The following is a 142,850-nucleotide window of genomic DNA, read 5'->3' on the forward strand; positions in this document are numbered from 1 at the left end:
CTCTGTCATCTGCTACCACTGAGAACAGTCTAGATCTATCCTCTTTGGAACCCCCTTTCAGGTAGTTGAAAGCAGCTATCAAATCCCCCCTCATTCTTCTCTTCCGCAGACTAAACAATCCCAGTTCCCTCAGCCTCTCCTCATAAGTCATGTGTTCCAGTCCCCTAATCATTCTTGTTGCCCTCCGCTGGACTCTTTCCAATTTTTCCACATCCTTCTTGTAGTGTGGGGCCAAAACTGGATACAGTACTCCAGATGAGGCCTCACCAATGTCAAATAGAGGGGAATGATCACGTCCCTCGATCTGCTGGAAATGCCCCTACTTATACAGCCCCAAATGCCATTGACCTTCTTGGCAATAAGGGCACACTGTTGATTCATATCCAGCTTCTCGTCCACTGTAACCCCTAGGTCCTTTTCTGCAGAACTGCTGCCTAGCCATTCGGTACCTCGTCTGTAGCGGTGCATTGGATTCTTCAGTCCTAAGTGCAGGACTCTGCACTTGTCCTTGTTGAACCTCATCAGATTTCTTTTGGCCCAATCCTCCAATTTGTCTAGGTCCCTCCGTATCCTATCCCTACCCCCCAGCGTATCTACCTCTCCTACCAGTGTAGTGTCATCTGCAAACTTGCTGAGGGTGCAATCCACACCATCCTCCAGATCATTAATGAAGATATTGAACAAAACCGGCCCCAGGACCGACCCCTGGGGCACTCCACTTGATACCGGCTGCCAACTAGACATGGAGCCATTGATCACTACCCGTTGAGCCCGAAAATCTAGCCAACTTTCTATCCACCTTATCGTCCATTCATCCACCCCATACTTCTTTAACTTGCTGGCAAGAATACTATGGGAGACTGTGTCAAAAGCTTTACTAAAGTCAAGGAACAACACGTCCACTGCTTTCCCCTCATCCACAGAGCCAGTTATCTCGTCATAGAAGGCAATTAGATTAGTCAGGCATGACTTGCCCTTGGTGAATCCATGCTGACTGTTCCTGATCACTTTCCTCTCCTCTAAGTGCTTCAGAATTGATTCCTTGAGGACCTGCTCCATGATTTTTCCAGGGACTGAGGTGAGGCTGACTGGCCTGTAGTTCCCAGGATCCTCCTTCTTCCCTTTTTTAAAGATGGGCACTACATTAGCCTTTTTCCAGTAGTCTGGGACCTCCCCTGATCGCCATGAGTTTTCAAAGATAATGGCCAATGGCTCTGCAATCACATCCGCCAACTCCTTTAGCACTCTCGGATGCAGCGCATCCGGCCCCATGGACTTGTGCTCGTCCAGCTTTTCTAAATAGTCCCGAACCACTTCTTTCTCCACAGAGGGCTGGTCACCTCCTCCCCATGCTGTGCTGCCCAGTGCAGTAGTCTGGGAGCTGACCTTGTTCGTGAAGACAGAGGTAAAAAAAGCATTGAATACATTAGCTTTTTCCACATCCTCTGTCACTAGGTTGCCTTCCTCATTCAGTAAGGGGCCCACACTTCCCTTGACTTTCTTCTTGTTGCTAACATACCAGAAGAAATCCTTCTTGTTACTCTTAACATCTCTTGCTAGCTGCAACTCCAAGTGTGATTTGGACTTCCTGATTTCACTCCTGCATGCCCGAGCAATACTCTTCCCTGGTCATTTGTCTAATCTTCCACTTTTTGTAAGCTTCTTTTTTGTGTTGAAGATCAGCAAGGATTTCACTGTGAAGCCAAGCTGGTCACCTGCCATATTTACTATTCTTTCTACACGTCGGGATGGTTTGTCCCTGTAACCTCAATAAGGATTCTTGAAAATACAGCCAGCTCTCCTGGACTCCTTTCCCCCTCATGTTATTCTCACAGGGGATCCTGCCCATCAGTTCCCTGAGGGAGTCAAAGTCTGCTTTTCTGAAGTCCAGGGTCCGAATTGTGCTGCTCTCCTTTCTTCTCTGTGTCAAGATCCTGAACTTGACCATCTCATGGTCACTGCCTCCCAGGTTCCCATCCACTTTTGCTTCCCGTACTAATTCTTCCCGGTTTGTGAGCAGCAGGTCAAGAAGAGCTCTGCCCCTAGTTAGTTCCTCCAGCACTTGCACCAGGAAATTGTCCCCTATACTTTCCAAAAACTTCCTGGATTGTCTGTGCACAGCAGATATCAGGGTGATAGAAGTCTCCCATGAGAACCAGGGCCTGCGATCTAGTAACTTCCATGAGTTGCCGGAAGAAAGCCTCGTCCACCTCATCCCCCTGGTCCGGTGGTCTATAGCAGACTCCCACCACGACATCACCCTTGTTGCTCACGCTTCTAAACTTAATCCAGAGACACTCAGGTTTTTCTGCAGTTTCATACCGGAGCTCTGAGCAGTCATACTGCTCCCTTACATACAATGCAACTCCCCCATCTTTTCTGCCCTGCCTGTCCTTCCTGAACAGTTTATATCCATCCATGACAGTACTCCAGTCATGTGAGTTATCCCACCAAGTCTCTGTTATTCCAATCACATCATAATTCCTTGACTGTGCCAGGACTTCCAGTTCTCCCTGCTTCTTTCCCAGGCTTCTTGCATTTGTGTATAAATCAGTGGAGTTACACCAAGACAAATCAGCCGGATGTGTTTAAAATCAATGCAGCATTGTAGTGGCTGCTTCAGGGGGATATTGAATTAATTCAGGATAAGCCACATGCCATTGCTTTCCAAAACATGAAATTCCTTATCACAAAAAACAGAGTCCATTGTTTGCCTTTTTGACCCAAGTGGTATCCAACCTTCGTCCCATTGAAGTTACATGGAATTTTGCCATCAACTCCAGTGAGAGCAGGATTGGGCTCATGTTGGGAGCCAAAGACATATTTGGGCCTGATAGAAGCCTGCTGTGAATTTTAAAAGTCTGTTCTGATAACATTTAACAGTGTAAGCATAAGTAGAACCACACATGTGTAAGAAACTGCAGAGTAATCGTGTTTGTGAAAGAAAAGAAAAGAAAAGAAAAGAAAAGAAAAGGAAAAGAAAAGAAAAAGAAAAGAAAAAAGATCAGTTTGAACCAACACTGAACCTACACTGACTGGGGGAGAGTTATCGTGGAAATGAGAGACTAGTACATACATATAGAAAAGGTAACAAAAAGTTACAAATAAGTTTGTGTGACAAAGGGAAGTTGAAGCTGTATTGTCCAGTGCTGGAGGTGATTGTGGTGAGATGGTCCTGATGAGCATCCCACTTGTAAGAACTGATCACCACTTGCTGAGTGTTTTGCCTTAATAAAGATTTGTTAGCTCCATCTTCTTAGTAAGTGAATCTCAGTCCAACAGCTCATAGAAAGCAGATGCATCTGACAATGGACCTGCTGCAGTTTTCCTCCAGGAATGTTGACTGCTGTTGGACACATCAAAATTATCCATGCCAAGCAAGGAATATTATGCCCAGACAGAAAAGGAACTAAAGCCAATTGCATTTGGCTGCTGGCACTTTTATCTGTATTGTTATGCTACACTTGAATGAGACTATAAACCGCTTGATTCAATTATTGAGAAACCATTCTTCGCATCACCACTCAGATGACAGAACTTGATTCTCCACTTGCAGAAATACAAGATCCGCATTCTTTAGTGCCCAGGAAGAGATATCCTGGAGCATGATGCTCAGTCAAGAATTGCATTGGCTGGTAGCAGTTGTAGGGAATGGCATGCAGGGACATGTCATTCTGAAATATACCTATAAGCAGACGGAAAATGACCAGTATTAAAGAGGCAGCTGAACAAAGTGGCACAAGTAAGTCTGAGTGGATTGTTACACACTAAAAGCATAGCAGAGTATTGGAACCACGCTCATTCTTGGATGGCATCAGGGCTGATGTTAGGGGGTAGAGATCATATAGGCAGCTAACTATGGCACTGAATTTTCATGGGTTGTCACTCCTACACAGCAATGCAGCACAGCTGGGCTAGGAGCCACCATGGCCACACAGCTCCTGCCTAGTCACCACTCCTGCCAAGACAGTTTTCAAAGGGGGGTGGGTCTGCCCCTTTAAGAGTGTCTACCCAACACCAGCAGAAGTGGAAGGGAGCTGTTTTGCCAGTGTAACTTTGGCCTAACTGTTCCCCCAGCCCCTAAGCTTGGGAAGAGCCTTGGTGGCAGCTGGGAGTCTGTCCAGGACTGTAAGCAACCCCACTGATGTAGCTTTGGCCTGGCCACTACCCACCAGGTTAGACAACTTTTGGGAGAAGGGTCTGCTTTTTTAAGGGCATCCCTCCCTCCACCAGCAACTGGGTCCAGACTAATGGGGCTCGGTCCCATCTGCAGCCTTTCACCAGCCAGGACAGCTTTCCAGGGCAAGAGGGGCTGCCTAAAGTGTGAAAAAAGCACTGGCCCTGGGAGGCACAATCCATCAAGTTATTCCACATGTACTCGGGGCAGTTATGCCACAACAAACATACACTAGGAAAATCAGCATGGGAAATACAACAAAGAGCACGAGGTATAGGTCTTGCCAGCCTTGCCTGTGCCAGGAAACTGATCAGCTTTTCTCAGAGTATCCTGTTTATCCCAAAAGGGGAAGATTGGGCGTATTGGCAGAGCTGTGCAGAGGACGCATGGGTGGAATAGCAAGAGGTGTTACAGGACAGAATTGATGTTCATTGGCACAGCTGTGGGGGTACGGGGCCCAGGACTGGAATAAGCCCGGGGGCTGCAGGACAGGATCGAGCTATGCTGGCAGAGCAGTGCAGGCACCCAGGGATGGCATTTGAAGGGGCTGCACTGGCAGTCGGTAGTGAGATACTTTGAAATAGTTATTTGGGGGGCAGAAACAGAATAGGAGACGACTCAGAGATTCCAAGGACAGAAGGGATAATTATGATCATCTAGTCAAGTGGTCTCCAAAGTTTTTGGATCACGCACCCCCACGGTGCAGCCGAAGAAAGGAGAGGGGAAGACTTACCACAGGCGTGCCGCCGAAGCAAGAAGAGCGGAAGACTTACTGCAGGCGTGCCGCTGAAGAAAGAAGACGGTAAGACCTGCCGCAAGCGTGCCGCCGAAGAAAGAAGGAGGGAAGACCTGCCCCAGGCGTGTCGCCGGAGGGGAAGACCTGCTGCAGGCGTGCAAAGCTGCCGCCAAAGGAAAAAAATGGCAGGGTGCTGTCCGGCGGTGCTCCTCCTGCCGCGCACCCCCTGGGATCCTCTGGCGCACCCCCTGGGGGGGTGCGCACCCCACTTTGGAGACCACTGATCTAGTCTGACCGACCTCCTATGTAACACATACTATAGAACTTCCCCCAAAGTAATTTTTTTGAACTAGAGCATATCCTTTAACAAAATCCAATCTTGATTTTAAAATTGTCAATGACAGAGAATCTACCACAACCCTGGTAAATTGTTCCAATGGTTAATTACCCTCACTGTTAAAAATTTACACCTTATTTCCAGTCTCAGTGTGTCTAGCTTCAACTTTCAGTCACTGGATTTTGTTATACCTTTGTCTGCTAAACTGAAGAGCCTATTACCAAATATTTGTTCCCCGCGTAGGTACTTATAGACTGTAAACAAGCCACTCCTTGACCTCCTCTTTGTGAAGCCAAATACCTTGAGATCCTTGGGTCATGCTGCTGCAGTTCAGGATTGAGATGTAGAGTAGCGCTATGGGGGAATGGAATAGCTGAGGTGTAACAGGTGCACTTGGCGCTGTGTGAGAGGGGCCCAGGTTTAAAATAACTTGAACGTTGCAGATCAGCCTTAAGGTGAATTGACAAATCTGGGGTAAGAGGGGATTTATGAGAGTGCCATGATAGGCCTGTTGCAGGTGAAGCATGAGGTGTATTGGCAGAGCCATGCAGGTCAGGAAAAGAAGGGGATGCCAGGGGTCTGGATTGGATTGCCCTGGAGAGTTATCATAAATGTCCTCCCACACCTGAAGGAAGGTAGTGTAACTGCTGTGCCATTCTTTTTGCCTTTGAGTTGCAAAGCCCTGGCAACTAAGAATGGGGATCATTTGATCATGAAGTGCCCTGGGGGCTAAAGAAGAAGGGAATTCTCCTACCCACTAATGAAATTGACCCAAAAGCACTGCCCCAAGCAGAGAACTGTCCTGCAGAGCGATGAACCTCCTCGGCAGTGGGAGAAACTGCAGGGCATGCTAGCCATCCTGGCCATAATTCAGCGTGATCAAAGCGACCGAATTATGCTAATTTCAGTCACAGTCCAAAAGTCTCCTTCCACTAATTACAGTCCCAGTGAGATGACCGCCCTGAACCAGCTTTCTAAAATCCAAGCCAAAATGCAAATACAAACAAACAAAAATTAGAGGCTCATTAGAAATTACACCTCCACCCCCGCCCCCCCATCCCTTTGCTAAGTACCCCCTTCTTGCTGCCTCTCTGGAGGGAGCAGGCCCCAATCCCAGTGGGATACAGTGTCGAGGCTTCTTCGGGTTTAGGTTGGAATTCAGCCAGCTTTCCCCTTCGCAAGATCAACCCCAGCCAATGGCAGGCCCCGGCTCCGCTGGGGGGCGAGCTGGGATTGGTGCAGGAGCTCTGCTGATCACTGTGGAAACCCCCCGCCCCGCCCCAAGTGATGAATGGAGGGGCGTGCGGCTGGGAAGAGGGGGGCAGCGGGCGAGGTTCCCGCAGAACGGGGTTATTATCGGAGCGGGGGAAGCCTATCCGCGCAGGGAAGAGCAGCCGAGGGGGCACTTCGGAGCAGGCAGCGGGGCGGGGTGACTGCAAAGGGGCTGGCAGCGGAGAGGGAAGGGAAGACAAAGAGGAGCCAGGGCGAACATGAGAGGCGGGCAGGGGGGCGAACAGGGGATCAGCTGAATTCACCCAAGGGGGGAAAGGCTCTTTCCTTCCGGCCACCCTCCGGGAGGCGCAGGCAGGCCGCGGGGCAGCGGGCGGCTGGGGCCGGGGGGAGCGAGGCGCGCCCATGGGGAAAGGCGGGGAGAAGGGCGAGGGGGCAGGGGAGCGCCAGGCGCCCAGCCGGCTCTACAGCTGGGAGGAGGTCCAGCGGCACAACCTGCGGACGGACAAGTGGCTGGTGATCGAGCGGAAGGTTTACAACATCACCGCGTGGGCAGCCAGGCACCCGGGCGGCCCCCGGGTGATCAGCCACTACGCGGGCGAAGATGCCACGGTAAGGCTCAGCCGCCCCCGCCGGGCTCGGGCAGCTGGCCGCGGGGGAGAGCCGCTCCAGTCAGCCGGGCGCCCCAGCCGAGGAGCGGGTTGGTGGGTGGGGAATCGCTAGGCGTCGCGCCCTCCCCCCCGGTGTTTGTCTTTGGTCTGGTGCGGCCTCGGCCCTTCGAGTCCGGGATCAAGCGATGCCCAGTTCTCTCCCGGCCTGGCAGGTTGGGGAGCCCCCCTAGCCAGCCCCCAAGGCAGGGGCAAGCCGGGAGGGGGGGGCAGCGCAGGCTCCGAAGCGGCTCTCGCAGGACAGGGGTGGGGGGTCTGAGGGGGCAGCGCAGGGAGCCGCTTCGCTCTCTCTCCCGCAGGAGGCAGGTCTCTAGGGGGCTCTGCCACCGCTTGGTAAGGAAAGAGCCGGATCCGTTTCTCCCAGGCGGCGGCTGCGGCTGCACTGAGCTCTGCCTCCCGTTTCCACGGCTTCCAGCCCAAAGCGAGCGGAGCGGAGCCGCTGCAGGATCGGCCCGTGGCTCGCTCGCTGGCGGCCGGTTCCCAAAGCCCCTTGCCCAGGCGCGCAGCCACCGAGCCCGTGCTCCGGGGTCAGCGCCCCCGCCCGCCGCTCGCTGCCTCGTAGCTCTCCACGCTGGGTGTGCCCCCTAGACCGCCATCAGGGGGCCGGAGAGAACAAGCCGCGGCACTGGTCTGCCGTCAGCGGACGGGAGGGGTGGGTCTGACATCGGTGCACGGCAGCTGGCTTCCCCCAGGTGTGCGTTTGCTGCGGGTCACTGGCTGGGAGGTTATTTCCTCCTTAAAGTACAATGGTTTCCTTGGCTGCCTCTGTACCCTTGCAGCAAAGCCTCTGAATGAATGGGCTTTGCAAATGGGCCAGATTCGCCTTTCAGTTGCATTAGCACAAACCCACTGCAACCAGGAGGGTTTGCAGCAGCAGTACAAATGAGAGACCGCTTTGGCTCAGGTGTCTCCAGTCGGTCACTCCAAGGGCATTTGGTCTTGCTCTGGGGTTCAGCTTGTCTTTGCCAGGATTGTCCCACGGGTTTGTGCTTCTCTCGCTGTTGTGTAGCTTCCCCAACTACATCCCACTCCACAGTCCTCAGTGCAACACTGTCCAGTAGGAGGCAGAACGATCTCAAGGTAGGTCCAGTTTCAAGCACCCTCCGCCAAACCCTGTCAGGGAAAGGGACTCCGCCTGCATCAGGCTCACAACTTTTCTATGTACCTACAATCATCAGCCACAAAATGCCCCTCCCATACAGCTGTAAAAGTATATCAGGACTAAACTGACTTAGTTAACTGAGGGCTTCAGGAAATTATGACCTGAGTGCTCAGGGGAAGGCAGTAGTGACAAAAACACAACTCTGCAAGGTAATTCACATTCTTGAGTCTTATAAGGTCCCCAGCCTTAAGGATGCTCACACCATCAGCGCCTATCGATCCCAGACTGCCCAATAGCAACTCACCATCAGCGCCTGACCATCCATCCCAGGCTGCCCCATGGCAACATACACCAACAGTGCCTACACTGTTACACCTAAGGACCCACACCAGCGTGTTCAGTTGTCATGAACCAACTCCCAAGGAAGGGCATTGACACCAGGAGCTCCTGTTCGTGTCACTCACACCACCCACTAAGGCAGCTCATATCATTGCTAGCACACTGGCCCTTTCTCCTGGGCCACCTATGGACACCCACGCTGATGGTGTAAGATCGCATGTGTTCATTCATCACAGGATGTCCCTAAAACTGCTGACATTGACGGTTCCCATGACAACCCATTCATTCAGCATGGGCCTACCTCTAAAGATGTTTGTACCAAGAGTGCCCATGCCAGCCTGGTTATGTCACGGGCTGCTTGTGCTCAGAGTTTGTCCTACACAGGCCACACCTCACTGCGTTCTCACAGTTGGTGCCTGTGGCATTCTGTTTATGCCTCATCTCATGGACAGTCATACTGCCTTAGACCTTGAGAAGACAGACTAGATTTGCACTGTGTTCCATGGTGCCTTTTAAACTGTTGAGAATTCCAAGGACTTCTCAAAGCAAGAGCCTGGATACTATAATGCTGTGATTGGGATGGACAGCTACAACTCACACATCTCTGGAGGTCAAAAACTCTTTTACTGGGAGAAGCCAGGACAACCTCTGCCACTGATATGTTAGCAACACCAAGAAATTTTCAACTCATCTGGACAATGTCCAACTGGGGACAGGCAGAAGAGATCTGAATGTAACATATCCAATTATTTCATAGTACATCTCCCATTCCATCCCCCACTATAGCACTGAAGGTTAGCCCAAATCCCTATGTGGGACTTGAACCCATGACCTGCCGGCCTAGGAGAAATTGCAGATACAATACAAGAGGTGTATCTGCTGACACAAGAACTTGCTGTCATTGTCGCTCTCTTTTTTTCTGGTGGTGAGAGATGAACTCAGTATTAAATATTCAGGAGCTGGTGTTCTCTAGACTGCTATGGGAGTATGTTGAAACATTGCCCTCTCTGCATAGTCCGTGACATACTTAATGAATCTCAGTCATGCTCACATGGAGGGAATCTATGACCTCACCGCCCCTGGGATCTCCCTTGAGAATGCGAGTAAGGTGTGAGAGCACGCAGGCTTTGCTGAGGTAAGGGAGAAAGTGATTCCCAAACTTTAACAACCCACAAACCCCTTTCACTAAAATGTCAAGTCTCGTAAAGCACCTTCTAAAAATGAATATTTCCAGGGATTTTCACCCTTACCTCAGCATAAATTATAAAAGCAGTGATCTTGAAAATATAAAATGTGTTTTTATGGCATGCTTATTACACACTATTTATTAATTATTATTTATCATTACAGTATTTTTATTACATTATGAAATGGCAACACTCTTCCAAGATCTCAGTTTTGTAGCTTGTATCAGTTTTGATTCAGCCTGTTATAAGACAAGGCTCCTCTCAGAGGTGCCAGTAGAAAAAAGAGGTGCGGGGGCAAAGCCTGCGTGCACCCTGGAGCCTGGGGGGCACCACTGGAAAAGTGGGGGGGCCAGAAAAGGCCTCCAGAAAAAAAGGGGAGGGACCTGCGGGGGGGGGTGTCGTGCTGACACAGGGGCAGTACCTGACCCTCACCCCCCACCCCCCGTACAGGCGCCTCTGATTCATGTGGTGTTACTGGAGGGCAGCTCAAAGAAGCATCTTCTGCTGCTACTCAGATGTCCCTTCCAGGAGTTACCCTACCAATATCCCCTCCACTTTCTTTGAATGTGTTCCCCAAATACATGACATGCATTTCATAATGCTTCCAGGGAGAGAGTCTGCCCTGGATCCTTCCTTCAATCCATTTATTTTTAGGGGCCTTAATAGTCTCACTTCTCTATGGGAAAAAACAGAAACCTGCACACACAAAAAATGCCAGGGTTGCCCGTGAGTCCCCTGTTGCTCTCACACCTTACTCTCATTCTCAAGGGAGATCCTAGGGGCGGTGAGGTCATAGATTCCCTGCATGTGAGCATGACTGAGATTCATTAAGTATGTCACGGACTTATGCAGAGAGAGGAATGTTTCAACATACTCCCATAGCAAACAAATATCCACCTCCCTTTCTATTTTGTATAAGGAGTCGTGACATTTAAATCTCCTCAGTGTGATAGATATGCCTGCTTTGATCTGATTAGCTCTCGGAAGTCCCCAAGGCTCCGGGCTGCTGGCCCCGTGCTGCCCGGGGGTCCCTATGGACAGCTCTGTCCGCCATTAGGGAATTTTTTCCCGAGAACCCCCTGTAACATTTCGTGAACCCCAGTTTGGGAACCACTGCCCTAGAAGATTCGTTTTTTCCATGAACTAAATGATGCTAATCAGATATTCTCTATAATTTCCTTTGTGATTCAAGCGCTCCTTCTTTTTTCTCAGAACCTTTGCTCTGAGTGCCTGATTCTCCATGACTTGGCAGCAAGAGTCCTTGGATATTCACCCCCAAACATTAATTCTGGTTACCACCATCCTCTCTTACTTCCCTTTTGGATCATGTTCTGGAGGTGACGTCAGTCCCACAAAGGGAGTGAGGAGGAAAGAGTCTAGTGACCTGCATTAACTTTTTGAGGGAATACCCAGGGAGGCTTGTTGTCAGATCAGAGGAAGGATGGGCCAGTGGTTAGGGCACTAGCCCAGGGCTTGGAAGAGCTGGTTTTAAGTCCCTGTTCTGCCACAGACTTCCTGTGTGACCTTGGGCAGGTCACTTGGCTCCCTGTATCTCAATCGCCCATCTGTAAAATAGGAATAATAGCACTTTCCTACTTCACAGGGATGTTGTGAACATAAATACAGTAGAGATTGTGAGGTGCTCAGATACTACAGCAATGGAGGCTATATACGTATATAGGGTATATAGATAGAACTAGTGACTCAGGACAAAGATGCTTGGGCTGGGTCAGAAGACCAAACAGAAAGAGATCCAAACTGTACCCAATGGAAGCTTATGCTGAAGGCCTTGTTGACGCTGGGGATTTATCCCAGTTTCAGCCATTGATGTAGCTGTATCGGTACTAAGCCTTAGTGTCCACAAGGCAAGCTAGCCTCTAGCGCCACCTCCATAGCCATCATTGTCTTTTCTTTCTAGTCCCTCACCTTAAAGCAGAAAGGATGAAAATCCCCTGAACTCCCTCCTACAGACTCCCAAGTTTTCTGTACTCTGTTTGCTAGGTCCTTCTCAATAGATGGGACTTAACACTCCTGGGTTCTACTCCAGGCTCGGAGACGTTGGCCAGTACCTTGTGTCCTTTGAAAATCTTAGCCTTATTTCCTTGGGTGACACAGTGACCACATTAGCCAGTTTCTCATTGTGTGAATAGTGAAAATCCACATGCTGGCAATGGGCTAGATCACTCGCTAATGGACAGTGTCTGGGGCAAAAGAAAACAAAGCCTGAGTCCCCTTGTGATCTCTCAAGCAAAGAGAAACATCATAAATAAGAAAAGGAGGACTTGTGGCACCTTAGAGACTAACCAATTTATTTGAGCATAAGCTTTCGTGAGCTACAGCTCACTTCATCGGATGCATAATGCAGTAAGATCTTCTGCAAGATTGTAGCTCTGGCAGTTTTGCAGCTCTTGAAATCCACTCAGTTGAACAGCAGATTTGTTAGCAGTAAGGATTCAGTGGGACTCTTCTCAGTGGAGCACACTGAATCCTTACTGCTAACAAATCTGCAGAGAGGAGCATTTGTTACACACATGCAATGTGCACTGATGGGAAAGCCCCATGCAGAATTCTGGCTGACTCAGCAACTTGGCCTCTGCATCCCATCCAGGGTCTCAGGGTTGCAGAGCCAGAACCTTGCACATTGTAAGGAGTGAACTATCCAACACCTTGAAAACTCTGAAGAAAACCTCTCTGAGAAATGGATTTATTGTCTCCCCTCCACTGTGTGGGAGCTGGCATGTTCTGGGTGCATCAGTGGGGGTCAATTTTATGAATTTGCTGAGGTTCCAGTCAGATTTTAAAGCTGAAATCTAACCATCGGATTTGCCAATTGGATAAATATTATAGCCAGTATTTGAACAGAATTTAATTTGGATAACTCCTTTTTACTGAGTCCAGGGAGTGTTTGCTTACTAATTTTAACACAAGGTTTTTCTGAGGTCAACTTTTACCTTGCACTGTATTTCTCAGAGCAGGCTGCGTAGGGCTTGTCTACACAGAGAATTAGTCTGGAGTTGCATTTTCACTGAATATTTTAGAGCTATACACAGGTCAGGGGCAGATACCTTTCAATAGTCTTTTTCCTTCTGGTGTCCTTTTGTTCTGGTGTTTGTTTAGTGCCTAGTGCAATGGGGTCCCACTTTATTATTTTTTGTATTGTTGGTAATGCAAATAATAATAATAATAGAGTACAAACACTTAGAAAACCCCAAAAGTCTTTAATCATTCCTCTAAATGTAGTGGACATCATCCATACATTCTCTGATTATATTTAATATCTTTCTTTTCATATACTTTAGGGCTTACTAGAGACATTATATTGAAAGAATGAGACTGATCATCTGCATATTGAGAGATGTTTTTCTGATACATAAGGCAGACAAATTCACAGCTTCTAATTGGGGTGAAAGATATATTGGACTTCTTTTTGCCTAGGTGCCTAACTCCCATTGAATTCAATGGGAATTAGGCACCTAGGAGCTTCTGAAAATCTCACTAGGCACCTATCTGCATCTTTAGGCACCTAAATACCTTTAAAAATCTGGCCCTTTGTCTTCAAACTGCATATTCATGCATCTACTTCTAGCAGCATCTTCTAGAACCAGGAGCACTACACTGAAAGAGTTGCGTATTGTGGGTACTGACAGTGAACTGACACCAGAACTGGGGAAACTGTTGGGGTAATGTGCGGGAAACCCTGGGGAGAAGACATTGCTGGGGACAAACAGGAAAGGGCCAGTGTGCAGTGAGCAATCGCTTTTATTGAATCCCATCTGTCTGCCTGTGTTTCCACTCCAGGATGCTTTCCGGGCCTTTCATCTCAACCCCAGCTTTGTGCAGAAGTTTCTCAAGCCATTACTGATTGGAGAGCTTGCCCCAGGGGAACCTAGCCAGGACCGAGGCAAAAACGTGAGTATCTGCAAACCCCTCTCTGTGGGCTCTGTTTCTGGAGAAGAGTCTACAATCTGGTCATTCCACAATTTATCTACAAAGCTGCCCTCCAGGTTCCTGTGTGCAAAGCCACTACATATAATTCACAAGCCTTCTTCACAATAGACAGCTCTAGCAAGTACAGGAAACTGCAGGGAAAGACACCCACAGTCAGACAGCTCTGTGTGGCCATGTGTATATCCCACTATTGACTGGTGCAGGGATAGGCAATACTTAGGTCAACTTCTCCTGACCTGCAGCACCCCCTGCTATTCCCCTCCTGCAGGTTTTCAGCAGCTCTGCCTGTGCAGTTCAGGCCTGATCTGTGACAACTAAAGAAGAGCCCAGTTCAAACTCACCAATTTGAACACTTGCAAACTTTGGATAAATATGGATCAAGATCTGGATCCAGTCTTCGTGGCTGGAGTTCATCTCTAGTCAACAACCCTGTTGCTCAAATTCTCATGACCTGGGTCTGCCCATCATTCCGTAATGCATGTCAATTTGTGCTACAGACAAAAGGCCATGAGGCCACCAGAATGAGACTGCTTGTCATCTAAAGCAGATTTGAACCCTCTTTCATCCTCTGCTCCATACCATTGACCATGCAGCCCGAGCAAACGCTACTCTGAACTTCATATGGGCTTATCCTGATTAGCTCTCAGCAATGGAGAAGTCTGTGAAAGTGGCCACATTTATGGAGTAAGTGGCAATAACCCCAGTGGGTGAGATGAAACAAACTGCTCTCTCTGAGCACTGTGCTTATGAAGCTGTAACACAGCAGGGCCCTTTATCCACCCCATGTCAATGTGTCCAGCTCTATGCAAGTCCCAAATGTTCCATTCATTCATTATTCAGACCCTGTGCACTGCACAACTGACTCCTAAAGTGAAACCCTTTCTCCTCCGTATTGTTCTTTAGCCGACTGAGTTCATGACATGCCTGTTTCATGCACAATAGCAGTGACTACATTAACCTGCATTACCTCTTGACCTGCTTTCATGAGTGACTGCACGCTAACCGAACACATCCCAAAGAGAACGGAGCTGCCTTGGCACTCTAGTCTCTCGTCAGCAGAGGTTCAGGGTTATGCATAAGTGAAGAGACTGAATTCTCTCTTCCCGAAGGAGAGGGGAGATGTCCCTTCATAGCCTATATGGAATGAATTACGGAACACTGAGACTGGATAAATGGAGAGGTGTCGGACCAGCTGGTGTAAATCACCATAGCTTTATTGACTCCAGTGGGTCTCGGGTGACTTACACCAGCTGAAGATCTGGATTTTAATTGTAATTCAGAAGGTGGGGTAAGACCCATCAGGGTAAGGACTCGGATCAGGTTCCTGAGTGGGGCAGTGTAGAAATTCTGAAGACTGCATGAGTACAGAGACTAATTCTTCTCCCATTCTGGGGAAAACAGGCAGGGGTTAGTAGTGTGGAAGCCCAAGCTTGAATGGACACATTCACACATATAAAGAAGGTGCACCTTAAATCCTGCATTTCCATTTTGCAGCCCCAGCTGGTGGATGATTTCCGGGCCCTGAGAAAGACAGCAGAGGATATGAACTTGTTCAAAGCAGATCCCTTATTTTTCTCCCTTTACCTGGGTCACATCATCATGATGGAAGCTTTGGCTTGGTTACTAGTTTCATACTACGGCACCGGCTGGATCACAACCTTTATCCTTTCCTGCATCCTTGCAACCTCCCAGGTGAGAAATAGCACGGAGTAATGGGGGTGCTTGTGCTTCCATGACAGGTGACCTGTCAGTGCATCCAGTTGTTCCGAGTACCTCATTATCACAACACGCCGGGACTATCACAGCACTCACTTTGGAAGAACATTCATGAACCTCATGCACCCCCCAGACCCCCTCACTGCCTTGCTCTTGCTCATAGTGAGTCTACTCACTGCCTCACACTCAGATGCATTGAGCTCACTGCCTGTCTCTTGTCCCCCTCCCGTAGATCCAATACCAATGAAATTAATACAAAACTCTCCCCCTTCAACGCTTTTTCTGTGCATAGGACTGTGCACATTTCATACAGACACACAATACTTGCCTTCTACTCTGTGTGTCCTTTACTTACCTTTGATTTCAAGCAGCCCTGTTACCCCTGGTCCTTTTTCCTCTGCAGGCCCAGGCTGGGTGGCTACAGCATGACTTTGGACACCTCTCTGTCTTTAAGAAGTCTATATGGAACCATATTGTCCACAAGTTTGTCATCGGGCACCTGAAGGTAAAGGTCGTGTGCTGGATGCCAGCACACACTGTGCAGAAAGAAAATGATTGCAGCGAAGGAGACTGGGGATCCACTCCATCCCATTTCACAGACTGTAGGTGTAAAAGCCATAAATTCCAGCTCTCCAGTCAGATCTCACCCGTTCAGAGGGAGCAGCAGCCTGGAGGAAGAATTAGTGACAGATTCCAGGTGGAGTTCTTGTGAGGCTCAGATAGGGGAGCCAGATCCTCAGCTGGTGTAAATCATCATAGCTCCAGTGACACAAATGGAACTATGCTGATTTATGCCAGCTGGGGATCTGGCCCATAAGATTGTATAATGCTTCATTTTAACAATCTCCTTTACTCCCCTTCCCGCCCCACCTTTCCCTACCTAAAGCCCGAGTAACATGTTCATTGATTAAAATGACCATCCTGCCAGCTCTCACCCATTCGGGACAATTTTAGAACTTCAGTCCAGGATAGGGTCCAACACAAGAGTCCTATACAACCCAGCTGGCGAAAGGATCCACCTACAGTGGGGAGTCTTGTAGGAAGGGATGGAATGGTAGGCGTTATTAGATGCACATTTAGTTTGGCCTTGGCCATTTTAACCACTAGCAATGAGAATGACCCCACTAGCAATAAGAAGTATAAAAAGGCAGCAGTGAGACCTCACTGTGTCCAGACCCAAGGTGGGGCTTCATCTATTGAAAGCCACAGCAACAGGTCACCTCCTTGGCCACAGCTCTGTTCTCACCTGTGACGGTGTCCCTCTACCCCTCTTTCTTGTGGCCCAGCTTGGGTGGTACTGACCAGGCATTTCCCAATTTGCAAGCAGAACAAATAATGCTCAATTGCTACCCAACCTGCTGTAATGCAAGGAGAGGAAATAGGGAGTCCGAGCAGAAGAAGCCCATTCTTCTTGGTGTATGCAAAGGGATTAAATATGGAGAGCCTCATTTGCATGAACAAGGTTAAGCACATTGCCAAATTTGGGGTCTAGATGGATTTTCTTCTTCAGGGCATATTTGGCAGTATAGAAGAAATCAAGACAGGAGGCAGGCAAAATATCAGAGCAGAGAGATGATAGCTCAGAGAGAGAGAGATCAGCAGGGATCTGGAATGAAGAGACAGGATTTCCCTTCCTCTAGAGCACTGAATAGGGGATAATCTTTTAGGATTAGATTGGCATAGCCTACCTGATACATCTCCTTTCCTTCCGGGGGAGAGAAGGGGCATTCCTGGACCTTTGCCCATCTCACAATTCTCTGTGTTCCTCCTTCTTCACTTTATAGATGATCACTTGCAGGTCCTGAACAGAGAACACCAAAAAACCACAAAGCAATTTACTGCAGCAATCTAAAAACGAGGGCTCCCACGTTGGGGTTGGCTATTCCCTCACTGCCAACTTCCCAACAATGCCCCGTTATTCATAGCAACCAGAGCTCTCAGATTGCCCAGTCCTGGGACAACTGGTTTCCAACATGTGTAAGCAGGGGCAAGTAACCTCCGAATGCTCATTAACATGACTAAACTAAAGGCAGCTTTGTGAGATGGAGGCTCTCTGTCCACTCTGAATTCTTGGAAGCAGCCAGCTGCCCACAACGCTTATCACCAGTCACAAGGCAAGTGCTTTGCTGGCCTTCTGCCTGAGCATCCTTGGCAGTGGGATAGCTTGGCACTGTGTTTCACAAGTGCCAGAGGAAAATGAGGATATAGGACCCTTATGGGACACTGTCCAGTCCTTTTTTTTTTTTTTTTTAATACTCTCCATTAAAACCTTCTTAGACACTGGAAAATAATATTTCTTTCCTGGCCAGTTTTGTGTTTTTTCCATTGGGCAAAGAGGGATTCTTTTCACATTCTTTCTTGCACTGCATAAGCCAACATGGCTTTGCCTGCCTTACGTCATGCTTGACATCATCAAGTGAAACGGGTGATGGCACCGATCACAACAGAGCTCTGGGTAAAGGATGCTGTTTATCTTGGGCTTCCCCTGCTGGTGGGATGTCGGCCTGCCTGTCTTTGCAGCATATAAATATTAGGAGTTGCATGTAAGCAAGGCTAACTTCTTTTTTCTCAACATGAGTGGCATTATTTTAATACGATATAATAATCCAGACAGATCCAGATCCTCAGATGGTACCAATCAGCCTGTCAGAGCAGAGGATTTAGCCCCTTCACACTTACAACAATTTCAAAGGTAGCTAAGAGTTTGGACATAAACTATACGCCATGGGCGGTTTAGATTATACAAGTGAATGAATATCACAGCAGGGGGATCATCCAGTGGCGTAGCCAGGTGGAGAAAACAGGGGGAGCGGAGATAAGAAAATGGCGCCACCCTCTAGTATTCACCCGGCGGCGCTCCAGGTCTTCTGCAGCGGGTCAGGCGGCACTCCAGGTCTTCAGCAACACTTTGGCGTTGGGTCCTTCACTCGTTCCGGTCTTCGGTGGCACTGAAGGACACATCCCCCCGCCCCCCGCCCCTGCCACCGCAATGCTGCCGAAAACCGGAGTGAGTGTGAAGGACCTGACATTTAAGGGAGGAGGGATAGCTCAGTGGTTTGAGCATTGGCCTGCTAAACCCAGGGTTGTGAGTTCAATCCTTGAGGGGGCTATTTAGGGATCTGGGGCAAAAAATTGGGGGATTGGTCCTGCTTTGAGCAGGGGGTTGGACTAGATGACCTCCTGAGATCCCTTCCAACCCTGATATTCTATGAAGTGCTGCTGAAGACCCGGAGCTCCACCTGATCTTCCGCCGAAGACCTGGAGCGCTGCCGGGTGAGTAAAAATTAAAAAGGCACCAAAGAATTAAAAAGGCACCACTTCTGCTCGGTGGGGGAGCAGCCGCTGCCGCACTCCCCCCCGCAGCTACGCTACTGGGATCATCTCTCCATTAGCGGGAACCATGCCTCCCCATGGACTAAACATTTCCTCCCTCTTCCCAGGGTGCCTCAGCAAACTGGTGGAATCATCGTCACTTCCAGCATCATGCCAAGCCCAACATCTTCAAGAAGGACCCAGATGTGAACATGCTGCATATTTTTGTCCTGGGAGATTCTCAGCCCGTTGAGGTAAGACAAGGAAGTGGTGGTTGCTGGTGGGCTTTAGAGAACTTTTTCTGTGAGGACAGGGGTTGATCAGTGTCTCGAGGACCAGACCTCGGCTGTTAAGACTTTGTCTTTGAGGAAATGTTGAAGGGACACACCCCAGTTCCCTGCATCTATATTTTCTGACAGGAGTTTGGGTCAAAATTTGAGAGGATATGAGGGCCAGAAAATTCAGTGGCCGATATAATTTCTCATGCTTGTTTTCAGCCCAAAGGTGATCATATGTTTAGGTGGCTTGAGAGGTAGGGAATGAGAGTGAAGAGAACGCAGAAATAGGGTCAATTTTAATCCCATTGTTCTGAGATATCCAAGTGTGGAAAAAACGGTGCAGAATACTCTTTTGCTGACTTAACCCAAACTGGGCTTCTTTCTGATATTTCCAACTTCTCCTTGGTTTAGTACTTCTGTGAGGACAGGCACCTCTTGTGAGCAGTCAAAGCAAATTCATTTTAAAAGTTTATCTAATATTGAAAGAAATGCCTTACGATATTTGTGTACAAACAGGGGTCCTCACTTCATTGGAGCCTTGGCAAATTCTCTTTAGAGCAGATTGCATGGTAACATCAGAATAATGGTTTCCTCTTGTGTCTTCTGCTTGGGGAAAAACATGAGGAAACTCTACCGGGGGTGTGTGGGGGGGGAAGACCTACACTAATGCAATTGTAGTGCTGATGTGTTAAACACCAAAGGCTTGGCTGTACTTCATGACCTTATAGGGGCATAGGGGAGAGGAATCCCCCATGTGTGCTCTTTATGGGCAGTCCAGGCTTTGGGTCTGGTCATGCAGGGGTAAAAGGTACTGCATGCTTACTTACTTCCCCACTGGAGCAAGTAGGGGTGGGGCAGGGAATCAGTGAAGCTTTGGCTGCATTTCCCAATCCACCACCCAGCAGAGCTCAGCCAGCATAGCAGGGTGAATGGTAATTATACCCCTGAAGCAAGCGGGGAATGTGGAGGGAATTGCAGCTCCCTGAGATGTAATTCCTTCCTGGGGCAATTCAGCTATGGGTGGTGTCCTTGGGACACAACCTAGTCCTGCAAAAATCTGTAAATTCAAAAGACAGGGGGCCAGATACTTGACTATGTAAATCCATGAAGTCAATGGGGCTATATTGATTTACAACAGCTCAGGTTCAGAGCCATGGTTCCCAAGGCAACTATGAGCCAGCCACACTGCACACAGTAACTGTATCTATTAAGGTAATGCAATTAAATCCAATTCTCTGGGGCCACAATATTTACTGTCTGTATTGCAGAAAAACCCAAGGGAAGGGTATAATAAAGATCAATAGTGGTATATGACGTATCAGCATAAGGACATACAGTAAAAAAAAAGCTTATAAAGCCAATGTGTGGATCTGAAACACCACAGCAAAGGCATTTGCAACAAACAGAATATAGGGAGACATAAAAGAAAATACTGGGGCACATTCATGCCACTGCAACCCACTTCTATGCCACAAAGAAGCTAATTCCAGATACATGGTGAAGAGGCAGCCTAAAAGGTGAATTACATGCATGGGTACTGAGAGTGTTCTATGAAGACAGAAAGGTCTAACCATATGTCACTGAAATGAATCACCCCGAATGGACCATAACAAACCACTAACCAATCATTACCCTATGGTAACTAAATATCTGGAGTCAGATCTTCAACAGGTGTAAATTGGTGCCACTCCATTGACGTCAATGGAGTTTGCTGACTTACACCATTTGAAGAGCTGGCCCCTGATAGCTAGGTTTTGAGGAGGATGATCCCATCACTTCACAAATAGCTGAGCAGAATGGGGGTGCTTATAGCAATGAAGGAATTGGTTCTGTCTTCCAAGATGAGTGTCTGACGTATATCAGTGCTTGGATGCGCTTGCACTGCTGTATATTGAAACCTTACCTTGATGCAGCCTTGCAGAACTTGGACTGCACTTAATTCCCTTCTCATAAATCTGCAATTACTGAAATCACCTGTGCCCCGCCGGCCATGTGACTGTATTACAGGTGAAAGGTGTTAGCCTGTTTGAACTCGGATGAAGATATGGACCAGGTCCCTGGAAGATGCCCCTCAATCAGAGGGAAGGGAACAAAATGGAACAGAGGTCAATCAAAATGGAAATGAACAAGGGAGTGGGGAGAAATAGTGAGATAAACAAGTAAGAGGAGAACACAAGTATGGGAACACTGTCTGGAGAACCCCAGACAACTGCTGACAGGGACGGGCTATTTCCAACTCTGGGGTGGTGAGTGGAGACCACGAAGAACTAAAGGAACACCCCCTCAGATGAAGAAAGGGACAGAGGTCCCAAGTAATCAGTTGACTACAAAAGAAGGAAACAGGAATGAGCGTGCAGATCAAAGGTTTAAAGCAAAGGAACCCCAGATGGGGACACTGAGCTGAGAACCCTAGACAACTGACAATGAGTATTGGATTGATAGCACAGGAAACTCTCCCCTAACCACAGAACAGTCAGCAGCAGTCCAAGCTTCCCAACACTGCCCCATCATTGTGTGAAGAAGCATTTCCTCACACAACACACAGTCAACCTGTGGAACTCATTGCCGGGGAAGTTGTGAAGGCCAAAACTATAATTGGGTTCAAAAAAGAATTAGATAAGTTCATGGAGTATAGTTCATAGAATCATAGAATATCAGGGTTGGAAGGGACTTCAGGACGTCATCTAGTCCAACCCCCTGCTCAAAGCAGGACCAATCCCCAAGTAAATCATCCCAGCCAGGGCTTTGTCAAGCCTGACCTTAAAAACCTCTAAGGAAGGAGATTCCACCACCTCCCTAGGTAACGCATTCCAGTGCTTCAACACCCTCCTCGTGAAAACGTTTTTCCTAATATCCGACCTAAACCTCCCCCACTACAACCTGAGACCATTACTCCTTGTTCTGTCATCTGCAACAACAAGAACAGTCTAGATCCATCCTCTTTGGAACCCCCTTTCAGGTAGTTGAAAGCAGCTATCAAATCCCCCCTCATTCTTCTCTTCTGCAGACTGAATAATCCCAGTTCCTTCAGCCTCTCCTCATAAATCACGTGCTCCAGCCCCCTAATCATTTTTGTTGCCCTCCGCTGGACGTTTTCCAATTTGTCCACATCCTTCTTGTAGTGTGGGGCCCAAAACTGGACACAGTACTCCAGATGAGACCTCACCAATGCCGAATGGAGGGGAATGATCACGTCCCTCGATCTGCTGGCAATGCGCCTACTTATACAACCCAAAATGCTGTTAGCCTTCTTGGCAACAAGGGCACACTCTTGACTCCTATCCAGCTTCTCGTCCATTGTAACGCCTAGGTCCTTTTCTGCAGAACTGCTGCCTAGCCACTTTGTCCTTAGTCTATAGCAGTGCATAGAATTCTTCTGTCCTAAGTGCATCTGCACTTGTCTTTGTTGATCCTCTAATTTGTCTAGGTCCCTCTGTATCCTATCCCTACCCTCCAGCATATCTACGACTCCTGCCAGTTTAGGTCCATCAATGGCTATTAGCCAAGGTGGTCAGGGACACAGTCCCATGCTGTGGATATCCCTAAGCCTCTGACTGCCAGATGCTGGGAGTGGATGACAGGGGATGGATCACTCAGTGATTTCCCTGAGTTCTGTTCTGTTCATTCCCTCTGAAGAGTATAGCATCGGCCACTGTCGGAAGGCAGGATACTGGGCTAGATGGACCATTGGTCTGACCCAGTATGGCCATTCTTATGGCTTAACCCAGATGGGAGGATCACTCAGAGGGGAGAGGGCTTTTTAGGGCCAGTCAATCTTTGGCCTCTCTGCTGCCACTGCCACCTACCATCACTACCAATTGGTGACAGTATTTTGTGATGGGGACGCCTGTCCTCTGGAAACTAGATGGAAACCCTAGATTTAGTTCACATACTGGAGACTACCAAACAGCCACTGATCTGATTCCTCCCTCTCGTGTGCATGCCCACTGTTTTTATGGCTATTATTGTCATTGATCTGGACTGCCATAACTGTACTGATGTCACTGAGGAACTTTATCCGCTGATTGCTGCAGACCTGCAGTGTGATACAGTAAAAAACTGCAGTAAAACCCTTATCAGCCAGGACTGCACACAGTATTAAAAGCTGTTACTTCTGCACAGTTTGTCTGAGTGACAGATGCTGTGGGGAGACCAATTATGAATTTCCTGATGTCGGTATACTTAAATCTCAAACGTAAGATTGCAGAGGTGCAGTTTTAATGGCTTGAATTGTACCTTAGGGTACATTGATACACAAAAAAGAAAAATCCTGCAACAGCGAGTCTCAGAGCTTGGGTCAACTATTCGGCCTTGTGGGGCTAAAAATAGTAGGGCAGATGTTCAGGCTTAGGCTAGAGCCGTGGGCTCGGGCTGGAGCCCAGGCTCTGAGACCTGGGTCTTGGCTTCAGCCCAAGTCCAAACATCTACACGGCTATATTTAGCCCCACAGCACAGGCTGCTCAAGTCCAAGTCAGTTGACTCAGCTCTGGGACTCTCTGCCACTGGATCTTTTTGCTGTGTAGACATATGATAAAGTACTTTAGTTGCAATTACAGCACCCTGGCCACTCATTGATGTGAGAGCAGTGCCTAGAGGCAGAGACTGAAATCGGCCCTGCATTGTGCTAGGCCCTGTCCCGACCCTGAGGTGTATACAATCCAAAGAGATAAGACAGACAAAGGGGAGGAGGAGAAAGGAAGAATTATCATCCCTGTTTTTCACATGAGGAACTGAAGCATAAGGAAATTAAATGACTGGATCGAGGTCACCCAGGAAAGCTGTGTAGAGCTGAGAATTAGCCTGAGATCTCCTGAGTCCCACTCTAGTGCCTTACTCATTAGACCTTCCTTCCTCTTGCCTGAAGGATGGTTATGAGACTCGTGCATGTTTATTACAGCTGGTTGATATTTTTTCCTCAAAATATTTTATTTGGTGAAATGTGGCTTTTGACTAAAAATGTCACAGTACCTTTTCAGTGTGGCCACAATTTTCCATCTCTTTCATGAAAACTGGAAGCCAAAACCCAGCCATTTTTAGACAACTTGCATTTCAGTGAGACTCAGGCTCCTAAGTGCCTATGTCACTTTTGAAAACAAAACTTAGGCTCCTAAGTCAGTTAGGCATTGCAACACTGAGGCCTAAAGGGGAAAGTTGATCTAAGCTACACAATTTGAGTTACGTGAATAGCGTAACTCAAATCGACGTAGCTTAGATCTATTTACCGCGGGGTCCACACTATGCTGTATCAACGGGAGACGCTCTCCCATCGACTCCCCTTCCTCTTCTCGATATGGTGGAGTACTGGAGTCGACATCCAAGCGATTGGCGGTCAACTTAGCGGGTCTGGATTGATGGCCGCAGCATCGATCCCAGCTATAGTGTAGACAAGCCCTGAGTGGAGCAACACCTTTAAAACTCTGGGCCTCAGTATCTCTCCCTCAGTTCCCCCTCTGTAACAGGAGGATAATAGCATTTCCCTACCTCATGGTACATGAAAGACTGAGAGGTGCTCAGGTACTTCGGTAACAGGGGCTAAATAAGTACTCAAGTTGGATGATTTTAAATGGGAACTTGCCTCTAGTGTAGACAGGGAAGTCATGATTAAACATATATTAGCAGGGCAAGATCAACCCTGACAACAATCAGTTAACACATCTTAAAACATGACCTATTCTCCTACTCTAGACATAGCCTTTGAGAAGGAAGTACTGTATGCTAAGATAGCTTTCTAAGGGCTTGCTCCTGCTCCATGTAAAGGAATGGCAAAACCCTCATTGCCTTCAGTAGGGTAGGATTAGGCCATAAATCCCCAGCTTTGTCTAAAGAGAGTTAACCAAATATAAAGAGGTGTCATTGAGAGTCTCCCCGTGTGGAGAGTTTTCTCATATCCATGGGTGTAACGAGCTGAGACAGTTCTCTGTCATTTGTCTCCCCCTCCAGTATGGCAAGAAGAAGCTGAAATACCTACCTTACAACCACCAGCATGAGTACTTCTTCCTAGGTGAGTATGCCCGGGCCCCCTATGCTTCCCTATATGGTGAGATCGAGGGGATGCATCTTTACCTTGTGGCTCCCTTTTGCCTCAGCAGAGCGATTCTTCACTTCCTAACTAATCCCTCCCTATCCAGGACCCGCTATCCCTTTCACACCTTAACTGCAATAGAAGCAGGCACCTCAGTTCCTCCATAACATCATCATTGAGATCCATGGATCCTTACCACCACCAAAGAGGCTAAATAAAGTGAGGCAAGTGACTAAGTCTAGGAGGCATCCCCCAGTAGATAAACATGCCAGCAGAAGTCCTGGGCTTGCTCATTGTAAGTCTAGAATCTTCCATACCAGAAGGTGAGCAGGACATGGAGGAAATACCGCCTCCCTTTGCTGAAAGACAGTAGCAGAGCTCTGGTTTCCCCATCACAAGCTCTTGCCTCAACTCGTATTTTCAGGTCCCCAGCATGTCTGTTCACCTCATGCTACACACCTGTCTCCCTCATCTGCTCTCTTTTGTTTGCCTTTCAGTTTTCCCACCTCTCCTCATCCCCGTGTACTTCCAAATGCAAATCATCATGACCATGATCAGACGCAGGTTCTGGGCGGTGAGTGAAAGCTTGTCTCTGCTCTGAGTGTCAAACTGTGTCTCACGTGGATGGTGGAGAGAACCTTATCTGGGGAGGGAGAGACGAGGCTTCTGTCCACTCTGTAAAGAGACCTGGCTTAAGGAGGGGTGTTGTTGGGGGTGAGGGGAGGGTAAGTTGCTTGTAATGCATAATCTCTTCTTTCTTTCCCTAGGACCTGGCCTGGGCCTTCAGTTATTACATGCGCTATTTCATCATGTACATCCCTTTCTATGGAGTTCTGGGATCCCTGTTTCTCCTCACCTTTGTCAGGTAGGAGACACTGCTCTCCCCTACCTCCAGACATGGGCCCCACCCATCCGACGTGATGAGCGATGTCAAGCTAACTCATCTATGCCATGACGTTCTGCCTTATTAATCAAGATTCTCTCCACTCATTTACCCCAATCTGTGCTACATCCCTCTGCCTTGACTAGCTTCTCTTGCCTCAATCTCCTCCAGAAGATTTGATTCTGGTGTTTAGTCTCTTTCATCATCAGGAAATCCTTAGTGGTGGTGATGGCATGTGGAGATGGGAAGCTCCATTCCCTCCTTCCTTCCTCACTCATTCCCACCCATGTAAAGCTCCCACACTGGGTCTAAGTCACCTGAGGAATTTTGGATGTGGTTCCTTTCAGAGCCCCTCCCAAGTCAGCTGGAAAGTAACTCAGGAAAGAGGCAGGGAGCTCCCTCCCCTAGGGACTGAATGTGCTGCCTTCACATTATACCCAGCTCCTGCCAGCTCAGGGAGCGAGAAGTCAAATGCTGTCCCCAACTTGGATCCCCTGCATGTAGCATGCTTTGCTGGATGGCCCCTGGCCCAAGCACTCACTTTTACACCCTAGTACAGAGACAGTACTATGACTGACTGGACTGATGTTCCAGACCATAGGATTGTATTGACAGCTCCACCCTGGAAGCAGTGACTGTGATGGCTAGCTCATGCCCAAAGGCTGGCCTGAATTTAGATCCATTGTTAGGGTCCTTAGAAAAATAATGTTTTAAAAGAATTTTTGCAAATCTGTGTAAAAATCTTTAAACTGTAGGATCGGAATTCCACCTCTCATGTTATTTTAATGGCTCTGATCATGAGTTAGGAAAAATTCCCATTGATATCAATGGGCTTTGGTTCAGGCCCTTAGAGAAGCATGAACTTCAAAAGATTTCATTAAGTCATGATAATCATCCATATGTTTAAAGGTTTAGCCAGCCTCTTTTGTGTCAAATCCAGTTGAAAATCTCACAGTGACAGACATTGTAGTTAGATTTCCAGTACTACTTTGTTTCCGTTGGATCAAAAATGCAACAAGACCAGCTTTCCTCCCAGTAACGTGGTTAATGAAGCATCACAAAGCTTCCTTAAAATTGCTTATTTAAATTTAAGACAATAAGGAAAGAGTCCAAGGAGTTTTATAGAGCAAACCAGCTTTCTAATCAGTTATGAAATCTCTCCCTAGCTGCTCTCTCATTGGTCAGGGAAGCCAGAATTCTTATACTGAGTTACCACTTCTATTCAGGCTGCAGATGCAAGCTCAGATAAAAGCATTTACTTTTGATGTGAGGCCAGGCACTTCTAGCCAGCAGGAGGAAGACAGCAAATTCAGATTGTTCTGATTAAGCTATTTGGCCCATATTACCCTTCAGTTGCTGGATTAAAACACCATGCGAAACAAATATGGTGTATAAAAACCCATCCAGGCCAACATCACAACCTTAGAAAAATTCTTGGATCTTTCTTCACATGCACCACGCTCTTCTTTAATTTGTGTGTGAAATTATTGTTGGTGAAAGATGCCGGCTAGGCTAGACGAGTCTGGAGACTGAAGTCCTCTGTTTCTTCAAAGAAGAAGTTCAAAGTTCAGAACAAGGACAGTCCTCTGAAAGTCCCTCTCAACCCCGGCCTAGCGAATAGGCATAAAAAGAGAGTTCTGTTTCCATGGTCTATTCCAGTGGTCTCCAACCTTTTTATACACAAGATCAGTTTTTGAATTTAACTGCAACCCAGGATCTACCCCTCCCCTTCCCTGAGGCCCCACCCTGCTCACTCCATCCCCCCTCTCTCCATTGCTCACTCTCCCCCACTCTCACTGGGCTGGGGCAGGGGATTGGGGTGCGGGAGTGGGTGTGGGGTGTGGGCTCTGGGAGGGAGTTTGGATGCAGGAGGGTGCTCTGGGCTGGGGCAGGGGGTTGGGGTGCAAGAGAATTTGGGGTGCAGGAGGGAGTATGGGGTGCTGGCTCTGGGAGGGGGCTGGGGAAGGACTCCCACCAGGCGGCACTTACCTCGGATGGTTCTGGGTGGCAGCGCAGCAGGGCTAAGGCAGCCTCCCTGCCTGCCCCTGACCCATACTGCTCCTGGAAGCAGCCAGCACACCCCGGCAGCCCCGGGGGGGGGGGGGGGGGGGGGGCACATGGCTCCGTGTGCTGCCCCTCCCTGTAGGCACCACCCCCATAGCTCCCATTGGCGGCAGTTCCCGGTTCCCGGCCAATGGGAGCTGCGGGGGTGGTGCTTGCAGGCAGAAGCAGCGCGTGGAAACCCCTGCCCACCCCCACCTCCAGGGGCTGCAGGCCAGGAGTGTGTTGGCTGCTTCCAGGAGCAGCGCAGGGCCAGGGCAGGCAAGAAGCCTGCCTTAGCTCTGCTGCGCTGCCGGACTTTTAGCAACTGGAGATCACGATCGACTGGCAGAGGCTCCAGGATCAACCAGTCAATTGCAATCTACTGGTTTAGGATTTAGGACGGAAGAATCCCATGCACCGCTACAGGCTGAGGACTGACTGGCTAAGCAGCAGTTCTGCAGAAAAGGACCTGGGGATTACAGTGGATGAGAAGCTGGATATGAGTCAGCAGTGTGCCCTTGTTGCCAAGAAGACTAATGGCATACTGGGCTGTATTAGTAGGAGCATTGCCAGCAGATCGAGGGAAGTGATTATTCCCCTCTATTCGGCACTGGTGAGGCCACATCTGGAGTATTGCATCCAGTTTTGGGCCCCCCACTACAGAAGGGATGTGGACAAATTGGAGAGAGTCCAGTGGAGGGCAACGAAAATGATCAGGGGGCTGGGGCACATGACTTACGAGGAGAGGCTGAGGGAACTGGGCTTGTTTAGTCTGCAGAAGAGAAGAGTGAGGGGGCATTTGATAGCAGCCTTCAACTACCTGAAGGGGGGTTCCAAAGAGGATGGAGCTAGGCTGTTCTTACTGGTGGCAGATGACAGAACAAGGAGCAATGGTCTCAAGTTGCAATGGAGAAGGTCTAGGCTGGATATTAGGAAACACTATTTGACTAGAGTGGTGGTGAAGCACTGGAATGGGTTACCTAGGGAAGTGTTGGAATCTACATCCTTAGATGTTTTTAAGTCCTGGCTTGATAAAGCCTTGGCTGGGATGATTTAGTTGGGGTTGGTCCTGCTTTGAGCAGGGGGGTGGACTAGATGATCTGAGGCTCTTCCAACCCTAATCTTCTATGATTCTATGGCTGGTGACCACTGGTCTATTCCATTCTTGATCTCTTTGCTAAGACTGACAACCAGAAACCTAGCAGTGATTGGGGGAGGAGGGTGTTGTGAGGAGAACACGTGTCCACCAGGAAATTGAACAGATCAAAAAGGTTCATTCTGAGTGAGTGTTTCCAGGTCAGTTTTTATTTTATCCATACTGGTATCCCCGTATGTATCACAAACTAAGGGGTGAATCAAAGCTTGTAAAGGCAGGGTAGTGTGAAAGAGCAATCCCCCAGTGAGAATGCGAGATCAAGGGAGATAGCCACTAAGGGAAATACAGTTAGGTATCCTAATAACCATGTTAACGCCTAGACCTAAAATGGAGCCCCAACAGAGCAAGAAAAACCTACTGCAGAACTGATTCCTTCCATTGTCCAGAATCAGAAAGCTGCCTGCTCCCTCATCTTGGGAAATACTCCCCTAGTATCCTATGCCTCCTCTGTGTACAACATGGCTGCTGCCTGTACACCCCCTCTCCCCACTCCCTTTGTTATCGCTGTTGGCCTTACCTGCACTATCCTATATGAGGATGGCAAGCTGCACAGATTATAGCCTGATCTGCGCTGTGAATGTTTATGCTTCCTTTTGAAGGTTTCTGGAGAGTCACTGGTTTGTGTGGGTCACACAGATGAACCATATTCCAATGGAAATTGACTGTGAGAAGCACAGAGACTGGCTCAGCGCTCAGGTAATGGCTGGGATATTAATGTCCCATAATAGGTTAGAAATTCACTTGCCCTTCAGAGAACAGCTGGATTATCATTGACTACCTGTCCCAACATTTAGTTTGAGCCCAGTTTAGCAGTTTTACAACATAATAGCCTGGGGTATCTTTCCCCCTTCCCCCCCCCCCCGCAACTCTCTCCTATAGGGAGTAAGGCTGACTATGAGGAGATGGAAATCCAAATCTGTGTGCTGAATCTGTCCCCTGAATTGATACATTTTGAGGGGCTAATTAAAGCATTCCTCATTCAGGTCTGGGGAAGTGCAAGGCTCAAGGGGCTTCACAACAATCATCCTTCATAAAGTGCGTTGAGACACAGGTGTGCAAATCAGAAGTAACTCCATGTAAGTCAATGGGCCAGATCCTCAGGTGTAAGTCAATTTAGTTTCCTTGACTTCAGTGGAGATATACAAGACCAGCTGAGGACCTGGCCCAATGTCTTTCTAACTTTTACTGTTCAGGAATAACGAATTCTGAACACATCATGTGAAAACCAATCATAGCAGCTGCAATGGCTCAAAATGCCTTCCACAGACTCACCAAACATATACACCCATATATATATACATACCATGCCTCCTACCTGCAGTGTTCTAAGACTAATTCAGCTGTTACGTGGCCTGCGTCTGCTCTCCATTACACTGGTGTAAATCAGAAATACTTCCAATAACATCAGTAAGTAACTGAGTTGAGTGCAGAATCCATCTCCTACATCAGGTTACAGTATCTACTGTGGCCCGCAAGGGATAGCTTTCAAAGTCTGGCAGTCACCATCTCTCTACTGGGTCCTGATCCAGTAAACACTTAAGCATTTGTTTAACTTTAAGCATGTAAATAGTCCCACTGTAGTCCGCTACTCATGTGTATGAAGTGAAGCACGTGCTAACCTGTTTTGTTGGATGGGGGATTTGGAGAAAGAGCAAATCTGACACTGATGTGGTTTTAAGCTGAGTTCTTTGGAAATACCTATTGCTCATGCAGTCATCATGCAGAATTCACTGCCACAGCTTAGCAAGGAAAAGAATGTAAGAGGATTTTAAGAAAGACTGTGTAATTGTATGCTCATGAATAACAATGGTAGCTATGCCAGCTAAGCAAATGTTCCCAGCTTGTTCAAACCTCATGCTTCAGGGTTCAGCTGATGATCTGTGTGCAGCTGGGAAGGGAACCTTCCACCCCCCACGTCCCACAAAGTCGTAGTATTACACAGCTGGCTGGATGTACAATGGCCTCTTGTTTTGCCTGGCTCGGAAGCATTGGGTATAGGCTCTGCTGAAGGCAGGATACCGACTAGATGAACCTGAGGCAGTATGGCAACCCCTATGCTGCCTCACATGTGCAGTTCACTTTCCGAAACTTGAGAGAATCCCTGATCAAGCCTCTCTGGTGACAAAGACCTGGGTCTGATGCCTTGCAGCCTTCTCTCCTTCCTAGGCTAGTGGAGCCATGCAAGAGGATGTGGTTATTCCCAGGGGAGTTGGTCACTCTTCTTTTAGTGCCCCCAGCCCTCTCTGTCAATCTGCCTCTGGCTCAGAAGGGATGGACGTCTCAGGAACAACTTGCGATTGGAGATAGGGAGGGACTATTATGATAACTAAAAGATAGGGATCTAAACGAGTGGGAACACCCTGACATCAGCCCTGTTATCATGAAGGATCACAGGACAACCTGCAATGTGGTTTTCTGCACACCTTGGACCTAAGAGCCATTTCCAAGATAGGCTGAGACTATGAACACCCTAGTAGTTTAACTGGCCTGGCACCATTAGCCTCTTTGCCAGTTACTGAGGTGGTCTTCCTGGTCTCTAGCCCCAGGGTGCATCAGGGGAACATAGGTCAGCAGTGGCCAGATGGGATTGGTCTAGAGCAGTGGTTCCCAAACTTGTTCCACCACTTGTGCAGGGAAAGCCCCTGGCGGGCCGGGCTGGTTTGTTTACCTGCCGCATCCACAGGTTCAGCCGATCGCGGGTCCCAGTGGCCGCAGTTCGCTGCTCCAGGCCAATGGGAGCTGCTGGAATCGGCCGAACCTGCAGACGCAGCAGGTAAACAAACCAGCCTGGGCTGCCAGGGGCTTTCCCTGCACAAGCGGTGGAACAAGTTTGGGAACCACTGGTCTAGAGGAGTATAGGGAATACAGCCGGTGCAGGAGAAGCTGCATGAGAGAATATTTCATCCAGCTTGGTAGTGCAGTAAAGGTGCACATGACTGCTTGGTTTGAAGTACCCCCTCTGCCTTCTGTAACATGCAGGAAGAAGAGCCCTATACCAATTGCTTTTAGGCCAAAGCTTCATTAAAATTCACTGTTGGCATCTTGTCTTTGCAGTTGGCAGCTACCTGTAATATCGAGCAGTCCTTTTTCAATGACTGGTTCACAGGGCACCTGAACTTCCAAATCGAGCACCAGTGAGTATGGGCCCAGGGGGGATGGGAAGGAATCTTATGGACACAACCAGGTCACCACCTGGCCAATCAGGGCAGGGCTTAGGGAGGGGTGCAAGCATTATGGGGCGGTAGTGAGCAGGGAAGGAAAAGAGACCTCAGGAACATCATGCATGAAATCAGAAGAAACAATTGCAGTCATCCTCTCATTTCACCACTAAACACAAATAACTTTCACCTGTTGCCACCAGCAAATTCCCCTTTCACCCTCACAATCTTAATTTAGAGTCTGATTCAGGACTCATTGATTAAAATGGCCATTAAATCAGGTCCTTGGGCTCATTTGGTTTGGAGTGTTTCTACTCACTTCAGTAATTCCCTCTGCCTCTTCCCAGCCTCTGATTTACGTAGCTTTAGTGCAGCTGCATAGGACTATCTGCAGTTCTAGGTACCCTAGTTCAGCAAAGATATCAAAAGATAAGATCAATTATGCAAAATGCTGTCCATGACAATACAAAAACTAGAGGACAGGTCATATGGAGTAAGACTGAAGGACCCAGAAGTTGACTTAGGGAATGAAAGAGAACCCAACAGAGCAGCAGAGGATAACAAGACCACAGATTCTTTATCTGTTTGTCTGGTCTATGAGCTTCAAGACAATTTAGCTTGTCAACAGACGATTAGTTGTTGTCCAAAGGGAATGCAACTCAAGTTGCAGTGGGAGAGGTCTAGGTTGGATATTAGGAAACACGGTTTCACTAGGAGGGAGGTGAAGCACTGGAATGGGTTACCTAGGGAGGTGGTGGAATCGCCATCCCTAGAGGTTTTTAAGGCCTGGCTTGACAAAGCCTTGGCTGGGATGATTTAGTTGGTGTTGGTCCTGCTTTGAGCAGGGGATTGGACTAGATGACCTCCTGAGGTCCCTTCCAACCCTGATATTCTATGATTCTATGACAGCAATCTCAGTAGATCAACTGAGGGTTCCTCACTCCTCATTTTTCTAACACTCCCTGTTTTCTAACCTGATCTTTCATTCTTTCTAAGTACGTTTTTGTTTTGGGGCAAGACAGCAGAAATGGGAATCAATACATTCAATTTTCAAGAGCATTTCTTTAAAGCTTGGATTTCTCCCTCTCGCTCTTTTCTGTCTGCCTGTTTTGCTTGGAGAGAAGGAGGCAGTAATTAGCCCTAAGAGAAGCAGAAAGAAGTGTCTGTTTCCAGGGGTCTGTCGCTAGGTTTTTCTCAGGCTCTCTCTACTTCTTTATTCAAGCCTGTTTCCCATGATGCCACGACACAATTACTGCAAGATTGCCCCACTGGTGAAGTCATTGTGCACCAAGTACGGAGTCCACTATGAAGAGAAATCTCTCGGCAAGGCATTCATAGACATTGTTGGGTAAGGGGCCTCAGTACTACTCACGGGTGTATGCAGCCTGTAGTGCCAGGGCCTGCCTTCCAGTAATCTCTTGTCTATTTTAATAGAAAAAAAGCTCTGCTTCATAGGTACCTGTGCGTAGAGCAGCGGCATCAGAGCTGTAAACTGTTTGTTTGCTGTAGGAGTGATAATCTTTTTGCACCAATCTAAAAAGCATCTGGATTTTTACTGTAGAAATGACATCGCTCCATTGACTTCAATGGAGTAACAACAATTTCTGAGCCAGATCCCCAGTTGACATAATGTCATAGAGAAGAAAAGGACAAAGCTATCTCAAAAACAGCAGGTTCCAGCTCTCTAACCCACAGACTCCTTCCACCCTGGCCCTCAAACAAGGAGAAATCAGGAGTGACCTGCTCGATGATTACCAAGTCGCCACTGAATTCCCCCAAGAGATGTTCACCCCTTTCTAGCACCTTTCGTACCATGCTATTCAGGTGACTGGCCCTTTAAATCAAGGAGCTACAGGCTAAAGTAGCCATTTTGCACCTGACTATTGCAGACAGCAACTTCCTATTGCTTGCTTTTGTATTCCCGAAGAAGTGGCACATCCTCAGGATAGGGGAAATAGGTGGACTTTAAGTCACTTTAAGACAAAAGGCCCCGATCTTGAGCCACACCGAGTCGTGTTTGTGCCCCTCCAGCAGTGGAGAGGGCACTTAAAAGCACACATGTGCTCAGGATTTATGTGCTGAAGAAGCAGTTGTGGATTACTCCACCACTGCAGAATCCTCAGCTGGTGAAGAGTTAGCGTAACTGGTTCTGTACCACCTACTCCAAAGGGGGCCTGTTGGGGGTCGGAGGAGATGTGGAAACAACAGGCTTCAGTAACAGCCCCTAAGGAACCAATCTAAGCTGGCACAAGTTAGTGCAATCCTTAAAAGGATGAAAAAGTGACAACAAACCACCTTTGCTCTTCCCCCCTTGCCCTCAGCTGCATCAAGTACTGCTCTGATGCACAGGGGGATTCTGCCAGATGTTTCTCAGGACAGTGGCCACATGGCTATAACATACAAATTCTCTGAAACGATGAAACATGGGTGTTGCCTGAATTGTAACTAGAAGGAGTTCCTGCTGCAGAACATATTGACCTACTTTCAGTGTAATGCCCATGAAGTCTGTGGAGTTAATCTGATGGACACTACCTGAGATTGTGCCCATTGTGTTTTAAGTCAAGTTGTGTATGGAGTGAGATAGGCACCTCATCTCGCTTTATAGACCCAACGTTCAGGAAGGAATATTGACCTCCTGAGGAATGATGGTTGGATTCAGAAGTGGGCAACTCCTTGCAGAATCTCTGTTCAGGCAGGCCTGTGAGTCCTGCTTCACTAATGCCTCTCTTCTCTTTCCATAGGTCCCTAAAGAAATCTGGAGATCTCTGGTTGGATGCCTACCTCCATAAATGAAACTGGATCATAGTGGGGAGGTGCGAGTGATGGGGGAAGGACTGTGTGGTTTTGTTTTTTTTCTGTCAGATTTCAGCCTATATCTGTGTGCACAGTTTGAGGGGAGTTTCCTGTCTTGTGAAATGCTACTGGGGTGGGTGGGTGGGTGGGAGGTTCAAGAGACCTTTTTAAACCAGAGAGATTTTAAAAGTGTTTGGCCCAGTCTTCAGAAGATGAGTTAAAAGATCCATTTCATACCACCTGGCTGGAAATTGACCAAGCTGAGTGGGGTTTTCTATTTTGGAGGTGGAGGGTGAGAGAGCGGGGTGGATAAACAGAAGAGCAATTTCTTCCCTCCCCTCCCTCTTCCTGAGCCATTCACTGCAGCCCTAGCCTCAACCCCCGCACACAGGCACTAGATTCATAAACATGATCAGGCCAGCGTCAGAGAGCTTCTGCATCTGTTCCAATATTTACAATCCCAGAAACCCCCGTCAGCTTGCACCCTTTTCCCCCTTCTGATGCCGGTGCCGAGGAGCAACAGCCCAGGATTGGATTGTGTTTAAAAACAAAAAAACCAAAAGCCTGTTTGATCACCCATGGAACGGCGAAGTCTCTTGGCTGTGCTGCCTGCTGCATCCTCCCTGGAGAATTGGGAGGCGCAGCTGTGAGCAGCCGGTGCTGCATTATTAGTCTGCCTGCCTCGCTCAGAGCCCTGCTGTGGCTTTGTCTCTCTCTCAGCCTCTTCCTCTCTCTGAGCGTAGCGCTGCTTTCGTAAAGGCCGTGGCACCAGTCCTACGCTGAACTCCCGCATTAGCTTCTCTGGGATTCTGCACAGGCGCAGGTATCCAACTGCATGGGCCTCTGTGCTGGATCAGGCTCTGGGTGTGTTTTTACTGCTCTCGCAGACCCCCTGTTCTCAGGGGTCTGCGACTCAGCTCTGGGCTGAAACAGCGAGAGGGATTTAACAATCACTTCGTCAGGTTTGCTTTCCATGTGGCCCATTAACACTGCTAAGATGTCTGCTAACTAATGATAATATCGATATGTATAACAAATTGATCTGCCCATTGCAGATGCTTTATTGTGCTCCTCTATAGTTCACAGACTGCCTTGGGGGGGTTGCAGCTACTTAACACAAATACAGCAGAGAACCAAGCTACCCTGGTTTCACATTTGGTGTGAAACTTTCCATAGAGCACTGAGAAATGTCTTAAATTGTCTAGACCTATTTTCTGTCTGATACACAGTTACCCAAGAACTATTAATGGCTCTAATGGAGGGTAGTTTACAAGGTTCAGTTGGTTCCATGGCACAGGGCCCAATCCAAAGCCAACTGGTAGCAATAGAAAGTCTTCCATTGACAGCAGTTGGCTTTACGTTAGGCCTGGAGACTTTAATTTAATACAGTTGAAAGCAAGATAGATGTGACATTCCAGTAACGTTAAGGGCCAAGGTTTCTAAAAAAGGCCTCTAAACTTCTGCCCATCCCTCATTGCCTGTTCAAAACCCACATTTCCTTGTGCAAAATAGGTATTTAGTCATGCAGTTACCTAACAGCGAGTTTGTAAGCACATCATTAGGTCCCAGTCCCACAACTGCATCCCCCCAGGCAGATCCTATCACCCAGATGGTGCCCTACTAAAATCAACAGGGCTCTGCCTGCCTGGAGGCAACTGCAGGATTGGGGCTTGACACTTGAGAAAGTTTAACCCACTTTAGAAAATGCCTCCCTGAAGATCAGATTTTACCACACTAAAGCCAGGAAATTCATAGCGGAGATTGTAATTTAACCAATTCACTGATGCCTGAAGTTTGTAGGGGACTCTAAATATTTGGGTGATTTTACAAACCCTGTTGATTGCAATACTTAAATATCACCACAGGTGGTTAGAATGAAGTTTTATTGTCCTGGTGTGTTTCAGTTTCAAGCAGACCTTGAACACCTTTTATATTGCAGTCCCTAGGGTTCCAATCTCTAATAGCATAATTAATAGTATCCTTCTGTATTTTGTAGTCTTTTTGAACAAGGTAGTAATGAGTTAGCACGCGATTGTGGAAAACACCATTGAAACTGCCTTAATCTCAGTCTCCTTCTGATTCAATGAATGTATCTCACATTCTCTGCTCCAGCAGGGATGAGCACAAACTTACTGCAGCACCTGCTTTGCCGTCTTCCAAATAGGCAGCTCACTTTTCGAGAAGGTTCAGGTTGTTTGCTCCTCCAGTTCTTGTTTCCAAAACAAACTCTGAGTTTGGCTGCTGCTTCCTCTGGACTCTGGCCCCTTTCTCTTTGCTGTCTGTCTTGTTGGAATGTTGGCCATTTGTATGGTAAACGTCCAGAGGAACCTCAGGAGAGGGGTGGCCCAACAGACCCATCCCAAACCAGTAGCCTTATTCCAGTCACGTGCTTTTGTAGTTGTCATTGATCATCTCACAGGAGGGACTTGTGTTTTATTAAAAGAATAATGCAATTCCGGTAGGGCACCCGGCATTGCCAATGCTTGGGAGACGGCAGCTATCACTACTGACAGCTGCAGAACCTCAGAACATTCTAGAAGAGCAATGGGGCAGGGCACCATGCAGAAGGAAGGGCCAGTCCTGAAGCAGAACAATTGTTTCATTTGTCCTGAGCAACCACAAACAAAATCATAAAGGGAACAAGTAGGGACAGGCAAGAGCCTGATATTGGCTCTTCCCCCTCACCCAGGCGAGCTGGGTGCTTTAGATTAAACTATAGAAACATTCTTGTTCATGGAAAACTCTGAGTCACTAAGACCTGCAAAATAAAAACAATGCCATTTTATAATTGGGAGAGATTTGAGTGTCATACTGTTATGTCTGCTGGAAGATGAAAGTCCTCTCTCTACAGAGGATCAAGTCCCTCACTCCACCATAACTTGCAGTTGTGTTTATCTTACTTTGTGTACTGATGTAACCCATGCCTGCTGAGTCTGGTGCTCTGTCCCCCTCTAGTGGCAGCTAGACCACCTAGAGATTAATGAGTCTGCTACAGCATTGGCTAAGAGGCATGTGGCTTTTAGCTCATGCAATACAGGTTCATGCATTTAACTCCATAGGTCCCAGGTTCAGTGCTGACAACTGGGGTCTGTCAGTGTTACACTAACATGCAAACCAAATTCTCTCATGAAAACTGTATGTGTTGGGAACAATGTCAGCTGTCTCTGTATTTTGCCACTGGGGCCAGTCCCACTTAGTCACCTTCCCAAATGAGCAGTGCTCTTCTCAAAACTTCCCTCTTTGCTGGAACTGAGGCCTCTCTTCTCTCCCTCCCTCCAACTCCAGAGAGTCTTTTATTCAGACAAACGTGTGTCCAGATGCAGCAATTCGATAGAGTGACAAGGTGTCCATGCGTACATTGGAGTAAGTCAGACTGAGCCCTGGTGTAAAGGGATGAATCAGGCTCACTGTATTCAGAGAGATCAAAAAACTTTCATGATGAAATTTGAAATTCTAGTCAGCTAGCTTGAAAGGTGCAGAGCAGTTTGCAACCCAGGGAAGCAGAGAGAGATCCTGACTTTATTGAAGGCTTTGGAATGAACGCCAAGAACCACTGAAGTGGCCTTGCATGGCTTTGGTCCCAAACCAGCCTAAACTCAGCAATTTTAGCTGAATTCGACTTTGTGTTTGTAGGTTTGAACTTGACACCCAGAGTGAAATTCAGGGGTGCAAACGTGGAAACTTAAAACCTAGTTTGCCCAAATCCCCGGAGAACAGCAATCAATGAGTTCCCCTCCCAGAGCAAGCAGGGAAAAATCTATAATGTTTTTTCTGTTTTGATTATTTATTGCTTTTGAATGAGATACAAGCACACAACAAACTCTCGGACATGCAGGGAGCCTGTTGGGGCTTTCAAGAAACAAGCCTGAGCCACACCACGGGTGACTTGGCTTTTGGCAGCACGTAGGCCATTTCCAGAGGCTGTGGGTTGGAGATAAGCAGCTTGTTTCAGACAGGACAATTGAACGGGTAGACATGGGGGGACAATCTTTGCGTTCCTCCAGTTAGCAAGTGGGGTGGGGGTGGAATGTTGAGGTTAGAAGGTTCCTTGGCAGTTGGGATTGGCAGTTGGAAGGGGAAGGAGTGACCTGCTGAAAGGGGGCAGGAGCCCTGGGCGGGGAGATGGGGAGTACGGGTGGGTAGGGGCATGTCGTAGGGAGCTGGGGGACGTGTGAGGGGAACAGGGTCAGAGATGTGAGCATGAGGGAGAAAAATCAGCAGGGGAAAGAGAGGATGAGGAGAGAAAGGAACAAGGCTGAGATCAACTGTCCCACATTCTCTCTCATGGCATTGTTACCTGACCAGATAATGGCTTCAAGGCTGGATTGTGGCTAGCCCTGCATGGATGCATGAGGAGGGAGGACACCAGCTCAACGAGCGCTCCCTTTCACAAGGAAGGAGAAGGCTCACTCTCAGTCCTTGATCTCCCTGAGTAAAGACTGGACGCGTCTAATGTAAGCAGCAATACTAGACAACCCAAAGAGTTGGGTTTTGGACCCATCCTACTCCCACCTAGTTAGCAGAACAGGGCCAGTGAGGGGGAAGGGAAAGAAAACACACACTGCACCCTTTAAAGGGGTGTTCCAGTTCTCTCTGAACTGTGTGCTTCCCTAGCACTCTGGGAGACATGCTGGGTGAGCCAGCTAGGAAATCTCCGAAAAGCTGTGGGCTAGATCCTCAGGGGGTGTAAATCTGTGTCACTCCATTGCCATCAATAGATCTGTTCCAGTTTGCACCCGCTGGGGATCTGGCCCTCCAAGTAAATCCTGACAGTAATAGTCAGTTGTGGTGAGGGGTAAAAAAGGGTCAGGGGACCTACTGCTGAGGATTCGTGTACCATGCATTAGGGGACTCAGCCTCATAACACCATCCACACACATTAATAGAAGTCTATGTCAAAATGCCTCCTTTCTGTAACAAGCTGCTATACATCAGTCATGGCCTCTTCCAACAGATACTTTTCTAAAAGCCACCCTACCAGAGCCCTGAAATTTAGAGTGTGTCTAGAGGTAGTTTTAAAAAAAAAAAAAAAAGCAGCAATTCAAAAATCTTCATAGAAAAGCTCCTGACTGTATCCTTCTTCAGTAAATATTTCAGTAAATCAAAGGAACTATTTTTTCTAGTGTATCTACTTCTCAATAAATTCATAACTGTTGACTATAAAACCGTTTAACGTGATTTATTCACTCACATTCAAAGTCATTGCTGTCCATAGTGAAACCTGTTGATGTATATGCTTCTTGGGCAGCTGCAGATGTACAAACACACTGAAGACATGCAACAAGGAAGAGCTATCTAACCTAATTAGGGCATTTTTAGGACACCCATCACTATATTTTCTGAACACCAGGGCAGCACACCATTCCTTATGTCTGGAGTTGGGTCAAGGATGTGTGTTTAAATCCAGTACTAGCTGGGTTTGGGGTGGGATTAAGGTTCGTTTACCCAGGGAGTAATGCACACTATGGGGTATGATTTCTAAAGCACTGTGTTGCATGTTATTTGATCTGTATATACCCTGCTGGTGCACATTAAAGTTTCCCCAGTGTGCTTTTACATAATGCTCTTTCAGCATAACTTGTACAGACTTGTGTGATTTAAGGCTGAATCTGGTATATGGTTCAGGATCCGTTTTGTTAGTGCTGTTCTTGTTGACTGCTTCCAATTCCAAAACACAGCTGAAGAAGTTTTTTCCCATTTTGAATCCCCACACCAGACCCCCAAGCCATAAGAACAGCTGAGGTCCAGACCCGCCTGGGCCTCAGAGGGATTAGGATTTAAAGTTCCAGTTGTGGCCTATCTGCTTATTACAAATGACCACTTTCTAACTAGCCATATTTAGCAGACATGACTTTTGTGAATGTCTCTGGGAAACCCTCTGTGTTCTATGATTGCCCCAACCTCTCACTTTGTGGGGATGGGTTCGTGTGGCGACTATTTAAGCCATTGAAAATAGACATCTCAGCATGCCTTTGTATTGGAGGGTGTAAACCTTGAAGAGCAGGAGAGTTCCTTCATCTGTGAATGAACTTGGAGCCACAAAATATTCTTATGCTCCTAATACAGAAGAAACTATGACAGCCCCTGTCGACAGCCACTCCAGCCCTGCAACAGTCCTTTCTTCCTGTGATTCGGCCCTCCAGGTGAGCCACATTGTACTGCCACCATTTTGAGTCCAATGTTCTTACACAATGTCTTTGGACCTGACTCTGGCCCCCACAATTCTCACACCCTTCTCTCAGGGATCTCAGTCATCCTTATCCCTTTCTCAGGGGCTTCATGCTGCATTACCAGTGGCTGGTAGGGGAACCCAGGCCCTCCCACTGCACTGGGTTCCAGGACAGACCATCAAGGTTCACTGCCAAACTCCTTGCTGCCACCTTCCTGGACTTCTTCCTACCATCAGATCTCTCCTACAGCCCCTCTAAGTTCACCCTTCTTTCAGGGCCAGGACTCAAAGGTCTCTTCCCTGAACTCCCCCAATAAACCTCAAACCAAAAGTATAATCTTAAACCAATGTCTTCCCTCCTCAGGCTTGACCTTTCATACCTCTTTTCCTCTTGCTCTGTTCCTACACTGAACATGTTGCAAGGCTCTCTTCCTGGAAGCCCAGCCCCTGCTCTTTTATCACCACCAGACCCTGTTCCATCCCAAGTGGCTGCTCTGGCCTCCTGCTAGATTTTGCTACAGAAGAGAGGATCCCAGGGTCAACTCTCCCCCTAGGAAAACAGTTCTGTCCGTGTCAAAAGCTTGATCCTGCACCATTGAAGTCAATGGGACTTTTGCCACCCACTTCAATAAGAGCAGGATCACGCCTGTAGACAGCAGCATGATGTGGTAATTCAGAGTTCTCACCATGGAACCTCAGGAAGTCTTCCTGCAGTCTTGTTTTGGAATGCAGCTCCACTATGTTTGGGCTTCTTTTGGCTTGGGGGAGGTGGTCCCTGCATGTAAACTTCCTGAAGGCAGCCTAATCTGAGGCACTTGCTTGAATAGTTTCTAGGCTGGCTGTGGACAAAGAGGTGATGTCACAGAAGCAACCTTTTGCTCAAATCTCAGCTTTCATCACAAAGCAAACTGGAGATTGTGTGCAGCTCCCACAGGGCACAATCCTGGGAGGTGCTTCCCTCCCTTGAAATTAATGGGAAGTGAAGATTCTCAACCAGGATCGGGTCCATAAGGACAATGATGAATGGGTCAGGTAGGAAGGAGGTTATTGAAGAGAAAGCTCCTGTTTGCACACATCATGTACTGTACATTTTCTCTTTGCACAAATCCACCAGAGACATGATTGGTTGGTAAATTGCAACAAACCTCGGTGCCAACTCTGTCCACATATCTATTCAAGGGACACCATCATAGGACCTAACCACATCAGCCACACCATTAGGGGCTCGTTCACCTGCACATCTACCAATGTGATATATGCCATCATGAGCCAGCAGCGCCCCTCTGCCATGTACATTGGCCAAACAGGACAGTCTCTACGCAAAAGAATAAATGGACACAAATCTGACATCAGGAATCATAACATTCAAAAATCAGTAGGAGAACACTTCAACCTCTCTGGTCACTCAATAACAGACCTCAAAGTGGCAAGTCTTCAACAAAAAAACTTCAAAAACAGACTCCAAAGTGAAACTGCAGAACTGGAATTAATTTGCAAACTGAACACCATCAGATTAGGCCTGAATAAAGACTGGGAGTGGTTGGGTCATTACAAAACCTAAACTTAATTTCCCCCTACTGTTACTCACATGTTCCTGTCAACTGTCTGTAATGGGCCACCCTCATTACCACTTCAAAAGTTATTTTTCCTCCCTTGGTATCCTGCTGTTAAGTGAACTGTCTCATTAGACTGACCTCATACTTGGTAAGGCAACTCCCATCCTTGCGTGTATTTATACCTGCTCCTAGTATTTTCCATTCCATGCATCTGATGAAGTGGATTCTAGCCTATGAAAGCTTATGCCCAAATAAATTTGTTAGTCTCTAAGTTGCCACAAGGACTCCTCATTGTTTTTATCATGAGTATGGTTATCATGTTACCAATGTTGACAGCAAGGAATACCTCAGAGAATTTCTGCATGCTAAATTCACTGTTATTCCCCATCTTGTTGCTCTCTGCAGGGTGAGAAATCTACTGGTATCGAGTGAAACTGCACTGCTAATTTATATTGTTGAAAATATTGCTTTTAAATATATGGGCAGCTCCACAGGGGCTATAAATTCGGTTTAGTCCTTTGAAGTTAATAGAGAAACTGATTTACACCAGCTGAGAATTTGGCTCATAAAATACTTTATGTATAATTACAAAATATATCATTTTGATTAGAGAAAAAGGGAGGAATGTTCTTATAAATTTCTCAAAGATTTATAAGAAGAGAAAAATGGCCTTGTTCACAACTCCACAAATCACAAAGGATATAAATAATAAACAATGTCAAAACTGTTCATTTATCTTGTTTATCCCTATCACGTTTGACAAAAAAAAGAGTCATTCAGTTATTGTAACATACAAAATCTAATATCAAAAGAAGATAACTAAAATAATCAACTGTACACAAATAGATAATCACTATGGTCAGTTACGTACAAGCAAGAGAGAGAGGGTGTATTTTTGAAAATTAAGTACTTTGGTTAACAAAAATGCATCTGTGCTAATTTGATTGCCCAAGTTCTCAGAAAAAAAATGAAAGACTTTCCTCCGGACTCTTGCACTTGAATTCATCTCTACGCCAAGCACAAGCATGAGAAATTTCAATCCTGAACTGTTTTCCAAACCTATAACTACTGGAAATGGGGACTGAGAACACAAGCCCCATGTCAATAGTCAAACAAATTCACTTTAGAGTATCCATTATTCAAGATTAGTCATTGCAACTGTGTTGGTTATATGTGATTAACCACATAAATCATGTCGTATTGTGCCTGAGATAGGAACATAGCTCTTAGTGTTTGTCCATCCCTAACTCAGACAGCGTGGCCAGTAACCACGGTACACAAAGAAAGCTGCTCAGCACCACTAAAGATTACTTCATTTCAAGCACCGGTATCACCACCGATATATATCATGGCTTTCTTTGTATACGCTTGGGTTTTGCTCTGATGCAGCTATGCCAATTGCTGGCCACCAATGGCTTAATTCAGCAGTTCTCAAACTGTGGGTCGTGACCCCAAAGTGGGTCATGACCCCGTTTTAATGGGGTCACCAGGGCTGGCATTCGACTTACTAGGGCCCAGGGTCAAAGTCCAAGCCTCACTGCCTGGGGCCGAAGCCCATGGGCTTCAGCCTTGGGCAGCAGACCTCAGGCTTCAGCTTCAGCCCTGAGCAGCAGAGCTCAGGTTACAGGCTCCCCACCCAGGGGCTGAAGCCCAAGTTGGCCCCCCGACCTCAGGTGGTGGGCTTGAGCTTTGGCCCCCCTGGCTGGGGCAGCAGGGCTTGGGCGGGCTCAGGCTTCGGTCCCCGCTGCTGGGGGTCATGTAGTCATTTTTGTTGTCAGAAGTGCAATGACGTTTGAAAACCGCTGGCTTAATCTGAAGTACAAACAAGGCCTTAAATATTCAGGATGCCATGGGGGCTTTGAGTCTATCAGGGAGACAGGTCATTTGGCAGCAGGGAGCAGATAAGCTTGATTGGGGGATGTTGACCCTTTTTCTTCCGGGCCACACAAGCCTTGCCAGAGGCATCGTTCCCAGAACAGTGTAGGTCACCGTGAGATTTATTGGCTGGACGCAGAGTTAACACTTAATCTTCTCTAATCGCTTACACTTAGAGTAATTGCATGTGAGTGGAGTCCTAGTTTCAAAGGATGCAACTGTGACGGGTTGGACCCCTTGGGAAGCCACCTGATGTGCTGAAATACCACTACGTTTACCTGTTCTGCCAGCATGGGCCCCCTTTAACCCGTCTTCCTGAGCCAGGCTCTTAAAACCTCCTCGAACACACACACACACACAAGCAGGGCCACACCCAGCTGCCGATCAACTCTGGAAAGATTCATCTTAAGGGACTTGCTCCAGCACTAAGATGTCCACCTCCCTTGGAGTACAGACCCAAAGATATATTATGAAATTTGCCCGCTCCCTCAATATGGACAGAGGTGTGCACACTTCTTGCCCCTCCAGTTAGAAATTACAGAAACCGGGTTTAATAATAAACAAAACAAGTTTTATTAACGATAAAAGACAGATTTTAAGTAATAAAAGGGGTAACAAACATAACAAAACAGATTACGAATCAAATGAAATCAAACATGCAAACTAAGCTAGTTTCATTAAAGAAATTGGTTACAAATGGTAGTTCTCACCCTACATATTGTTGCAGACAGTTTGCAAAGTTTCTGTGGTTCAGAGTTCCAGTTATATTCCTTTTCAGACTAGACCCCTGTCTCAGTCTGGACTCCCCCCTTGCCTTCACTTTTTCTTCTGGGGCAGACAGGCCATGGAGACAAGGAGTCCTGTTTGCCTTCTTCCCCACCCTTAAATAGGATTTACATAAGGCGGGAATCCTTTGTTTCCCAAACTTGATCCCCCTTCCCTTACAGTGGAAAGTTACAAGAAGTCCCAGGTAATGTTTTAGTATCAGGTGACAAGATCACCTGACTCTGGAGGATCACAGCGTCCGTGAGTCAGTGGCAGTATGGAGCATCCACAGGAAGGCCAAGCTTTTCACAGTCCATTGTCCTCACTGATGGGCCATCCGCCCTGTCTGGCTTTTCCATTGTTGTACCTGAAGTGTTAGCAGTGGGCGTCACCCAAAGTAGCATAGCTGAAATAAAGATACATAGTCAATATTCCAAACTTCAGATACAGAAATGGTACGGGCATACAAATTGGATAACCGCATTCAGTAAATCATAACCTTTCCATCTTGCGTAAAGTATATCTCAGTTATGTCATATTCATATCATAAGCATATTTTCATAAGGAATATGGAACCAGATCACTGCGCTCTTGTCAGGAGTCCACGATTCCTGTTCCCCTTTCGTGACCATCCCACATAAAGCAGCAATCATCCCATATAAAGCATACCGAGTGCATTTCATTTACTAGCCTGTAATTTTCTGTCATTATCAAAGTAATTACACCTATGTGCATGGTTCTAGTTGCAAAGAGTGTCATCTAATCTTTGGGCCTAACCCAAAGCCCAGTGAAATTAGTGAGAATCTTTTCATTGATTTCAATGGGTATTGGAACATGCCCTTTATCTAGACTTAGGGTGATCAGACGTCCCGATTTTATCGGGACAGTCCCGATTTTAGGGGACTTGTCCCGCATCCCGACCTTACATCAGTTCGGGATGCCCTTTGTCCCGATATCAGGACCATCCAGACCGCAGCCGCGGCACCGCCGCTCACTGCTTCCTGGGGCAGCTCCCGGGGCCCCCCCCCAACCTGACCCTCGACCCTAGGAGCCAGAGGGACCTGCCTGCTGGATGCTTCCCAGGATGGGAGCCACCCCAGGTAAGCACTGCTGGGACTCCCCACCTCACCCCCTGGCAGGTCCCTCTGGCTCTTAGGGTGTGGGGGGGCACTCTGCGTGCTGCCAGCGCCTGCAAGCCCTGCTCTGTGGCTCCGGCAGCTCCCATTGGCGCTTTTCCCAGCCAATGGGAGCCACGGAGTTCAAGCTTGTGGCGGGTGCAGCACGTGGAGAGTCTGGAGACCCCCCCTCGCTGCTCTGACCCTAGAAGCCAGAGACCTCCCAACAGGGCTGGTGAGTACAGCCAGGGAAGGGGGCAGAGTGTGATGGTGAGTGTCTGGGATGTGTGTGGGGGGGTGGGGGGGTGCTGGGCTGTGAGGGTGTGGAGGGTGCTGGGCAGTGGGGGAGGTTTGTGTGTTTTGGGGTGCTAGACAGTGGGGGCCTGTTGGGGGATGCTGGGAAGTGGGGGAGATCCGTGTGTGTCAGGCACTGGGGGTCTGTGTGGGGCATTGTGTAGTTATGGTGGTGGGGCTGTGGGGAAGGGCACTGGGAGGGAGGAAGGGAGGGAGGGAGGGGAAATCTGTGTGTATTGGGAAACTAGGGAGTGGGGGGGGTTCTGTGTGGGGTGCTGGGGAGCTGTGATGGGGCTGTGGGCAGGGGGGCGCTGGGTGGGGTGTGTGTATGTGCACAGCACTGTGCATTTGCGGTGGAAGGGTTGTAGGGGAGCTCTGGGCATAGTGGATCCAGGGGGCACTGGGCAGGGGAGCTGTGTGGCGCAGCATGGGTCCACCCCCAACAGGAAGGGGCACGCTGGTAGCACAGGGCCAGGCGGACCAGTGTGCCTCTGGCTCCAGTTGGGGCTGTGCACCTGTGTCTGTCTCTTTCCCTCCTGCTCACCCAATGTGTCCTGATATTTCACTCTTGCGATCTGGTCACCCTATCTGGACTCAAATCTTTTAGTTGCCTTTCCATCGGGACTCAGGCTAGAGGCTTCAGGAATCCTGTCACCCTGCTGTACCAAACAGTGTCCCCACACCAAATATATTTATCTCCAGGGGAAGAACTCATGCATGACTTCACTATCTGTGAATAATCAAGGACGTAAGCTTATAATCAGCAAGTATTTGCTCATCCATTTGTAATCATAAATGAACATGAACTGGACTGAAGTCAATTTATTTTTAAACTTGAGCAAATTCTTGGGTTGGTTTGGTTTTTTTTAAACTGAATTCACCTAATTCTTCCCAGTCCAGTTCTGTTGTAGACATGTTAAGGAGGGCAGCCCCCCAACCTGAAGGAAATACTCACCAGCATCGACACACCACACAATAAAAACACTAACCCAGGAACCAAACCCTGCAACAAACCCTGGTGCCAACTCTGTCCACGTATCTATTCAAGGGACACCATCATAGGACCTAACCACATCAGCCACACCATCAGGGGCTTGTTCACCTGCACATCTACCAATGTGATATATGCCAACATGTGCCAGCAAAGCCCCTCTGCCGTGTACATTGGCCAAACAGGACAGACTCTAACATTCAAAAACCAGTAGGAGAACACTTCAATCTCCCTGGTCACTCAATAACAGACTTAAAAGTGGCAATTCTTCAACAAAAAAACTTCAAAAACAGACTAACAAGAAACTGCAGAACTGGACACCATCAAATTAGGCCTGAATAAAGACTGGGAGTGGATGCGTCATTACAAAAACCAATTTCCCCATACTAATTTCCCCCTACTGTTACTCACACCTTCTTGTCAACTGTTTGAAATGGGCCACCCTCATTACCACTACAAAAGTGATTTTTCCTCCCTTAGTATTCTACTGTTAATTGAATTATCTCATTAGCACCCCCCACTTGGTAAGGCAACTCCCATCTTTTCATGTACTGTGTATTTTCCACTCCATGCATCTGATGAAGTGGGTTTTAGCCTACGAAAGCTTATGCCCAAATACATTTGTTAGTCTCTAAGGTGCCACAAGGACTCCTCGTTGTTTTTATTAAGGAGGATTTTTTTAAAAAAAAAATGGAGAGGATTCAGAGAAGAGCTACAAGAATGGTTGAAAATCTGGAAAATATGACTTACAATGAGAGAAACACTCTTTTTAGGTTATCAAAGAGAAAGTTAAGAGGAGACTTGACCCTGGTCTATACTTACACAGTGAGAAAATTTCTGAGAGCAGAGGTCTCTTAATTCTAGCTGGCAAAAACATAATGAGATCCAGTGGCTGGAAGCTGATGCTAGAAAAATTCCAACAAGAAATAAAATGCACGTTTTGAAAAGTGAGAGCAATCAACCATTGCCAAGGGATGTCTTTAAATCAAGAATAGATGTCTTTCTAAAGGATATGACAACATAGTTCAATCACAAATTACTGGGCTTGCTGCATGAATTACTGGGTGCGTATCTATAGCTTCGGTTATGCTAGAGGCCAGGCTGGATGATTATAACATTCCTTTTTGGCCTTAAAATCTATGAACCTGAGAATACACCTGTGTCACCCAGTCCACCAAATTAAACCAAACCATTTTCTGAGTAGTCCGCACATAAAAAAGCAAATGAACAATTTTCTGGCTTAAATAGAGACTGGGAGTGGCCAAGTCATTATGCAAGGTAGCCTATTTCCCCTTGTTTTTTCCTATCCCCCCCCCCCCCCCCGACGTTCTGGTTAAACTTGGATTTATGCTGGAAATGGCTCACCTTGATTATCATACACCTTGTAAGGAGAGTGGTCACTTTGGATGAGCTATTGCCAGCAGGAGAGTGAGTTTGTGTGGCGGCGGGGGGGGTGAGAAAACCTGGATTTGTGCTGGAAATGGCCCACCTTGATTATCATGCACATTGTAGGGAGAGTGGTCACTTTGGATGAGCTATTACCAGCAGGAGAGTGAGTTTGTGTGTGTGGTTTTTGGAGGGCGGGGGGAGGGGGGGTGAGAAAACCTGGATTTGTGCTGGAAATGGCCCAACTTGATTATCATACACATTGTAAGGAGAGTGGACACTTTGGATGGGCTATTACCAGCAGGAGAGTGAGTTTGTGTGTGGGGGGGGTGGAGGGTGAGAAAACCTGGATTTGTGCTGGAAATGGCCCAACTTGATTATCATACACATTGTAAGGAGAGTGATCACTTTAGATAAGCTATTACCAGCAGGAGAGTGGGGTGGGAGGAGGTATTGTTTCATGGTCTCTGTGTATATAATGTCTTCTGCAGTTTCCACAGTATGCATCGGATGAAGTGAGCTGTAGCTCACGAAAGCTTATGCTCAAATAAATTGGTTAGTCTCTAAGGTGCCACAAGTACTCCTTTTCTTTTTGCAATTCAGTGTTGTTATGTTGCAGTAGAGCCACACTGTTTAGTTTGTGGTGCATTCTCCCCACCAGCCCCCATAAGGCCTAAAGAGCGTAGAACTATGGTCTTGTGGTTAAGGCACTGGTCTGGGGGCTTAGGAGATGCGGATTCAATTCCTGGCTGTGCTACAGCCTCCCCCAGTGACCTTGGGCAAGTCACTTAATCTATGTGTGCCTCTATTCCCAATCTTCTGCTTCTATGCTGTATCCTCTCCACCCATTTTATCTTGTTTATTTAGACTGTAAGCTCTTTGTGGGAGAGCCTGACTCAGTCTACATGTAGGGTGCCTAGCACATTGAGGCCCCAGGTTCAGTTGGCACCCCTATGCACTAAGGAAACAGAAATAAAGAATAACAAGCCCAGACTCTTTCCTGTTGTTCTTTGCTTGCCAGGGAGAAAGACATGGTGTCAGAACAGTATTTTGAAATTTTGAGTTTGGCTGACATTTCTGTTTGCACGGTGGAGTATTCACAAAGCAAAAGCAGGGAACGTTGCACAGTTCTCCCGGTGACGTCTGTGAGTGAATCACATAGGGAGGAGGAGGATGTTTATTAAGGAGAAAGCTCCTCGGTGTGGTTTTGTCCACAGGTGTCTTGGTAACCAGCTATAATAGGAAGTGAATAGACAAAAATATCAGGACAATTTTGTAATTCGTTTGTCCAAACTGGGTATGCAAAATATGTCGCTCTGACTATGTGAGGCCAATTCCATTCTTAATCAGTTACACGTAGGTGGGCAAAATCTACTGCACATCCAACAGAGGGTAAAAATAAATTGGGGGTGGGGGATTGGGGTAGTGCCATCTCTCAGTTTACACCAGTGTCGATCTGGAGTAACTCCAGTGATGTCAGTGAAATTACTCCAGATTTATGCTGGTGTAAATGAAAGCAAAATCTGGCCCTATGGGTGTAACGTTCACTCCAAAATGTCATCAGTGGACTTAGGGTCCAAATTCCTTAAAAACACGTAAGGGCACAAACCTGTGTGTGTAAAATGAGCCTGTGCAAACAGGAAGCCTGGTGCTAAGTGTTTGCACACTGATACCCCCAACTGCACACTTAACTGGCACTTGTAGGAGTGTTAACAGTATTGCCAACACCAAAAGCTCAGAAATCATGTGTCAGACGCCAAGAAAAATCACAAGACTGGCCCAAAAATTATGAGATTTTGTTTTAAATTATACTGTGTTTCATTGTCTATCTTCTGAGCACCCGGCCCACCCTGTGTGTGTGTGTGTGTGTAACAAATCAGTGTTCTCAGCTCCCGCAAATGTATAGAATGAGGTGACTTTGGCCCCCACTGCAGGAGCTCTCACTGACTGTGTGAGAGTGCAGAGCTTCCAGCTTCTGCCATCTCCCCAATCCCCAACCTTCTAATTCATGTATTCTGTGTCCCTCCCAGCCCCACATCTGCCCCTTCCTCAGCCTAGCAATTAATTATCCACCCCCCAGCTCCCACATCAATTCTCTTCCTCCAATCATCACATCTGCCTGTCCCCTTGCCCCCACATCAATTCTGACCTCACATCAGTTTTGCCCCCTGCCACCCAGCCTAACCTCTGCTCCTCCTGCAGCCTCAAGGTCTGGAGTAGGGCGTGCAGCTGCAGCAGGGTCCCCCTCTTGCCCCTCCCAGCCCTGGTGTTGCAGGGATGGAGAGGGAAGGGGGAGGACCAGGGAGCAGAGCAGACTTACCCATTATTCACAGGAGGGGAGTTGCCCTGAGCTGCTGGGTTCTTTCAGCTACCTTCTCCTCCCTCTCCTCCTACAGGCCATCTCGCAGCTAGTGAGAACCCCTCCTCTGCTCCCTTTCCCCTACCAAAACCTAATCTTGGCTCCTTAGGGGAGGGGAGACAGCTCAGCCTGCCTCAGGCAGCAGCCCGGATTGGCTGCTCCTTCCAAGGAGGTGGGGAAGTGAGTAAGGCAGCCAGTCAGAGAGGTCTTACTCCAGGCATGTCTGTAGTTTTTGAGAAAGATGGAGCTCCTCAAGTCAGGGTAAGACTGGCTTAAGTGTCAACTAACATCAAGTTACTCCTGAGGAAATTATGACCGTCGGCAATTCAGGATTATCTAGGTACTTCCCAAGTTTTCATAGAATTGACTACCCAGGAGGATTATAAAAGTCTGTAACTGGCATGTGTTGCCCTGGGCGAGATCAATCCCCTTGGCTAACCAAGCCAGCGATCAAGACCTGAGGAATACATTGACCAAAAGATCAGGAAGCTGAGGGGCAAATCAAGGGGTTTAAGAATCAAGTACCATATTCTGCCCTCAAGATACATGCATGTCACTCCCTCTGATTTCAATGGAACTGTGTATATAGGTAAGATCTGACCCTCAGGTTACTAACTGTCCCCTCAGTGGAAGTAAAGGACTGCTTAGGCAAAGTACAGGTAAGGCTTCTCACATAGCTCTGCCAATGCACCTCAGACCTGTCTAGCAGCACTCCTGACATTCGCCCTTAGCAGGGTTGGTGTGAAAGACTGGAGTTACTTATCACCTGATTCAACTCTCAATGAAATCAACATCAGCTGTCACTGTCACTGAATTGTCAGTGACTGCTCTGGGAATTGGATCAACCTTAATTCTTATCACTTTGCCAGGTGGCTTTCTGCACTAATAAATTGCTTGGCCTGGTGACCTGGAAGGTCACTAGAGGTACTGGAGGGTTTTCTCAGATTTTGCAGTGGGATGAGAACAGATTTGGCTAAAGAGTGACTGACATTTCCACTGGAAAGGATTCTCAGTGTGACTCCCTAACATGATTAGAGAGTGAGATTAGCACGTTGAGCCAAGGGAGCTGAGGACAGATGGAGTCTGCCTCTGAATCACATTACCATCTGTCTCTCCTGCTAGAAGAATGCTTACAGTCAGGAAGTGACAGGTTTCAGAGTAGCAGCCGTATTAGTCTGTATTTGCAAAAAGAAAAGGAGTACTAGTGGCACCTTAGAGACTCAAATAAATTGGTTAGTCTCTAAGGTGCCACTAGTACTCCTTTTCTTTTTTAGTCAAGAAGTGGAGATTCAAACAAGAAATATTGGCAGCCATTAGGCACATACCCAGAAACTCTCAGAAGTTTTGCATGAAGAACTGAGTGTTCTCTGGAGCCTGTAGATACCTTCATGAGCTCTCCAGAGATCAGGTACGTCTCCATAGATGACCTCTCTGCCTTCCCTTTCAGCCTTTCCTTTAGCAGTTCCTCCACTTTACTCTACCGGTCTGTTAGAGTCCCTCAGGGAACTGTTCTTGTCCCCCTCCTCTTCGCCCTCTACACATATCACGGGGTGACCTCACTCAATCACTTACCAGGCCCAGTCTGCTTTGCCAGTGTGGCCTGCTTCAATATCCTCTTGATTTCCTTTTCCCACTCATCTCTGTGTCTTTTTCCATGCTGTAACCATGTATGAAACCACTGGGACTACTTACAGAACAAGGTACTACTCAGCACGAGTAGAGATGGCAGAATGCAACACTCATTATAGTGGGCATTTTTCCGTATACTTCATCAGGCATTAGATCAGGCCCTTGGTCATGAGAAGGCAAGTGAATGTATCCAGTGCTACACCACTCAGCTGCCACCTTCACTTCTCTAGGTGATCTAGGGCTACTCTCTTTTGAATGTACTCTTTCCACTCCTGGATATCTGTGACTGAGAGCTAATCTCCCCAAGATTTCCCCTTTGCACTCCCTCGGTTCCAGACTAGCTGCAATTGAGGCCAAATTGCTGAGGCCACAGTTCCAGTGCAAAATTAGCCTTAAATCGGGGACAATCTCCATGGCTGTGTCTATACTGGAATTTGTTTTACTCACTACTACCAATAGGGGAAGCACTAGTGTAGACCCGATTCGAGGCATCTAGTGTGTGTCATCTAAGCCTGATCAGAGCAGGTCTACATGGCACAGTGCTTAAAATGCCAAAAGCCAATGGCATGTTGTCTACACAAGGGCTTCCACCATAATTATCATGACTGGAGAGAAATCAGAGGTAGCAACAGTGGCCCGGGATTTTAGCAAACATTTCCTAGTGCAGATGAGTCCTCTGTCCTGCTGTCAAGTGCCAGGCTGTTTGAGACTGACAGTTAATTACCCTCTAACTACTGGCTTGTAAACTTTTCAGAGCAAGGTCCAAGTCCTCCTGTGTGTTTATATAATGCCCATCAAAATGAGGTCCCAATCTTGACTGGGCTGTACTGCAACACAAATAGTAGCCCAATGCTAAATCTGTAACTATGGGCTGATCTTCCTTGCCCTCCCTTTCTGATCCCAGATTCCCTCTTTCCCCAAACAGACCCGTAACAATGTGGCGCCACTGACTGCTGAGATCCAAAGGTTATCTTGATATCTATGCTACAAACTGTTGCCCTGACCTACCAAGGACGTTAAGTGACTTCAGTGGGGTGATTGTCCATTTACTTATGTTACGGCTCACTTTAACCCCCAGATAATTCAGACAACTATGATGTGATACAGGACAAAGTTTGGCTGCCTTGACAGCTGGGGTGAAGTCTCTGTTTAAACTTGTTATCAGCCTGGTTGATAGCCCAATAGCCCTCTTTTAAACAAGCAAACACTGAAACACTTGTCCAACAGATGATAGCTGCGCGAGTGATGGTGCCACTGAGATTGCTCCTATGCAGGAAATGTTAAGCACCATGTGGGAGCAGAACTGACAATAATTCCCTGCAGCCCCCAACACTCCGGGGGGGGGCGGGGGGAGCGGTGCCAAGATGGGAAGAGGAAGCATAGGCAGTAGCCAGTTACCCTGGGGGCAGGGGGAGGCATAACGATCTAACACAGACTAGCCTACTTGTCTGCTCTAATCAATATTGGACCAACACAGAACCAGCGCCCAGATGAGGGAACCCTTTCTCACTCCCTTGTGCTCCCTCCCACCCTCCCCCCAAAACCCCAGTTTCCAATGCAGACAACCTAGCCCATGACTTCTAACCTGACAGTGACTTTTTAAGGAACAGAGCCAGGTCCTGGTGGGTAGTGTCTGGTGCCAGGCTATCTGCTTTGCCTGATACTATAATGGTACATTGCTCCATGTTCTGCAGGGATTGCCGCTGTTTCTGCATTTCAGCCAGATTGAGGGTCATCTCCTCACATTCCAGGGGTTTATACATCGCAGTTATGTTGGAAACTTTGTGAAGTACCCACCTCTTAAACGCTCAGCATTACCTGTGCTCTTCCTCTGCCCCTCTCACCCTCTCTCTATCTGTGGCTGAAACTGAAACTTGCATCTGTTGATTCCCAGTAACACAAATCTCTCCTCTGCGTCTCTAAATCTGCCTGTTTTAGAGTCTGTCCAAATCTTTGGTGATGGGGGCGGGGGGGAATGGACAGGAAGGACAGTCTTGGGGGAATTACTGTCACTGGCCAGCTAGCATCTTTAGTCTTGTAATCTCACTTTCTCTCTTCCTGTCACTCAAAACTGATGTTAAATTTCACACACACGTGCACATGCGGGTCCACCACAGAAACTAACAGAAGTACATGAACCCCTTTCAAGCACTTGAATGTAGTGCAGCCTCAGCAACCTGGTAATTTGAGACCGTGAAATTCGGTCCTTATGTGAACATCCCCTGCTAATCCAATCCTGAGTTCCCCCCCAGCTCTGCCAGTGCACGTCAGTCTTAACCTGAAGTGCCCCATACTCCCCAGCTATATAGGTCCACTAGACTGGGGGTCAGGAAACTTGGGTGCTAGTCCCAGCTGTACCACTGCCTTGTTCTGTGACCTTGGGCAAGTCACTGCACTGTGCCTCAGTTTCCCCTTCTGTAAAAATCGGCTAATGATACGGACTTCCTTTGTAAAGCACTTTGAGATCTAGGGTTGAAATGAACTCAGTATTACTATAATATAGTTATTCCATTTCTGGGCTTCCCACACAACTCTGTTAATAATTCAGTCCTGCCCGACAGCCTTCCTGCTGTTCCTGGTCTGGGCTGCCCAAGCGGCTGTGCCAACGCATCTCAGTTCTGAGCTGCATCCCTCACCATTCTCACATCTGAGCCTCAACACCACCTATTTATTCCAGTCCTGGAGCTCTTTAGACAGATACCTCCCTATGAATTGTGTAACAGATTGCTAATATGAACCAAAAGCTTTCCAGGCTAGGATAAGCCAACCCCACAACAAAACTCATTTTACTTGTGTCCAAAATCACATTTGAATCCTAATGCTATTTTAAGGAAACTTACCTGGATCTCTGTTACCTAAGTCTTTCAAAGCTGGCAACCTTGCAAGTGTGAGCTCAGCGCATTAAGCAGCATGTGTGGGGGAGGAGCGGATTGCTTCAGAGCATTGGCACCTGCTGAGAGAAGGAAGAAGATGGCCACCTTGGGGCAAAATGCTTCGCCATAATGTTGGCAACCAAAGTTAGTTCCCTGCTCTCCAGGTTCCTTTCAATGTGCAACGGAGCAAGTGTTTCAAAACAAGCCAAGAGATTCAATTTCAAAGTAAATATAAATAAATAAAATACACAAATGCAACAGAAAATTGAAAATGTAAATGAAGAGAGTCAGGCAAGCCGGAAGTTAATGTCCTCATGGCACCATTAATTCCACCACTTTGAAGATGCAGAATAAATATTATAACGAGTAATTCAACCAACTACAAATGTGGCCAAGTTATACAGGATTTAGTGGTATTTCTATGGTGTGCATTAATTATTAGTACTAGTATTTATGTGTAACACAATAGTGCCTAGAGGCCCCAGTCAGAGATCAGGGTCCCGTTGTGCTAGATATTGTACACATGTCTAATAAGATTATCCCAGCCCCAAAGACCTTACAATACGATGAGATACAACAGGTGGTGGTAAGAAACAAGAGCACGGGGAGGCCCAGATGACAGTGAAATGATCATATTTGATATAACGTACAGTAGTCACAGTCTCAGAGCATCTCACCCCACTGGTGTGAGGTCGGGAAGTATTACTGTCTCCATTTTGCCGATAAGGAAACCAAAGCACAGAAAGGTAAGGGACTTGCCCAAGGTCATAAAAGAAAGTGTGTAGTAGGCTGGAAGTAAAATGCAGATTAACTGATTCCTAGTCCCCTCTGCCTCAACTGCAGGACCACTCATTTTTCACTCAAGATCACTCACCTTGCAGACAGTGCTGCTAGGTGTAGTTATTACTTGCATTACAGACTTCTTCGGAAAACACAGGGGCTGGCGGTTGGGTAGATGATGCGCACTCTTGGTTCGGACTCAGCATGAAGCCATGGGCATAGAGGCACTTATGTGGTTGTGCATATATCTGTATTAACACTATTTATGACAGCAGACACCCTAAGGCTGCTCAAGGTCACGCAGCAGTAAATTAGTAGCTGAGCTGGAATCGGAACTGCTATTCTCCCTAGTGTCACCTCTCACACTAAAGCACCAGTAGCACACTAGGAGAAAACCTGTGTGCACAGCCACTCCTCACCCCTCAGCAATGGGTGAGTCTTTCCCCCAGTGTGGGGTGATACAAACGGCTACTAGGGGCAAAGAGTTCAAGAAGAAAGAATTGCCCTGGGAAGAAGAGGTTAAAGTCACATGCGGGCGCTTTTCTGCTTAAAAGGCTCCCGGGGACGGAGGGGGTAGCCTAAAACCTGATTTGTGAAGCAATATCCCCAAACTTAATACAAAATCTTGATAAGAATGTTCTTTATGGCAGGAAAAGAGGATTGGTGAGTGAGGGAAAGGGGAAAACAAAGGAGTCAGTTCTCTTGATTTTGCCTGCTGGCTTTAGAACAAGGTAAACACATCTATGGAGTAGAGATATTTGAACTCACATCCTTGAGGGGCTCATTAGATATTATACAGTCCAGCAAGGAGGGCCCCCCGTTTTCATACAACCCATCTGCGAATGGGTAGTTGAGTGTGAACAGGAAAGAAATGCTCATAGCCCAGAGCACAGCAAGATATGTCTGCACTGCAGTTGGGAGGTCCAAGCTTGCCCGACCCCCTGGGCCCGAGCTCAGGTGGCTAGCCCAAGCCACCACCTGAGCAGCAGTGTCCACACTGCTATTTTTAGCATGCTAGCTCAAGTTGAGCTAGTGAGAGCCTACCTACCTGGGCTGGGAATCACCACCCTCTTTCCCCCCCACCCCCCACACCAACAGCAGTGTAGACATACTCACACAGACTCCATTCAAAAGTCACCCCACATTCTGTGCTGCCCTCAGGTACATGGGTGAAACTCCCATTCATGTCAACCAGATAAATCAGAGCAGACTTGGGTTCTCTATCTATAGGGTACCCTACCATTTAAAGCTATGGAGGGAATGTGAGCTCCAGGGGTTGGGAAGAGGATACAAACAGTGTCCTTTTCTTTTTGCGAATACAGACTAACATGGCTGCTACTCTGAAACTAGCTAGGATGACAGTTCAAATCCAATCCAGAAGCCTCATGACTGAAGTTGGTACCGTCTGATGGCCGTTTAGTGGCCTAAGCAGAGCAAGATGGTGGGATTCCGTCCATTTCCTAGTGGGGCCAGGATCCACATCATAACTGGTATTAGGTGGCTCCTTCATGTCAGGGCTGAGGTACGTTGGCAGAGCACTGGAAGGGCTAAACTTGTCAGTATCTGTGCTGTGCCAGTTCTGTGGATGAAGAGAGGATTTCTGCTTCCAGGACTGTAAGGTGGGCTGGCCTATATTACACCCTGGTACCACAAACCACCCAGGGTATAAATTGGTGGCTCCTTCATGGAGCTGCGAGCCCAGGCATGTTGCTGGCATGGTTCACTGCTACACCCGATACCTGCCCTTTCTGCACTGAGAGGGCGTGTAAAGGGATTCCCCTTTCAGCCCTGGAAACCCTGGCTGGTAAGCCCTCCTGCTGTGTAAACAGCACACATACTCTACCATGTACTGTCACCAAGTGCATCTTTATTATTGTTTTGCCTTATGCTCCAGGTACAACTCAATTTAGCAGCAGCAGAAGGGTCCCCTTCTTGCTCCAGCCTTTTATACTGCTTGTTTTCTTCTAGCTGGCAAGCTAATTATCTCATTAGCTCATCAGACTCCTTACAGGTGCAAATGACTCCTTCTAACTCTTCAAACCCAGACTACCTTATTCCCTCCTACTCTAACTATGCCCAGTGCCTGTGTCTTCTAAGTGACCAGGATGCTGGCTCCCAAAAGGGACTTTATTTATAGTTGCTAACAGCCCCCTCTCAGAGGGGGATACTGATGCATGTCTACCTGCAGTCAGGCTACCACTCCTCTTCTGTCTCCTCTACATCTTCTTGGGGTTCTGGCTGCACTTTTCCTCACATCCTTCTGTTTATTCACATCCCACCCCCAGTAAGACCAGGAATCTCATCACCAACCTCTCCCTGGGACTGGCCAAAATGGCCACCTACCAGTCAGGAGGAGGAGGAAGCTGGCTGAGGATGTTCTCTGTGACCATGGGCCCAATTTCCTGGCACATCTGCATTCATGGATCTGGGCACCTCTGGATGCCACCCACTAACTGCCTTGATTCCAGAGCAAAGGGAGCTGTCCGGGATTTTCTTCTCGGTGTCCCCTTCCAGATCCCTTAGTTTGAACCTTTGACCCAATGCCTTTCTTCTTTTGTTTTTCATTACCCCAAGCCATTCAGTTGACCCCTCCCCTCTGCTGAAGATGAAGTCTGATGTTCTCATGGGTGGAACCTAATGGTTCTCTCATGGCCCAGGCTGGCTTGGGATACAGCAGCCCCTCTCTCCAGAGGGATTAGGGTTATTGGGCATCACAGGTGGCCTGCAGATTCAGGTGAATTAATAGTGTGCTCTACTTGTTCCCCCACAAGCATCAGGGAACATGGTTGGCTCTGATCTCATCCTAATCACTTTAACAAAGCCAGCAGGGCTCAGAGTCCATGGGGCATTGGGAGGGAAATGGCTGCCTTGGAGAGGTAGTTTTATGTAAACAAATCCAGATTATTCATGCACATGCAAGCAGGCACACATGAAAATATGCATGGCCCAGAGCCACCCACAAACATACCTGGTCACAAACATGCCCTAAAAATATGCACACAGAATCACTGCCGACAATCCCTTGGAGTTTGAGGAAGATTTCCATAAAATCCTAGCCAGACAGTTATTGCTGGTGATTCCGCAGGCAGCTAATGCGACCAACCCACAGATCTTGTCACAAGTGGGGCAGACATTTCCCAATGGAAAGGGCTGATCTGGATTGCTGAATCAGGCTGCGGCGCATTCTTTTCTCTTTTCCCATGTCTCCATTTCCTGTTGTCTCCATTGGATCTCAAAATCCTGGGATCCTTGCCACAAGGTCCTTTTCCATTTTGGTCAGTTGAGGGCTTGGGTTTCCCCATGAGCTTATGTCAATATTGCAGTTCTTCATGTTGGCTTTCAGGGTGTCTTTGAAGCGCTTTTTTTGCCTGCCCTGCATCCGTTGGCCCTGGCTCAGTTGTGAGAACATGACCTACTTTGGGAGTCAATTTTCTGGCATTCAAAGAACATGAGCAGCCCAGTGGAGTTGGGGGTGGATGATCATAGTTTCAATGCTGGAGATTTTGGCTTGGGACAGAACACTGCATCAGTCATCCCACTTGATTCAGAAGATCTTGGGGAGGCTACGCTGAGGGTATCGTTAAAGAACTTTGAGGTGTCTACTGTACGTGGTGCAGGTTTCGGCACCATAAACAAGAGCAAGGCTAAGAACAGCCAGGTACACGAGAAAGTTGGTTTGATTCAATACGTCATGATCTTCGAAGCCACAGAATTATGGGGAGCTGGGCAAGAACAGACCACTTGCGTCCTCCCACGTGTAATTCTGAAGGATTTCTCAGTCCCTCATTCCTACAAATGGCTTCCCTAGCCTGCTCTTGAATTTCTACAGTGATGGTGCTTTGGCCAGATGTATATGCGTATACAGGCATGGCCACGAGCCCTTGGACATATACACATGAACATACTCGAGAGGCTTTGAGTAACATCTCCAAGCAGTGTGCGTGGGTGCCTGTGCATAGCTCAGCCCATGACCACACACGCATGTGAATATGCATGCACATGCATGTGCATCTAGCCATTACAGAAGAGGTTCGGAGAGACATTTGTTGGAATGAGGTAATGAGAGATCCTGCCAAACTGCAGACTGGAGGAGCCACGTTTTAGTGCGCGTGAATCTGCACCCATAATGATGGACTCATTCATCCAGACACGTGTACACCTAGGGAATCCTCCAAGTACATATTTGCAGCCAGCACTCAGGGGCAGGCAGCAGCCACTGGCCAGCTAAGAGCCAGAGGGGCCAGATCCAGCAATAAAATCAGGGAGGCAGGAAAGGGAATCAGCTTTGAACTGCAGCCCTCTCCACTCCCATGGCTCATTGCTGCTCTCCAGCCCCAACAGCGGTTCCTAAATCTCTCTAGTAGCAGCCTTCAGCCACACGTATCCGCTGATTCCAGTTTTGTGGATTATGCTGTTATACCAATAAAATAAAAACCAGCAGGATCTCATTAAAAGGGGAAAAGGCAAAATGCCACATTTATTGTGAATACAGAAAGAATCATAGTAAGCAGTTAGTTATAGCTATAACATTCCATTCAATCTCATATTTATTCACAAATTCATTCATACAAACACACACACACAGGTTCTGCAAAGTTGCTTTCATAGTTACCAGCCTTAGACTTGCTCATGCCAAGCCACTGGCCAGGTGGCCTGGACACGAGGAGGGAGCAGGGCCTTGTCAGATGCTCATCTGACGCTCCTGGAAGTTGGTTTGCAGAATCAGACCCCAAAGTTCTCAGTTTCTAGAGTCCATTTTTATAGGAATTTATTCCTATGCCAGTCTATGGGAATTGCTTCATCATACTGTTGCTGAATCAATCACATTCAGATGGCACATTCCTGACGGCTCCGTGTTGTTCTTCAGTTCTCCCATCCTTGAGGCTGTTGGGTGGATTCCAGTCTGCCCTCCGGGGGTCCTCTGGCTGTTTCCACTTGACGCCTTCTTCAGCCGATGGACAGTGAATGATCAGGGAGGTGCCAGCCTAAGAATTCAGTTATTATCCACACCAAGCATCCATCCACATACATCCTCTATCTCTATTTTAATCACAATTGTTAACAAAGCGAGATAAATACAACAAAAGGGCAGGGAGTCTCTGTGTGCTGTTTCTGTTGTTACAAAGTATTGCTTTGAGAACAGACTCTGTTTTAGGATGTACTAACACAATTAGCAGGTTGCAAGTTTCACACAGAGGGGGAGAGAAACAGTACCAAAAACCAAGAGACCTCTTAATTAGTAATACCCTGGAATTTATACTATGGGGAATCAAACTCATTTGTGATTTTAATACAGAACTTCTTTAATATGATCCAACAATGCCCCCTCCCAGTCTTGTGCTACATCTGGGGATCTTGCCTTCATCCATTCCCGTATGCAACTAGGCACCCACACCAACACCCTCCCCCTTCCACACCAGCAGGCAGCCAAACACTGTACACATGGACACCTTCCCCCTCTCCCCCTCCCATCCCGAGACTTTTTATCACAAAACCTGCAAACAAACAAGCTATCTTGGACAAATGGCTGGGAAGCTTTTATCCACAAAGGGCAGGTGCTTAGCCTTGTGAAACGTGGCCAGAGTTTCAAAGGGGCAGGCACAATGCAAGCCAGGTGGATTGGGAGGAATGAGGAGTACATTGACCCACTGTCTCTCTCCACCTCAGAAGGCTGCCTTGCCACCTGATGGACTGCAGAGGGAAAGGACAGTGCTGGGGGGTGGGGTGGAAGGGCACAAAGAAAAGGCAAATACTTCCCTGGTGTAACTCCACTGCAGTCAATGAATCTGGTCTGTTAAAGACTAACCCAGCCCACAGGGCCCCTCTAACTCATGCTGGGAAAGGGAAGAAACACTACATGCGTGTTATCATAGGAGCCCAGTCATGGACCGGGACCCCACTGCACTGGGCACTATACAAACACTGAACACAACCACACATTCCCCATCCCAAAGAGCTCACACACACACTAAGAGAAGAGAGAACAGAAGGGTACAGACAGCTGAAGGAGTAGAAGTGAACAATGAGACAACGTTGGTCAGAGTGACAGACAGTGCTCTCTGCATACCAACAGTGTAGGTCTTGTCAAGGTTTTGTAGGCATCCCAGCAAAGGCGAGTTTTAAGGAAGACTTGAAGGAGGATAACGGGGCAGCTTTGTGGATGTTGATGGGGAGCGTCTCCCAAGTGTGAGGGATAGCATTAGAGGAAGCACCAAAGTGCTTGCTTGAAAATGCAACAAGTGGGCGATGGAGGCTGGCATCCTGGACCGATCAGAAGTGGGATATCTTGATATCCCGGACAGTGCTTGGAAGTGAGGACAAGTAGCTTACGTTTGAGGTTATAGAGAAGGGGGAACCAATAGAAGGATTCCAAGAGCAGGATGACCTGCTCAAAGCAATGGGCTAGGAAAGCTATCCTGGCAGGACCATTCTGAATGGATAGGAGCAGGGCAAGATTACATTTCTCAAGGCCAGAGAGAAAATGTTGAAGAGTGAATCTCCAGCCAGCATGCCCTCATATAGCTCAGCATGGTGTAGCAGGTTCTCATCTGGCACCCCCTGCCAACAGCTGTTCCCGCCCAGCAGTGGACTGCTTCTTCTCTTGACTTAGGCCGCTGGACAGGACACTTTAAAGTCTCACGGCTTCCAGCGTATCATTGTCCCATACAGTGTCCGACAAAACTAATGAATAAACAGAGCATCCTCTGCTGCTCAGACCTCTGCATCCCACTCTTCTCTCAGAGCAGTGCATTTCCAGACTCCTGCTTGCCTGGCATCCTCCAACAGAATGCAGAAAACCCCGGACAAACCAAACCCAACTAATGCCACCTCTGCCCAGCTAGTCCCATTAGGTTCTCCCCATCTCCCTGTTCTGGAGCACCGATTCCTCTTGGCAAGATCCTGTGGGGCATGCGAGTCAAAGGTGACCAAAAGGCAGCTGGGAATCGAGGACATGGGATTCAGAGTACAGTTCTTTAGCTAGGATGATGGCAGAAGAGGAGAGAATAAATGTCTGGTGGAGGAAGTCAGTGTGATCATGGGACTACTTCCAGCAGAGATGCTCCGCAGCATGAGCGGAGGAGTACAGGAAGAGGATGTTGAGGGTGAGCCAGGGCTAGGGGTTGGCAGGGTGGACCTTGTGATTGGAAAGAGAGGCAAAAGAATCAAGGGAGGAGGACAGTGAGGACGGAGTAGTTGGGTCAAAACTGACTGTGACCCCATATGCCAGGTTGCCTGCAATGCCCAGAGTAGGGAGCCAGGCCCAGACCCACAGGACAGGAGCCACTGCTGTGGGGTTAATGTGGGACAGGCTCGCTCTCCAGCCTCTTGTGGCCTCCCCAGGCCTCCCCTCTGCACCAGCTGGGATTAGGGCTACAGTGCTGGAATTGAGGGTGCTGTTGCAGGTAACCAGTTCCCCCATGGCAGCTTTAGCCTAGCTAGGCTTGGAAGGAATCGATTTTTATTCCCAAATGTCAGGAAACGTCAATTTCACTGTCCACTCACAAAGCAATGGCAATATATTTCCATCAATAATCGAAATTTACAGATTGGGAAATTATGAAAAATGCTGCTTGGGGTCTTACCCGAGTCAGAATCCAGTGACACAGCCTTCTGAATCGGAGTTGCTACAAATGGGCACACAAATTGAGTAGCAAAAACCAGTTTAATTTGTTGATTTAAGAATAGTTACTCTGTATATTTTAACATGTGATGTTGACAGTTTGTGTTTAAACTGTTTATAAAGCTTTAACTGTTTTAATCTCAATCTCCATTCTCATTAAATAATTGTTGTCTGACACACACCCCCAACTGTGAAAACAAACATCGATAAAAATCTGCTTAAAAATAAACACTGATATTATCCATCAAAATTATAACAAAAGAATAACTGAATTCTGCTAAGTCTAAATATCACACTGAATGGGGAGGCTGAAGACCAAGTCAAGTGAACAGCCCTTTTGACGACAGGAAGAGTAGAACCAGGATTGCAGGTCAAATAAAGAGGTGAGGATGAGGAAATGTGCAGTTGAGGGGTTACAGGACATGGGTCATCAACATGGAAGCTGAAGTCACTGAGGATGAATGTGGGAGACTATGAGGAAAGGGAGAGAGCAATCCATGAATCAAAATCAGAGAGGAAGGCTGATGGAGAGGAGCTGGATGGACGGTGGAGGGAGAGAGACTGGTTGAATGGAATGGTCTAGAATGTTGGCCAATTGTGGCTGGCCCTACTGACGTGTAGGAGAGCATTCAAGGAACCTTTCCCGCTCCCTCACACCTCTGTATAGGGCCCGCCACCGTGGATCAGAGCCAGCAGAACTCTATGCTAGTGCATCAGCAGAACCAGCAAGTGCAAATAGAATGAGGTGGGGTGAGCACACACTCTCCCAGCGTGAGCAGGAGCAGTGGGTCAGGGCCTGGTTCGTTAACAGCAGGGGCAAGGTACCTTTGCCCCGCCCCCAACAAACTCTGGTACACTTGGTGCTGAGTTCCAGCGAAAGCTGCATCACAGGAGCTCAGGCCCTGCAATTCTCTAAAATACACAAATAAGGAAGAACTGCCAAGTCGTAGGGAGCTAGCCAGAGACCTGGGTTCATTCCCCTGCCAGAGTTCCTGTGGGAGTTTGAGCAAGTCTGTTAGCCTCTCTGTGCCGCAGTTCCCCATCTGTAAAATGGGGCTAACTGCACTGCCCTACCTCACAGGCACGCTGGCAGGATAAATACATTAAAGACTGAGAGGTGCTCAGATATGATGACAATGGAAACCACAGAAGTATCTGAGATAGATAGAAATGTGGCTTTTCCTGGTTCATCTCAATTAGAAATAGAATGAAGCGAATGCTGAACGAAGCAGAATGACAGGGGGAGGGAATGAACCTGAACAAGCACCCCTTGCAGGCCACAGAGGGACATGCCAATTCTCCCCTCATCCAGCCCCAGGGATTTCCCCCTGTCATAAATATAAAGGGAAGGGTAACCACCTTTCTCTATACAGTGCTATAAAATCCCTCCTGGCCAGAGGCAACATCCTGTTACCTGTAAAGGGTTAAGAAGCTCAGCTAACCTGGCTGGCACCTGACCCAAAGGACCAATAAGGGGACAAGATACTTTCAAATCTTGTGGGGGGGGGGAGGCTTTTGTTTTGTACTTTTTGTTTATGTGGTGTTCTCTCTTGGGACTGAGAAAGGCCAGACAGAAATCCATCTTCTCCAATCCATCCTAATCCAAGTCTCCAATATTGCAACCAGTATAGGTAAGCCAGGCAAAATAGATTAGTTTATCTTTTGTTTTATGTGAATTTTCCCTATGTTAAGAGGGAGGTTTATTCCTGTTTTCTGTAACTTTAAGGTTTTGCCCAGAGGGGGAACCTCTGCGTTTTGAATCTGAATACCCTGTAAAGTATTTTCCATCCTGACTTGACAGGGATGATTTTTACCTTTTTTTTTTTTTTTTAATAAAATCCTTCTTTGAAGAACCTGACTGCTTTTTCCATTGTTCCAAGATCCAGGGGTTTGGGTCTTTGATGATTTTGTAACCAATTGGTTAGGATATTATTCTCAAGCCCCCCCAGGAAAGGGGGTGTCGGGCTTGGGGAGATATTTGGGGGGGAAGGCGTCTCCAAGTGGTCTCTTTCCCTGTTCTTTGTTTAAAACGCTTGGTGGTGGCAGCATACAGTTCAAGACCAAGGCAAAGTTTGTACCTTGGGGAAGTTTTTAACCTCAGCTGGTAAGAATAAGCTTAGGGGGTCTTTCATGAGGGTCCCCACATCTGTAACCTAGAGTTCAGAGTGGGGAAGGAACCCTGACACCCCCCGATGGTCTCTTTCTCCACACACAGCCCTGGGACTCCTCTTCCAACAATGGACCTGACTCCTCACCCAGGCAGAGTGCCCCCCTGCAGGCGCTGAGAAGAGGGCACAGAAGGAACATCTCCCTTCTCCACACTCTTGTCTTATGCAGCCAAGCAATGGGCTTGATGCTGCTTCAGTTATGAGCACCTGATCTTCTCACTCTTTGATGGACAAGGCCTGTGCCAAATGGCCTTTGCCCTTTTAATCTGGATTCAGTCCAGGTATTCAGGCAGTGTTTTACCAGCATGTTCTGCTTCTTCAAACCTGCTGTCACTCACCAAGCTGTCACCTGTAATTAAGAAGCCTTCCTTTGGCAATCAGTCTGCCAGCTGCAGTTGTACTTTCTGGTACGGAGCCGGCAACATGGGTCTGCAGCAAACCCATAGGGCTGAGTCAGGGTAAAAATGCAGTTAACGGGTTGCAGTACGTATTCCAGCTCGTGGAACATAACAGTTCACAGATCCTGCTGGGTTAAAATGCACAGAAATCTGCATTTCCACTCACTCTGGCTAGGCAACTAAAGTCCATCATGGTGAGAGCATCACCCAGTGGTAGCTAGGGGACATTTCCATTCCCCTGCACAGTTCTGAGGACTCCTCAGAACTCCTCAACTCAAGAAGACCACCGCCTGAAGACACCAGCATGGTCTTTCCACTCCCACCCCCAGCCCAGGCTCAGCATTCAGGGCTCCGCTCCCATTGCTCTGCCAGTGCATCCCAGTCTCGGGTACAGCAACAATGGTCCATCCTAGTACCTGCTGGGAGAGATTTCCTTTCTCCTCCGCAAGTTCAGAAGACTCTTCTGGGCTGTCAGCACAGCAAGCCCCAGACAGGGAAAGCTCACCTTGCTGGTAATGGGGAGACCATTTTACTCTCTAGTCTTGGTACTGGGAATTCCTCTCAAAGGGTGTTTTCAGAGTCCCACAATGCCAACCGGATGAGTGCCCCAGCCCCGCTAGTAGCCAGGAGACATTGCACTGTCCACGCTTTCAGTCCTTGGGAGGCCTCTCTCCTCCGGGGCTGTCAGTGAGCCCCAATCCCAGGCTGATGGGAGGGCCTCCTTTTTAGACATGCCCATTCTTCAGGTTCTCCGGTCTCCCACTGCACTGTCAGTACACCTCAAATCCCAGCCAAATGAGCACTCCCCCTGCTGGTACTGGGAAGCTCCTTCCCACCGCACCTGCTGGCACAGAGCTAGCGAAAGCTGTTTGTCTCTTCCAAGGGCTCTAGCTGGTTTCCAGAGGCTCCCAGCCCGCTCTTCTTTTGCAAGCTGTGCTGAGCAGTTGTGATCTCTCGACCTTGAGGAAAGTCCCTGGCTGTGCCACCCCGCTCTGGACTCCTGCGTGGCTGACCAGTGCATATCCATAGACGGGACATGTAACAACAGGTAAACAGAACTGGCCGCTTACACTAGTAACACGCAAGGAGTGACACGAAAATCCTCCCACATTACTCTCTCAAGACCATTTTTAGTCCCCACTGGCAGGGAAGCCTAGTCCTGTTTGGGGAAGACGTCACGATCATCTGTTCTGCAACAGCACCTAGATACAAAGTGTAAAAGGGTCAGCTGGCTCCCAATTACGCCCTCACGGCCAGGGGTGGCTCTGCAGCATCCTGCCTCAGTTTCCCTTCTCAGACTCCTCAGTAACTCAAAAGGCTTTCACGAGTCTAACAGCAGCCACCCTTCTTAGAATCTAATGTATTAATATAAAGTTCAAAACAATTCATGCTGTCCTCAAAGTCCCCAAATAATTAGAGCCGCTGTAGGCTGTGCTGGAATCCTAGGCATAGCTGACAGGGTGAACCAAAGTAGGCCTGGCCTTAGCAGAATCGTTACACACCGGGTATTTGCTAACCAAGTAAGCACAGTCCTGACTTGAGGATGGAACAAGAGCACCCAGAGTTCTCAAGTAACTACACAAATAGCAAGAGATGGTCCAGGGACCACGGACCTCTCGTAAAATAAGGATGGAACAATGCCAGGTTAATGGAGGAGGATGTTTTGTTCCAACTAGCAGGTACAAGGTACAGGATAATAACCCAAAGCATATGAAGTGTAATACGTGATTTGTTTGTATCAATGTATAAAAGGAGCGTGGAAGGAAGGGCACCTTTGTACTGGCCTAGGGGACAGCATCCTGCTATGTTGATTGAACTGGCACCTTGAGGCAGGCATAAATTTGTTAGTGTACCTGTAGCTCCTATGGGGCACTAATACTGTGCTTTGTTGACAATAAACCTGGCTGGGGCCTTGCCACCAAACCGAGCCTGCAGTCTTTATGACTAGCATTGAGGTCTGCTGAATCAACACGCTGCAGACTCTGCTAACGGGCAACACGCTGGAGCTCCAAACACTGCAGAGCAGCAGCAGAATAGCAGCACCCTGCGGCAGAAAGAGCAGCCACTCCTAGGCCTCTGCCTGCCATGTCCAACTCTCTCTGGCCCCACGAGCCAGCAGGCCAACCCCGCCCTCTCCAGGTCCCTGCCCCTCTCGACTGCATTGTCACATCAGTTTCCAGCGGGGCCCAGCCCCTCCTTCCCAAGAGATCTATTCTCTGCTCCAGCTCTCTCTCCAGGCCTCGCTTTTTCTATCGCCCCCAATGACTTAATTCACTCCCTCCACATGGGGAGGCAAACAGGCTGTGTCACAGGGGACTGGGCCCATTTCCCCTCAGGGACCAGCTACCCTGTGACACAAACACTGGGGTCCCATTGTGTTAGGCACCGAATGTACACATAAGAGACAGCCCCTGCCCCAAAGAGCGTACACCCTAAAGAGACAAAGAGGAACGGAGGCACAGAGAGGGGACGTGACAAGCCCAAAGTTGCACAGCAGATCAGTGGCCAAGACTAGAACTGGGGTCTCGAGCCGATTCGAGTGCAGGCTTTCTTCTCTTCTGCACATAAACACCTGCTTCTTTACACTGGTGACTACGGTTCATTCACATTCCAAGGTTACTTATGGCCTCCCTGGCAGGAAGAACCCCCTCTGGGGTGCAGCAAACACCGCCTGTGCCTACTGGCTCCCTGCAGGCTCTGAAAACGTGCCTAAAGCTGGAATGAAACCCAGACACACTAGTGGAAGCAGGTTGCCATTGTATATGAAAGTGGGAGGGGAGAGAGACACCTCTGAGTGGGAATGGGCAGAGGCATCTCACAGAGAGCCAACTGTGAGGGCATGGAAGACTTACTGATCATGTAACCACATGCTTCCTGGGACCCATCCCCTTAGTACCTCTCCTCTGTATTTACCCCACACAGACAGGCTTTGTATTGTATAGAGATGGGGGAAGGGGTTCATTCATACTAGAGTTTATATGGGTGTACGTGACTGTGTAGCTACTATATGAAGTTGTGGGTGGATGTGCAAGAATGAGAAAGCGTTCTCTACAAGTAGGAGTATGTATGATGGGGTGAGACTCTGTATGTTTCAGTGAGGAGTGGTTGTGTTTCTATGTAAAAGCACCTCAGCGGGTGTGTTCGTGTATATTGTTAGTGCATATTGTGTTGTGTATACAGGTATAGAGAGGAGCAGTGTGTACGTCTGGCTGTTGGGAGGGTGCATAGGCTTGTTCATGTCTGGGCAGGTCACTGAAGTTCTATTAGAGCTGGACAAATAGCATAAAAAAGCCTCATTTGAACATTTAAATGACCGCTTCAAATATCTTTGTGCCTTTGTGTTTGCTTCCTGTGCCTTTTCCAGCGTCAAGTTCACCAGCAGGAATAGGCCTGGGCCTAGCGAGCTTTAACTGAACGCTGGAGAAAGCTCACGAAAGCAAATCTTACAATCACACTGATTCAGTCAGGGAAATGGAAATATAACACATGACCCCCACCCCCCTTGTCCAATCAAATGAGCATAACTTGAATCTCAAATATTGCATATGCACAATGAATGGCTCACGGAGACCTACCGGCAACTGTCTGAAATCATCTGGGGAGTGATTTCACATAACAAATACATCCAAGACAATCTGAAGTGGTTCACAGACAAGACACACAGGAAAAGAAGCAACATGTGTCACATCAGTGCCTGGCTGAGAAGGTATCGCCCAGCTCCAGGGAATGCCTAGCACAACAGAACCCCATTCTTGGGTGGCCCTGAGGCACTACTGTAATCAACGTGATTAAATGCCAGTACTATTCTGAACAGCATCATTAGATTGCATCTCCTCCTGTGGTCTTATCTGACTGAAGGGAGCCGAGCCAAGCCAGGGGACTACTGACGGCTGTGTTGAGTTATGTAGCACAGTGGCTGCTTACTGATTCCTGAGTGCCTCTGTAGCCATCCCATCTCTACTTTCCCTTCCTCCAGGCTCCTTTAAGAACACAGTCACCAGTGACCTTCTTAGCTTAAATCCTTCCATTCACTCTTCCCCAGTTCTCCTCAGGCTGGCAACAGAACTTATCAAATAGAACTCAAAAGCTTTTCAGGTCCTCTTCCCTTCTTTAACTCCCCCTCACAGGCCTTACCTAGTTAGGGCTCTGCAGGGGCCACACTTGCTCCTAGCAGCTGCTGTTTCCACCAGCTTCAGTTTCACACACTCTCCTGAACTCCCCAGTTCAGTGCCAGACTTCCCACCACTAATGATCTCCACTACACTCTCTCAACCACACCCCTACCTGCAGGTTCCTGCAGCCTTTTATATTGGAATCACAGGATTCTTCTCAGGTGGTGCTCATCTTGCGATCAGACCCAATGAAGCCCTAGGCTCTCCAGCCCACTGCAAGCCACGCTGTTTCAGATGGAATTAAAATTGCTCCAAATTTGGAGTCAGGTATCTGATCGCCAAGCCCCTTGCTGTCCATTAGTAACTGGACACACACACACATACACCCATCTCTCTGCTCCTCCAGGGGCACTGGGTCTCCCATGGGGTCCTGCATACGCCGAATGAGAACGTCTCTCTGGACAGCGGGTACACTCACAGGCTTGTGGAGTGGGGCCAGTGGATTGACCGTGACATGGACCTGACTCCTCAGAGCATCAGCACCACCTGTTTTGTGGATGGAACAGACTGTTCCCAAGGCTCCACCAACTCTAGCCAGTGCTTCCCTACCCAGGCACACTGTACCTTCAACTGTACAGGCCCTGTACTCAGGCAAATGGCCGGAGGTCTGGGTCTCAGTAACAACAGGAAGAACAGTATGCTAACCGTAGTAATAATGCAAATGGGCCCAGTGCCCCATCTAGGTTTTGTGACTCTGTGAAAAGGGGTCTGTGCTCTCTCCCCTGGAATGACCATAGGGAATACACCCCTGGCACGGATCTCTCTCCACTGCTGTCACTGTGCCTCTGAGCCATAGGGTATTTACTGCCATGTTTCCCGACAGATGATCACCATCCGTGTGGGGACAGGATGGAGTTCCCACCCTTAATCTGCTCCTCACCTGCCTGCAGCACTGGTGGATCTAGCTTCCTCCTAGGACAGCTGCAGCCTCAGGAGCAGCTGAACAGCATCACCTCCTTTGTGGATGGCAGCACGGCGTATGGCAGCACGGCCTCGCGACTGGCCAAGAAACTCTGCAACTTCACCCGCGAGCTGGGCTGCTGGCTGGGAACCTGGAGTGCTCTGATGGGGGGCAGTCCCCCCTCCTGCCCTGCACGGAGAAGAAATCCCCCATTTCCTGCACCTTGATTAGGAACCTCTGTCCTCCCACTAGCACGTCTGATGTTTCCTGCTTTGTAGCAGGTAGGAGACGCTCAGGACAGCATGGCAGGATAGCAGTATATGTCCATTTTAGCTGCTGTTCCAACACACACTTTAAAAAACTACAGTCCCTTTCTGAATGAAAATTCCCCAAATTCTCCCTGATTCTGGAGTTTCTCCTTCTCTTCCCAGCAATGTCCCTCTCCCACGTGCTCCATTTGTGCTTCTCATTGGGACTTAGAGGAGAGGAAAATGATGAGGAACAGTCAGCATGGATTCACCAAGGGCAAGTCATGCCTGACTGATCTAATTGCCTTCTATGACGAGATAACTGGCTCTGTGGATGAGTGGAAAGTGGTGGACGTGTTATTCCTTGACTTTAGCAAAGCTTTTGACACGGTCTCCCACAGTATTCTATTAGGTGGCTAGAAAGCTGGCTAGATTGTCGGGCTCAACGGGTAGTGATCAATGGCTCCATGTCTAGTTGGCAGCTGGTATCAAGCAGAGTGCCCCAAGGGTCGGTCCTGGGGCCAATTTTGTTCAATATCTTCATAAATGATCTGGAGGATGGTGTGGATTGAACTCTCAGCAAATTTGCGGATGATACTAAACTAGGAGGAGTGGTAGATATGCTGGAGGGTAAGGATAGGATACAGAGGGACCTAGACAAATTAGAGGATCGGGCCAAAAGAAATCTGATGGGGTTCAACAAGGACAAGTGCAGAGTCCTGCACTTAGGACGGAAGAATCCCATGCACTGCTACAGACTAGGGACCAAATGGCTAGGCAGCAGTTCTGCAGAAAAGAACCTAGGGGTTACAGTGGACGAGAAGCTGGATATGAGTCAGCAGTGTGCCCTTGTTGCCAAGAAAGCCAATGGCATTTTGGGCTGTATAAGTAGGGGCATTGCCAGCAGATCGAGGGATGTGATCGTTCCCCTCTATTTGACATTGGTGAGGCCTCATCTGGAGTACTGTGTCCAGTTTTGGGACCCACACTACAAGAAGGATGTGAAAAAATTGGAAAGCGTCCAGTCGACGGCAACAAAAATGATTAGGGGGACTGGAACACATGACTTATGAGGAGAGGCTGAGGGAATTGGGATTGTTTAGTCTGCAGAAGAGAAGAATGATGGTTTGATAGCTGGTTTCAGCTACCTGAAGGGATTCCAAAGAGGATGGATTTAGACTATTCTCAGTGGTAGCAGATGACAGAATGAGGAGTAATGGTCTTAAGTTGCAGTGGGGGAGGTTTAGGTTGGATATTAGGAAAAACTTTTTCAACTAGGAGGGTGGTGAAGCACTGGAATGCGTTAACTAGGGAGGTGGTGGAATCTCCTTCCTTAGAAGTTTTTAAGATCAGGCTTGACAAAGCCCTGGCTGGGCTGATTTAGTTGCGAATTGGTCCTGCTTTGAGCAGGGGGTTGGACTAGATGACCTCCTGAGGTCCCTTCCAGCCCTGATATCTATGATTCTATGACTCTCAAATGGCCTCTCTAATACAATGGCTGCCCCGTACATGGCCTGCTTTGCATGCTCCACCCCATGGCGGTTCTAGGGGACCTCTCGGAGCACATTCTGAGTCTGTAACATGGGTGCCCCATGGAAGACTTTCTATCCTGTTTTTGGGCTGCCTTCTGTCCTCTAAGAGCCAGTGCTCCGACCTGCTTTCTCCTTTCCAGTTTGGGTTTTCTGCTGGGTTCCATCTCCTCTAGCTAGCCCTGGCTAGGTGTCCCTCCACAGCATGTTTTGTTCCTGCCCCCCAAATGGGTGATGTATTCTATCTGTGCAATGGCCTGCAGAGTGCAGTCTTGTCTAGCTGCTCCTGTCAGGTCAGCAGCACATGGGAGGAGCTGGCTTTCAGCACTGAGCATTTCACTGAAGTGATATTAGAGTTCCTGCTTTAATGGCCTCTTCCCTCCCCAGGGCACTCGAGATCTGATGAGTATTTAGGAATACAGGTCCTGGCGGGGGTGTTCCTGAGGAAGAACAAGAGAGTCACTGCAGCGTCCACCAGCTCAGCCCCTCCGGGAGTGAGGAGAGCTGCTACCAGGAGACCTGCAAGATCATCAGTGCATATCTCCAAGTCAGGGCATCAGCTTGGAGCTGCTCAACCCGTGGCATGGCATCCCTCACACAGGACCACACCCAACTCCTACTGAAGCCATGGGACAGATTTGCCGAGACTTCAGTGAGTGTTGCATCAGACTCATAGTTGCCACCACATATTTCTCAGCTGTTCTCTTATACCTCGCTGCTCGGCAGACCCTGCTCTTATCAGAGAAGGTCTGAGACTGCTACACACTAAGCCAAGTTAATGCACACGTAGGTTTATATAAGAGCAGCCCTGACCTTGGGAAACCTTAGTAAAGCTATACAGCAAACAGAAACTAATGCTAGGATCAAACTGCAGCTGGCAGGGGCAGGGAATGGCCCATTGCCTGGAAATCTCGGGGCTCCCAGAACTCTGTCTCACTTCAGTGGCAGGTGGCTCAGCACCTCTGAAAATCAAACCTTTAATCCTGGCCCAGGGCAGGAGCAATGGCAGAGCCATCCACCCATCCCTAGTGTAATAGACGTGAGGAGGTGGGTGAGCTCCTGGCCTGCCTGCTAGGGAAGCCGTTCTAGGCTCTGTTTTATGGGGACAGGTGAGGGGTCCTGTGACAAAGCAGCACTTTGTCATTCAGTCCCCAAATGCCAGCACTGGCTGATCACAGCATTAGCTTCCTCAGATTCCTCAGGCCACCCAGGATTTACCACAGGGAAGGGATGCTTATGTCTGCATTACGTAGCTGGGCACTACACATTAGCTATACCTCCCAGCAGAGAGAAGAGCTGGCAAAGGTAACTGTTCTGGATCCTGTGCAAGAACGCCCACATCCGCCAACTCCCCACAGACGTCTTCTCCAGCAGCCACTTCCTGGACCACTTTGTCCCCCTGCAACAGTCTCCTCATTCCCAGGGTGGATCTGGCTGCCTGGAGACAGGACTGGACAGGTAAAACCTGGAGCATCTGGCTGTCGGATAAGGAAAGCCCCAGGCAAGGCAACTGCTCAAAAATGTTCATCCAACAACCATATTGCAAATAAGGTGCATATATTGTAGCTGTGTACCTGGGATGACCTTTACATTTCTAAATCTGCAGAGATTAGCAGCCACGTGGCGTTCAGCTCAGTGCACGGTTTCAGATCACACACACGCACACTGTGTCCTTTCTTGTTTGGTCACTCTCCATGCATTCCGTTTGTGCCTGGAAAACCATGATTAGCTAGGGACAGCCCACATTTATCAATACAGGCCATTGCACCGTGTCTGGGACAGCAAGGCTATTTTGTACTCTAGGCCTAGGAAAATATGCTGTCTTCGGTACCAGTGTGTGGTAACTGGTGAGAACTAGGGACTGTTAACTAGAGATGCATGTAAAGCAGTCCTGCGCTCACCAGTAAGTAGTTTTATTGGTCCTACAAAGCCCAGGAACTATGTGGTGCATTCCTGAGTGCCATCTACTGCCACTTTCTCTGTTAATAACCACTGCCTCTTTTACAAAGCACTCCTGTGACAGTGACCATGCTGGGAGCCTGATTAGTTTTTCATTTACATCAGCTCCACACAGGTGTAAGACCATGGACTTCAGTGGTTACCTCTGGCTGACGCAGGGCTGGGGAGCAGAGACTCAGGCCTGTGCGTTGTGCGAACATAGAACAAAAGACCTTGCTATAATGCAGATGCATGAGGGGGTCAGTTAAGGCTGCGGTGGCAATCTCCTGCCTTTAGGAGGGTTAAAATCCAGGCTGCCCCAACCCAGATTTCAGGGCATATTGCACGTTCCAGTGACCATATCTGGAAGTTTGTCCATACTCTATAAAGTCTACAACCCAATTTCCTTTGCTATAGAGTCAGTGGCCAACTCCCTTCACTGTCTCTCTGTCCCTCTCCCCAGTCCCTGATGCAGAAGGAGCCTACTTTGTTCCCTGTAAATCCTGTGTTCTTTGAGTACCAGACTGGCTACAGCCCGGAGGGGCCTTTGTCCCTACTCTGCAGCCATGCCAGCAGAGCGCAGAACCCACTGTCCATGTTCCAAGGTCAGGCATCCAGAGAGCCAGCAGCAGGAACCATTCTCTGTGCTGTGCTAAAGAGCTGGGTGAAAAACCCCTATAAGTGGGTAAAGCGGGTTATCAGGATGGAGCAGGAGGAGAGGCTGCTTCTTGGGTAGCCAGGACCCGAACCAGACAGTTCCCTAACATTGGACACTGCATTTTCAGAGAGAGAGAAATGGAGTTAAGGGACTTAATTTACAACTTCCTGAAATTTATAACAAGCTGCTTATAGGATCATTCTGTATCACACCCTAACCTGTAATCAAGCTGCTTGTGGTAGCAGTGTATGCCTCATCTATAGTGCCACCTAGTGGGGGAATGGAAAATAACAGAGCTATTATTACTACTATTTTACTAAGAGGCCCCATTGTGCTAGGTGTTGTACAGAGCATGAGCGACCGTCCTTGCCCAGGAGAGGTTACGATCTATCACAGACAACTCAGACTAATAAATCACTTTCCACGTACACAGCACCTGAAGGATCTCCAAGCGTTCTGTGAATGGGGCGGCCAATTAGTTTACCACTGAAATGCTGCCACCTCTGCAGCAGATGCATGTCCAAGTACTGGTCTGGCGCCCAGGCCCCCTGCTGGCAGGCTCTGGGAGTGTGGTGGCCTCTGTTCCCACTGAAGGAGAGCTACACATCACTCAATTGCTTATGACCTGCTGCAAGGAGAATGCCACTCACACAGCTCATCTGAGGAGTGAGTACAAAGCATAGGGATGATGGACCCCATGTGGAGAGCACCCTGAGGAAAACAAAACCAAAGAGGACACCGGTCCCAATGCCTGCCTCTGTGTGGATACATCAGTTAGGGGGGAAGGTGATATTTCTAGACTCAGCCCTCTGTGCTGGGAGGCATGAATGACTGATTCTCAGCTACACATTACAGGCCAAAGGCCCCATTTCTGATCTCACCCACACATGTGTAAATCTAGAGTAACTCCATGACCTTCAGTGGAGTGACTCCAGATGTACACTGAGCTTGGAGTTAGGCCTGTAGTGAGGACACCCTGGCATTCCTGCTCTCTGTGACTATAAAAAGTCTGTTCGATCCATTCTAACACCATTTCTGTTCTCTGATCTGGGGACTCGGACCTTCAGCACCACCTCACTGGCTGCAGCTGCTGGGGTTGGAGCAATTTCCCTATTCACTGCAACTGTGACACTACACAGAAAATAAGTTTGCGGCTTAGCTTAACCTTGCCCCTGTGCTTTCTTCATAGCCTGTGCCCAGGCAAGGGAATGAAACAAGGGAGGTACAGCAGCTCCTTTTAGATCGCTTCAGACACAGAAGAGTCCCAAGGGCTGATTCTCCTCCCATTTATGCTGGTATAAATCCACCAAGAGAGAGACAGCTGTAAGGCTGATGTGAGATCAGCACCAGGTCCTCGCTGTCTTACTGTTGTCACAGGAATCAATATGCCCTGGCATCCTTCCTGCCTGTTTGCTCCTGCACAGCCATAGACAGTTTTCCTTCTGATTTCCTTCCCAGATATTCCAGAGAGGGAAGGACTTGGCTGTGTCTGAAAGTACCAATTGTCCCCCAGGGCAGCCCCAGCAAGCTCAGAAGTTAGAGAGCTGCCAGCTCTAACCATCCCCTCCAGCTCTCATCTCAGGAATCCCAGCAGCCACACTGGCACCAGCCCTGATCACAGAACAGAATTTCCAAAGCATCCTGGACAAAAGAACCGTGCAAGAGTGGAAGCCAGATTTCCTTTAGCCCCACACGTACCTCTAGGGTGACCGAGTGCTGTGGCACAGACCCAGCAGGTGTCATACACTCTGGGAGCTCACCCACCAACTCACCCCAGAGTTGTCTAACAGCAGAGCTCTGCCAGAGACCAACCTGCTGGAGTAACTCCCCAGCTGCCCCGCACCATCTCTTCTTACTCAGTAACTACTAGTCACCTTAGTGGCAATAAGAACGAATAAAGCCTGAGGGACTCAGGCAGGTCACAAGGGAAAAGGACAATGACTGAAAGACACCAGCACTGGCTGGTAGCCAGCTTTACTGTAGCCCAGCCTCCACATCCAAAAGCTTGAGGGAAATGGTAGCCAGCTTGACCGAAGGCAGCCTATTTCTTCAGTCCTATGGAAAGGCAGGGGACATGGTGGCCATTTTGAATAGGGGAAGAAATTCATGAATTTGATGCCATTTGATTCCCCCTCAAGTGTGCCGTGAACATACCAACTGCCACAGACAGGAGAGAGGGGACTACAGGGAGAGACACACAGCAAGGGAGCTAGGAATCGATGGGATTACAAGGGTGCTTCACCCATGTATTTGAGGGTAGAACTGGACCTTTACGGGCTCAGGACCAAATTCTGCCCTGACCTACGCCCCATGCAAGTCCGTAGATGTAGGTGTGACTGTGGGAACAGTTAAACCCAAGGTGGGTATTGGACCCTTTATCAACCCTGCTTTAGGATCAGTATAAGCCTTCACACCCAAACCCTTCTAAGCCAGGGTTTACTTAAATCCCTGTTTTTATTTCCTTTCCCCAAGGGGATCCTGACAGTTCAATCTTCGTGCTGCTCCTGGCTGTGAACTGTATTTTGACTGATTAAAAGCATTCTAAGGTACACCATTAACTTTCCTATGGAAACACTGTGCATGGTGTGAAGCAAGATTGGGGGGGGGAGAAGGGGGGAAGCACAACCCTCCTGAGCCTTCCCTGTGGGACAGTGCCAGAGGAGGAGGAAGGAAAGGCTGAAGAGCAACCAGTTTAGGTGGGATTTTCCTTCCGAGTGGTTGTTTTGTGCCAGTCTGAGCCCAGGTGAAACTCAAGGCCTGCGAAGATGTACAAGTTTGGGATAGCAGATTAAGCTGTGAGAGCCCTGAGGGAAATGAACGGAGACTCAGCACTTGGGACGTCTCACACTAGGCCCACACATCACGTGATACGCTGTAGGGAATAGCCACGCGCTGGGCCCAGGGACATGAACTGACAATCTAACACATCTGCTGGCTGTGACTTACATCTGCTTTTCCAGCCAGGCTCTGCAGAGGCACGCACGGTACCTTATTGGCATTACAATAGGCAATGTGCCCAGTGAGAGATTGGCACCAGCTGGCAGGGAGCTGCCATACTCTCTCCAGGAACAAGCAGGCGCTCTGTGGGGAGGACAACAGATACACCAGCCGACATTCCTCGCTCTTCTAGGAGGAACCATTATGAAAGTGGCCCAAGGGGGCTGCATCCGATTTCATTTCTGCTCGGGAGAAAAGAAGCATCTTTCAGACAAGCTTCATTTGAAATCAGAGGGATACTCTGGGATGGAAGGAACAGGCACAGCCCATCTGTTTCTGAAACCCCTCGGAGCTTAGCCTCAGTTCCCTCTTGGTAGAATAAAGGCTTAATTCATCCTTGCTCAGGGCCCCTTTGCACTAGCCCAGCTGGCACAAAAAGGCCATAGGACCACCCTGAGATCGCTTCCCCTCCCAAGGAATAAACCTGGCAGAGAAGGCCCATACTCCAGCTGTGCCACTCTACCCTGCCTCCGCATGAGCGCCAGGCACAGAGGGCATGGCGAGGCACAGCACAGGCAGGCTGGAGGGACAGGCCATGGCAGAGCCGCTGTGCCCCTGCAATGGCTCACAGCAGCCAGATGCTGGGGCACAGTTTAAGGCAGGCCTGAGCACCATGCCTGGGGACTGAACCATTGCCCACAGTCTCTGAATGATTTCCCTCTGTTCCTGTGCTGGCATGGTGTCGAGTCTGCCCCTATGTTCCCAGCCTGAGTGTGTGTGGTCTCTTCCTCCAAATAATTATCCTCCCTAATCAAATCAAGCCCCAGCTGCTGGGTAAGTCTGACCCCAGCAGGGATCTAGATGCACTCAGCAGGCCAGTTCACTCTTGGCACTTCCCCCAGGCCTGTAGGAAGCTAAATTGCCTCCACATTAGGGCTAACCCTTTCCCGTGGGGAAGGCAAAAAGCATGGAAGCTCCACCTTGAAAAGGTAATGTTTCTTTTGCAGCTGGAGGGGAGACAGGCTTAGGAGGAATAAAACAGTGCTGAGGCGAGAAAGGCCACCCCGCTCTCAGGAAGAGAGGCTGTTTAAACAGGACAATACTGGTAAGGAGATAATGATGCACCCAGGAGACCAGTCACATCTACCCCTTCCAGTGGGCTGCTAAAAGTCGAGTCAGGCCCTGCCAGAATGATTTCCTAGAATCCCACTGGATCCCAAAGTCATGGGCTGGGATCGCCCACTGCTTTAGTGCAGGAGAGTCTGATGTGCTGTAATGACACAGGAGAAAGGAGGCTAAATGCTGGGGAACCCACACACCCCCATCATTGGGGGCCCATTTTCAAAGGTAATCACTGATATGTCCAGGCCCCAATGCTGGTCCCATACCCACCTACTGAAGGTAGAATGCTAGGAGTATTGGTGCTGGGGAAACGGTGTAATTAGGAAAAGAGGATCATTGAATAGGTGGGTTTCTGGGACAGACAGTCCATCCTGTGGAGTCCTGTAGGTGGCGATCCTACAAATAGACAGGTGTTAGGAGGCACCAGTCCCATAGGAGAGGGATTCCTGGTGGTTATGCTGCCTCCACAAAATGAAGAGCACCATCCACTGTCAGGCTGTAACACCAGGTAGTGTCCCTTGCTTGGTTCCTGCCAGACCAAGGAGAAGCAGGCCAGATCACAGAGCAGGAGAGACTCTTCATTCAGTGGAATACACAGAGAGACTTAGCTGTCCAGATCCTCACAAATGACTCTGGCTCCCAGCCACCCCTGTTAGCCGCACTAATTCTGCATGAGAATGAGCTCTCATTCAGCTGTGCCTGCTCGAACCAGCAGTGGAGGCCGTGCTGTTCCACACCTCAGTCCCACGCCTGCCAAAGCTCCAGTGCAGAAATGAATGGGAATTGCCTGGTATTGGCCTCCCCTGCCCCTACTGAAGTCAGTGGGAGTTTGGCTGTTGAGTCTTTAGGGGCATGCTCCAGATCTGTTGGAAGTGAATGAGTTGCTATAAAACCACGGCCTTAGGACATATGTATTGCCAACTCATGTGTAGAGCTGAAAACTTCCCAGGATCCTTTTATATTTAAGTGAGAACTGACCTCCAGGGCATCTTCAACCCCAGCAGTGATGGGGAATGGCATCTGGCTGCCGTGTAAACTCATCTGAGGTGACCTCTTGCAGCTGGACCCCACTGAAGGCTGAGGGTGACCCTGATGCAGCAAATGATTTAGACTCTAATGTAGCACATTTCTGGACACGTTTCTGCTCTGATCTCACCCTGCACCTTGTTCACCTTTGATTTGCTGAGTTTCTTTCCCAGTCACCAGGTCCCACATGGCAGAAATGAAGATGTGGTGCTGCAAACCCCCTTAAAACTCAGCATTTGCCCGACGAGTAAAATAATTATAACCAATCTACCCCCATCTACAACAGTGGGGTTTGAACCCAGCAACCTTCAGCTCCAGCATCTACTCCTTGAGCTAAAGAGTTAACTCTCCTGGTCGGAGGGGTAGCAGACACACAAGAATCCTATGCCGCTAGAGGGAGGCAAAGACCCACATTCTCCTAAACTGGCTACACAATCACTGCCATTCCACTCTTCATGTAACAGCACCATGGTATCCCCTGTTCCTATTGCAATACTGCAGTTCCAGTGTCTCGGATTTGCCAGTTCCTACAGTGGCACCAGGGCATCTCCTAGTCGAAGCAGTGCAGGAACCCAGGATGGTGCACTATGGTCAGTAACTCCACACCAATCCATGTGCCCTACATAAGCTCATCCTGAGGAGCCTTAGTCCAGCTTATCACCACAGAGCAACAGTATTCGGATCCTCATTGTGGCCACTAAACTGCTTCCCTGCCCTCCCTTGGTGTGGCCAGGCCAAATATGGAGTCTGGAATTGTGATTCTTCCTCTAGGCAAAGGTTTATTTTCCTTTATAAAGAGCAGAGTGCAGCCACCTTGCTGTTTAAATTGAGCAATTAACACACTGTTTTTGTCTTACATTTAAAACAAAGTGTCTAGACCAATAACAGCTTGCAGTTCTCTAGCTTCTTTCAGCCCAAAGCACTTTACAAACTGATAGGAAAATCTACACAGAGGGATCATCTCACCCACTGCTGACCTGCAGTGACCTCCAGGCTGGAACAGGGCAGCTGGTTAACAGCACACAGCAACATTACATAGCAGTTTAGAGCAGAAACCAAAGTAAAATAGATCCAGGTGGAACTGCAAGGAAAGAGCTGAAATCTGAATCTGAGCAGGACATTCTCAGCTTTCCCTCATCACAGCTAGTGTAAATCAGAATAGCTCCACTGGACTCAGAGATGCTGATTCACACCAGCTCAAACGCTGGCACCCAGCTTAGCTTGTCCTTAAATGCTCTCTCTCCAGGCCTCTAATTCACAGTGTAAAACATCTTCCCTTGCAGAAAACAGCTAATATTTTTTTCAGCCAGGATCAGAGTGAGGATTTCCAGGACACCCAGCTGCTGAAGAGGAATTAAACTTTGCAATCCCATTATGGCTCGTGGCTGTCGAAGCAGAGCCAAGCAGTGGGGCCACAACTGGGTGCTGGTGTTTCAGACCAGCCCTGTTCTAAGTAGGAAGAGGCAGGTACCATGGGAGCATTTCCAGCATCCTCCTCCCAGCTACCTTTGGGGAGCAGGACTTGAGTTTCACTTATTGACCAACCCTTTGCTTGCAAGTGCCACTGTATGCCCTCAGGGGGGCACCAAGGGCCACCAGGCAGAGCCTCCCACAGAGCAGCAGGGCGCAGCCAGCATTCGCACGATCAAAGGAGTGCCTCTCCCAGGATTGCTGCCCCACGCTCAAGAGGCTCTTATGCAACGAGGCATCTGCTGACCTGCAAACAGCCCAGAGGTTCTATTGCCATTTGCCCCCCGGTCCCAGACAAACGCAAAGCAGAACGGCAGGCGACTCACACAGAGCGTTTTCCTTTGCACATTATCAGGTTACTTGTGCAGCAGCTCCTCCGGGGAGAGGCTGTGACGTCACAGATGATCTGAGACTGGGTGCTAACGGGCCAAATCATGCCTCTGCTGACAGCAGTGGAGTTACGTCACAGAGAAACGCGGTCCAGCAGCGCCATGCGAGATGGCAGCCGAGATGATGACATAGTAGACAAGGTTAATTATTCAATTATAAAGACAACCCAAGGCAAGGATCATGGCTTTGCAAGGTTCTGTACGGCACCATGTATATTTAAATGTCTGAGCCCAAGCCACTGGGAGTCCAAGGATTTCAATGAGCTTTGGATCAGGCCCTCCCAGCACTACTGCATATACTCCTATATTAACGACAGTGGGAGGGGAGATGTGAGCTGCAGCGGGGGCTAGGAGATGGTTGCCCCAGGCCCTGTCACCCACATGCAGTGGTGTCTCAGGGCTCCCCTGCTGGGGAGCTGGGAGACCTTTAAGGAAGCACTGACAAGGCTTGGGTCCAATACAGGAGTCACTGGGTGAAATTCTACAGCCTCTGTTATACAGGAGGTCAGACTAGATGATCTAATGGTTCCTTCTGGCCTTAATCGAGCAGCACAGAAGTGAATGCCCAGAGCCAGAGCCTATAACTGGCCACTGAGTAGTGACTGCTTGAGTTAGGGGCTATAAGGAGAGCCAGAGAGGAGACAGCCCCAGGGAGGTGAATGCCTGAAGCCACAGCCTAGAAACAGGAGTGGCTACGAGGCATCTGTCCTTGGCTGGGGTTTAAAGCAGAGCAATAGGGAGATGCTCATTCCTGCAGTGACCATAGCAGGGCACCGCTGCCTCACGAGGACCTGAAGAGACGCTGTCTGCAGCCTAGTACAGCCAACCTCAGCATAGCTGTGGCTAGCTTTTCTGTTCTGCAATTTCCATTTGCACAGAGACCAAGGCCCCAGGCATGGAGCTTTGGCCTACGCTGTAGCTCTCCGGCTCTGAGCTGGATTACAAAACCAAACCCTGTGCTGAAAAGAGAATCAAACCCCTCTTTGTGACTGAGCGAATGGAAAGTGACTCCGATAGGCGACTGCCAGAGGAGCAGGGAAGCACTTGGAAAACATGCTTTGCATGGCTCTTAGTGAGGTTTTTGTGCAGTGCTGGCATTTGCAGGGGGCACCAGTGAGGGCTGGGGGCACAGCTGGGCAATACTGCACCCCTGCCTCAAGCAGAGGGGTGGATGTGGGAAGGCCCAGCTGCAGTTCGGTGCCGAAGGACCCACTGCCAAACGGGGGAGCCCCGGACCCGCCTCGTGCACAGCAGGTCTGGGAGAATCCGCAGAAGCAAGATCGTGTATAAAATTAAAAAAACTGGCTATAGGCAGCATAGAGAAAAGGGTCCACTATGGACAGAACTTAGAGCTGGCCACCCCCCAGAACTCAAAGGACCAGCCCATCTCTGGGGGGAGAGGGAGTGTCTGCATCTCAGTCGCTGTGAGAACGGCAGCAAGGAGGCCTTTGGATGGGGGAACTCATGCTCCTCCCCTCTGCAGTTCATGTCAGGCCAGGAGAGGGAGGGAACCCCGTGGGCGTAGATGCACTGCCTCAGTCTGTCTGCCTGCTGGAGTACGTGACCTTCAAGCTGGGGCAGCTCCCTTCAGACGGCGAGGCCCAGCCTACATCACGCTGGGGTAGAAGCCCAGCTTGGCCATGGACATTTCCCTCCTGAGCCGCATGATTTCCCAGTACATCGGCTCCACTGCAAAGCAAAGGGGCAGGGGGGTTAGCCAGCCCCATGCTAGGCGCCGTGCGAGCCACCTGGCTCAGCCCCCTCCCCTATGAGTGGGACGTAGCTCCACACCGAGAGTATACGTGGACTGGAGTGAGCCACAGGAGTAGGGCCATCCTGCTCAGCCAGCCCTGCAGCATGGGGCACAGCCCCCAAAGCACAGAGTGTGAGCATCTCCTTTCCTTCTCCACCCCACTCCTGCCCGTCCCACACCTCAGGCCTCTTGTCCCCCTCCCTTGCTTCCCTGCCCCTTTACTGACCTCTCTCCCTCAACCTGTCTAGAGCTCTCCACATCTCCCTCCCATTCAGCTAGACTGGGGCCCTCCCATCCCTCCAGAGCATTTACTAGGCTGAGGGAAAATCCCATCTGCCCTCTCGCCTCCCTTCACTGAACATTAGGAACCCAGTCCCTTTCTGTAACAGGGAGCAGCTCTTGCAATAGCTCCCACTGACCAGCAGTGGGCAGCCACACCCAACCCTCTGCTGGGGGCCACCAGCTGCCTCTTACCATCCTGTCTCACCAAGCCCTGCTGGATGTAGCGAATGTAGGTGAAGAAGTTGCATACGGCTGTGATCTAGGAGAGAGAGAGAGAGTGAGAGATAGAGAGAGAGAGAGAGAGAGAGAGAGAGAGAGAGAGAGAGAGAGAGAGACATTGCTGTAAAACGGCCTCACCAATGATAATAATAGCACAGCAGGGGCTGGCCAAAGCAAAGGCAGATACACTGGCCAGAGGACCCTTTTTCCTTAAGTCTGCAGGGTTTGGCATCGCCATCACCCACCTCAGTGCTTTGGCGTCATCATCTATGCTCACAGGGCTGATTTTCACAAGTGCAGAGCGCCCGCAACTCCAGCTGGAGTCAATGGGAGCTCAGCACTACTGTCACTTTGGAAATCCTGGAACTAACCCATGGGACTCTCCCTGGCAGGAGGAGGAGAGTAAAGTGGGATAGGCAGGGGAAGTGCAGATATAGAGCTAGACTGGGAGTAAAGGGTGGTGGGGTCTAATGTCCGCTCTGCCACTGAGGCACTGTGTGACCTTGAGCAAGTCACTTCATCTCTCTGGGGCCCTATTTCCTCACCTGCAGCAATACTGAAGTACTTTGAGAATTATGGATGAAAAGAGTTTTCTAAGTCCTGTGTATTTTAAGCCAGGGATGAGAGTTAGGAGAGAGGCAGATATTTATGTGTATTCAGTATCAGAAATTAAGGCTGTGTAAAGATGATGGGGGGAGAGATAGCTCAGTGGTTTGAGCATTGGCCTGCTAAACCCAGGGTTGTAAGTTCAATCCTTGAGGGGGGCCATTTAGGGATCTGGAGCAAAAATTGGGGATTGGTCCTGCTTTGAGCAGGGGGCTGGACTAGATGACCTCTTGAGGTCCCTTCCAACCCTGATAGTCTATGAGCAGGGGCTGGCAAAGTTTCACTACAATATTTGTAACTGAAACATACTAGGCCAGAAATAAGGACCTAGAACTTTTGCACTTTGTGAACATTCAGACTTGAGAGGAAGAACTGAGCTCTGCTGAAAGAAGTTTTACAACATGGGAATTTCTTTTGTTTGAAAACAGCCCTAGAGAAAAACTACACTGTTTGTGCAAGGAGGGGTTGTGCTAAATTGGACTGCTTTTGTTGACGTGAAAAAGTTTGAGCTCTGTTGCCAATATCCCCCACAGCCCTATCCCAGACAGAGATTGCTGTAGGGAATGATTTGCTCCTTTAGGCCCCAAGTCAGCAAAGCACTTAAACACATGGTTACCTTTTAGGCAAATGCTTGATAGCTTTGCTGAAGAGAGCTAAGCATAACCATTTGTTTAAGTACTTTGCTGAATCAGGGCCATAATAATACTGAATAATTTATCTGTTCAGTGCTCTCCAGAGTAAAAGGAGAGTCTGTTTCCAGAACAGCCTTAGTCACTGCTCTCCACTGCACAGTAACGAAACCCAGCATTCAAGGAACAGTGAAATATAGTGTTTGACAAAGGAAATCAAAGCTTCACAGAGAATCAAATCATGGAGAAGAGAGAAGTAAAGACATATTTTGAAAGTTACTGTTGCCTTAAATGAGTGACACAACCCAGACCACTGCATGGTATTGTACCCTGAGAAACAGGGCGGGGTAGCAGCGATCAATGCAAACTGACTGAGAGCCAACCCAACTCTATCAGCCCAATTCACTCCTACTGTCTTCTGTGGAGCTACACCAGGGATTACTCTGTTTCAGTTCCTGGAAGGAGCTGGGAAGAAGAGCTGGCCCCTGGGATACTGGAGGACTTACCCTGGCCCTGCAGGATGGTGAGATGTAATAATAGTTCCCAGAATCCCCTAGCTTGATGCGGTGTTTGCAGGCTCGAGACAGGCCACTCAGAGCGCACTTCCTGCCAGGAGAAAGGAAACCAGTGCTTCAGTGAAGGAGAACTCCTGGAGGAACAGAGCATGGCAGCTAGCAGCTTCCTCAAGCCAACCCCCAGGAGCCAGGTCTGAGTCAGTCAGAGCCCAGGAGAGGAAAGAAGAAGGTGGGATTTGAGTTCTCTGCTGCCAGGAACAATTCAATAAAAGCTGCAGGAAGGGGCAAGTACAGGAGAATTCTCATCCTACATTTGCACAGGAGGCACCAGGAGCTACACAATCCCCAGGTAAACTGATACAGGGCCCCGCACGCCAGGGCTCCCCGGGATGGTCTGAAACCAGAAGGACATGCAGTGCTGGCAACAGGCCAGGAGAAAAGCTGTTAGACATTAGGATAAAGTAATGTAACAAGTGTAAAGAGTTCTGTCTGTTCTCTACACCCTCTCCATCACACATGCACTGGGGGTTACTCAGCCTTAGGAAAAGGGGCTCTATGTTCTGTGAGGGGAGAAGGCTGTTCCTTCATCACGGCTCAGGGCTGGATCTGTTTGGTCAGAGTGCCGCATGACGGCTATTCAGACCGCCCCTGAGACCTGGTCTAGTGCACATCAGAAGGTCTGCGGCCAAGCTCAGATTGCGGTTCAGTTTCTCCACGCAGAAACATGGCACCATATGCTCCATACTCAGATCTTTAAGTTGTTCCATTCTACTACTATCACAGTGGGAGTGGCGGGGTTTTAGGACATATTCCCTCCATAATACAGATTCCCTGATGGACCAGAGCCACTTGGACCACCCAGTCTGATCCCTGCATTTTGCAGGGTCTCTCACTCTTTTATTCTCATTAACCTAGTCTCCAACCTTCTCTTGAACTCTGTAGCAATGGTGCCTTGACCAACCATCCCCTTCACTACTCCGTTGCTCTGAGCATCCCTCTTAGACCTTCTTCTTCCTTATCTTTAAAGTTATTGCTCTTTGTCCTACCATCTTCCAAGACTGGGAATGTTCCCCTTTCTCAGTTTATATTGTTGTTACTCTGAAGGTATTTATAAACCAAAGGCCAGATCCTGAGCTCAATCACACTGGTGTAAGTCCAGAATGCCTCTGCTTTTCCCTTGGCTCATGCCCAGTTCAGAGCCAAAGCCTGGAGCCCTTACTCAAGCAGAGCTTTCACTGAAGCCAATGGGAGTTTTACCAATGTTCCTCATCATCTGTCTCTGTGCACACAGCCACTCACTGGGAATTGAACCCAGTTTCAAAACACAAGCCTCTATCATGTGAGCTAAAAAGGACTAACTCCATTATCTGGAGACAGTCGAAGGCTGATAACCTCTTCTACGGTCCTGCCACAAAGGGGATATGTAATACTCTCTGGCAGCACGCTACTACATAGCTCCTTCAACCTCCCCTTATGCATGTCTTCTCTTCCAATCAGTGTATCATTCCTTTGTTGTCCTTTAACGCGTGCTCTTCCGGGAAGCTTTTTCTGCTGGAACCCACAGCACAGTCGGTCAGTTCTAACCTGTGCCAATGTCACACAGAGGCCAAGTTCAAACATTAACTTTTAAACTTCAAACACGAACTTAAACAAGAAAAGGTTTATAAATTAAATCCCATCTGCAACAAAAGTGGAATGCCCATGTGGTCTGGCATCTTCACTGAATGACCACATGGACTATACACTGGGGCTCATCGCTGATTATACCCAATGATTGCAGTTGGTATCTTGGAGGCAGTGAAGTTATAGTGCCCTCCAGAGTCCCTTTTAATCAGATGGGGCCTGATCCAAAGCCCACTGAAACTGAGGGGAGTCTTTCCAGATCAAAGGCCAGGAGATGTTGGGGTGTCCTGATCTTCTCTGACTCTTTTCAACTGTCTGTAAAGAAAACTCCAGTTTCCAGCATTTGCTGAAAAATTCCAGGAACATTTCCAGCATCACTCCATGCAGCCCAATAGGGATTTCCTGGGATTTCTCAGCATTTAACCACCGTCACATCCTTCTCAGTCCCCACGCCTCTGGGCTGGATGCTGGCTTCACTCCTTAGCTGTGAAAGTAGCTAGGATGGCCATGAATCAGGCAGAAAGAATCAGAGAGATTGGAAATGTGACACCAAATGTTCAGGAAGGCTTGTGAGCCTGTTTAATTATCTTCTCTCCCCCACTAGCAAGGGATTTAAACAGACAAACGCACCAAAAAATAAAAGAAGAAGCCTGGCCTATGTTTTCTGAAGTGAGGAATGATTTGGGCTGCCTGGTTTTCGAGACATATTAAAGGGAGAAGATTTTCAGAGAGTGCCGAGCACTCACACTCCAGAAACCAGGCCTCTCTCTAAGTTGGGCCCAAAATCATTAGTCACTTTTAGGCATTTGTCCCAAAGAGTATTGTAAGTGGGACCTTCAATTCACGTTCCGGCATTAACAGGATTAAAAAAGTTACTGGCTAAACTCCAGCCTCAAAGCCATTAGTAACCAGGGGAGTTAGTAACTTGTTAATGGATCAGAGATATTTAATCATTGGCTAAAAATCACTTACGTTACAATTTGTGACCGGAACCCGCTGTGAGAAGAGACAAAAGAACAAAAGGCAACCAGTCAGGATACACACAGGACGGCTTGGTTTTGGCATGGGACTAACACTCACAGAGTGATTTGTTTTGAGAAGAGAGAGAATGTGGAACAGCTTGCCATGCAGTCTGTGTGTCATTCAGGTCATTGCCTCGTGACATGACAGATGACCTTTGGCTTGGACCAAGCTGACCTAAACACAACAGCTAAGTGAAATCCTCTCTCTTGGTCAAGAAACGTAAAGCTCAGGAGTCTGACCCCTCTCTGTTTGCAGTGATACTGGATTGAACCATTTCCTGCCACCGCCCTTCCTGGGGGAACTGAGGCCCTGTAACATCAGGAGCACAGACAGACAAGTGATTCCCAAGCTGTCACAGTAGTAACTCTGAAAACAGTCGATGCAGCTCTCAGGAGGGGTTGGGGTGAAAGATAGGGAGGAGAGATGGGTGAGCTCATTTTGCCACATTTCAAACCCACCTAGAGCATCATGGGTTCAAAAATGTGATGTGAACTTGGACACTATGGGACACATGCATAGGAGAAATTGCAAGAGGGGAGGAATAAAAAACACCATCTGCGGGTCACCCCGTCCTGCCGGCTCAGCTTCTGGGGGTTCTCCTAGCCCCAGTACATAGCAAATTCTACCCTTGAGAGATAATGTTTTCAAATGACTCACCCTTGGATGACTCCCCCCGCCCCGAGTTTAAGTTAGAGGAAGAAAACATTCAGTAAGTTTGTGAACTCCAAATAGTTTTTCCAGCCCCCAAAAATGACTCAGGAGGACTCCAAGGCCTCAAACTCCATGTGGTTCAACCAGCCCCTAGTGGTAAGTGCTTGGATCCAGGCCAGCTTCTGGCCTTGGTTTGGGATGGGAAAACACACTGTGAAATATTAGCTAAAGAGGCGTTTCTACACCAGACTACTCAGCTACTACCCAGTACTGCTCAGATGCTCAGGTGATGGGAACCCTAGAGAGACCTGAGATAGCGCTCTAGAGACACAGCAGAAGACTGAGCAGATGTGTGGGATGGAAGCTGCCGTAGCCTGGGAGGAGACTGGATGTGAGAGTCAGCGATGGCTGAGGGAGCACCTGGGAGGTTCCTTACTTTGGTCCGCCACATTCCATCGCCGACACCTTCACCACGGGCAGTGCCTGGGTAGCCACAGGCTCTATGGTGAGTGTGTTCCGCTCCACGGCCTCCCGCACCAGCTCTGATAGCTACAGCGAGAAACACAGAACTGAATTCAGATCGGCAAAGCTCATGTCCGGTGAGGTGGCGACTGCGCCCCTCCTCAGCATCAGTACAGCCTGAATGTCTGAGCAGAACGATCCCCCAAGTCCTTGCTTCTGCTCCAGCGCTCACCTCCTGTTTGGTGAAGTCTAGACAGGGCCCCACATCTTCCCGGTAAATCCTCTCCAGGAAGGAGCAGGATTTTTCCAGAGTCGGGGATTCCTTCCAGGCCTGGAACTCGGCGAACAGGATGGAGTCAACCTGCAGCGAGTGTCAGGGGAGACAGAGGAAGAGAGAAGGTGTGGGGTTGGGGAGAGGGGGAAAGACACCACAAGAGTTAGCACACCTATTCCCCAACTACAAGGCTGCCTTGGAACTGCAGAGAAAAGCAGGATCACCCCAGGGGAACCTCTGCATCTGCCTTGTCTGCCACCCACATCACCATCTCTGTGACAGATTAACATGCCAGGTGAGGGTAGCTCAGTCTGAGGCCTGTGAAATGCCCGAGTTCCCCAAGGGCAAGGCAGAGTTCCCACTGGGGGAGGCAGCCAGAGAGCGAGTGAATAGACCAAATTCCCCTCTCATCCCAGGGCTAGCCCATGATGGCAACGAAGTTCAGGACATAAAGGCAGAATCCCCTCGGAGAAAGAGGTCAATACAGCAAAGGAGTGAGTCAGGGAAAAGTTTTCAGTGAATAGCCATCACCATTTCTATCCATTTGCGTAGCAGGTGTGCTGGCCCTTTAAAGATAGGTCCAAACCCAGCAGCCTCGGAGCTGCGGCAGCCCAGAACTGAGGAATTCTGAGAGGAGCTGTTCCCAGAAGTGATGGGGATTATAGGCAGCGGGGCATGCACAGAAGGGAAAGTAGGGAATAAGAAGCAGCCTTCCTTCAGAGCACAAAATGGCTACATTTGTTATGGGTTCTCTGCAGAGAGGGAGCTTTCCAGGGCCTGGGAGCTGCTGCACATATTCCCCTTTGCAGATGGGACTCAAATTCACAGCTGTGAGGGACCCACAGCAAATCTTGCCTCTTCCCTAGTCTCTCTCATTTTATATCCTGCTTCCCTGCCTGCTCCCAGCATGCCCTACAATTCCCATCAGTCCAACGCCAAATCCCAGCATGCCTCGGCTCTAGGCTGCAGCAGTGACAGGATCGTGCTGGGCCTGGCCCTATCCTTAAACAGCCAGCAGACCCTGTTATAGTTTGTTAAAGGAACATGGGGAGGGGGAGGGGGGAACAAAACAAGCCCAGCATGAAAAAAACGTAAGTGAACAAAGCAGCCCAGTCTGTCCTGACAGTGCACTAGCTCTTTGCTATGGAGACTGCTCACCTGGTGCCAGGAGACAACTCCAGCGCCACAATATGGAAGTCAATTAGAGAAACAAAACAAAACAAAAAAAATGGATGTTAGTGTCAAAGAAAGGTAGAGCTGAAAGGCTGAAGCTGGGAGAGGCTGATGAATCCCACCCTCCCCCTAGCCTGTCCTCTGTGCCAATCTGTTCTAGCTCAGAGGTTACCTGCCGCAAGGAGGACGACGAGGAAGAATCTCCCACCAGGGCCTGCCAGCCTGGGTCATAGGTGATGTGGATGGCCTTCCCCGGGACAATACAGAGGAGCAGAGAGAGAAGAGTGGGCACCCCAAACTTTGAAGGACGAGTGGAGAGAAGAGAGACAGACAAGGAAACAGTTCAGAGGGGCAGGCAGAGAAAGAAAGGCAAAAATGTGAGACAGACGATACAGAAAAATTGAGTTCTGCCCGTCAGCATGCCGAGTGCCTCTCAAAAGGTCGTAGGTTCTTCAGCATTTCCTTGGCCTATGATTTCAGGAGCGACCAGTGATTTGGGGTTGCTCAGTTTTTGGGTGCCCAGCTTGAGCTGCCTTAAAGAAACCCAATTTTCCCAACATGTTGCGCAACCCTGAGGCCCCATAAGTGTGTCTCAAGTCAGGCACCTAAAAACAGAGGCATTCAAATTCACTAGTCACGTTTTTAAAAATGTAGGCCCCGGATTTTAGGCAGCTGGTTAGCTGCACCAATGGAAATCCCTTGTGTAGACACAGTTTACACCAGAGCAAGGGCGCAGTAGGGACCTTGCCAGGATTATGCATTTAGTGAGCAAGAAAGGGAAAATAATTACCATCTTTGGTATTCTACAAGCACCTTCCAGCCAAGAATTTCCCATTGATTACAGACCTTCGGTGACTGACCCTCGTAACTATAGCAAGCAATTGACAGCATCAGCAAACACAGCCCTTTGTTGTTTATGAACTGCACGCAAACAGAGCAGGACTTTTACAAGTTTGTCCCCAAGTCACAATTGTTCAGCTAATGCCTGGCACGGGCTGCGCTAGCTTTTCAGCTGTTCGATATCAGCGAGTCAATAGTGCAGCTACCTGACTGGACACCTGAGTCATAGGCTATTGCTTCTGGTCCCTGATTGGATCACCTTGTTTAGCAGCTCACTGGAGTTCTGATTCATGCAGGGAGAGGAGCCTCTTTCCCTATTGCCACAAGAAGGATCTTTCTATTTGGCTACATACTCGGACTTCAAATTTCAACATATCTGGGTTCTTTCTTACCTGAGCAAGAGAAAGGTAGATGTAAACCAATGAAGCAAGACTTGATGGCTATTTAACAGACCTTTCCTTTGATTCTCTCCTCATGTTCACACACAGACTGTGTGTGTAATTCTAATCCCATACACGGTGATATCAGCAGCTGCTGAAGTGCAGACTGAATCCACCCATCCCTACTGCCATTCACTGAAGTCACTGTCAGACAAATGAGCCATCCGAGAGGTCAGCCCAGTCCTCTCTGGTCACCTCTTCCTGGTCTGATTAGCTGTCTCACTTCCTGGCTGCGTTCTAGGTACAAGCCAGATGGGCCAAGTGCCTCCCTGCTCTTGAAATGCTTCCATGCTGCAGACACCAATGCTCCTGGTGGTGGAGGCAAAGCACATGCAGCCCCCACTGCAACCACGTGTTTTTTCTTCCTGCTCAAATACCAAAACTTGCTTCCTCGTCCCTCCAGCTCTCACACCCACAAGGAGTTTTCCAGATGGCCGTGTAAACACTCGTGCAAAGGTGCGTTCACATAACTAGTCACAACACTGTTTGCAGAAAGATAAATTCTGGCAGACCCATGTTGTACTCACATCAGTGTTTAGGGAGACCAAATGAAAGGGGCCACAGAACTCAGTGAAAGAAATTAATAGGATTTTAGTTGAAACAACAGCCACAAAAGCTGTTTGTATTTATTTGCCCGGCTCTATCCAGGAGGCAGGCAATACCTGCTTTGCAGGTAGAGAAACTGAGACACAGGGAGGAAAGGTGACTTGCCCAAGGTCACACAGTGAGGCAGTGGCAGAGCCAAGGAACAGAAAGCAGAAATTCCGACTCCCAGTCCTGGGCTCTAACCACTAGTCCACACTAGACAGATGGGAAATCAAAGCAAACAGCATTAGCCAGAGCAGCCGTTAGACTGCAGAGGCAGATCAGGAAAGCCAGTTCTCAGTAGTTGCTTACGGCCTGATGCCAGCACAGCTACGAGCCTTATCCATACAGCCAGGAAAGTTCTGGAAAGGCATGCAGGTTGTTTCCAGAGGTTCTCTCCTGAACCCAGACTGGAGTTAATCCTGTAAGGGGAAGTCCCCACAGTCTGGGATTTTGCCAAGAAACCCCCAGCTCCCAGCACAGCAAGACTCAGAGGACTCCTAATCCACGAATGGCATTACTGTGAACATCACTGAAACCGCGGAGTAGGGGAAAGGCTGTGAGCTCTGCAGACCTCAAGGGAATCCCTGAGAAGATCCCTCCACCAGCTCTCTCCCCAGCTCCTCCCCAGCATGTGGGCTCAAGCCCACGCAGGGCCAAGAGCTGATGTGGTGAATGGATTTCACCCACCTCTTTGCACTCGTTGCTGACCGACTCCAGGGGCAGGCTCTGGCTGGTGGCTGCGACTACCGCACTGCTGGCACTCTTGTTCCGCCCGTGCCCTTTCCTGAAGACAGCTTTGGAGGGGCTTTGGAGCTGGGGATGCAACTCCCGGTTTGGAGAGGAAGGTGTGGAAGTGATCACCAGAGTTTTCAAAGCAGTCACCTCTGCTTGCAGCATGTCGATCTGGGAGACAAGGAGAGTCAGCAACGCCACCACCTCCACCCAGCAGAGTCCCATGCACCGCACAGGGAATGCATGCTCAGGATCCCGGGGCGTCCGCACCACCCAGCCACCCACTCAGCCTAGGAGACATCTCTTGATCCATCCACAGCATCCGCCCAGCTCTTCCACCCCCTGCTCGTCCCAGAATCTCAAACCAGGGAGCAGGGTCTGTGCAGATCAGAAACAACTTGCAGAGCCTTCCCTGCCCCTCCCAATCCACATCCCCCCAATGGCTCAGGCTCTGCAGGCAGGGCATATTTAAGTCTTGTAGCCAGAGACCCCTTCCCTGATGAGGCATCAGCAGCACATGTAGCTCCATGCCCCCATGGTACACCCTGATCAGGGAATCCTGTCCCTAACTCCTATCTCCCCAGACTCCCTTATCCATGGTGCCTCTAAGCAGCAGTTTGTCCTGCACTAGGCAACAAACTGCAGCTAGGTGAAGCTGCTGGTCAGTTCTGTGCTTGTGGGAGCCCAGGTGAAATTCAGGGCCCTGTTTTTCACAGGAGAGTTGGATCTGCTGCTGGTTTCAATGGCACGTTTCCCCACATTCAGTAGCAGCTGTGCGGTGAGCTGAGAGACCTGCTGACTGTCTAGAGGCCAGTAGTCCAGGAGGTCCCACTGGGAGGAGACTGGATGGGATGTGACCCTCAGCTACGTTGCTATCCCCCTGCCCACAGGCAGCCCTGTGTCTGTACAGCAGGGGGATGGGATTGGAGAGTCCTCACCTTTCCTCGGGCCTCCCTCAGCTGCTTCTCTGATGCAGCCTGCTTAGTGTTTGCATCTCTTACCATCTTGTGCGCTTCCTGCAGCAGAGGGAGAACGTGTTACCTCCTGCTCATCGCAGCCAGAGTCCCAGCTACACACAGCCCCTGCGATGAGCAAACCCACAAAGCCAAGCAACACATTCTACCCTGCACCCTGGCGTTTTACATGCAGCTCAGCAGTTCTCCTGGGGGGCAGGGTACTCAAGGGTCCCCCTAGCGAGTGTGGCAGCCTTCCCAAGGACAGCGGGGAGCTCAGAGCACAGTGCCCCCGGCGCAGGCCTGTCTCCAACTGGCACAATAAGGCCCTAACCTTCCTCTGTTCAAGTGCTAGGCATTTGAGTGTCCTGGGCAGCTGGAAGACAGGATTTTACTGGCCTGTGAGCTCATCATGAGCCATGGCACAAGAACGTGGGTCCTTTCATTGTTCACCCTCTCCAGCAGAATGCAGTAAAGCAGCTCCCAGGGGTGCAGTGCACTGAGGGCATTGTGGTGCCTCTCTCCAGGCAAGGGCTGGGTGCTGGCGTCTGGGAGAGGGTTGGGGAGCAGCAGGCAGCCTGTAGAATGGGCCACATGAGAACAGCTGCAGCAAGCCCAGGGCACAGCTAGGGCACCAGCGAAAGGACTAAACTGCCCAGCTTCAGCAGCAACAGAAGCAACAGTCGAATAAACCAGCTGCTTTGGGGGGAGCAGGACACAAACACCCAGACTCTCCGAGACTAGATCCCGCCTCAGACACCGCTGGCTGAAAACCGAAGTGTAACGAATACACGTGCTGCTTCATTTTATGTTTCCTGCCAGAGCGGCTGGGGTGTCTGGAGGTGGAGTGGGGGAAGGGAGAACGCCTGTTCCCCATGCCAGTGCCCTGCATGCTGCCCCTCCCCATTAATACAGCTGCCAGCTTGCACTATGCTCTGCCATCCTGCATATGCAATCGGCCAGCTCTACTGTTCAGACTGGGAAGGGCTAGCCATGGATGCCCGAAACCCCGAGGCGTGGGCAAAGTGAGGAGAGAGCCTGTCCCAAGGGGGACAGTGAGTGACCTCCGTTTAGCGAGTAACTGGGGAAGGGGGAGGGAAGTGGTACCTCGAACAGACTGGCTGTCAGCTCCTCCAGCTCCTGCTCCAGCTGCTCTCTGACCTTTGACAGCCTCTCACATTCCTCATCCTTCAGCTTCAGCTCCTGCAGAGGGGAAGCCCGGGGACTTCGGCATGCTGGACAGAAGCACATGCCAGGCCCCAGTACGCTCTGCAGACAGCACCACCCTCTTCCACCTGCCTCATTCTCTCCCGCTGCATCCTGCTGCCCCCTCCCGCTCTGCACACACTAACGCTACCCCTCCCCCTGCCCCACATCTGTGCGGATTCCAGCCCCACCTTCCCCACTCACCCCCAACCACTCCAGACGCTCACGCTGGGCTCATTGTTAGTACCCTAACAGGGTGTGCTCCCACCTTCCAGCCCGTGGAAACTCCCGCTCCGTCTACCCTTTTCACCCTTCAATTCCCGGTCTGTGCCCCCGCCCCATGGTGTGCTTGTCACCTCCCCCATATACACACCCGCGCCCAAGCCTTTACCTTCTGGGCTCTGTGGAGCTCCTCCTTCAGGAACTCGGATCCCTTCTCACGGATCTCCACCGAGGAGCTGCGCAGGCGGGAGACATTGAGCTGAGCTGTGGATTGGTCGTCGTCTCCCCCACCTGCCTCCCTGCAGCGAGGTTCCAACTGTGGCAGCTCCTTCCCACCGCTGGATGATGCCAGCGGCTTCCACTGTCCCACCGCCGGTTGCTTCTGGAGCTGCTGGCTGCCTTCCTTGAACGGGGCCTGGCTGGGGGACACAAGCATGTGAAACATGAGCCAAGGGTCAGAGATCCAGGATGTGGACAGCGCCAGGATCCAAGCACCTTATGATCTCATCATTTAAGGGGTTCTCCATAGAAAGCTCTCCCAGATCTCATCATTTAAGGGGTTCTCCATAGAAAGCTCTCCCCCCAGTGGAAATGAGCCTTCGGCTAATGGCCAGCACTGAGAGGGACTGCGATACCCAGGGAATGATAATGCTGCAGGAAGAGTGTATAGGTCTCAGGAGTGTGGAAGGGTGAAGGGGCGACATGGGGTGGATGTGCCACTTGAGACCAGAACACAGAGCAGGCTAATCCGCAGCTCAGGTTATAAGATCACTGCAGAGTTGAGGGGTCTCCAACAGCATTTGCAAGCCAGCTGGATCGTGTCATGCTGGTGTCTCGCCCCACTGCGCGCACGGCTCTTCCCCTGGCTTGGTGATCCACAAAGGAGATCGACAGTGCTGGGCAGACCAGGGCAGCACACATATCTGGCCTGCTGCCCTACGGGAACAGGACAACCATGCAAGATGTTAATTGCAGGCAGGTCGAAGGGCTGAGAGGGCGTTAACAGCAGGGGTGAGCCTCATCCCAAAACAGCCAAGGGACTGCTGGGGCTCCATTCTTAAGGGACCTGTAGCTCAGGGGCTAATCCACCACTCCAGAAATTGAATCCACCTCTCTAGAGGTAAGATCAGGAAGGGGAGGCAACTCACAGGCTTCATCTCTCACCATTCCAATTCCAGGTGCCCTGGCATTTGGGGAAGAAGCACAGACTCCCACAGTGCCAGAGTCTCTCTAAAGAGTGTTGAGGGATAACGCAAGGGGCATCAGGCAGGATGAGCTCAGAGGAGCTGCTTTTGCTCTGTGGGTGGCAGCGCTGGGTTCGCTCTCCCTCGATGAAGGGCCTTCTAGGAAGGGAAAACCCTAAACAAGCCACTTCCTCCCATTCAGCTCTTCGAACAAGGACCAGGACAGAATCACCAGAGCACACACTGGGTCCAGGAGCCCATTATAAGGACCAGGTTATTGTCAAAGGGAGATTAGGGTTAATGCAAGGGAAGGGATGGCAGAGAGGCCACCCCACCCTCTGTACCTGTGCTGTCACACTGCCCACAGCTGGCACCCAGCCAGAGATCACAGTTCCTTGGGAGGAATAAAAGCAGAGGTGCCATTTAGAGGGGGGGCTCCTCCCCCACCCCAAGTTTCGTACAGGAGATGAGCTCCCATGCAGAGCTCTTAAGGGCAGCACAGCCGGAGTGTGGAATGTGAGTTCTGCAGAGGAGACCTGCTGCTCCAAGCTTGTGGCCCTGGGGCAGGCAGTCAGTATTTTGTTTACAAACAGAGGCAGGGTGATTAAGATAAGAAAGGGCTAGTAATTAAATTAAGGATCTGGAAGTCATTAGATGGGCCTGTAAAACAGAAATCCCTCTGCAGGGGGTGGCGGGTGTTGCAGGGGATGCAGAAGAAATACAGCCAAGCCTTCTGAGCCAAGGTTACATTCAGAAAAGTGGGAGACTTGTGGGGCGCACGTGAAAAGAAGGGGCCAAAACCCAGGGAAGGGACAGCCATGGTATAGAGAAGTTCCCACTCTACCTGTGGTACTTATGTGGCCCCATTACCATAGTATCTGAGCGCCTCACAATGTCTAACCTATTTCTCCTCACAGCCCTTCAGTGAGGCAGAGCCATGCTGTTATCCCCATTGTACAGATGGGGCACTGAGGCACAGAGAGACTAGAGGCTAGATTTTCAAAGGTATTTAGGCACCTAGTGGGATTTTCAAAAGCGCCTAGAAGGTTAAGTGCTTTGTAAACCCCATTAAATGCCTACCTGCATCTTTGGATGCCTAAAAACCTTTGAAACTCTGTCCCTAAGGCATACAGGAAGTCCATGGGGGAAGTAGAACCCAGGTCTCTCAGGGCTAGTTCCTTATCCACTGGACCAGCCTCTCTCTCCGCTATATGCTGCAAAAAAAAAAAAAAAGGAGGACTCTGATAGATGGGAGCACAATCAAGAAGGCCAGTTCTCTGAGACTCCAGCAAACGGTCCGAGGCAATTGGGAAAGATATCATGGTTGACAGCATGAAAAGCAGCACAGAGGGCAGGAAGGATGAAGAAAGAAAGAGGGAGAATAAGAGTCAGATGAGAGAAGATCGCTTAAGCCCCAAGGGGTGGCAGGTTCTGCCCCAGGCTAGGTTGTAGAGCACTGGCTGCTGTGCAATTTTACATTTTAATTGAAAATCATTTTATCATTTTTTGTTCTGAGTTTGAGAAAAGGAAGGAATGAGAAACTGCCGTATGAGTATCAGATGCGTTTATGCCTCAAATTCTTAGGGTTTCAGCTATATCCAGGCCAATTCCAGAACAAAGAACAGAAATTGCATCCAAAGAGTCCATAGTCTCGACGATTATTGTCATGATTTGCATTATTCACTGGGCACCATCTGTGTGCTCAGCAGAATATGCCAGGAAATGTAGTTCCTGAGTCAATGTGTATAAAATGTGTAGCCCTGGATAAGACTGCTCAGATATTTAAGTATGAAGTGTATAGTTACTGAGCATCCGATGAAGTGAGCTGTAGCTCACGAAAGCTTATGTTCAAATAAATTGGTTAGTCTCTAAGGTGCCACAAGTCCTCCTTTTATTTTAATATCTATGAGTGAAGATGCTGACTGCAACAGAAGTTTTACTTGATTAAGGACTAGAAGATTTGACCCTCCAACTTTCTTTCAAGAGGAAGAGCTGCCCAGAACTCCTCTGCCTGTTTATTTTTCTTTCCTGCCTGCAGTAGCCCTGATAGACCTCAGAAGTCTCAAATTTTTTCTCAACTTTAAAATGTGGCATTTTCTTGGTGTTTAGTTTTAAATATTCTCCTGTGAAAACTGCAACGCAATCAATGTAGTGTTGTGCTTAAGAGCCTTCTGGAAAGTAACTAGCCTTTAAACTGAAATCACAGAGTCGCCAACTCTCATGATTTTGTCATGAGTCTCATGATAATTATTGTTTTCCTTAAAGCCCCAAATGCTGGAATCAAGTGGATATGTGATGATTTCAGCCTTCATTCTTAGAAAAAAAAAAAAAAAAAAAGAAGAAGAAGAAGTTTCGAGCCCTAGGGGCTGTGGAGAAAGCTTAAAAATGTGACCCCAGTGCACCCTAAAGGCTTGAAAAGTGGAAGGCAAAGAAAAAGAACACCAAATCTGTTATTTTTACATAATCTCATGAGTTTAAAGCCAATCTCTTGATTTTTGGTGAGCCTAATTCATGATTTTTGAATGTATGTGGTTGGCAATACTGTGAAAGTGACTTGAAAGTGTCAGTTTCATTCCTGTTTAAAGTCAGTTTCTAGTCTATTATCTGTAGTGGGGAAACACCGCTAGAGCCCCAGGCAGGTGCAGTATAAACTCACGGGGCCTTGCCCCAATAGGATGTTTCCAAATGTTAAATGATCTATTCCAAGCTTGGCGAACTGCTAAAAAGTGATAGAAAGTCATCTAGACTTTTCTACAATTGTTGTATTCAATAGTTCGTAACAAAGTAAGAATATACATTAAATTTTTAAACCTAACCAGTGTCCCTTAAGTGACTTGACACAAGATGTCAGAACATGTTAGTATGAGAGCTGAGCGGGTCTAATATTTATTTAATTTTCTTTCTTTATATAGGAATTAGATACAGTGCTCCTGTAAGTTATTTCTAAGTTATTATCTGCAAAACAACTCGAGTCTTCAGGTGCCTACGTAGTCCCTGGAATCACGCTTAAAGTTGCCCGCCCCCCACCAAAATCTGAAATGACGCTCGTGAATAAAAGCCTCCGTTATTCACAGCAAGGGAATTTTCCAAACCCAGAGTCAGCAAAGCTGAACCCTTGGGGAAACAGAGATTGGAAAGAGAAGCTGTGTGTATTAGCAAGCCATGAACCACCAGGGCCCGAGGGTGAGATACACTGAGGCAAAGTTCCCAACTAAGACACAATGCAGGTTGCTTTAAAATGACATGAGCAATGCGTCCTTACAAGGGGAAAGACGGTCCTGTGGTTGGAGACTGGGCTGGGAGTCTGAGGATCTAATCCCAGCCCCATCCCTGATTTACTGAGTGGCTTTGGGCAAGTCACTTCACCCCTTCGTGCCTCAGTTTCCCTATCTTTAAAATGCAGGTAATTTACACCTCTAGCTGACATGGGTGTTGCAAAGATAATTAACTCATTCATGTCTGTACAGCACTTTGAGAATACGGACTATGTATAAGCGCTAAATTACAGTCCCGGATACATTTTTATATGAAATAAGACCCCACAAGAGAGGGTTGTGGTCTCTTTTCAAAGCCTTGGCCTCGATTTTTAAGGTCTCACCTGCAAGATCCACATGTGGAGTGAACTGCACAGAGCTCCCATTACCTCACTCTGAGGGACAAAGAACAAAGCTGACAACAGCAGGACTCAGTCCTGTGACTCCAGGGAGCCCTGGTGTTTGTGAAATGGCCTCTGCCCCGCCCCCAGACCCAGCACCATGATCCAGGATTTCTGATGGACATAATTTAAGTGAGACACCAGCAGGTCTGTGTGGTATACAAGCAAATACACAGTGGGCCTAAAGTTAAGGGCATTGGCTCCCACCTGATCCAAAATTTCATTGTGGCAAGTGAACCCTCACCCCCTTTCACCGCAAACCCGCATTTCCCACACACACACACACAGCAACCACCCCCGACTGAGGAGGAGCAGGCTCTATTTTTAACCAAATATTTACCACCTTCAGTCCAGTGCATTCCCATTGAGCAGATACGGGCTCCCTATTTGTCTTCTTTATTGGTTTCAGAGGCTGGCACGTACATCCACAGCAGAAACGGGGCCCGGATGCCAAGTTGAGCTCCTGCTGAAGAGACACCTCCAGGAGGCTCCTCTCTGAGGCTCAGTGGCTTTTTGTCAGGAGCTTGCCTCGGGCTCCAGAGGCAATATCCTTGTTTAGCTTCTGAGCTGGTGGGGGAAGAGGGGTTCTGGCAGCAGGGGATGTGCGGAGTTGGGGATTCCCAAGGGACTTGGATAGGGGTGACTCCAGTGTTGCCAGGGGAAGGCGAGGGCAATGCTCCAGCAGGGTCAGAACCCAGCTGTCGGGAGACGTCAGTGTGTGGCGAGAGCCCTTGGGGAGCTGGGGAAGGTGCACAGCTCTAAAGGGGAACCCGTCAGGGATCTCCAACAGGGAAAGCTGCAACCCACCACTGCTGTCAGACAATATGGCCACAGACACAATGTGCCATAAGAGGTCAAGTTGGCTTCCAGGGGCACTGACGCAGCCAACCCCGGTGTCAATCAATAATCATCAGTAGCCCCTTGTGGAGGCTTTGTCCTCCTCAGAGCTGGACGTGGGTAATATCAACCTCACATTTGATCGGTGCTCTGCTGTGCCAGTCCACGGCTGTTCATCATGGAAGGGGGCAACAGAGGTGAGGATAATGGGGAGGTGGAGTAGCCTAGGGGGTGGATTTGGAGCAGGATCAAATGCAAAAGCCAAAAGGAAGGTAAAGAGGCAAAGCAAAATCAGGAGAGAGAATAAAGAGAAGACAGAAAAGGAGAGAGGCAGAGAGAAGGGAAAAGGTCAGATGAGACGAGGCCCAACAGATCACAATTGCTCTAGGATAGAAGACAGCAAAGGACAAGCAGCAGCCAATGCAATTCAGAGACCCTGGTTAAAAGAGGAGAGGCGTGGTGCAGGGAAATGGGGCATAGAGAGTGGGAGGAAAAGATAAGAGCAGCAACTAATCCAAAAGCACAGGGAATGAGTGCTGCTGGCGGTTAAAGGTGTATTGCACAGGGCCTGTGCCATTGACTTCTAAAGGAGCAGGATTGAGCCCACAGAAGCTTCTTTACTGGGGAGAACGGGAAGGGCATTAATAAATGAGGAGGAGGCTAAAATGAATGATTAAAACCAAAAGGCTGAGAAGCCAAATTCCTCTTTAAAAATTTGCATTAAGGAAGAAAACCAGGAGAAAGAGGTTAGGCTGATTAGGCTGTGATGAAGATCCTATGGTGATTATTCTTTATATAGCACCATGGGCCTGATCCAAAGCTTCCTAAAGCGCACAGAAAGACTCTCAGTGACTTCAGTAGGCATTGGATCCAGGCCCAAGTGAGCTAGGTTCTTCACATGCAGGTTTGAAGACAAGATCCCAGCTCTCAATTGTTGGTAAGAAGCAGATAAATAATTGGTAGGTGGGGGCAGGGGGTGACAGGGAAGAGGGGCAGAATGTATCAGGTCAGTTTGTTTGGATGACATGAATTCCAGGGTGCTAACAGAACTAGATAACAACTGGAAATTATATTTGAGAAATCATGGGAGAACTGGGAGAGATACCATAGAATTGGATGGGGAAGCAAATGTGGTATCAATCTTCTAAAAAGTAAGAAAGTGTGATCCTGGTAATTGCTATCTGATAAATCCAGCCCATGTGCCATATAAAACAACACAAAAAATACGCAGAGAAAGAAGTCTTTACGCATAATGGGAATGGGTTATGGGAATGGGTTATTAAGAACAAATCATTCCAAGCAAACTGGATAGCACTTTTGATTGAATTACAAAACCAGGAGGAAGGCAGAATGTATAGCTGGGCTTTAGCAAAGCATTTGATGAGAATGTCACACAAAACGTTACAAGGCAGATCTCATTCCAGTTGGCTTGAACAGCAAAGTGCTGTCACATGGGTTGAATGAAAAGTGGCTGAAGGACCATAAACAAGGTGTAGTGAATGATAAATGGCAGCTTGGCAAGAGGGATTGGTGTCCAGAGGAACATTACAGAGATCGGCATGTGGGGCACGATTTTACCGAACAACCTCATTCACGCTCTGGAAGGGGAGGGAAACCGCCCACTAATTTAACGTGCAGATTATACTAAATTGGGAAGTGCTGAAAACAGCAGCAAGTGAAGAAGTGTGTGGGGAAAGAATGGGCAAGAAATTAAATGAGCTTCTGCCAGAAAAAATGAAAGCTAATACTACGGAGCAAAAGTAATCCATACAGAGATACCTCAACGGGTCGGAGGCACTAGGGAAGCAGCAACACACCTTGGGGCCCTGCTCCAAAGCCCACTGAAGTCGACAAGACTCTTTCCATTGCAAACCCATAGCAAACTCCAACCTAGAGAGAAGTGCACAATGCGATGCAAGCAAAAATAGGCAACTACAGTCTGGGAGTGCACAAATAGAAATATTGCATGACCAACCAGCAAGGTGACGGTTCTCCCTACATTGTGCTGGCAAGACCACACCAAGTCTATATTATATTCAGCTCTGAGCTGCTCAAATCCCATGTTGGCAAATCAGAGAGTACTCGGAAGACAGCAAGAGAAATAATTAATGGTTTGGCTGCATTAATGTATAAGAGAAGATTAGCAAACATAAATATGTATAATTTGCCTAAATAATGACAAGGAAAATGGGATTAAGAGTCTTTGAAGGGTATAAACACCAAGGAAGGAATTAGTCAGGGTGATCTAATAGGGTATGACTAGGAGGAAAGGGATGAAGCTAATCAAAGGAACATTTAAACTGTATGAGACAAACCCACCGCAGCATACCGCTGTAGAAATCAATGGAGCTGCACCAAAGATAAATATGGCACAAAGCAGGAAAGGGAGAGAGGGAGGTCTATTCGGCTATTAACATCTCCAGTAAATGATGGGGTGGAATTCAAAAATTTTAAATTAGATTGGATAGAGTCCCGAAGAATATATTGCCAGAACAATCCTTCACCAGCCAGGAAATGAACTAGAGGGGACCTAATAGGTCTTTTCATGTAAGCCTCCTCCTTTGCTTTTCTTTGTTTCTCCTTTTCATAGGATGGAGGAAAAGCTAATTCAGAGACAAATCAGGCGAGGGAAGAATTACAAGGGAAGCAGCAAGTAACAACGGTGGTCCTAACGGTGATTCACTTAATGTGTTCCCAGTGACAGCTATATGAGGGACACCTTAGCTTAGAGGTGAGCAGTCAACATGGGTATTTTTTTTAGTAACCCACTAGACAACACCTACATCCAGATACTCTGCAGCTAATGGTACAAGAAAGGTTGTCTGGCATTGTTCTATGGACAGGATACCACACTTGTAGAATCATGTTAGGGAACTAAGTTCCAGCCCAGGTCATAGCAAGCCCTGTGGTGCCATGTTTCACCAGGGGTCTCAGAGTTCCTTACCAACTTTAACTAAATAACCCTCACACCATCCCTGAGGGGTAGGTATTATAGCCCCCATGCTACAGACAGGGAGACTGAGGCACAGAGAGGGTAACTGGCTTCCTCCAAGTCACACAGTGACTCAGTGGCAAAGCAAGGACTAGGACACAAGGCACCCGAGTACCAGAGCCTATTTGCTAACTACCAGGCTGTTGCTGTATTAACAACCACATCTAGCGGCCACATCATGCTTTGTCTCAGAGGGTATCACAGGAGGGTAAGAACCCAGGTCTTGTGATTCCCGGTCTTGACCTCTGACTGCTAAGCCACGCTGCCTCTCTTGCACTTTATACCTACACACGACTCCCAAGCAACAATTCCAGCGATGCAATGCCAGGGTGCAGAGCTCTAGGCTCTAGCTTCCAGCCCCAGGCCTGCTAGTCTGGATAGCACAGGACTGACTATCCAGGAATAGGGGGCAGACTTTGTGACCAGTCAGCACCCCGGCTCCCCTACAAGCAATTTGGACAGGTGTTAAACAAAGGAAACATGAGTCTCTCCTCTGAGGGCAGGTGCCACATTGCCCATGGGCCAACGATGAGAAGGGATTGGGAGAACCCCTCCCTACCTAGCCTGCAAAGCAGGGAATGAACAAACCAGCGTCATGATGGACATTTTTAGTCCTGCCTACACTATAACTACATTGCTGAGGAACCCTGCAATCCCCTAACTCAGTTTGATCCCTAGCTCCACTGCAAGAAGGATCAGTATGCTCCCCATGTCGTGGGACAACCCTGCTGTAACTAGTCCCCCAGCACAGCCATTGCTACAGTGTAGACGGGATCATGAAGTACCCAGGCAACTCTGCTGTCAAGCCTTGATCTATATTGCCCTGATGGGGCTTTGAAACCAACATTTCACTGAGACCAAGAAGGTGATGGAGGTTCAGTCCTTTTGCTGTTGCTATTGTCAGTCTGGCTGGAGCCTATGCTCTGCAGGATGGTGGGGGGTGTTTTGAAGGCTCTTCTCAATAGGAAATACTAGCTAGAAACTTTTTTTTTTGTTGGATTATATAGCAAAAAAGAGAAAAATGTGCAGGATCCACACTTTTTCCAGCAGGCCCCACTCGTTTCCTGTGGCGCTGATCTGACAGTTATTTCCTGTACGAACTGCCTGCGCGTCTCTCTGGCTAAACTCTGCATTTGAGTTCACAAGGGGATCCTGGCTCTTCTATTCTGATCGCCTGCCACGGAGCAGCCTGAAATCCACACACGCAGAGACAGCAGGAAGCAGGATTCACTGTGCGGTTCGAAAGTAGAGTGTTGTCCATACTGATTTAGCACTGTGCAGCCAACCAGTCTCCACGTACATCCTCGACACACACCTGCCTCACCGGACTTGCTCAGGCACTCAGTGACACACCTCTGAAAGGCATATGCCCTGCCACGACAATAGATGCTATACTGTAGCATGCAGTTCATCTTTCTCATATTTGCTTTACAGGCAGCAAAGAGCCGGGAAGCAGGCCGGGGTGTTCGGCATACACTGATAGTTAAGTAGCATGCAGTATTTCTATATGCAAGATGCGACACATAAATATACTCTATTGGCACTTTATTGTGGTACATTGCCTTATTCAAAGTTTATGTTCAAAGTTTATACACACACTCCACACACACTTTAGAAGAGATCAGACCTTGAAAAATTCAACCCACGTGCTGACAGTGATTAGAAACTCAAAAGCAGTGGTTAGATTGGAAACACTTGGGCAACCTGAACTAGAACGATTCCTGCAGATGCCACTATTAGCTATGGTGTAGTTTTAGTTGCTTGGAAGCTGTAAAGCCCCCATATTTTACTCTTTCCGGGGCAAGCGTACTACACACACACGCCACATTAACTTGCCCAGAGGCCATGAGCGAACAATGCAGTGTCTGTAGACCACACTTTAAAAAACAAAAACAAAACCAGGGGCAGTTTTCATGTTAGGAAACTATTTCCTCGTTAGGTGCCCAATCCTGCTCCCACTGGAGTCAGTGGAAATGCTGACAGTGACTTCAGCGGGATTCAGAATCGGATGACTCTTCTCCCCACCATCTCATCTCCTTTTCTCATCACCATTAACTCTCTCTAAACCCTTCAGCGTTAACCCTGTCTCTCTGCCCTTTAGCGCTCTCTCTCCCCCACGTTTCTCTTTATTCCTGTGGCCCATCAGTTTCTCATCTCTCTTGTTCTTCTGTTCACACTGGTAGCTTTCCCCTGCTTCGTGGATTTTGCCTTGCCCCTTTCCCAGCCTCTCACGCAGACACATCACTGTGCAGCTAAAGAGCAGTTTCTGAGGGAGAAAATAATCTCTAGTGAATAAACACGGTTTCCACGTGGAAGAAGAAGAAACTACAGAGGGCATATCTCTCTCCGTGCTGCCTGCACAACTCATTTTGACACGCTGGCTGCTCCTTGGGGCCCAGGGCACAGTCGAAGGTAGCAGTGACCTCAGAAGAATGCAGCCTCCTGGATTTGAGGTTCTAGAAACTTTATGAACACTGCAGAAACTAAGGTCAGGTCACCCCCTGCTCCTCCTCTGCTGTTCTAACATGCTCCCTACTTTGGGTCTGAACAGATCTAAACCTTTACAGACTCCAAGGGAAACAGACCCCCTTCCCACACAATCAAAGGTCTCTGCCATCCATCCATCTCTCTTTGCACACGCACACAGACAGGGGATGGGATAGATAACACAGGAAAGCGGGTCCCTGGGATCACAGTCCCAGGGACAAGAAGTTGGGGGGAGTAAGAAGCCTTCTTCCTTCCTTCCCTAAAGGCAGGCTGTCCCCAGAAGGGATCGCACAACCCCACAGCGCTCCCATTCAAGCACTGACAGAGCCATAACCAGCTGCTCCGGAACAGACCCTGAGCATTCGTTCAGCACCAACATCCAAACTCTGAGCCAAAGGACCAGCGCTAGTGACGCAGAGCCAGGCACCCAACGACCCCATCGGGGTGTTTCTCCCCCGCACCTGCCCAGGGCCGTTCGCTCGTCCTCAGAGACTTTCCGCTCCTCCTTTTCAGACCTTTTGCAAGTTTCACTCCTTCCCACCGGCTAGGAAGGAAAGGTGACCGCTGAGCGCTCCACTCCCCCAGCCTGGGGCCCCCACAGCAGAGCGCCCTTTGGAGCAGGGCTGGGGCGCTGGAACAATTTGCACATTGGGGGTGCGGAGAGCCATTGAACCAAACTGTAAACCCTGCATGGGATGGAAACCGCTTCCAGCCAGGGGGTGCGGCAGCACCTCCAGATCCAGCACGTATGAGCAGGGACCAGGAGCACCCAGGGGTGCACGCCCCAGAGAGAGCCGCAGGGGGAGCAGGAGGCCACCACAGGCTCAGGGAGAGGCATCCCCGGTGCGGGTCCCACTGCGGCCAGAGGGGACAAGCCGCACCCCGGACGCGCTCGGGGGAGGGGGGCTCCGTTCCCCCGCTCCCCTCCCGAAAAAGAGGGGGCCGGGGCGCGGGAAAGTTTTGTAGGCGGGGAGGGAGGCAGCCGGCTCCAGACCTACCCGCTCCACATGCTGGCTCCGGCCCCTGCCCCGCGCCGCCCGCGGCCCCTCACGCCGGGCGCGCTGCTGCAGCCATCCCTGCGCCGGGCTGGGGGCCAGCGGCGACGGCCCGGCCCCGCGCTGCAGCCGGGCGCTGCGGCAATCCCGGGAACCCCAGCCCGCCGCGCGCCGCCGCTCCAGCCTGGCTCCGCCGCCGGGGGGTGGCGGGGAGGGGATTGGAGGTCACATGACCTCTGGGCGGCTCCAATTGCAGCGTGCACGTCCCCCTCCCCGAGCCTCACGTGACTGAGAATTCAGCCGCGAGCCCGGGGCTCTCCCCCAGGCTCGCCTGTCATCCGCGCGCCGGGCATCCTGCAGCTCCGCTGCACAGACACTGACGGTGCATTCAGCGCAGCCTCCCCCCCCCACACACACACACACGCTGCATCGCAGGGACCCCCAGTCTCAAAAATCACTGCAACAGTCGTGCCTGGAGACTGAGATCTGCCCGTGGAAGATGGAGGAGAAAGATCCCTGCCCCCCAATTGTATGGGCTGGCTTCAAAATTCAGCAGGAAGCGTCTCTGCTCTCCCTTCCTTGCACCCAGCACAGACGCTGACAGCGCACGTTGTTTCCTCGGGCTCCCTGGAGAGAAGGATGCTAATGAGGAGGATCAATGGGGAGGCCTGGCTGACAGCATCCTGGGCATTTTGAGTTCATCCAGAGGTGCTGGGGGTGCTACCGCACCCCCTGGCTTGAAGCGGTTTCCGTCCTACACAGGGTTTACAGTTTGGTTCAATGGCTCTCAGCACCCCCGCTATACAAATTGCTCCAGCACCCCTGGCTTCATCTGTGTGCTCTGGGGTAAACCATGAGACTGAATAATGCTGATGCGTTGTTCAGGCAAATGCAAATGGCAGGCATTAAAGCAGAATTGTGTGGGTCTTTCCCCCCCACCGCAGTTTAGGACTCAGTTCTGTGGCTAATCTGTGCATGACACCTCCATTGACCTCCATGTATTATGCAAGGAAAGCATCTGCCCATAACTGCAGGATGATAATTACATTATAGAGTTACTGTATTTCTTAATATCTCAGGTTTCTCTACACCCATTGTAAGGGCCGAATTGGACAGTTTAGTAGCCCAAGAATCTAGTTTACACTTTCCAGACCTAGAGATATGACCCCCCGAAGGGTCAGTCCAGCTCCTCCTCCCTGAGCTGAATTCCATTGAGTTTAGTGTCTTTAAGAGGAAACTTTAAAAACCAAGAGCTTGTCTGGGTTGGATGGACAGTCAAAGCCCTGTGGTGTAGCTGATTCCCCTTACAGGCCAACAGCAGACTTTGTACTCAGGGTCCTTCAGCACTAAAAGCATGAGCGAATGCTTGAGCAAAAGGACTATTAGGCAGGCGGGCAGGCAGTCTCTCTGTCTGGCTGTGGTACTTATATGACCCCCAACACCGTAGCAAAGGAGCACCTCACCATCTTTAATATATTTATCCTCACAACACCACTGTGAGTTAGTGTAGTGTTGTTATCACCATCGTACAGATGGGGAACTGAAGTACAGAGGCTATGTCTACATGGCAAAACAAAACAGCAATCGAGACTCTCAGACTTGGGCTCACACTACTGGAGCTAAAATAGCTGTGTGGCCATTCCAGCTGGGAAACCCACCCCTCCCCACCCGGGCCTTAGAGTCCAGGCCCAAGCGTCTACACCAGGGGTTCTCAAACTGGGGGTCGGGACCCCTCAGGGGGTCACGAGGTTATTACACGAGGGGTCGCGAGCTGTCAGCCTCCACCCCAAACCCCGCTTTGCCTCCAGCATTTATAATGGTGTTAAATACGTAAAAAAGTGTTTTTAATTTATAAAGGGGGTTGCACACAGAGGCTTGCTCTGTGAAAGGCGTCACCAGTACAAAAGTTTGAGAACCACTGGTCTACATGGCTGTTTTTAGCACCGTCGCGCAAGCTTTGTGAGCTCAAGTCTGCAGACCCAGGCTCTGAGACTCACTGCCAGAGGTGGTTTTGTTTTGTTTTGTTTTGTTTGGGGGGGGGGGGGAGGGTTGTGCCACATACAGATCCTCAGAAAGACTATGTGACTTGCCCAAGCTCATACAGGATGCCTGTGGCACAGCAGAAATTGATTCCAGCTCTCCCACAGCCCAGGATAATGCTCCAACCATTAGGCCATCCTTCCTCCCAGTGGCTGGTGATTATGTACTGTAGCTCACTCAGGGAGGGAGATGTAACACACAGATCAGTAGGTGATACTGGCACTGTTGTAAGCAGGAGGTAGGTGATTCATGTCCTTGATCAAATTTCCCACTATTGTTGCACTGGGTGCTACCCTCCCATCCCAGTGGGGACTGAAACATTTCTGCTTGCCTAAAGGCCTGTTCCTGCAGTCCTCACTTAGGCAGAATTACCATGCACCCTATGACATGGTAAGGTGAAGAGGGAATCAGGGTTTATGTTTATGCCACTATAAGTGGGTCGGCTCCTACAAGCCTGTGAAGCCAGTATTTGTATTTAAAGTCTGGAAGATAATTTAAATTTTGTTTAAATTAAGTTGTTGCCTAGGTACTACAAGCAACATCACTGTATATATACACATTATAAAGTGTATTACAACCAAATTCGGGGCCCCATTGTGCTACGCACTGTACAAACACATAGCAAAAGGCAAGCCCTACTACAAAAAGCTTGCAATTGGAATAGACAAGACACACAGGCAGAGCTATCATCCTCATTTTACAGATGGAAAACTGAGGCACAGACAGATTAAGTGTTTTGCCCGAGGTCACACAGGGTCTGTGGCAGAGCCCGGCACTTAATCCAGATCTCCTGAATCCCAGTATAGTGCATTAACCACAACTCCATCATCACTCAAACACCCAAGATAGGTTAGTTAGCTCTGTAGAAACAGATCTGTCCTAAGCTGGAGAAGAGGGCATTGGTTGCCCAGGGGAAGGGGTGCAATGTTGTCAACTCTTGCAATTTTATCATGAGTCTTGCAATATGTGGTGTTTTTCCTAAAGCTCCAGCTGCTGGAATCAAGAGATTTCCATGAGACTCTTGGCTCTCATTTAAAATAATGAGTAAATTCCTAGCCCTGAAACAAAAAAAACTCTTGAAAAGGAAAAGTGAGTGTACCCTATAGGCTCAGAAGACAAGTAGACACCCCCCCCACACACACGTTTATTATTGTTTTTTAAAAAGAGTGTTTTTAAACCAATCTCCTGATTTTTGGGGTCCTGGCTCGTGATGTCTGAATGTTTGGGGTTGCCATTACTAGGACTAATGAAAGAACAGTGCCTTCTCCTATAGCCAAGATCTGCAGAAGTTCAGATGGTTCCTGTTCTGCCATGGAAGCAGTTTTGCAAGAGTGGACCCCGCTGCTGGTGAAGGGGCCTAGAGATTAAAATAGCATATGGCTGGGAATTTAAATTGGCACCAGCAAGTGCAACCTCGCCCCTTCTCCCCGCCACACGAACACATCACTCCAGCTGGTATCCCCTCCGCCGCCTGCTGAAACAGCTTTCTGATCACAGTGGGAAGTGTGGAATTTAAAGATGTAATAATGTACAGGGATTGGAGAAAAACAGCCAGTGACAGCTGGGTACCAGTATCAACTGGGTGGGTCAGAAACGCTAATATAAATTACGCCATGATTTTAAAACCTGTGTGCATTCTGAGGTTACAAAAACCTTTGCTGAGCTAAGTAAGAATTGTTATTGAGCACAACGCCGGTAAGAGGTGGAAAAGTGGTGCAGAAAATATGATGCTTGTATTCTTATTGCAAGGACAGGTCTGCCTAGGAGAGGGAGAGTCCCAAATGCAGAACTACCTCATGAGAGCGCCAATGGAATGCACTGCTGTTGATGTGCTTGGGCCTCTGCTGGAGACCATGGCCCCAGTTATCAGCTAGTCCATCCTTGTGCCCAGTACATTAACAAGGAAGGTAGGGGGGGAAAGTACCCTTGTGCTCCCTGTATTCTGGGCCACTGCGGGACCAGTGCAGCCCCTGGTGTCAATCAGAGCAGCCACAAGGCTGCTCTAATTTATGTTCTGTCTCCCAAGGTCCCCTACAGGCCATAGGAAACAGAGAACATGCTGCAGTGCTTTCAGACTACCCCTTCGCTTCCCAAGGGTAGTGCATTTTGGCCACCTCTTCCCTCCCACTGTTTTACCTGCTCTTAGTTCCTGTCCCATCTCACCCCAGCATGCCCTTGGGAACCCTCACAGTTCTGCACCAATAGAAGAATCCCCTTACACAGGGGATATTCCCTAGGGGCTGTCTCCCCCAGCCTTTCCCCCCACAAAGCAGCACAAAAGGACCATAGGAGAATCAGCCCCACAGTCCAGCAGCTAATAGCTATGGTATTTGCTGAGGACTAATCTAGAATGTGGCCTGCAATTCACCAAATAAAAGAAGAGTCTAACAGAAGTTCTAGAAAATTAGTTCAGTACTAGAGGTGGGTCTCCAGGGAGTTACACACGGATCAGGGGAGAAACTCTGGATCCAAAGGTGTGACAGGATGGCAAGACAGTCAGACGAGCCCTGTAGAATATCACCAAAGGTAGCCCAGCATAGCCCATTCCTTTAGGAGGCCTCTAGACCAGAAAGGAAGAAGAGTATGAAGCATCCCCCAGCACTCCCCACATTTGGACACGAGCTGAAGACCTCCCCAAACTCTTGTATGGTGTAAGAGAGGAGGGACAATGGGATCTGGATCAACTGGACTATGGGAAAATACTACAGGTGAAAACAGGCAGACTATTAATGCATGGGCTGTCCTTTGCTACCGCCCTCGTACTCTGCCCCTGCTCCCCATAGCCTATGCCCACTGTCAGCCCCCCTCGAATGCCCTTTCAGCCTGCCCTCAGGTAAGGCCAAGGCACCTAGCCACGGTCAGCTCCACCACCTCCCTCAGACCTGCCGAGTCCCCTCAGAGTTGGCTCATTACCAGCCTCTTCTCCCTTCACCGTTGCTGCCTACCTCTCCACTGCCGTGGGCTCCCCTTGGCCCCATGGCTCACCCGCGGGGCATTCAGATGTGAGGGCAGCAGCTCTCCAGGTCTCAGCAGCCCCAGCCCCTGTCTCACTCCTGGACGGGTAGCCGAAGGCAGACGGACTGTACACAGTGGTCCCTGCGTCCATTGCCAACTGCAGCTGATGATGGCGAGCGGGGTGTGAGGGGGGCGATCATGCGGCGAAGCCCCTCACAGGAGTCCATGTCATCCACACGGGAGGGGAGAGGGTGTTGCTCAGTGGGCAGCCCTGGGCCGCTGCATGTTCAGGATCCATTCAGGCCAAGGTCTGGGAGCAGACAGCAGGGCATCACTACGGGCATCGTCAACAGTGGCCTGGAAGCCCCCAGCTCTGCCTGTCTCCCCAGCCTAGCAGCAACAGCGAGGGCCACTGTGGCTCTAACCTTTGCTACGTCCAAGAAGCAGCTGGGAGGAGGGGAAAGTATCTTCAGCTCAGCCAGGCAGCCCTTAAACTTACAACTCCATGTAATAATTAACTCCCAGGGGCTGGCTGTCAGAATGAAGGGTCCTGGGACTTGGAAGGGAAAATGCTTCTAGCAAACTGGCAAAGACAAGAAGAAAGACACTTGAGGGGGGAAGGAGCATTAGAACAGAACGGGTTCAGAAACACCTCGCTGTGTGTTCTGCCTCCACACAGCCGCTGGTGCTGTCACGGTGCCCCCCAGCTTCCAAGGACGGGCAGCTCCGGATAGAAGCAACAGGACAAACGCTGGAGCCCTAAGCACCCAAACAAGCTGGAGCGAGAGGGTGGGGAACAGCGAGGAATGTACAGCAGAGAGCAAAGATCAACAGAAAGGCAGGCACAACTGAGAATGCCGTGAGGTGCCTGCCTTTCTGGATCTTTAGACTCCTAAATACCTTTGAAAATCTAGCCCTACTTCCTCAGCCACTACCCAGGAGCAGCTCCCACTGAGCCTATGGCCCATCTGCAGCGGCTGGGGAATCAGGCCCTTGTTTTGTATTTTATCCTTCCGCTAACACTGCACAGCACCTCTTTGTCCAATTCACTGCAGCCCAACCCTGCCTTGATGCTTCCAATTATTTCCCCACTAAAACACTCATGCAGACGCTCCTGGGTTTCGGGCCACAGGTGAGGTACATTTTCCACACCTCTTCATTCTTCAGTGAAAAATAACTTGGACAGAACATTTCTGGGCAGCTTCTAGGTACACAAGAAAAGTTACCAACATGGAAAAGTGTTCCATAAAAAACAAGTATTCAATACCATCCCCCCTCAGAGGCCCCATTGTAGTATCTCCCACTCCCACACTCCCACCCAACCATCTTATCTTCATCCCCCACCTTCCTACTTCCCCTTCCCCTCCCCACACACACACACACACCCCCTCCTCCTCTCCAATCAACCCCAGGTCTCTGCTGAGCTCAGTTATTCTTGGCTCCCAGCACTGCCTGCCTCTCTAACTTGTTCCATAGGCTCATTCCCCTTAGTGGAAGAGAGTTCTGCAAGTCCCCATGTTTCCTCTCACCACCGAGAGCCACCTTTCCAGCAACATCAATCCTTTCCAGAATGCCGAAAGCCTCCGTTTTCTCAACGGGACGAAACCCAAATCTCTAATCTTTTCCCTTTGATTTTTTAAACCCATTAACCCCCTTGCTGCCATCTGCTGCATTTAATCATCTCCCCCGCATCAAGCTCTGTATTTCTAATGAGCCCATCACTAGGGGATCTGAGGCCTGGTCTACACTTAAAATGTAGTTCGCCACAGCTACATTGCTCGGGACATGAAAAATCCACATCCCTGAGTGCCACAGTTACGCTGACCTAACCCTCGGGGTAAACACAGCTAGGTCGATGGAACAATGCTTCCCTCAACCTAGCTACCATCACTTGTGGGAGGTGGCGTTCCTACAGCGATGGAAAAACCCCTTCCGTCACTGTAGGATGTGGCTCCGCTATAGGGTTATGCCAGCATCACTGCGCCTCCATAGCTACGCCACTGTAGCCCCCGCAACGTGTGCTTGTCCCATGTGCCCAGCTCCACACCCAGTATCCCAGAGGGGGCCCAACAGGTGCCCGATTCACTAACATTATTGCTGCTTCTTTGGAGCCCAAGGGCCAGATTTTCAAAGGTATTTAGGAGTCTAAAGATGCAGATAGGCAGGCGGGGGCCTAATGGGATTTTCGCCAAAGCAGGTTAGATGCCCAAGTTCCACTGAGATCAGTGGGTGCTGGGCAGTGACACTGCTTAGGCACAACTGAGAATGCCGTGAGGTGCCTGCCTTTCTGGATCTTTAGACTCCTTTGAAAATCTGGCTCTACTTCCTCAGCCACTACCCAGGAGCAGCTCCCACTGAGCCTATGGCCCATCTGCAGCGGCTGGGGAATCAGGCCCTTGTTTTGTATTTTATCCTTCCGCTAACGCTGCACAGCACCTCTTTGTCCAATTCACTGCAGCCCAACCCTGCCTTGATGCTTCCAATTATTTCCCCACTAAAACACTCAAAGCCCTGAAGGCTTCTCATTCTCTCTCTCCTCCCCCACAGCCTCTATGACTGTGGTAAGTGTCTAGTTCCACCCCATCTGCCCTACACCTATAACCCATCATAGGAGCAGGTCACAACACTGTTCCTACGTTTAGTGAGGGCAGGACCAGACTTGTGTGCCACACCCTGGCTACCTAGTCTTGTAGTGACCCCATACCTTCAGCAGGTGACTTCCCCACAGCACAGACTCTGTGGTAACCTGACACACATACACCATGAGACTAGTGGAAATTGCAGATGAAAAGCAAAGGCTTTCATTCCCTTTTTAGTTCAGTTCCTTGTGTCCTAGATTTCAGTCCCTAAACCATAAGCATAGAATCACAGAAATGTAGGGCTAGACGGGACCTCAAGAGGTCATCAAGTCCAGCCTCCTGCACTGAGACAGGATCAAATAAGCCTAGACCACCTCTGATCGATGTTTTCCCAACCTGATTTTTAAAACTTCCAAGGACGGGGATTCCACAACCACTTTTGGAAGCCAATTCCAGAGCTTAATTACCTGTATAGTTAGAAAGTTTTCCTACTATCTAACCTAAATCTGCAGATTACGCCCATTACTTCTTGTCCTGCCTTCAGTAGACATGGAGAACAATTGATCATCATCCTCTTTATAACAGCCCTTAACACGTTTGGCTCCTCTTCTTTTCTCAAAACTAAACATGCCCCATTTTTTTTAACTTTTCCTCATAGCTCAGGTTTTCTAAACCTTTGTATCATTTTTGTTGCTCTCCCTTGGACTCTTGCTAATTTATCCACATCTTTCCTAAAGGGTGTGCCCAGAATTGGACACAGTGCTCCGCCTGAGACCTCACCAGTGCTGAGTAGAGCCAGACAGTATCTCCCTTGGTCCCCAATCTATGGTTCTGCATCTTCCTCCATTCCAGTGCTCTGGTCTCCGCATACACGTGTGTATACACACACACAGAGCCTATGAGCTAGGTATAAAAGTCCAGGAATCCAATGTTTGCTGTAATCAAGGTGCGACTCTGTCCTTGGTAACAACAGTAGCTGTTTGAGCCAGGACATGCTGACCAGAACCAGCCAGACCTTCCACTTCCAGGGCACCGAGATCCAATGCAGCTCAGTTCTGGGAAGTTAGAGTGTGGGTTGTCAGAACTAACCCTGTTATCGATGGCTCAGCTTCACCTTCCCAGATCAGGACAGGAGGGACCCAGGGGCCAGAAATCCTAGTAAAGGGGCTGAGGGTCCCAGGCTGGGAACTAGAGGCAGCCCAGAACTAACAGACCCAGACAGGATGTTATTGCCATGAAAATAAGAGAATGAAAACAAGGGCCTGGAAATCCAGGCTCCTGCCGCCCACTCCGTCCCTCCCCGCCTCAGCCAGCTGTGTGGAATGTTTGCACAACTGGCTGGAATGTTTTTGGTGAGAATCCCCCTGGGATCCCTGGATCGGGATCTCAGATTTCAGAAGAACCAGCGAGGGGAAGCCAGCAATAACGAATCCTCTATCACAATAAAACAACTGCACCCCCTCCATGGCGTCTGGATGAAAGAGCCAATCTGGGATGAGAGACAGAGTTTAAGAGCAAAAGTCCCAAATGAAGCTGCCGGAAGAGAAGGGGACTGGCGCAGTTGTGACACCAGTGCCACATTGTGAATGTGGATGCTGGCCAGAAACTGCCGTGTCTTGGCACTGAAGAGAGACCTACCAACGCGCTGGTGCTTCCTGCCAGCTCAGAGCTGTGCAGAGGCTCCAGAGAGGGAACTGGGATCTTGCTCACAGAGCCATGTAGATGTTTTTGCAGGGATTAGTCTGAACCCAGGGGTTAAAGCAGCTTGAAAGAGGAGGGGGAGCGGGGAGGAAGCACTGCTTACCCAAACCTGGGAGAGAAGGAGGAGTGAAGGAGAGAGAGCTGCACTGCCCCCGCCCCTTAACATAATCCTTGTCTGAACCTTTCCTTCCATATCAGGTTCAGAAAAAGGTGAGAAGAGAGCAGGGTTGGATTTACATTAAGGAACTGAACTGGGAGATACGAGATCTAGGTTCATTTTCCAGCTCTCCCACAGACCAATGGGCTAGTTAGTTACTTTGGTCCGGATTTGTAATGGTATGTAGGCATCTAATTCCTGTTTATTTAAATGGGAATCAAGTGCCCCTGTGTAAATACTTTTACAAATCTGGCCCTTAGGGTATGTCTACACTTTAAATGCTACAGTGATGCAGCTGCCCTGCTTCAGCTGTGCCGCAGTAGCGCTTCAGTGTAAAGTAGACACTACCTACGCCGATGGGAAGCGTTCTCCCATTGGTACTGGAGTAGATACTCCACCTCCCCGAGAGGCAGTAGCAAGGTCAACGGGAGAATTCTCCCATCAACCTAAGTGCTGTCTACACCAGGGCTTAGGTGGGTTTAACTGCATTGCACAGGGGTGTGGATTTTTCACACCCCTGAATGACGCAGTTATACCAACCTAATTTCCTAGTGTAGACCAGGCCTAGGTTGATGGAAGAATTTGTCCATTGACCTAGCGCTGTCAACACCAGGGGTTAGGTCAGTATAGCTACATCGTTCAGGTGTGTAGATTTTTCATAGCTATACCGATGTAAATTTCTAGTGTAGACCAGGCCTTAGTCTCTCTGCCTCAATGCCCCATCTGTAAAAGGGAATAATAATGCTTCCTTTGTTTGTCGGGCTTTTTGGACTGCAAGCTTCTGGCACAAAGGTGGATTTCTTGCTCTGAGTTGGTACATGTCTTTAGCTCAGAACTGGAGGCCTTTCTGGAAGATATCCTTTAGCCCGACACAAGATGTGAAGAACGCGGGAGGTATCATTCTGTAGTATTTTTTATGAAGGTGGTGTGTATCTCTATGTTTGATTACTGTCATGCTGTCTGCTACAGGGGTGCCAGGAGTTAATTCAGTCCTGGGTGGATTTACATATCTGCAGGAAATTCAACATTGCATATCTGCGGGAAGGCAGACAGTGGCTTTGGATAACCCTAGGCTATACAGGTATCAATTGCTTGGAAGGTCTCCCCACCAAACTCCGATCAACAGGCTGGCTGTTGATCCCCAGGGGGGGAATCCAAGCAGGGAGCCCTTACAGCAAAGAACTTGGGGACAGTTAGCTTCAGCCTGAAGCTGGGAGTGGGAGGAAGGGTCTGCAGAAGAGCAGACTGTAACCCAGTCCCCAGAAGCAGGGGAGTACCTGGGACAAGTGGGACCTACCTAAGGCTTGAGAGAAGTGCTCAGCTCTACCGAAGACAACCTCTGTGCCGGCGCTGTGTTGTTTTACCCCTTTTTCTCTCTGCTTGTGATGGTCCCACGGGTACGTTCCTAATACTCCCAACAAGCGGCTGGGAATCACAGCATTTTCATACTGTTCCCAGCTCCTGCAGGGAAGTTTAAAGCAGGGCCAAACACAGCTGGGCCTGCTAAAGAAACACAGTTGGTAAACAGGGGTGCTGTAACTGGGAAACCCAGTCTAAACGTGGGGTAAAGTACAGGAGTCCACTCTGAGAGACCTGCAGGTGCTGGGCCTGCCACTTGGAATGGTGCCCATGAAAAGAGAGGTCAAAAGTACAGCTTACCCCCGCACCTCGACACAAGTTATTGGGCTCACTGCAGAGGTAACTGGGTGAAATTTAATGGCCTGTGATACACAGGAGGTCAGACTAGATGATGTGATGGTTCCTTCTGGCCTTAGAATCTAGGAAGGATTATTATCCCCATTTTACAGATTGGGAACCGAGGCACAAAGAGATTAAGTGACTTGCCCTGGGTCAAACAGAGAGTCTGTGTCTGAGACAGAACTCTGATTTTCTGATTCACCATCCAGTGCCTCACCCACAAGACCATGCTTCCTCTCTCGCACCCTTGTGGGAGCTGAAACTCAAAGGAAAACTCTTGGGGGATTAGGAGAGGGTGGAAGGCTGTGTGAACTCCCATGAATGTAAACTCAAGGAAAGGTTCAGATGGGGGCTAGAGCAAGGGGCAGTAAGGCTAGGGGGAGAAGCACAGCTCTCTCTTCTCTGCTAAAACAGAGACCTTGGGAGAGCAGTAGGGTTGCCAACTCTCTAATTGCAGAAAATCAAACACCCTTGCCCCGCCCCCTGCCTTGCCCCACAGCCCCGCCCCCTACCCTGCCCCTTCTCCAAGGTCCCACCCCCACTCACTCCATCCCCCTTTCCTCAGTCGCTCGCTTTCCCCCACCCTCGTTCTCTCACTCATTTTCATTGGGCTGGGGCGGGGGTTGGGGTGCAGGAGGGGGCTCTGGACTGGGGCCAAGGGGTTTGGAATCTGGAAGGGGGCTCCGGGCTAGGGTAGGGGTGCGGGAGGGGGTGCAGGCTCCAGGAGGGAGTTTGGGTGTGGGAGTGGGCTCAGGGCTGGGATGGGGGTTGGGGTGTATGGGGGGGTGAGGGCTCCGGCTGGGGTACAGGCTCTGGTGTGGGACCGGAGATGAAGGGTTTGGGGTGCAAGAGAGAACTCCGGGCTGGAGCAGGGGGTGTAGGAGCGGGTGCGGGCTCCAGGAGGGAGTTTGGGTGTGGGATGGGGTGCGGGCTCCAGGAGGGGGCTCAGGACAGGGACAGCGGGCTGGGAGGGGGTCCAGGCAGCGCTTACCTCAGGCGACTCCCAGAAGCAGCCAGCATGTCCCTCTGGCCAATGGAAGCTGTGGAGCCGGCACTCGGGGAAGGGGCAGCGCATGGAGCCCCCATGGTCGCCCCTCTGCTTAGGGACATGCCAGCTTCTGGGAGCCGCAGGGAGCCAGGCAGGGAGCCTGGCAGCCCTGCTGCACCAGCAGCGCTGCCAACCGGACTTTTAACAGCCCAGTCAGCAGTGCTGACCGGAGTGGAAAACCGGACACCTGGCAAACCTAGAGAGCCGATGTAACAGCAGAAATCCTAGTACAAAACTCCTGATATCATTCTACTTCCTAATCAGGTGGTAAGTCAGATACCAGGCTGCACTCAAAGCTAGGGTCAGCATCTCCCTGCGAGATCCACTGACCCTGGGTCAAGCCTGCAACCTGGGAGCAGCTTGAGGTCTCGATAAAGGTGTACACCAGTCGCATCCTTTATAGAAGGGGTCACTGCCAATTCCAATTCCAAAGGCAGGTTTGGTAAATCCAACTTTAACATAACATCTCCCTTGCAAAGTTTCCATGAATGTTATTTATGTCTGATCCCATAGCAGACTGTCATTTTAAAACATATAAATATTTCCCTGCAGCCTTTGCAACCCAAACATGGCAGAACTCAGACCCAGGAAGGAGAGTGACCAGATGTCCCAATTTTATAGGGACAGTCCCGATTTTTGGGTCTTTTCTTATATAGGTTCCTATTAACTCCCACCCCTTCCCGATTTTTCACATTTGCTGTCTGGTCACCCTACCAGGAAGTGAAATGGACCATAAGCTAAACTGAATAGACTTTGCTGAGTTTCACAACCTATGGAGTCATTCTTCCTAAAGAAACCTGTTTGTTCACGGGCGGATTGTTAAGGCAGCAGCAGCTTCTCTTTCCCAAGGACAGCTTTAGTCTCCTGATTTGGGCAGAGGGCTGGGAGTCAGGATACGTGGGCTCCTTTCCCAAGGCTGTCATGGTGTGCAAAGGTCATTTCCCTTCCCTGGGGCTCAGTTCCCCACCTGTAAAATGGGGACAGTGATCCTGACCTCCTTTGAGATCTATGGCTGTTGAATGCAGAGGGTTTTCATTAAACAATAAAATAAAGGCCAGCCCAGTTTCTCTCCTGGCAGCACAACACACTCCTGTGTGCTCTGGGCCAGCAGTGGCTGGAAGTGCTGAGGCCAGCTGGGGATGGGAGAAGGGAAGAATGAATAATGCCGTCAGCCTGCTAGTAGCCCCAGAGTTATTTACTTTGACACTAAATACAGCATAGTTTTATGCTGTCCCCGCAGCAGATCAGAGCCACAGGCTGCCTGCTAAATTCCTCTCGGATGGGGGCAGCAGAGTCCCCTGGAGTCCAACATACCATGTATGAAGCGAGACAAACGGTCCACATTTGTTTCATGTTCCCATTATTTGCACTGCTGAGAGTAGAGTCTCCTGCCCTGTCCTACTCCCTCACTGTGGGGGAGTTCCCCCTACACTCCCGCCTTGGCTGAGCTAGCAAAGGAGGGGATGGGTTAAATCCAGGGCTACCCCAAAACACATGGGGAGGGGAGAGCTCAGCTCAGTCCTGAACTAAGTGCCAGCGCATGGCGTCTGAAATGCTTGTGGGGATTGTTTCATCAGCCAAGAGTGACACTGGCGGCAGGTTCAGACGAACTCGTGGAAGTTTAGTAAACCTTGTGCGCTGCTCTGTCCATGTGGCTGTGTTGCCTCCAGCCCAACTCTTCGCACCCCCCCGTTTTCCTGGTGCCCCCTCAATAACAGTCCCTGCGCAGAACCTGGGCCCTCTGACTCCAGTGCCACTGATAACTGCTGCGGAGCTACCACGGGTCTATGGGGGGGTCTGGCTCCTTCCCACCCACAGCACTGATAGCCTGCCCCAATTTCCATATATCTCCCCCACTTCCTGTACTCCACAGAACTCTTCTGGGAGCCCTGGGGAAAGCAGATCCTGGCCCTCCCATTTGTGGCATTAGCAGCCATACCACAGGGAGCCCCACCCTGGTCCATCCCCTTCAGACCGTAGCAGCTCAACCCCCGAGGAAGGGATAATGCTCATTCGTTTCCTCTCCTTGAGCTGAGAGCAGTTGCACCTCGGGATACTGTCTTGGTCCCTCCTGTAAGGGAGATGCGGTATGTGCTTGGACACCGGTAGCATGCTCTGATTATGGCTGTCCCTTGAAGGGGAGACACTGTGACAACCTCTGTTCCCCTCACTGAGTCAGCATATGCACGGGCGGTTTGGTTTGTTAGTACAATCACTCCTGTACACACCATTATCTTAACCCCCTGTCACTTATGGACTCGAGGCTGCGTGCGCTGGCTTGTTATTGTAGGGTCACACCATATTTGAGGCCCTGTGACGCACCGTAGCTTCACTTGTTCTCAGTGACTGAAGACACTGAATTACCACACACACACACACACACACACACACACACACACACACACACACACACACACACACACACACACACACACACACACACACACACACACACACACACACACACACACCTGCCCTGTCCTCTGGGGCTGCCCTAGGGTTGCCAACTTTCTAATTCCAGAAAACAAAAACACCCGTGCCCCACTCACTGCCCTGCCCCTTCCCCGAGGCCCCTCCCCCCCGACGCCCCGCCCCCACTCACGCCATCCCCCCTCCCTCCATTGCTTGCTCTCCCCTCCCCTCTCTCACGTGCTCATTTCCACTGGAAGGCCCACACAGGCGTAGCTATTGCTTTGACAGGTCTATTATGCTACGTTCAGGTTTTATTTGTTACGGGACGCTAGAGCTGGCAGCAAAATAGTCAAAAAGGGTCATTTAAAAAAAAATGAAATTCCACACACATCTTTTACGCCATCAATTTCTTTGTGCGCAAGCCAGCAAAGGGAATAAAAGTTAGGCTGCAAATTTTAATCACAGCGGGATACACACATGCAGCAATACACGCACCTCCCTACACAAAGACACACAGTCTGTTACACACATACAACGCATGCATGCACACGCCTGCCTACACAGAGACACTTTTTCATATACTTTTCCAGGGGCTGCCTAAATCACCCAGCCGGGAAGGGAGGAGGGTGGGCTGGAGGGAAACATATGGGGGGAGAGCGGAGAGGGCCAGAAGATTACAAAATTAAGTTGACCTAACTTATGTCGGCATACAGCCGCCGCAGTAATTACATCACTTGTGTGTGTCTGCACTTTGCTCCTTGTGTCGGCAGTGCGTGTCCTCACCAAGAGCGCTTGTATCGACTGTACGGTCAGTGCGGGGCATTGTGGGAAGGCTCCTGAAAGCCAGTAACAGTCAACATAAGCAACATTGCATCTACACTGACACTGCGTTGACCTAACTACATCGACCTTGACGCTACTCCGCTCATGGAGGTGGAGTTATTAAGTCGGCCTAGCTGGGCAGTTACGTTGGTGGGAGTAAAATTGAAGTGTAGTTAGGCCAATGTAAACTGCCTTGCGTCAACCTAACTCTGTAGAGTAGGCCAGGTTACCACAACACCCTCTTTACAGAGACTAGAAGGTGTCCGTGGTAACAGCTGGCAATTAATCATTTCCATTACTACTAGTAGTATTCGAGCAGCACCTAGAGGCCACAAGTAAGACCAAGGCTCCATAGGGTCCACAAGTAAGACCATAGGGGCTGCACAGCCACAGTGAGAGGGGAAAAGGCTTGCCCAGGATCACACAACACCTCGTGATGAGAGCTGGGAATAGAACCCAGGTGCCCGGAATCCCTGCCCACTAGACAACACGGCTTCTTCTGTAGCCGGTAATTTTCTTCTGCTCCAAAAACCTATCTGGAGAAAATAAAACGGATTCCAAATTCTTGCCGGTTTTCAGAGCTGTTTGTTGCTGAACAGTTCACTCACTGCAGGGGTGCCCCCTCATGGCCAGATGTGGTGTCGCAGCTCTTTCCTGTCCAGTGCCCCTGCTGATGGTCATTTCTGTCCTCCATGGTCTCGCTTCTCAGTCCTCTGACTAGGTCACTTTAGAATCTCTCCCCTTCTGGCGTAAACACGGAGTCCAATAAACAAAATTCAGATAACTTTGCCCCTACCCAGAGTCATTCCTCTGCAGACTCTTCACCCCTTCCTGGGTTTCGTGGCTTGTTCTCCTGCTCTTCTGCAGAGTGACACCTCCCAGGGCTTTCTGCCAGGAGGCCCAGCTCCAAATTCAGTAGTCCTTCTAGCCCATATGTCGGGGTGTTTCTGCACCGCCTTTCCCAGTGGATTGGTGGGGGAACCCAGGCCCATTCCAGTCCAAGGACCCTGTGACAAGCAGCTAAGATCTGCTCCCTCAGACTCCTTCCTACATTCAGATTCCTTCCCACAGCTTCTCCTTGGGCTTACTGAATATCTGCCTCTCTCTAGGCCCTTCCTTCACTCTCTAGCAACCAGAGAAGGCCTGCAGAGTTCTTCTACCCTCTTCCTGGGGCCTCCTTCTCATCAGGGCTTCCTCCCTTTATGTTCACCACCCAGCTCCTCCCCGAGCTGGGCTTCATCTTAAGCTGGACCTGGCCCACCCTCCAGGCACCACCATGTGCCTTAATTGAGCTCGCTAACTCCAGTTAACCCTTTCAGTGCCAGTGTGGGGTATATAAACTATTACATTTGTGTCTGACCATGAATTTGCCCCTTGTAATCCATCTTTCTTCCGTGGGGGAACCCTGGGCCAGTCACAGCCTCCATGTGCCCGGGGTTTGCTCATTTGTACAATGCAGATAATGAGAATGACCCAAGGCTTCATTACCTGATGCTACTAAAACACTTTGCCCCAGTCGCCCCTTTCCGTAGATATAGCCACAAAAGAAAATTGCTGGTGGGATGCCGCGGGGATTCACCCACAGATTGCAGGGACCCATGAGAACTGGAGGGGAGGAAACTGAGAGAGTGGGAAGAGTGAGTGCACCCAAAGGATTTAGAGGCAAAGGGAGGAGGGAAACAGGCGTCAGCTAGGCAGGTAAATAGAGTTGAGGGTGGCTTTCTAGGGTGGCAGGGGTTACCAGATTCTGTACAAGACTGCAGGGGAGTAGCCAGAGGAGAGAGGAAGGGACTGAGGGGACTCAGACATCAGGAGGGAGTAGGGATGAGGGGTTAGAAGTGGGCACTAGGAAGGAGACAGTGACAAGGCCCTGGGCAGGGATGAGAAGAGGCTTCGAGAGGAGTGCGGATTGGCAAGGAGCAACTCTGTAGGCTGGAGGAGCAGGGGTCAGTCAGGGGGAGAATGGCTTTGCAGTAGGGGAAGCCCCTGGTTCCTGGACTTTCCCCAGTGGTGCTGGGCAGTGCAGGAGTGGAGGAATCGGAGGCTAGAAGAGAGGCTGGGGTTGGTGGGGCAGACAGAGCGCCAGGTGTGGACATCCATATAGCTCCTTCTCCACAGGGGCAAGGCCTCCTGCCCTCTCACACCAAGGTAGGAGATGGGCCATGGCGGGGCCATGCAGGTCATGAGGGAGAGGTATTTTACAGCATTTGTGAAAAATTCCAGACCCTCTTAATCCCCGGGGCTCCTCTGAAACCGTGACACACAGGAAGGAACCAAACAGGAAAGAATTAGAGGAAAATGCCTCTCTTCTTGTAACCACCTTGGCTGTGCCAGGAGTTAGCAGCAGCCGCCAAGCAGCCAGCCCTGCCTTCCCGCTCCCCCAGCTGCCTCTGTAAACACACAGGGGCTTACTCAGAAGATTAGACGGGAACAGCGCAAAAGACAAGAGTCTCTTTTGTAATGGGAGTGAGATTAAAGAATCAAGTGACCGGCTGCAGCTCCCAAGTGGGTTTCAGGCTCCTTAGAGCACCCGGTCTCTGTCAGGTTCAATCCCCCATGAGCCTAGGGGGCAGTGGGAGGAGGGGGGTGGCGTGTGCCAACAAAGGACCCAGCGAGGACACATGCAGGACCAAACTTCCCAAGTCTCCCGTGCAGTCCGGAAGCCTGTGCCGGTAAGTACTCGCACCCCATGGGGCTTTATCACATGGCTGGAAAGATTCCCTCAGGGACTGCTAGTTTGATCTATCTATAGTATTATACCGTGCCCATCACCATGGTATATTAGCATCCGTCTTTCTGTTGTGGACACTTGATTGGGTCTGGCTGTCTGTGTGAGGGCTGTGAAAGCTGGTGAATGTCCATCAGTTTCTGGATGTGATTGTTAATCCAAATGGAATGACCAGAACTATTCAGCGAGTAACCAGGCAGTGGCTGTGTAGACGGTGGGAGAACAGACCTCACTCATACAGAACGCCGGGCAGCCGGGTATCTGGCTATGCAGACTCACTGTAAATGAGGTGCGAGTGTTTTTGTCTCTTTCTGCTTGTCTACCCCAGATCCCGATATGCCAGTCCCAACACTGACCTTACGCTGCATCCCCCAACCCCAAAGGGCAGAGAAAGCCAGCCATCCAGTCCCATCCTGCAATATTTCCACCCCAACGGGCAGGATGGCAGGGAAACTACCTTAACCATCCATAGCAAAGGGGAAAAGCAGGGGAAATGGCTCGGGCCCTATGCCTGCAGCAGAGGAATTAGATGGAGGTGGGAAACAGCCATTATTTACATAAAGAAGAGCTGAAGTTTTCCATGTTTGGTAAAAATTTATTCTGCATTTGAGTTATGTAATGAAGAGTCTCCCTGGGCGCTTTGAGACATGAACGGCGCATCTGTAACACACACAACACAGCCAGCTCTGTCTAATAGGTCCCCAATATAGCTATGTAAGTGTGTGTACCTTTCTGGTACATAACCTATATGTGTGCAGGTTATAGAGCAGTTAAAGTTGCAACCAGCCTTCTAAGTCCTAGAAACATATATGAAAATGTACGCATATAATGGGCATTACAAGAGGAGTTATCTACTTGGTAGACAAAGGTCCCAGCTGTGCAGGTTTCTGGTATCACAGTGTGGGCTGAGAGCTAATTGTCACTGAAAATGCAACACAAAAGATACTGCCAACGCAGTAGCATCTTCAGAAAGAGTAATAACACTGGATACGTGTGAGTTCCTTTTGGGATGGAGGGTCAAGTTGGTCTTTGAGATGGTCAGCAATGCAGATTTCCCAGCTTTCCAGGTCCATTTCACAGGAAGAGGGTTGATTTCATGCTTTAAAGGGCACCTGCAGTTTGGGAGCATCAGCTGGGAGTGAACACTGTCTTGTATTCAACAATGTGTGTGTGTGTGGAGGGGGTGGGTAACGAATTCACAAGTGGACAAAAGCTAGCAGGTTCAGATATGGATAAATATTCATGAATTTGAAAAAAGAAGCACACATCTAACTGTATAACTTGTATTAGTCTGTTCAATAGAGGCGTGCAGGTTCGGAACTGATATTTCATTACATCCGTTTTATGGTGGTGTAACTTCTCTTATTAATTATTATTATCATTATTATACACTCAAGGTTGTGCTAGACACCTAGTCATTAAGCTTCCCAGTGCCATTAACAGACACTGTGCTACTGGAGGGGCTGATTTCATTTCCTGAACACGTTTCCTCCCTCAACATGATTCATTATGAAATATTCTGATTTAATTTATGGTTGGAGAGGTGCTGCTGGAATTGCTGTTCCTACCCTGGGCATGCTCTGTCTCCAGCACGCACACATGTTGTCCGGGGATGCTGTGCTGTACTATCTTTCAAAATCAGGACAGACCCATCCACCCAACACCCAGCTCAGCATTAGGGGGAGCTGTCACTAGCTACAGCAGAAAGTTCTCCATTGGCCTTTATTTGAATTTGTGAAAGAAATCACTCTGCCAGTGTTCTTGCAACTTGTGTGTTCATTTTCCAACAACAGCCTAGGAACAAGCTTCCTGGCAGGGATGGTTGCCAAAAGAACCAGCAAAACTGGAATTCACGAACCTGAGTCTTCATAATAAACACCTGATTCTAGGAGTTAGGCTCATCGAATCAAGGAACAGAAACAATATCACACAGGATCTATGGCCAGTCCAACTAACCAACTAAGCTTGAATTTTGACTATCATAGAGTCCTATGAGATGAAACAACTTCTTGATAATGGTTCAGTGAATACATTGCATAGCAAATAAATGCTAGAACATTGTAACAGCTCACAAGCAATTCATGGTCAGAAAAGAGGTGACGCTCGTTAAATGGGTTATTTACTGTAAACTATTCACTCCTCTTTCCCCTGTGCTGCTGGAGTCACTTTCCTTCTCAACCTGGACATACACTATCATCCACCGCCTCAGCATGGCGTTGGGGCACATTCTTGCAAGAGGTGCTGTCTGCTACCCTCAGTGTGGTGTCGGGGACATGGCCTTGCCGGAGGTGCTGTCCTTCAGAATGTGGACACACACCTGCGTCCAAGCCCAGCATTAAGAGGACAGATACTGTGTTGTTGCCAGTGCTGCCCTTCACGTGGGGGGATACATGCTTTTCTCCCCTGCCTGATCATTGTTCTCATTTGTCCTTAATTCCCCAGAGGCCTGATGCAAAGCCCACTAAAGTCAAGGGAAATCCTTTCTCAATGTACTTAGTGCTGGGGAAAGTTGTCTGAGCAGCAGCTCTGGGCAGCAGGGACCATTTCTAGGGCCTGATCCACTGCCCTTTGAAGTCAATGGACCGAAGGCATCAGCCTTCTGCTGAGGCTGCCAACAGGGGGCCAATTCTCCTCTGCTTTGGAACATACTCCAGAGATGTCTTGGTCTTGAAACCTCCCCCAGCAGAAATGCAGAGTGAAATGTCTAATAAAATAAACGCCGGAAAACTGTAAACAGTGATGTTGAGAAACTGCAAGCACTGACGTAACTGCCAGGAAGGGTAATCCTTCAAAGAAGGGGTCCACTACCCAAGAGGCTAGGAAACCTATAGTATGAGGAGAATTCAACCACAGGAAGCTTTCCTTTGCCTTCCCAGCCTTTACACTTTCTCCTTGGACAAGCTGCACTGGAGGAGGAGGACTCCCCAAAGCTGACATGAATGGAACAGGACGGGCAAGAAGATGTGGATGGCTTCTTCCTTCCGCACCACTGCCACCCACCCCCAGCCCCCACCACTTGTGCTCATCAAAGAGCCACAATTCAAGCCAGAGCATTCGTTTGTGGGTGGGATCAACACACTTTGCTGTTCTCTGATCTGTTTAAACTATCTCCACTTCGTCCTGGAGATGTGCCCAAGCCTGATTTAAAACATTTCTTAACAAACTGCCTCCCCTCATCTTCCCCTCCCTCTTCCTCTTTCTTCTCATCCTCCCCTTCTCCACCAACCTATCCCTTCCCTGTTTCTGTCTCCTGTCTCCACCTTTACCTCTCTCCTTCTTCCCCATTCTCTTTCTATATTATCTACCTTTCTCTCTCCCCTCAGAGCCTTCTTTCTTTCTTTCTTTTTCTTCCCTTTACCCTGTCTTCTCTTTTTCCACCTTTACACGCATTCCCGGGGGCTTTATATCACTTCTCTGGAGTCTGCTTTCAGACCTCTTCTCCTCCAACCAGAGCTGCCAATCACCCAGGCTCTAGGTCTGTGTCCCAGTCACTATGTCTCTGCTGGAGCAGCAGGTGTGATCCTTTCTCTCTCGTTCCAGCCTTCAAATACTTTAAGCTGGTTCTGCCACCCATCCAAGGGGCACTACAGAGCTCAAGGAATTGGTAGTGAATAGGGAGCCTTTTGCTACTCGGTCAAAGGATAAACCTAGCCCAGGTCAGTTAGTGGCTGAATATTGATACCACCGAGTGGCTGCTTTGAGCTGGTCTATGTGACAGGAGTTAGTGCTCCCAGCCCAGATCTCAGGGAACAGGTCAAAATCCACCATCGCAACTGGCTCCAATCTGCCCCCTTGTCAGCTACGTCTGAAGAGAGACCAAGGACTGAATGGAGACTGTGCTCCCTTTGTGCCCCTACAGAGGCGCTTTGGGAGGGGCACCTAGCACTGCCATTGGCCATGCTCAGGGCTGTCCATCCAGCATAGTCCAGGAGCACTGAATAACAGTAATGACAGAGCCCCTTCCCTGTTCCTGAGCCTCAGTTCAGTGGCTGGGAATGGCAAGAGTCAAACACCAATCCCAACACAAAGAGACCTTAGCAATGCATTGTCCTGGGAAGGGAGGAAGGGTAAAGCTGGCAAACCCTTCCCCCTCCCAGCAGCAGAATGGATTCTACTGGTAACTGTCCCAGTTACCAGTGGAAGAATCTCTCAGAGAAAAGGCCTGAGCAGTCCCTTCAAGGAGACCTGGACACACCATCAGCTTCCCCCACAGCACCACTGCCCTCCGCTCTCCCTGGGACACTGGCCAGACTTCTTGCTTGCAACAAAGTTTGCTCTGTTGTGGGTTAGGTTACTGGATATGGATCTTTTATGCAAGATCAGTCTGATCCAGGCTTTTTGCAGTGGATCCTTTGAGGATTCCTTCGAAAAAATTATGAGAAACATGGTCTATTTTAGCAAGATTCGTCTTTCCTGAGACAGCAAATCCACAAGTTCTACTGGCACCCAGATACTGAGGTGATGGGCATGGTATAAACACCTAGATAGATAGATAATGGTAAATCAGGGAAAGATAATAGTAAATCAGGTAGAGATATGTCCTTCTGAGTCTTCCACAGCCAGAGGCTACCAGTCCAGATGTTTCATTAAAGTGCAGGGCTCAGCTCCAACCTAAACCATAGGAAATTCAACAGGCCCACCTCCAACTAGCACATATGGGCCAGCCTCACTACTTCCTGATGTTCTGGACTGTGTTTCCTTTTGATGAATGGGCCGTGGCATGATTCTCTGAATTGGATTTCTGGGCCTACCTGAAATGGACTTTGGGGTGTCCCCAGGAAGAGAAGAACCTGAGTTTCTGTGCACAGCTGGGATGGACTCCTAGTTTTGCTGTTTCTGGACAGTGTTCCCACACTGCACAGAAATCCTTTACTAGCTCATCACGGGTACCCCTTGCTGTACCCCAGCCTCCTTCCACCCCCTTAGCAGGTTTCCTGATGGCCTCAGTGTCTCCATGTTTTGTTTCTCACAGGCTCTGTGATGACGGTGACATACACAAATCGAGTAGCTGATGTCCGCCTTGGAACCTTCTCGCAGCTCCTGATCCGATGGAAAGGGAGTATCTACAAACTCCTCTACTGCGAGTTCTTCATCTTCATCACTCTCTACTTCAGCATCAGCCTCACTTACAGGTAAGCTTCCTCTTTCACCTGAGCCCTGAGAGACCCATCCAGGTTCTGCCCATTGTTCGGGCTGTGTGGGTTGGGGGAAAATGATACTGGCTACTGGGGAAAAGGAACTGGGCAAGAAATGTTCAGTACAGGTCCTAGCCTGGTGAAGCAGTGTCAGTGATGGTGCATTGCAGAGCTTCCATTTCCCAAGAACAGCCGAGACTTGCTCCCTGGATCTGCTGAGACGTGAAGAGAGGAAAGCTCTTTCCTCAGTGTTCCAATATAGTTTACTACCTGACAGCTTTTCATTATCAATGGGGTTAGAGTTTCTCCCAGGTTACTCGTGAAATATACACAGGGTGACCCTTCTCCTTAGAAGAAGCCTGGATTCTCTGTGAAGGGAAAGTAAGTTATGTATGATGGTTACCCATCCTTCCAGAAAAGAGCAGTTTATGGTTAAATTAATGCAGATAAGCTGGATGTGCATATACAGGAGACATCTCCACCCCTCAGGAAGATGGTTTCTCTGGGCTTAGATAGTGGAAGTACAGAGGATAACCCCCGGAAGGGTGCTGTTGGGAAGAGATCCTTTAGATGGCACAGCCTGGCATTTCCTCTGGTGTCTCTCATGGAGCAGACAGAATGATTGGGGCTACTAGTTTGTCATGGAGTCTGGTGCGGGGGTCATGTGTTCTGTGACTCTGTTTCTTGGAGGGAAAGTCACTCAGCTCACCCAGCTGAGCTAAGGTGTATCTAGGTGGCACTGAGGCCAAGGCAGGAAAGCAGCTTTGTATAAAGGCAGAAGCAGCTCCTTCCCAGTTTGCTACTATTAGAGTCTGAATGACAGGCATCAGAATAGAGATTACAATTAATTTAAATTCACCGGGGTGCTAAATCCAGTTCAATGGTACATTTCTGGTATTGTACAACATCTCTGTACTGGCCACTATGCCTCTCCTGGCTTGGACATTTGTGTATTGACCATAGAGTCAGAAAGAAGGGGTCAGGCATTGCTTCCGATAGTCAGGCCTAGTGGCTGCAGCCTGGGCCACAGCTCGGCATAGGATTGGGCCTGAGCCAAGCGTGGTCCTGGAATCAAGATCTGGGGGCAGGCTGGAGTCAAAACCAAAATCAGAGTCTGTAGACAGGATTGGAACCGTAGCCAGAGTCCAGGTGCAGCCAGAGATCGAAGCTGGGTGGTCAGAGTCTCGAGACAAGACAAGTTGATACCAAAGCCGGAGTCCAGACAGGCGCCGAAGGTAGAAACCGGATAGTCAGAGTCCAAGGGCTAGGGGGAGATCCAAAGGCAGAAGAAAGGTTGGAGCAGGTCAGTGACACGGCTGGAGTGAGGCTACTGCAGGGCAAGGACAGGGCTCAGGCGGGACTGGGGCTGCAGCTGGAGTCTGGTGCACTGCGAGGTGGCAGGAGAGCTCCTGGCTGGGTAGCACTGTTACTCCGTCTGCTCTGCTCTGCACCTCTGCTGGGGTTGTGGAAATACTTGAGCCTGGGGTCATCTGACACAGTCTCTGCTACTGTATGCCTGACAAACTCACTGCAGCACCTGAGCCAGCAGCCCTAGTTTGCCTCACAGCAGGACAGGAAGTATCTCCTGAGCTGGCCACTGGGTCATTTCCTTTAGCACAGACATCTCCTAGATGGGATGGCAACATGTTTCTTGTGGTGCGTCCCCTGGGTAAGACAGAGTGGAGCTCCCTGGGACACCTCTCCTGGGTTGACAAGCGAGGGGTTTCCCATGGAACATCTCCTAGGTCAGGGAGCATAGTGGTTTCATTGCTCATGGACTCCCATCCACACAGGGCTGGGAAGGGTGAAGTCTCTTCTGAGCGGCTGATTGCGAGACTGTGCCTCTGGGTTTCCTTTGCAGGCTGATCCTGAATGCAAGCCAAAGGCTGATGTTTGAGAAGCTGGCTCTGTATTGCAACAACTATGCTGAGCTGATCCCTGTGTCCTTCGTGCTGGGTAAGGAGTGTGCGGCTGGGGAGTGGGATGGTGCTTCCCCTTCCGATCCGGACACTGCGCTGCAGGCCCGTGGGATGCACCGGGGACATAGCCAGCCACTCCTCCCCCGCAGACCCCGCTCCATCAGGCAGGTGTCTGGATGGACTCATTCGGCCAATTCCGCCCTAGGTTTCTACGTGACCCTGGTGGTGTCTCGCTGGTGGGGTCAGTACGAGAGCATCCCGTGGCCCGACCGCCTCATGAACCTGGTCTCCAGCAGCGTGGACGGGCAGGACGAGTACGGGCGCCTCCTGCGACGCACCCTGATGCGCTACAGCAACCTCTGCAGCGTGCTGATCCTGCGCTCCGTCAGCACTGCTGTCTACAAGCGCTTCCCCAGCACGGAGCACATCGTGCGAGCAGGTGGGTCCCCCTCCGCCTCTAGCGCAGCTGCGAAGCCGCAGTCCTGGGAGGGCTGGCTGGGTCGAGGTGCGGGGGCAACAACTGCATGGCCCCGGGATACAGAGATACCCACTGGAATCCGCATGGCTCAGGAGACCAGGGCTAAGGGGGCAATCCGTGAAATCCAAACTAATCTGTCTGACCCAGACAAGAAGGGCCGGGGACAGGCAATGAGCATTATGGGCACAATCCTGTAAGGTGCGAAGTGACTGCTGGAGGTGCTGATCACCTGCCACTGGGATTTCTGGGGCACTGAGGACTCCCAGCCCATCCAGGAACGGCTCAGGCTTGAGCCCTATGTCATTAGGAGAGAATGCATCTTTGAGATCGACCTAGCCAATCATGTTTTTTCCTGTTGTTTGAGCTTCGGAATAGTGCAATTGAAGGCTCGTTTCTGATCACAGTGAATTTGTCCTCTACTGTGCGCGTGCGCACACGTTGGTTATTGCAGGTTTGGGGTTGTGTACCCTGATTTGTTATTGCAGGGCTGTTCCTGAGGACACCGGGCTGGATGCACTTGCTCTTTAGTGCAGGGTTCATCAGCAAGATATAGTGGCAGGCTGTGGTTTGTTTCTGTAGCGTCGCTGGGAAGAACAGGATGGCTTTCATTCCTGCTCCCACTGACACTTCGTTATTGTAGGTTTGCTCATGAGCTGGGCTGACATGGTGAAATGCTCCCCCCACTGCAAAGGGCCAGCAGAGTCCTCTGCACTACTGGAGCCTTCAGCATGAGTCTAAGTGCCGGGGCTTGAACAGGCCTCCTGCACTGGGGTGGATTTTGCCCGGGCTCAGTCATTGTTGTGCATGATTAAGCATTGTAAGTTATGCTCATGGGGGGGTGGCTGTTGACAATTTGTGTACTGTTGGAGGGGAGGGAGGGAGTACACATTAAGAGAATAACACAGATGAAAGAAGCACATAAAGGCAAATAAAAGTTGAGTCTCTCATACCCGCAAGTCTCATAGGCATTCCTGACCTGTTTCTCAGATTGTTGCACTCTCTGGTGGTCATTGAAGGTCATTGCTTTTCATTCAGCTTTCTACTTTTTTACCTTGTTTTCTCTGGTTTTTTTAAATATGGTTTGTCTTTGTCAGTCAGCAAATCAGCACCTTGAACATCAGGTTTACTTCAAACATAGAGCAGCTCATAGCAAAGAGAATTCGGACAGCAGCTTAGCTGCAGGTAACCCCAGACAGTAGCGATGTGGTCAGAGATTTCATCTCTTTAAAGGCCTTTTGTTGATAATGATCTCGACCAGATAGGATTCGTGGTCAGAGGCCCTGGGGGTTTTTCACCTTCCTCTGCAGCGTGGGGCATTGGTCACTTGCTGGAGGATTCTCTGCACCCTGAAGTCTTTAAACCACGATTTGAGGACTTCAATAGCTCAGACATAAGTCAGGGGTTTGTTACAGGAGTTGGTGGGTGAGATTCCGTGGCCTGCGTTGTGCAGAGGTCAGACTACACGATCATAATGGTCCCTTCTGACCTTAAAGTCTGTGATTAAAGTCTATGATTCAGAGGTGCGTTCTGAGCAGCAGTTTGGAAGCCAGCAATTTGGTTGTTTTAGTTCTCGTACTGACTGTGGAACCTTGAGCAAGCCACAGCTGTCTTGTGCCTCAGTTTCCCCATCTACAATTCCTCCGATTTACCAAAAGGAATGATAATAGTTTTTATCAGGGGTGTAGCAAGGGTTATTTAGTTGTGTGGGATGTGTCCAATATTGTTAGGGGGGTGCTTCGTGGGTGGGACATCTGTTAGTCCTCTTCAAAAGGCATGACTGCCTGACGTGAATGACACATTCCAGAGCTAATGCATCGCACATTTGTCCCCAGTGGGTTTCCATAAAAGCCTCTTCTTACAAAGCAACAGTGAGCCCCAGCATTGAGAACAAGGAGAGAGGACGCCACGTTTCAGGGTGTGAGTGCTCTGAGACCTAGACAGGCTTCACTAGGTACACAGGGTAATTGCAGTCTGCTCCAGGGGAGTTTGTGATTACATGGCACTGACCCTGTAAATATCCTGCTCCTCTGGTGTAAACGCCTCATGCAATACCTGGTGCTTACAGATGCTTTCACTGGAAATACCCTGACCCATGGGCCCCATCCTATCAATACTCTGCCCCTTCTGGGTAATTACTCTGGAAGTAACCTGCCCTCTTAGGGTAATTGCCTCCAAATACCCTGCCTCGAGATGGACCTACCCCACAGATATTCCACCCTTTGGAACGACTCCAGCTTGCACCACTTAGAACTACTTGGGCTACTCAAAATTATGCCAGGACTGGTTCGGCCAAAGACCAGGACAGAAGAAAGATAGCTTAAGAGCTTTCCCCCTTCTCCCCTCTGCTCCTACACAGATCACAGCTCGCTCAGACCCAGGAATAAGGGCCACCGAGTGCAACATAGGTGTAAAGAGCTACCAGATCAGATGCACAGGGGATGTGGCAGCAGGAATGAGCCCCTCTCTATCAGACAGTGGGAGCCTGGCCCTTTGAACACTGACGGATTTTCCACACTGAGAGAACTCTTAGGACAATCCCAGGATGTGCAATGCTGACCTCTAGACAGGGAACATAACTGGTGTGGGAGGTTGTGTGTGTCACAGTGGAGAGCTCAGAGGTGCATGCCAAAACTTTGTGAGAGGCACAATCCCCAACCAATCAGAACTCCAGTCAGGCTCTGCTGCCCTAAGGGCTCTGCCCCTGGATCCTCTCTCTCCTTGGTCCAAAGCTGGCCTGCTGATTTGCAGGGCCAGAGGCATGTGGGGACAGGCACATGAGTTTCCACAAGAGACTGGGCCAGCCTGTGAGCGGCAGAACTTCCCTGACTCAATGGGATCTCCTGATGTGTGGGTCAATTTGCTTTGCTAGGTGAACACCCACCCCTGGCTTCCCTTTCCCTGCGGGTTTTTCATGTGTCAAGGAAAGACTGGAAAGGAGAGGCTCTCATTGTCTTCCATCCCCCATCTGCTCTTGCCCATTTAGGCCTCATGACCCCTGAAGAGCACAAGAAGTTTGAGAGCCTGAACTCTCCCCACAACAAGTTCTGGATCCCCTGTGTTTGGTTCTCGAACCTGGCTGTGAAGGCACGGAACGAGGGCAGAATCCGGGATAGCGTGATGCTCCAGGGCATCCTGAACGTGAGTTCTGGAAACAGCCAGAGGGCATGTTGAGAACGAACCAGCCCTGCCCTCCTCTCTGGGTGGAGCTTCCTGCTGGTCCCCCAGGGGAGCAGGGAGGGTGAGGTGGGGCTTAGAGACTGTACCCATCACATCCATGGTGTAACTCTATTAACTTCAATGGGAAACGTGCCCATTCATATCTATCACTCAATGGAGTGGAGAAAATGGGACATTAGTCCAATGCGGTGTGGGGTCCACTAGAATAGCAATTGTGTGAGACAGCCCAGGACTCTAGACGAGGAGACGGTTGCTCTTCTCTCACCCTGCTTTACAAGGGTGTAATGCCATTGACTCCAGAAGAGTTACTCCCAGTTTGCACCGGCGTGAGAGGAGAATCAGGCCCTGACTCCAGTAGAAAAAGGGTCCCTTCAGGACAAGCCAGAGGTCCCACTGGTGCTCCAGTGTGGTGGTGGGGAGGGCAGAAAGCTCAATATTTAAGAATGGGCAGAGCCCAGGAGTGACTGACCATAGAAAGTGAATTCCCTGCCCTACCTGGGAGGTATGTCCCCTTGGTGGAGGAGTCTGGAGGGGAAGGAGCATGGGAGAGTGTGAGTGAGAGGTAGCTTTTCTGTGGAGGGGAGCCATTCCTTTTTCTCTGGTGTTCCCCACTCCAGGAACTAAACACCTTGCGTAGCCAGTGTGGGCGACTCTATGGGTATGACTGGATCAGTATCCCGCTGGTCTACACTCAGGTGAGTGCAGGAGGTCTTCTGTAGCCGCTGCCACACCCAGTGGCCTCTGCAAGGCGAATTACTGCAAGACACAATGTGCTGGGAAACAGGCAAGGCTCTTTAATACATATGTGGTTCTCCACGTACGCACCCCTCCCCATGGACCCCCAGATATGCCCCATATCCACACATGGACCCCCCCAGGGCACACCCTACATACACAAACTTACCCACACACATAAACACAGACTTATGCAGCAAACACGTGTATCCCAGCACACACGCACCGATTCCAGGCATGCACACCCACATTCCTCATCAATTCACAGACAGACAACCCATAGACAAACCTATGGTGGGTGACCCGTGTGTCCCCACACACACGCCACACATATGAATGAACTCCAGACACACACACACACACACGTATACCTCCTACATATATACGCCTCCAAAGCCTGCTCGTCAGCCTGGAAATGCTTCAGCTTCTCCCCACTCAACAATGCTGGTACCTTAGCCCCGAGGACACTGCTCTAGGGGCACTGGAGAATGCAGCACAGGTCTGAGTGGGAGGTGCCATCGACACTCCCTGTGTGCAGAGAAAGCTGTTTATCTGCATTGGACACAAGGCGCTCTCACCGTTCAGTAGCTCTCTGGCAGCAACGCCGGGGTAGACACCTTGGCACCAGCCCCCTGGCTTGTATAACACAGCTGCTTAGGCAATGCTCACTCCCACTAGTGTGGTCTGCTGTGAAAGAGGAACAACTCCGGTTCCGGATGGCTGTGAAGGCAAAGGTTAGTGGGGGATTTATTCAGAGCCCTGTGCAGATCAGATTCTCCTGCAAACCAGGATCAAAGGCAAGAGAATGTCAAGGCCACAGCTAGTCACAATGGTGTTCCACAGGAGCTCGGTCACGATGGGTGGCCATGGGATGCTTTCCTGGAGGGCACGGCACAGCGCTACACCGCCTCTGCTCGCACCCTCATGCGCACACACACTGTGCACTAATGCCCTGCGCTCGCAATGTCAGCTCCACACAGCGTTCAGCTCTTCGGGGTGACTAGGCATCCACAGACAACAGGGAACTGCATAGCTCAAGCCATGTCCCAGGAGTACAGAGCAGGGATTCAGCTAATAATGGGGCATGGCCAGGGGTTGTTAATTCACCATGGATCCTTGGCTCCAGGGCCAGAATGCCGAGCCAGACCAGCCTGCTGAGGCTGCACTTTCTGGGTGGGAGGAAGGTCACGCGCTCAAGGAGGAAGAATCTGCCCATGCAGGCTCCTCAATCATGATAACGGAAACAGTTTCTCTCTGCTTCCAGGCACGTGCAATGGGAGTTCTGCCAGAGATATCCAGCCACAGTCCCCTGACCCAGGGCCCTACTCCCCTAGACATTATGAGCCAGACGTCCACAAGTGCCCCTGAGGCTTTGCCATCCCGGCTTGGGTGCTTTGCTCCAGGCCATGGGGTTTGTCCAGAGCAGTGTGGCAGGGCACCTGGCAGTGTTGCCAACTCACAAGTCTTGCCGTATTTGTTTTTGTCTCTGAAAGCCCCAGCTTCTGGCATCAGGAGATGGCATGAGAATCTTAGTTTGCATTAAAAAAACAAGAAGAAAGTTTCCAGCCCTCATGGTTTGTAGAGAAAAGCTTGAAAATGTGCCACAAGTGAAATCTGTAGGCTGAGAAAGCAGAAGGCAAATTAAAAATAGATGTATATAAAAACCCCTCATGTTTTAAATCAATCCCATCATTTCCGGGAGCCAGACTCATGATTTTTGAAAGTTTGGGGTTGCCAATACTACAGATAGCACCCTGCTGGGAATTTTAGCAACCTCCAGCATTTGGGCCACACTGGTATCTCTTGGTTTCCACTGAGAACCAGCCCAAGAACCAGCAACCCAACAGACCCATTGCTCCGGCAGGGAAGACAGCACTTTGCCACCCAGCTGGTGGTCTCTGCATCTGGGGCAGAGCTGGCAAGACTCCCTCAGTGTTTTGCCACCCAGCTGAGACATGGGGCACTCAGGGAAGTTTTCTGGGGGCAGGAGAGGGAGACCAGATTGCGCTTCCCAGCTCTGCAGATGATTTGTTGTGCAGCTTTGGGCAGGTCACACAAACACTCAGTGCCTTAATTTCCACATTGGCCCTCATGGGGGTGTTGTGAGGCTTCACTGCCTCTAAGACATGTGCTTTGCAGGTGGACGGTGCAGTAGAGGGACGAAGCATTAGCAGTGCTGTCCCTGGGTCTAGCTTGTCCCCAGAGTTATATGGTCATTGAGGGAACAGGGAAATAATTTGCAGGGGGTGGAGGGCATTTAAAAATGGCTGCAGCAGAAAGACACCTTCCTGCTGAGAGGGAGGTGGATTGGGGCAGTGCCCGTCCAGAGAAGCACCCAGCTTTGCCTTCTGAAACACAGTCTTAGAAAGGCCGCAGAGTGAGCAGCCCTGCAGAGCTCCTCGGCAGCCTGTGGTAGTCTGGAGGGGTTGGAGGGGAATCTGAGGAAGGATGGCAAGGAAAGCAAGCTTGGAACTGAGATCTGTTTCTGACTGCATCCCCCTGCCCTTCCCCAGGTGGTCACGGTGGCCGTTTACAGCTTCTTCCTGGCCTGCCTGATTGGCCGGCAGTTCTTGGACCCAGAGAAGGGGTATCCTGGCCATGAGCTGGATCTGTTTGTGCCTGTCTTCACACTCCTGCAGTTTTTCTTCTATGCTGGCTGGTTAAAGGTGAGTCCAAGGAAACATGCCCTGACCTTCTGGGAGCCTCCTTTCCCCAACATGGGAAGCCTGGAATTGATTCCAGACCCAGGCAGGAGTTTCTCAGATCGCTCTGGGGAACATCCCACTGTCCGAGTGATCCAGCACTGCCATACAAAGGCCCACATTCAAGTCCCAGTGCTTAGCTTTCTCCATCTAGGCCAGCAGAGGCTGAGGGCACTGCCAGGGTCTTCCCTGTATCTGAGTGCACCTCCCTGCAGGAGATCTGGATTCACATCCTAAGCCCAGGGACCTATCACTGGGGCCTGACCAGCTGGTGAGTGCTTTGAGGCAGTGGGCTTCATTGGCCCTGAGGAGAATTTTTCTGTGGCCATCCCTCTGGCTGAATCCAGGAGTTGCAGTGACTGACTGAGGGGAGGCCTGGCTTCCTCCTCCTCAGGTGCAAGGCTAATGGAGTGTAACACAGCAAACAGCAAACACACATTAGCACTAACTGTCCCAGAAGCCACAGGGCAGCTAATCTTCCCTTTTTAACTCCCTCACTGCTGCTGATTGGAAGAAGAAATGTAGCTGAAATGTACTTCCCAGGCCTAGTGCTGGAGCACAGGGTCCGAGTGGCCCTGCAGGTTGCTCCCTCGGGAAGGGGGTTTGAACCCTTGCCATGTGCTCTCAATGCGCAGGTGGCTGAACAGCTCATCAACCCATTCGGAGAGGATGATGACGATTTTGAAACCAACTGGCTCATCGACAGGAACCTGCAGGTAACGGTGGGACCTGATCCCACACGGCAGGCCCATCAGAGATGAGAGCGGAG

The 142,850-nt window shown here is 49.4% G+C and overlaps 3 protein-coding genes across 18 annotated transcripts in view; 2 read left to right on the forward strand and 1 right to left on the reverse strand.

The window, feature by feature from the left end:
• Nucleotides 1–6,586: 6,586 nt before the first annotated feature.
• LOC102933275 (acyl-CoA 6-desaturase) lies at nt 6,587–40,101 on the forward strand. The gene is made up of 12 exons (XM_037899460.2): nt 6,587–7,092; nt 13,575–13,685; nt 15,219–15,416; nt 15,844–15,945; nt 18,881–19,006; nt 24,971–25,031; nt 25,550–25,626; nt 25,820–25,917; nt 29,734–29,830; nt 32,189–32,268; nt 33,515–33,640; nt 35,034–40,101. The coding sequence occupies exons 1-12, from the start codon at nt 6,886–6,888 to the stop codon at nt 35,083–35,085; spliced, it is 1,335 nt and encodes a 444-aa protein (XP_037755388.1). The 5' UTR covers nt 6,587–6,885; the 3' UTR covers nt 35,086–40,101.
• Nucleotides 40,102–45,554: 5,453 nt separating this feature from the next.
• Nucleotides 45,555–115,198, reverse strand: RAB3IL1 (RAB3A interacting protein like 1). 16 transcript variants are annotated; one of them, XR_006291952.1, is made up of 15 exons: nt 114,781–115,193; nt 97,815–98,064; nt 97,325–97,420; nt 96,203–96,280; nt 95,220–95,435; nt 92,837–92,962; nt 91,450–91,578; nt 91,192–91,304; nt 90,054–90,077; nt 87,450–87,549; nt 85,682–85,748; nt 64,461–64,502; nt 56,065–56,174; nt 48,673–48,755; nt 45,555–45,856 (listed from the first exon to the last, which is right to left on the reverse strand). XR_006291952.1 is itself a non-coding variant. In XM_043550206.1 (14 exons), the coding sequence occupies exons 1-13, from the start codon at nt 114,939–114,941 to the stop codon at nt 56,089–56,091; spliced, it is 1,488 nt and encodes a 495-aa protein (XP_043406141.1). In that variant the 5' UTR covers nt 114,942–115,194; the 3' UTR covers nt 45,555–45,856; nt 56,065–56,088. The 16 variants fall into 16 exon arrangements, 12 of the variants coding, with proteins under 12 accessions (XP_043406141.1, XP_043406140.1, XP_043406143.1 ...); XR_006291951.1 differs by having other exon boundaries at nt 56,065–56,177; XR_006291953.1 differs by lacking the exon at nt 64,461–64,502 and having other exon boundaries at nt 56,065–56,177; nt 114,781–115,192.
• Nucleotides 115,199–127,631: 12,433 nt separating this feature from the next.
• BEST1 (bestrophin 1) overlaps nt 127,632–142,850 on the forward strand; it is an 18,287-nt gene continuing 3,068 nt past the window's right edge. Inside the window, exons 1-8 of the mRNA XM_007063876.3 lie at nt 127,632–127,879; nt 132,908–133,067; nt 134,932–135,026; nt 135,195–135,428; nt 138,451–138,605; nt 139,262–139,339; nt 141,893–142,045; nt 142,717–142,797. Coding sequence (XP_007063938.2) covers nt 132,916–133,067; nt 134,932–135,026; nt 135,195–135,428; nt 138,451–138,605; nt 139,262–139,339; nt 141,893–142,045; nt 142,717–142,797 — 948 coding nt within the window. The 5' untranslated portion in view covers nt 127,632–127,879; nt 132,908–132,915. The remainder of the gene's footprint in view (nt 127,880–132,907; nt 133,068–134,931; nt 135,027–135,194; nt 135,429–138,450; nt 138,606–139,261; nt 139,340–141,892; nt 142,046–142,716; nt 142,798–142,850) is intronic.

This window comes from Chelonia mydas, chromosome 6 (genome assembly GCF_015237465.2).
Source record: "Chelonia mydas isolate rCheMyd1 chromosome 6, rCheMyd1.pri.v2, whole genome shotgun sequence".
NCBI lineage: Eukaryota > Metazoa > Chordata > Testudines > Cheloniidae > Chelonia > Chelonia mydas.

Coding starts and splice junctions, on each gene's coding strand:
- LOC102933275 (XM_037899460.2), top strand. CDS start 6,886: ATGGGGAAAGGCGGGGAGAAGGGCGAGGGGGCAGGGGAGCGCCAGGCG. Junction 25,627..25,819: donor TCAGACGCAGGTTCTGGGCG/GTGAGTGAAAGC, acceptor TTCTTTCCCTAG/GACCTGGCCTGGGCCTTCAG. Junction 32,269..33,514: donor AACTTCCAAATCGAGCACCA/GTGAGTATGGGC, acceptor TCTTTATTCAAG/CCTGTTTCCCATGATGCCAC.
- RAB3IL1 (XM_043550204.1), bottom strand. CDS start 114,941: ATGGACGCAGGGACCACTGTGTACAGTCCGTCTGCCTTCGGCTACCCG. Junction 91,305..91,449: donor TAGACTTCACCAAACAGGAG/GTGAGCGCTGGA, acceptor TTCTCGCTGTAG/CTATCAGAGCTGGTGCGGGA. Junction 64,503..85,681: donor GGGCTTGGTGAGACAGGATG/GTAAGAGGCAGC, acceptor GCCCATTTGTAG/CAACTCCGATTCAGAAGGCT.